Raw genomic sequence first — 136333 nt, forward strand, 5'->3', positions numbered from 1 at the left:
GAGGCCACGTGTCTACTCAGCCCCAGGCAGGAGAGGACCCCATGGTGTTGTGAATTTTTGACTTCATTGACATAGACAAGCAGACACAGGGATTATCAGGGTTGCAGGTGGGATTATCAGGGACGCTGGGCAACCTATCACACAGACTGCAGGAAAGCACCAATACCATTGGGACCCTGCTGCCTCAGGCATGTGGATGTTTGGCTGCCTCCATGAACAGGTTGGCAGCTGTCATTGAGAGACAGGTCCAGCAGTCAGAATCAGTTGGATATGAACAAGGACCTGCACTGGTCAGCATCAATGGCTAAGCAACAGGGAGAAAAGGGACCTTAACCTCACTCCAGATGCTTCTTCATCATAAAGAGACAGGGTAGTTCCCATCCTGAGGAGAAACCAAGTATAAGACCCCCAGAACACACTTCTCAGGACTCTCCCAAGCCTCCTCTCCAACCTGTCTACCACTCTCAGCTCTGTGGGAGTCAAATCAAGGAGGATGAACCTTCCTTTGGGTAGAATATACTCTGCTGGTTTGGGCCCCCTGTGCACAAATCTCCAGATGTGGCCTGAACAAAGCTCCAAGACCAACAGGCTCCACTTAGGACAGGTCAAATTCACCTGGACAGTCTCAGATTCCTCCCTCCCCTTCCTCGACCTTTCTATTTCTATCTCAGGCGACCGAATCAACACGGACATCTACTACAAACCAACCGACTCCCACAGCTACCTGGACTACACCTCCTCCCATCCTGCCCCCTGTAAAAACGCCATCCCATTCTCCCAATTCCTTCGACTCCGCCGCATCTGCTCCCAGGAGGACCAGTTCCAAAAACGCACATCCCAGATGGCCTCCTTCTTCAAGGACCGCAATTTCCCCCCCGACGTGGTCGACGATGCCCTCCACCGCATCTCTTCCACTTCCCGATCCTCCGCCCTTGAACCCCGCCCCTCCAACCGCCACCAGGACAGAACCCCACTGGTCCTCACCTACCACCCCACTAACCTCCATGTACAGCGCATCATCCGCCGCCATTTCCGCCACCTCCAAACGGACCCCACCACCAAGGATATATTTCCCTCCCCTCCCCTATCAGCATTCCGTAAAGACCACTCCCTCCGTGACAGATCCACACCCCCCACAAACCCAACCTCCACTCCCGGCACCTTCCCCTGCAACTGCAGGAGGTGCAAGACTTGCGCCCACACCTCCCCCCTCACCTCCCTCCAAGGCCCCAAAGGAAACTTCCATATCCGCCACAGATTCACCTGTACCTCAACACATATCATCTATTGCATCCTTTGCACCCGATGTGGCCTCCTCTATATTGGGGAGACGGGCCGCCTACTTGCGGAGCGTTTCAGGGAACACCTCTGGGACACCCGGACCAACCAACCCAACCACCCTGTAGCTCAACATTTCAATTCCCCCTCCCACTCCACCAAGGATATGCAGGTCTTTGGACTCCTCCATCGTCAGACCACAGCGAAACGACGGTTGGAGGAAGAACGCCTCATCTTCCGGCTAGGAACCCTCCAACCACAAGGGATGAACTCGGATTTCACCAGTTTCCTCATTTCCCCTCCCCCCAGCCTGTCTCAGTCAAATCCATCAAATTCAGCACCGCCTTCCTAACCTGCAATCTTCTTCCCGACCTCTCCGCCCCCACCCCAGTCTGACCTATCACCCTCACCTTGACCTCTTTCCACCTATCACATTTCCGACGCCCCTCCCCCAAGTCCCTCCTCCCTATCTTTTATCTTAGCCTGCTGGACCAACTTTCCTCATTCCTGAAGAAGGGCTAATGCCCGAAACGTCGATTCTCCTGTTCCCTAGATGCTGCCTGACCTGCTGCGCTTTTCCAGCAACACATTTCCATCTCCACTTAGGACAGGGTTGTTTCACCCTAGCTGCAGACTCCAGAACTGCACTGTAACATAGTGGAAAGAAAGAAGACCCTCTGAGGACACAAATGCGGCATGGGTGACCCTTCATGGTAAATACTTTCTCACATTTGGAAACATATGTCCTTTTAATTTCCTCAACTGTCTGAGTGAACGCCTGTCTCACCACAGCTACAACATTGAAGGTACAGAGCATAACCAGTGTTCGATGACCCAAAAAGTGAGGTTAGCAGTTTCTGCTCCTTGTGCAGGCAACGGCACATTGGAAGGGGATTACTATGAATGTCAAATGTTCCAGGCTGCAATAGATTGCTTGTGCATCATGGCCATTATTGGGCTTCATTCATAAAGTTGCATGATTTGATGAAGAGTAATCCTTTCGGGAAGAGCAACAAATTCTGGCTTTGTCAGTTGTGCCCACATGCCATTAATGAACAGAATTACTATTCACTATTTCCTATATGTAGGGAGCTGGAGCTTGTTTTGTCAAGGACAAAGATAACTCTCTTTACTGAGTAATCCTGAGCTGGTTTTGCAATTGTTTACAATACCTCAGAAATCTGGGAGCAGTTTCAACCCCCTCAATATGGTTGGTTTGGATCTGGTTGAATAATTGAATGCTGAAAAAAAATCAAACATTAATTTGATTCACCTCCAATCTTTTGCTTTTTGATCTTTGACAGGGGTGATTTGGAGTATGGGGATGGAAGCTGGTAACCAAGCAGCTCACAGGAGCAGATTGCTCACTCAAGTGTGTTAATGAGATTGCATGCTTTACATTTTACCTCCAATTTAAATTATATACTGACCATTGGGTCTCAAAAACTCAATTGTGAGTGTGGGATGAGATGTGAAGTGATTTTGCAGTACACCTTGTGGGCCATGAGGAGCAGGAGTACTTTCCCGAACTCAACAAGACGATCTGCCTCCCTGATCCATCACCTAACCTGCAAACATTCACCCACTGTCCCAGGAGCAATGGTTCCCTCATTCATAATATCCCCAGCCTATGATCTCCCATTGACCTGACATTTTCAATTGTCTGCAGCCTTCTCTTTCCGATCCCTTCCTCCTCTATTGGAGTGTGCTCCAGCTGTGTCTTCCCATCTAGTCCTGCCTCTTCCAACCTCCCACCAGATATTTCTCATCTTCCCAACTTGACCTTCCTCATCTTGTCCACCCTCGCCAATATTTCTGATGTCCTTCAACCCTCCCCCCCCCCCCCCACACCTCCACCTGCAGCTTCAGATTTCCCTTCTCCAGTGGCTTGGTGAGAACAGCCTAACCACTCAACAGGCAACAATCCCCTCAATCTGGCCGACTGCAGCAAGGTAACAAAGACAAAAGATTAACAATCACGTCCTGCTGGTAAATTCTATAGGTCACAAGGGAAATCTATTTTACTACAGCAATTTCCTGAACAGAAAAACTGTGACCACTTTTATTCCAAACCTCTCTGAACCTCTCACTTCCCTATCAAGGCTGTGATGTCTGTTGAACAACTGAGAATGCAAGAAGGCATAAGAAAATGCTGCCACAGCTATTCCTCCTGTTCTTGTCGCCGACAGTGAAAGAACATTACAAAGAATTAATCCATGTGCAATACAATCTGAGCTGAGGTAGTGTCATAGTTTAATACTTGGCTTAGATTATATTTTTGTTAGAGTCAGCATGACACCACTATACTGCAAAGCAGATGTAAAGAATTTCACTCACTGTTCTCATTTATTACAGAGTGGTCAACATACTCTTGCATAGGATTTACTTACCATCAGTTGTATAAAATATATTATAGGCAAATTATTTTTTGAGCCCTGTGTAAAATGGAGAGGTCTGCTCTTCAGTTTTTGTAACATGAGTTTTTGTTCTGAAAAAAAAGCTGAGGAATTTTAGTGTTGAAGTATGGAACACTTTACCAGTCCAGGTTCCTGGAGTAAGCACTGCCTGCTTCCTGGACAGGGAACAGCGAGATTAGACACAGAGGTCTTTCTTGTCATCAGCCCCAGGTTAAGAAGAGACCACCAACCTCCCCCACCCTGCCCCCACTCCCCACCACCCCCAACCCCTACCCACATTACCTCCAATATGCCATTCTCCCACTGCTGTCAATAAGCGTTGAACAGGTCAGGAAAACAGATTGTGTGGCGTATTTATTGGAAAAGCGCAGCAGGTCAGGCAGCATCCAAGGAGCAGGAGAATCGACGTTTCGGGCATAAGCCCTTCTTCAGGAATTCATTTCTGAAGAAGGGCTTATGCCCGAAACGTCGATGCTCCTGCTCCTTGGATGCTGCCTGACCTGCTGCGCTTTTCCAGCAACACATTTTTCAGCTCTGATCTCCAGCATCGGCAGTCCTCACTTTCTCCCGGCATATTTTTTGCCTGACAGTGCAAGGAAGCTCCATTAACATCAATAGAAAAGAAAAGTTAATTATTTAAGTTGTTTTTTAACTCTCAGGCTTGCTTCATTTCTGGATTAGAGTGGTACTGGAAAAGCACAGCAGTCCAGGCAGTATCCGAGGAGCAGGAAAATCGACGTTTCGGGCAAAAGCCCTTCATTAGGAATAGAGGCAGAGTGCCTGCAGGGTGGAGAGATAAATGAGAGGAGGGTGGGGGTGGGGAGAAAGTATCATAGAGTACAATAGGTGAATGGGGGTGGGGATGGAGGTGATAGGTCAGGGAGGAGGGTGGGGGAAGATAGCAAAGAGTAGATTAGATTACTTACAGTGTAGAAACAGGTCCTTTGGCCCAACAAGTCCACACCGACCTGCCGAAGCGCAACCCACCTAGACCCATTCCCCTACATTTACCCCTTCACCTAATACTACAGGCAATTTAGCAGGGTCAATTCACCTAACCTGCACATTTTTGGATCGTGGGAAGAAACTGGAGCACCCGGAGGAAACCCACGCAGACACGGGAAGAATGTGCAAACTCCACACAGAGAGTCGCCTAAAGCGGGAATTGAAACCCGGTCTCTGGTGCTGTGAGGCAGTAGTGTTAACCACTGTGCCACCGTGTACAATGGGTGAATGGGGGTGGGGTGAAGGTGATAGGTCAGAGAGAAGGATGGAGTGGATAGGTGGAAAGGAAGATAGGCAAGTAGGACAAGTCATTGGGCCAGTGCTGAGCTGGAAGTTTGGAACTGGGGTGAGGTGGGGGAAGGGGAAATGAGGAAACTGGTGAAGTCCACATTGATGCCCTGGGGTTGAAGTGTTCGGAGGTGGAAGATGAGGCGTTCTTCCTCCAGGCATCGACAGGAAAATTGACGTTTTGGGCAAAAGCCCTTCATCAGGAATAGAGGCAGCAGGAAAATCGACGCCCAGCCATGCCTGTCTCTTTGTTAGCTACGTACCTTCACTACCTCCCATTGCTTCATTTCTGCTGTGTGAGAAACTTATCTCAGAAACAGAACCCCTTTTTACTAAATCTGGCTTTATTTTTACCAGAGTATCAGAATCATGGGCTCCCAGTTACCTTCTGTTGCTAAAAGCTGTTTGGGGCCAGTTCATTAGATGTATTCGAGCAGGAGCTGGATGTGGCGCTTGCGGCTAAATGGATCAAGGGGAATGGAGAGAACGTGGGAATGGGATACTGAGATTACATGATCAGCCATGATCATATTGAAGGGGTGAAAGTCCCAGTCCTGCACCTATTTTTTATGTTTCTGTGTTTCAAGAGAACTGGATTTACAAATGACCCATTTACCAAAATTCAACTAGTTGATAGTAGTAAAGCAACGGTGGAGGTTGGGCGGTGTGCCACAATGTGATTAAAGCAGCAGAATACAGAACCTGGAGAACAAAACCGGTCAAGCCAGTATTCCTGTCACTTTGCCACAAATATCATACAAAGTGAGAAAAGCAAAATTGATTTGAATATTTAAGAAAAGAAAAAAGTAAGATGTCAGGATGCAGGGTGCTGGTGAGTTTGAAAATGCTGGGCTCTTGACAATTTATTCCCATTCCTGAGCAAACCCTTTTCCTGGGTCTGGGTTGTGGTTTAAAAACAATAGGATGATTCCACACTTCAAAAGACAGAAAACCCCAGAGACATGATTACTCCAAGGACTAACCACACACGGCCTTTGACTTCCTGGTATAGGCTGAATCAGAGATGGTAAACAGCACAGGCAATGGGTATGTTACTGAAAAAGAAACAGAAACGGATGGGTGGAACAACTGGTCTGGCAGCATATCTGGAGAGAGAAACAGAGCTAATGTTTTGAGTCCAATATAAGTTTTTTTCAGAAATGAAGAGAGGTGGAGAGGTTCACACGCTAGAAAAAAGGTGGAAGGAAGCAACATGAACAAAAAGGAAGATCGGGAAAGGGTGAGGGAAATTAGAGATTAAAGGCGTCACAGATCAAAAGGCAAAGGGAGTGGTATTGGTTGTAGTGAAAAAGACAAAGCATTGATCCAGATTAGGTGTCAATAGCAGAATGTAGTTTGGCACAACTGTGAAAACAAGACACTTGGGTTTTGGTTGGGGGGTTTGGGTGCGGAATCAAAATGGAGTATAAAGTTCATCAAGTATTGTGGAACTGAATGTTGACTCCAGAAGGCTACAAAGTGCCTAATCAAAAGATGAGGCACTGGTCGTCTAGCTTGTGTTGAGATTATCTGGAACATTGCGTCAGCCTTAGGATACAAATGTGAGTATGACAGCAAGATGAGATATTGAAATGGCAAGTGACAGGAAGGGTAAGCCATACTTACACACTGCTTGGAAGTGTTCCACAAAGTTGTCTTTGTTTGGTTTTCCTAATGTAGAGGTCACTGCATTGTCAGCAATAAATACAGTAGACTAGATAGTAAGAAGTACAAGTAAATTGCTACTTCACCCGGAAGGAGTGTTTGTGAGTTTTGTTTTGGATAGTGAGGAAGGAGAATGTAGGAGTACAAGTATTATACCTTCTGTGATTGCATGGGAAGGTGCACTGGCAGGGACATGAGGGGTTGAGAGTGCTACAGGAGAGCACCAAGGTGTTGCAGACGGACTACCGATGGGAGTTGGGCAGACTATGAAAGGGGAGGACAGAGTGAGGGAAATAGGTCAGATATGGTTGAATGCTAATCTCCCTTGTTGAGCAAAAAGAAAGAGATATCAGAAACACCAATGAAGAAGGTTGCACCATTGGAAGTAATGTGATGCAGATGGAGAAACTTGAAGAATGGAACAGAGTTCTTACACTAAACAGGGTGTGAACATAAAATTCTGAACTAGAGATATTACACAGCACAGGTAATAGTTTTACCACGGAACCAAAATTATTTTGAATTACTTTCAGTCATAAATTATCTAAATAAAGCATTCTTTCAAATAATTTGTTTTTTGATAAGAACCTATCAGTACAGGTATAAAGCCAACACAGTGTGGAAAACATAAAGCAGAAACTGGAAGATACTTCATATGTGTTTCAGTTTCACAAGTGTCTATTTATAAAGTAGTGACTTCACATCACGGGACAGTTTGATGTCCTTAAAGAACTTAGTTCAATTCCAATGCTATGTGCAAATATTTTCAGCTTACATAGGCAATAATGGGAACTTGAACAATAACATTGAAACAATGGAACTGTTTAAGAATGTATTTGTGCTGCACCAAATCAGCATAAAGCTAGTCTTTCAGACACTGAATTTGAGGACCAATTTAGTTACGTTTCTCCAAAACAAAATTCTGGCTCACAGTTTTAAAATTGTTCTGAAACCACTGCACACGATAAACCCATGATGAATATGGAATGACATTATAATATTTTCAGCATATGTGCTCAGGATGGGGGAACATTTAAGGGACTTTTACATAAGTACATTGATAGCAAAGACTGGAGGGATATGGACCGAGGGCAGGCAGAAGTTATTACTTTAATTTGGCATCATGTGGCCAAAGGGCCTATTCCTGGACTGAACTGTTCTATGTTCTAAGTCTAACCGGTCCAAGGATTGCAGGTAGGTTATTCAGAAGTGAGCTTGCTCTGTTCTGGAGCTTGTTGGAAAATGTGGATTGATGATCCCACAGGTGTTTCTGGTTAGACAATGCAGACATACTGACAATGTTATGCACTGATTCAGTTTCCCTTGCTCAGCTGCTACTTCCTTAGGGTTGGAGTTGCAAATAGGGAGGGACCTGGCACCTCTGCAGTATACCAAAAGTAAACCTCTCGGAGACCAATCAATGATTCTTCATCCATCTGAGTGCCTGTAGACATCACCCTTTTTTTCTTGAGAGGAAAGGGCACTTGCAGTGAGGTCAAGGTCCCTCGGCCCTTTGCTTTGCCATTAATACTGAGCTCCAATGGCTAAAGTGACAGAGTACAGGGCTCCATGTATTTTTAGCAGCCACTGAGCAATCTGCCAGACCTGGATCTCCCTAGTAATTGCTAACCTGTCCATGGAGGCAGCCAGGCAGATGCATGCCAGAGCCAGCATAATTCAGATGACGTTGGTGGACTCCAATACATGAGGAGAAAGTGAGGTCTGCAGATGCTGGAGATCAAAGTTGAAACTTTATTGCTGGAACAGCACAGCAGGTCAGGCAGCATCCAGGGAACAGGAGATTCGACGTTTCGGGCACAGGCCCTTCTTCAGGAATGAGCAGAGAGTGTTCAGCAGGAGAAGATAAAAGGTAGGGAGGAGGGACTTGGAGGAGGGGAGTTGGAAATGTGATAGGTGGAAAGAGGTCAAGGTGAGGGTGATAGGTCGGAGTAGGGTGGAGGCGGAGAGGTCAAGAAGAAGACTGCAGGTCAGGAAGGCGGTGCCGGGCTGGAAGGATCCGGCTGAGACAAGGTGGGGGGAGGGGGGATGAAGAAACTGGTGAAGTCCAAGTTCATCCCCTGCGGTTGGAGGGTTCCCAGTCGGAAGATAAGACGCTCCTCCTCCGACCGTCGGGTTGTTGTGGTTTGGCGGTGGATGAGTCCAATGACCTGCATATCCTCGGTGGAGTGGGAGGGGGAGTTGAAATGCTGTGCCACAGGTTGGTTGGGTTGGTTCGTCCGGGTGGCCCAGAGGTGCTCCCTGAATCGCTCCGCAAGTAGGCGGCCTGTCTCCCCAATATAGAGAAGGCCACACCGGCTGCAGCGGATGCAGTAGATGATGTGGGTGGAGGTGCAGGTGAATCTGTGGCGGATATGGAAGTTTCCCTTGGGGCCTTGGAGAGAAGTGAGGGGGGAGGTGTGGGCGCAAGTGTTGCACCTCCTGCGGTTGCAAGGGAAGGTGCCGGGAGTGGTGGTTGGGTCGGTGGGGGGTGTGGATCTGACAAGGGAGTCGCGGAGGGAGTGGTCTCTACGGAAAGCTGATAGGGGAGGGGAGGGAAATATATCCTTGGTGCTGGGGTCTGTTTGGAGGTGGCGGAAGTGACGGCGGATGATGCGCAATACATGATCCAGTTTACCGAAAGTCTCTGACAAACCTGCCTGCCTGCTCCTGGGACTGACTGTGCATTTGCAAAAACTTATCAATTGCCAATACCATTGAGTCATATTCTATCTGGGGCTGAGCAGATGCCTGGTCTCCAGCAGAACTCTGAATGTAAGAAACTTGAGGTATTTCTTCCTCAACCAGCTGCAGAGGTGTGTCAATGATATGCTCACCAGATAGTGTTCCTGAGCCTAATCAAGATAGACTGAGGTCAAACTCTCTGAGCTGATGGAGGTTGCAGGAGAAGGCTTTACAGGTATGTCCTCTGAGGGATCTGTCACTTCTTCCTCAGAGGGGTAGGAAAAGTCAATGAAGTGAGCAACTGAACTCGTAGGGACCTGGATGTCCCGTGCACAGAAGGATATCTTCATCTCCAGGACTGGCAAAGGAAGCCTGAAGTTGGCACTCAGGTTAATGCAGTCTTTACTCTCCGGAGAAATGCCCAGCAGTGTCATAAGGTGGTCAACACCAGGATAAGTGCCACAATCTTCTCTCTGCTACTTCACAACTATGCTATCTGTGCTACTGTTCCCACTTCCCACCAATGCTAATGCTGTACCACTCTCATTGTTGTATGCAGCATCTACCTCACTACAAACCCTGCATGCCCTCTGTGCTGCATATTCACTCACTCAGGGCACTTTCACTACCTTCCCCCCCCCGCACTAACAGCTGTGCCAGCCACTTTCCTCTCACTCAATGGCATCCCTCACCTTAAACATCAGAGTTGTTATCTCTGGTTTGTTACCCATGCCAAGTGATATCGAGGCAAGGAATAGGGAGAGGTATCAGCTGAACACATGGCTGCAAGGATGGTGCAGGAGGGAGGGTTTCAGATACTTGGATAATTGGGGCTCATTCTGGGGAAGGTGGGATTTGTACAAACAGGACGGTCTTCACTTGAACCAGAGGGGTACTAATATCCTTGGTGGGAAATTCTCAGCAGGGGGCTGGGAACCGGAGGTGTAGTTGCAGTGCACAGGAGGATGAGAGTAGGAACGACAGGGACAAGATTTCAGGGTCACAGGAATGTGCTGGCAGACAGCGAAGTGGTTTGAAGTGTGTTTACTTCAACACCAACAGTACTCGAAATAAGGTAGGTGAGCTTGCAGCATGGATAGATACCTGGGACTTTGATGTTGTGGCCATTTCGGAGACATGGATAGAACAGGGTGAGAAATGGATGTTGTAGGTTCCAGGATTTAGATCTTTCATTAAGAACAGGCAAGGCGGTAAAAGAGGGGGAGGTGTGGCCTTGTTAGTCAAGGATAGTATTACAGTGGATGAGAGAACTTTTGATGAGGATTTGTCTACTGAGGTAGTGTGGGCTGAGGTTAGAAACAGGAGAGGAGAGGTCACACTGCTTGGAGTTTTTTATAGGCTTCCGCAGAGTTCCTGGGAGGTGGAGGAGAGGATTGGCAAAATTATTCTGGGTAGGAGTGAAAGGAACAGGGTGGTCATTATAACTTCCCCAACATTGATTGGAAATGCTATAACTCTAGTACATCAGATGGATCTGTTTTTGTCCAATGTGTACAGGAGGGTTTCCTGACACAGTATATCGAAGGGCCAACAAGAGGAGAGACCACACTGGATCTGGTGTTTGGTAATGAAGCAGGCCAGGTGTTTGATTTAATTGTAGGTGAGCACTTTGGACAGAGTGACCATAATTCAGTTATGTTTAGTTTAGTGATGGAAAGGGATGGGTACATGCCACAGGTCAAGAGTTATCAATGGGGTAAGAGCAATTATAATGTGATTAGGCAAGAATTAGGATGCATAGAATAGGGTAACAAAAAGCAGGGGATGCAGACAATGGAAATATGGAGCTGGTTTAAGGAACAGATATTGCATGTCCTTGATAGGAATGTCCCTGTCAGGCAGGGAGAAAGTGATAAGATAAGGGAACCATGGTTTACTACAGAAATTGCATCACTTGTTCAGCAAAAGAAGGAGGCATATGTGTTGATTAGACAAGATGGTTCAGATGAGGTGATGAAGAGTTACAGATCAGCTAAGAAGGATTTAAAGAGAGAGTTAAGAAGAGCAAAGAGAGGACACGAGCAGTCTTTAGCAAATAGAATAAAGGAGAACGCTAAAGCTTTCTATAGGTATGTGAGGAATAAAAGGATGATTAGGGTAGGAATAGGGCTAATCAAAGACAGAAGTGGGAAGTTGTGTGGACTCTGTGGAGATCGGAGAGGTGCTAAACGAACATTTCTCATCGGTTTTCACTCAGAAAAAGGAGAATATTTTGGAAGAGAAGAGTGAGATACGAGATTTTAGACTAGAAAGGATCGAGGTTAGTTATGAACAGGTATTATCAATTCTAGAAGGAGTGAAAGTAGACAAGTCCCCTGGGCCAGATGGGATTTATCCGACGATTCTCTGGGAAGCTAGGGAGGAGATAGGCTTTGATATTCGAGTCATCATTGTCTACAGGTTTAGTACCAGAGGACTGGAGGATTGCAAATGTTGTGCCCTTGTTCAAGAAAGGCAGTAGAGATGACCCAGATAATTATAGGCCAGTGAGCCTTACTTCTGTTGTAGGAAAGGTTTTGGAAAGAGATAGCATTTATAATCATCTAGCAAGCAACAACTTGATTTCAGATAGTCAACATGGTTTCGTCAAGGGCAGGTCATGTCTCACAAACCTCATTGAGTTTTTTGAGAAAGTGACCAAGCATGTCGATGAGGGTAGGGCAGTTGACATGGTGTACAGGGACTTCAGTAAAGCCTTTGATAAGGTTCCACATGATAGGCTGTTAGAGAAAATGCAGAGGCATGGAATTGAGGGTGATTTAGCAGTTTGGATTAGAAACTGGCTTTCTGAAAGAAGGCAGCAAGTGGTGGTTGATGGAAAATACTCAGCCTGGAGTCCGGTTGCTCGTGGTCTGCCACAAGGATCTGTTTTGGGACCACTGCTGTTTGTCATTTATATAAATGACTTGGACACAGGCATAGGTGGATGGATTAGTAAATTTGCAGATGACACTAAAGTCAGTAGAGTAGTGGACAATGTGGAAGAATGTTACAAGTTGCAGGAGGACTTGGATAAACTGCAGAATTGGGCTGAGAGGTGGCAAATGGAGTTCAATGCAGCTAAATGTGAGGTGATGCACTTTGGGAAGAATAACACGAAGGCAGAGTACTGGGTCAATGGAAAGATTCTTGGTAGTGTAGATGTGCAGAGGGATCTTGGAGTCCATGTACATAGAGACCTGAAAGTTGCCACCTAAGTGGATAGTGCTGGGAAGAAGGCATACGGTATGTTAGGTTTCATTGGTAGAGGGATTGAGTTCCAGAGCCGCTATGTCATGCTGCAACTATACAAAATGCTGGTGCGGCCGCACCTGGAATATTGTGTACAGATCTGGTCACCATATTTCAGGAAGGATGTGGAATCATTTGAAAAATTGCAGAGAAGATTTAGCAGGATGTTGCCTGCTCTGGAGGGAAGGTCTTATGAGGAAAGGCTGAGAGACTTGGGTCTATTCTCATTGGAAAGGAAAAGGCAAAGAGGGGATTTGATAGAGACATACAAGATGTTCAGAGGATTAGATAGGGTAGACGGTGAAAGTCTTTTTCCTAGGATGATGACGTCAGCTTGTACAAGGGGGCATAACTACAAATTGAGGGGTGATAGATTTAAGACAGATGTCAGAGGCAGGTTCTTTACGCAGAGTGTGATAAGGGTATGGAATGCCCTACCTGCCAATGTAGTTAACTCAGCCACATTAGGGAGATTTAAACAATCCTTGGATAAGCATATGGATGATGATGGGATAGTGTACGGGGATGAGCTGAGAGTAGTTCACAGGTCAGCGCAACATTGAGGGCTGAAGGGCCTGTTCTGCGCTGTGTTGTTCCATATTCTATGTTCAATCCTTCCCTTTCTCTTAATAGCCATGAAGACAGCTCATAATAGGGCACAAATGGTCCAAATGGATGATGGGTGCCCAACATTAGACTCCTCACCCCCATGAGGAGAGACTGTTGGTCCTCATAGAAGGCCAGGTCCACTCTTATGGGGAAACTAAGACATCCATGTCCTGCCAACTGAGTAAATCCCACTCATCGTTCATCTACGATTCGCACACTAACCTCACCGTCATATGTCATTTACTGCATTCAACATGGAACATTTGATGCAAAGCCTTCTCTCTGTTTTGCGTTTTACACATACAAGTGGATGTTTACTATCTCTGCAGGGAAGCTGGCCACCCTGATTGAAAGGCCCTCCAGGACCTCTCCAGTTCAGAGGCTGAAGAGGAAGCTTTGTCAAGGCATTTTCTGCTCAAGTACCAACAGCTTGGTAGGAACATCAGCTACATTTGATTCAGCAGTCGACCAAGGAAGAAGATCCACAGGTCGCTAGCACCCAGAGGACAGCCAGGGACTAGGTCCCTGCTCAACCCCAGGCAGAACTTGGACCCTGTTGTTGTTGGCAATCAGGGACTTTGTCCACATGCACAGGCAGACACAGGAGCAGCAGCCCTAACAGTCCTGAGGCTGCACCAGTATAGCTATTCTATGGAAATTCAGCTAGAATAACATGCAACTTCCATGGACAGTCTCAGGATCTTCTGGGTATTCGCTCAGCCTTCCACTCCATTGGCCTGGCTGTTGGTCCTCAGCAGCCACAGCAAGTGATGGGCCAAGCCAACTTCACCTCACACCAGCTAGGCTATCCACATAAGCAAACAGAACAATGCTAGTAGGTTCCCAGCCGGAGGAGGTACCACACAACGGTCTTTCAGATGTCTCTTGCTGGGAGAGTCCAGAGGTGGCAGGGCCTTCCACCTTTAACTTGCCTACTGTTGTCAGATCTGTGAGTGTTCAGGCCAAGAAGAGTGCACTTGCCTTTTGCAAGAAGACACACAATATGTCTGGGCCCTCCAAACCTCCAAGGCCAATGGGCTCCAGTGCAGGGTAGGTTCCTTCCAACCAAACTGCAGGATCTGGCTCTGTACCTTGGAATAACGGGGAGGGGGTATGAAAAACAAAAAAAAACTTGAGGGCACATTGATGGCACAGGTAACTTTTTTTTCTGCAAATAAATTTTGACCTTTGTTAAAACATGCTCAGAATACCACTGCATCTCTGCGTATTCCTCCATGTGTAATCCCTGCTGTAAGTCTCTATCCATGAGGTCAGACATCAGTTCACATGCATGATGTTCCATGGAGCAATGCTTGACTTGAGAAGCTAATGCACCATGCACGGACAATGTGAACAGCACCTTATGCAACTATTTGCCCAGGCATATAGGTGTTGGTATGGTATCACCGACCTCAGTGGCAAAAACTGCTGTTCTTATACAAAATGGTGACGAATGTTTGGGCAGTAAGGCAATGCTTGCAGCATACGCAGTGTGTTTGCTGTTTGTGCTGCTGCTGGCACATATCACATGTGTACAATTGATATCCACATCCCTGACAGAGGACTGATGACTAGCAAGACAAGACAACTGGCTCTGTAATTGCACTAAAAGACATAGCAAGGAAGGCAAGGCCAGGCACGGCACATGCTGTAAACATCTAGGTTGATGCTGAGTGAGCAAGTATTAAGAGGGCAATGGGCAGCCCTGAGAGGCAACTTGGTCAAATCCATGAATGAGGTGCCTGTCCCTGTGTACAAAGAAGCTGATTGCTGGTATATCCCATGGTACACCTTAAAGAGCAGAAGAATGCTGCAAGTGGATCAGAGAGGTGCCACCAGGGTTCTGAGATGTGGTTGTTAGATAACATTGTCAATAACTGTGGAGTACACAGGCCCTGGATTATGCCTTAAGACATTATTGCAGGATGCACAAGATGGCAGCTCAGAGGAGCAAGCAATGATCTGAAGTTGACAGATCCCTGCTCTGAATTTCATGTCAGGAATTGTTAACACCTAGTTTCCTCTTCAGCAGATAAGAGAGTAGGAAGCTGCATATTCATAAGCTGTGATTCGCTGTTAATGAGGCCAAGAAGAAGCACTAATCCCTGTTGATTAGCACCTCGCCATTTTCTGGTAAGAATCTTGCCTCAACAGCAGACCTCCCTCTAAAAATGCAACATTAACTCCCATTAATAGTATCTCATCTCAGTATTTGGGTCACAAACATCCTTCAACATTTTCTTGGATTTATAAGGAATACATTTAAAGTTTTTCCACAAATAAAAACACAGCATCAAGCTGTTGTTAGAAAGATGTTTAGTTTGACAAGTTCCCTGATTACTTTAGTAGAGGCATTAATAAAGTTATACTTGTGTTAAAACAGCAGATGGTTGAACATTAGATCAATAGTTCTCCTGACATTGAGAAAGGCCTCACTTGAATTATCACTTTATCTCTCATTTCTCACCGTAACGCATGGCATTCAGGCCCCTGTAAAGTTTCACTCGTAATTGCAGAAATAGAAAAACTTTCTAAGAGCGTCAAGATGATAGCAGTAGATTTCATAAGTCTTGCAGTAATCATTGCTTTAATTACTTTATGATGCCATTGATGTAAGGTAGCATCACGGATTGAACTATTACTCTTTGTTAGCCATTTCTCTTGGATTCTCCAGAAAGCCTGTGATTTGGGATTCAGTCTGGCACTATTTAGTGACTGCTGTCATGGGCTGTACTGGTCCTTCTGAGTGTGCTGCATCTGTGTCTCAGCATTACCCAAGAATTACTATTTTCTGATACTCTGGAATTCCAACAAGTTATTTTATTTGTGCAGCTGTATGTAGAATGCTGATTTCCATTTTACAAGTCTCTGATATTATTGTTCCATTCCTTCTTCTCAGAGACTTGATAGATTTGACTGCTGATGTTAGTGCTAGATCATTTTATATGTCATTATATTTTTGCATGCAAATTCTCATTATATTACACCATGTCTCCCTGTCCCAAACACTATCAACTGTTGGGTAAAGCATGCCTTTCAACACCCACTTTGTTGCCTATGACTGGGAACAACCTTCAAATCAAAACAAAAAGTCATAAGTCAGAACATCATCTGCTGTTTGTAACAGATCTGTCCTTCATAATATTAATAATAATGAAGGTAGGAGTAACCCCGGTTAAAACCATTTTATCTCAGCATTTGGGTCACAAGCATTCTTCTACATTTTCTTGGAGTAAAATCATGAATGAATTTATAATAAATATGTTTACAATTTCTCTACTGTTACAGCATCAAGGTGTAGTTAAAAATGGTGTTTGGTTTAACAAGTTAATTGATTATTTAAGCAGAGGTATTAATAAAATTAGTACTTGTGTTAAACCAGGTGAATATGTTTAGTATTCACCTACTAATATCAGCAACAGCAATTTCTATAATGCTTGTAGGTTAAGTTGTTCCTATTGGTAAAAGAGGATATTGATTTTAATGTTTAAGAGACTTGGGTCAGTTCATGGAAATTACATTTATATTGGGAAAGAGCACAAATTTGAATCATGGCTAACAATTTTTGAAATTTTTATACAAAGGAAGGACATGAGTATTTTTTCAACTGGATAATTGCAAATTTTTTATCAGTGTACCTGCAGTAAATCTGCAATCGTTAATCTTTCCATATAATTGTTGTTATATATCACTAGAATTGAATATACTAAACAGCATTACTTTGCTATTGACACAGATATAGCATTAGTATGAAAATTACTCAGTCTTTCACGATCAGTTTCCTAGTCAGTCCAATGTGTTCTCTGACATCGAAAATTATTCAAACTGGTTTGAGGCTACAATGATAATGTTATGCAAAAAGCAATACACTTGTATGCTTTTGTTTTCTTTTCAAACAAATGAAACAGAACAGCAAATTTCCACACAGCAATTACCACTAATTGTTATATGATAATAAGCAAATAAACTTCTGGTATGGCATCACCCACAATCTCCAATCAGAAATTTCACAGTGCTCTGGATCAAGTGGGATTTATATGCATTTGGAGAGGCAAGAAATGATTTGGTATAGTTAGCATGGTTTTGTGTAAGGGAACATGTGTCTCACAAACTTCATTGAATTTTTTGAGGAAGTAACCAAGGAGATTGATGAGGGCAAAGTGGTACACATCGCACAAGGTTCCACATGGCAGACTGATTAAAAAGGTTAGATTACATGGGACTCAGGATGAGCTTGCAAATTGGATACAAAATTGGCTTAACGGCAGGAGACAGAGCGTGGTGGTGGAAAGTTGTTTGTCGGACTAGAAGCCTGTGACCAGCAGTATTCCACAGGGATCGGTGCTGGGTCCACTTTTGTTTGTAATTTATATAAATGACTTAGATGAGAATATAGGAGACATGGTTAGTAAGTTTGCAGATGACACCAAAATTGGATGATGGGAAAACGTTACCTAAAATTCCAAAGTGGTTTTGAACAATTGGGTCAAGGGGCTGAACAGTGGCAGATCGAGTTTAATTTGGATAAATGCAAGGTATTGCACTTTTTGTAAAACAAACAAAGGTGGGACATTTACAATTAAAATGCAGGCCTTGGGTAATGTTGTAAAACAGAGAGACCTAATGTTCAAGTACATAATTCTTTCAAGTTTGCATCACAGATAGTTAGTGTGGTTAAGAAAGCATTTAACACGCTTGTTTTCATTGCTCAGGCATTTGAACATAGAACTTGGAATGGTATGTTAAGGTTGTACAAGATGTTGGTGAGTTAAGTTCTGGTCTCCCTGTTATAGGAAGGATATTATTAAGCTGGAGGGGGATCAGAAAGGATCTACCAGGATGTTGCTGGGAATGGAGGGTTCGAGTTTTAAGGAGAGGCTGAATAGGCAGAGACTTTTTTCACTGGAGCATAGCTGGTTGAGAGGTGACCTTACAGAGGTTTATAAAATCATGAGGGGTGTAGATAATGTGAATGGCAGGTATCTTTTCTCTATGATAGAGGATTTCAAGACAAGGGGGCATTTTTGTAAGGTGAGAGGAGAAAGATGTTTTTTTAAATGGAGCATTTTTTTTACACAGAGATCAGTTCGTGTGTGGAATAAACTTGCAGAGGAAGTGGTGGATGTGGGTACAGTTAAAATGTTTTTTAAAATTTAGAAAAGTACATAAATATTAAATATTTGGAGGAATATGGGTCAAGCACAGGCAGGTGGGACCAGTTTAGTTTGAGGCTATAGTCAGCATGGACTGATTCAACCAAAGGGTCTGTTTCTGTGCTGTATGACTCCATGACTCTAAGTAAATGTCAAAATACTATTCTGTACTGAATCTCTTGGTCTGTACCCGTCTTTCACTCTTCATAAACTTAAGCTCATCCAAAGCTCTGCTGCACATTTCCTAACCCATACCGAGTCCATCACCTTGAAGCTGCTGATTTTGACTCCCAGCCTGCAATGTCTGAATTTAAAAGTTTCCATCCTTGTTTCAAATGATTCCATGTCCTTGTCCCTCTTCCTCTCTGTAAATACCTTCAGTCCTACAACTGTCCGAGATCTCCACACTCGAGCAATTTTGAAATCTAGTGCATCCTCGATTTTAGCCACATCACTGGCATTCAGTGGGTAATTGATTTATGTATTGTCACAGGTGTCTTGTTATAAAATACAGTGAGAAATGTTGTATAGTATTGCCATGCTTCAGCACCATCTTAAAACACAGAAAATTAAACCAAAACATGGAATAAGGCAGAAAAATGAAAAAAAGTATCCAACTTTACGGTCCTTGTTGAGTGCTCCATCACGGCCAAGGACCTAGTGACCAGGCAATCCTCTTGCAAGGATGCCTGCCTTGAAGAAGTTTTCCTCCTCTCTCTACAAGAATCTCTCCACGCTTCAGGCTCTCTGCCTTTATTCCTGATGAAGGGCTTTTGCCCGAAACGTCGATTTTGCTGCTCGTCGGATGCTGCCTGAATTGCTGTGCTCTTCCAGCACCACTGATCCAGAATCTGGTTTCCAGCATCTGCAGTCATTGTTTTTACCTCTAAGAGCCCCCTTTGCTGCACTACTGCCATTGGAATGAACATCACCAGTCTTTGGCGCTATCAAGGAGTCCTCGCTTTGGGCTTTGCCTCCACCACAGCCCACAACCTGTCGAGTTCCTATTCCAGAGGCACCATCACTGCCACAGGCAAAGACCTGCCGAGTCTCTGGGCCCATGTTTCCAGCCTACCGTAGCCAGGCGCCATCACCGCTGTAGCCAACACTCCACTGACATCACTCCAGCTTCCCCACAATGTCAGAGGATGAAGAAAAGCAAAAGGAGGAAGAAACAGACAAAAAAAAGGAGAGGGAGAGAGAGAAGGAGTCGGCCAACCTGGAGCATACATTGGCCATGTTTCCATAGAGAAGATTTGAAAATAGTGAATCGACTTTCTCTATTAAAAGCCAAAACTGTGCTTTCAAACTTTAAAAAGCCTTCCAGATTGAAATATGTTTTCCCCAAAGACTAAATAGAAAGAAATTTGTTACATTGCTTGGTAATCAAAACAAACTTGCAGCATTTTAGGAAACTCCGTACTCCCTGTCAATGTAATGACTGGCACCAGAAAAGGCCAACACTGGAAATAAATGACCACAGGATGAGCATGCTCTCAGTCATGAGCCAGAATTTACCATTTTTCCGTTTTAATTCAAGTGAAATGGGCCGTTGAAGTATGGTGTTAGCTTACTATATGTAGACACATTACAATGTTTGAAGTAAGTGAATAAAGCAATCTTCATCTCTCCATATCTCCACTTGGTCTTCCTTCCGATAAGTTTAATGCAAACAACACAGATACGTGATTTAGATTGGCTCGTGTTACATCTGTTACAATATTGCTGGAGTTTTCCTTATCTATCCCTCCAATGGCGTTGCACTAATTCTGCTGATTGTCACTGATGTGTGACAGATTAGTTTACTTTCAAAAAAATCAAGGGAGGGTATATTTTATTTTCCAACTGCTAAGCAGAAGTTGTCAGAAGGGTGTTGTAGGTATTCGTTGTTCTGTCAAGTCAGATTTCATTCGCTTTGAATGGGACTGTCCTGTGTAATCTCTGTGGATGTGTTCAGTGGACCAGCTATTTACGTGTTATGCTGATGACTCAAGACAGATTAAGCAACAATTTTGCCAAATGGTGGGAAATATGTGGAACAACTTGAAAGTTCCTATCCCCTCCCTCCCTGACAAGCTGCCCGTCAGTCGTAATCTATTTCATGCTTCACTTGTGATCACTTCCACCTTTAAGCCTTCTTGACCCTTGTATTCTCATCATCCGGATGAAGCTCGGTTTGAACTGGAAGAGGAAAGTATACGTTCCGTAGCTGCAAAGAGCGCGTTTCGCTACCACGGTTTTTCATTTAGCAGTTTTATTACGCTAGCTGTCTGGGTGCTAATGGAAGAACCGAAGGGGAAGCGGCAGAAAACCTGCCTACCTATCTGCTCCTGCCACCAGCCGGTGTCTGGTAGCCAGGTGAAGCAGAACTACCCAGCCAGTGTGGAGGAGGCGGTGTGCGGGCTCATCACCCTCTACTTCGAGCTTTCCTACCGTTTCCAGGCTCTGGTAAGGCGCGGGGGGTGTGCTGAGGTTGGGACTGGTTAAGGGTTGAGCAACATAACCAGATGGGTCAGAAGCAAAACAGCTCCGGGCAGGGAGAGCGTGTTCAGCAAATTCGGCTCCTCTCAGCAAAGGCGAGAGGTGTTGGACACTTATAGTTGACTTAAAACTTTGCTTTCCCTCCATGGACCTCTTGAGTTTTTCCAGCAATGTCTGGTTTTTATTCCCGGTCTTGGGAGAGATGTGTACTTCCTCGATGCAGATTGGAGTTTAAGTACTCGGGACCAAACGATTAGTTGAATCCGTGTAGCTGAGGGTCACCCCTCTAATGTTGGAGGGGTTGGGGTGGGTGGGAGTGTGGTGGTGGCAATGGAATCTGCAATTGGGACCCTAATTAGTTCCGGATCTAGACACATAGGGATTTGAAAAGTTTTAAAACTTTTAAAAGTTTGTGCTCCTACTGGGCGTAAATATTTATTTTAAAATGTGGCTGCCATGGGAAATATCAATGACATTTCTGAGCGAGTAAAGAAAAACTTCTATTGTGAATATGAAAAATGTGAACCTTTTTATTTTAATTCATTGAGTTAAATATATTAACAGCGTGTGCTATGTACAGTATTGAAGATGTCTAGATTCAACAATAAAATTGCCCTTCCCCAAAAATATACACATATAGAGTCATAGAGATGTACAGCACGGAAACAGACCCTTCGGTCCAACCCATCCATGCCAACCAGATATCCCAACCCAATCTAGTCCCACCTGCCAGCACCTGGCCCATATCCCTCCAAACCCTTCCTATTCATATACCCATCCAAATGCCTCTTAAATGTTGCATATGTATATATTTTAAATCTCTAGATTCCAGTATTAAGGAATTTTTTTTTGCTGTCTTAATGCTAGTGACTTCTAGGGAGGTTAATAAGAGAAGTTTGACCTTGCCTTGATGTATCTCTTCAGTGCTAATATCAGGGTTTACAAAATGCCCAAGAAGGTCCTTCAAGTTTCCTGAGAATGATAAATTGCTGAAATATTATAGAGAGCATGGATCACACCACATGCCGTCTCAAAATATTTGCCTGTGAGAGGTGTCCCTTAAGTGAAAGAAAATCAGTAAGAGGTCCAGATACTATGTAAAAACACTGCTTGTCTCTGTACAAGTACAGTGACCAGTCTCAGACTTTGATACATTATAAAAGTACCCAAGTGTTAATGAGATGAAGTCATCAATATCTTTTATTGATTAAGTGTTATGATTATTTTTATTCACAGTTTGATTATAGTACGATACAAGAGGCCCTGGTACATACTGTATTCTTTGGTCAGAACTTCAGTTATTGGGGAGCTGAGGATGCTGTAAAATTATGGCAGGCTTTTTCTTCAGTAGAAATGCACTGAACTGAAAATAAGTGAAGGCAGTTTGAAAAATGGAGCAGTTCAGTAATGTGTCTACTGGAGCATTCCAGATTAGCAGTCTAGGATTGGCTAGTATTTAATTTTGAAAATATACCACACTACTGCATTTGTTGAGCGTATGGGAGGAGCTAAAACCTAATGAGCCTGCCCCTATGACAGACTTATTTACAGCACAGAAGGTCACCATTCAACCTATCCAATCTAGGTTGGCTCTCCACCAATCAATCCAATCAGCCCATTTCCCAGCTCTAACTGCATAGTCCTGCAAGTGTTTTCTTTTCAAAGCCCATCAGTTTCCTTTTCAGATCATTTATCATCTCTGTTTCCACCACTTCCATGGGCAGCAAGTTCCAGGATATTACTATTTACACTTAGCGATTTAATCTAGCAAGTACTTTGGTGTTAATTTTGAGTGAAAAATCAATATTAATTTAAAAGTTAACATTTTATTACAAATATAATCCAAAGGCTGATAGATGCATATGGCAGTAGTTAGTGGGTAGACCTAAGTGAAGTTGCCTTATTCATTATACTGGTGCTAAGTCATGAGAAAAAGTTTGCTAATTTTTAATTTTATAGGGCAGGTGGGAGCAACATGAGTTTAAAAAGTGTCAAACAGATTGAAATTCAAATCGAACAAAATTCTGAGGAAGGGTCACTGGATCTGAAACATTAACTCTACTTTCTCCTCACAGATGCTGCCAAACCTGCCGAGTGTTTCCAACAATTTCTGTTTTTGTTTCTGACTTCCAGCATCTGCAGTTCTTTTGGTTTTTAACATTTATTTCAAGGTGCTTTTCATATATCTTAATAGCTAAAGGCAATATACTTCTGACACCATTGAACTGCACCTTAGAAAACATTAGGACCTTCAAAATTGGAGGACAATTAGGGAAGAGTAAGTCTGGATTATTAGTATTATTACTAATTATCAGTAGTTCAAATTCTCTGCGAAGACCTTTGCTGTCAATGTCATTACAGTGGGTAAGCTCACTACCATTAGATCAGTTGTGACCTAATGCTCAAAGATCCATAGTCCTGAGTCTTCTACAGGAGTCCTGACAAACTGTGTTAATTTGAGGGACAGATTACCACCATTACAACATCAACATAACAGTTTTTAATATAAAAGAAATTGCCTTGACAATTGGAAGTCAGGTTTAAACAAGAGTGAGAGAAAAATTGGACATGTATTTGAAGATATAGTCAATTCTTGAATTTTAAGGAGAATTTGAAGGTGAGCAAAGAGATGCCACAATGTAATATGTGGACGGAGACAGGTGAATGAAGATTTCTTACTATCACAATTGGAAGAAGAGGGAAAGAGATTAGACCAGAATCAAAGAACAGAGGAAACAAATAGGGAAGTAGGACTTAAGGGAGAAGAAACAACACAGAGGGATGTGTAGGCTTTGGGGAGAAGTTTGAAATTAATGCATTTGAGGATATGAGCCAGTAGAGCTGAGAAAGGACAGGACCTTTTGGTCAGAAGAACATCATCTGGAACAGAATTCAGGTCATATAATATTATATGAGTTGGAATTTATGATGAACAGAAATTCCCAGGTGTATTCAGCAAGGTTAAGTAAGTAAAGTGGCAAAAACAGGGTTTTAGCTGAAATATGGGCGCAATAGCATCAGACTGGACATTTCAAAAGTGGCATAAAGCAATCTGGTTACTCTGAATGTCAAATTTAAAATGCAGCTCAAGGTGGAGTAAATGTGGGGAAGTAAGTAGCATAACGGTAATGTTACTGGAGTAGTGCGGTCCAGGTTAATGCTCTGGGCCATGGGTTCAAATCCACCAGCATTCTGGAATTGAAGGCTCATTTCAGTAATGGTGGGCATTAAATTATTATCAGTTGTCATTGAAAACCCATTTAGTTTACTAGTGGTTTTTAGGAAAGGAATTCTGCCATCTTTGCCCAGTCTCTTCTCCGTGTGATTCTGGACCAACAGAAATGTGCTTAACTCTTAAATGTCCTCTGACATTACTCATGACCTAGGAAGGCACTTAGTTGAAGGAAAATTAGAGACGGCAATCCATGTCAGACATCCCATGAAAGAAAAGAAACAAGTTATATTTTAGGTGTATAAACTACTCATTGCCTCAATTGTCATTATTTCACCTGTATGTCCTGATTTTATTAGGGAACAATTTTCATTACTTGTTAAACTGTTTTCTTCTTACATTTTTATTTTGGCATGTTGCCAAGTGCTCCCAGCAACTATCAAATGATGATGTGATGTCACAGCAGCTCCCACCCAGCATCCTCTGCACAGTGTTCCTGATCAATGTTTTCTGTTTTCATGGCTTTCACTAGTGAAAGTGCATTGTGAGATTACGCTTAACTTTTATCATGTTGAATCCACGTAAATGTTGCAACCCTGAATGGGAAACACATTGCTAGTGCAAATGTTGAAACTGCTCAATGTAAATGACAGAGTAAAAGTGTGATTCCCAATGTGAAATTAGTCATAATTTAGTAAAGTAAAAGTGGTAATCATGCTGTTAACAGCATTTGCCATCTTAGATTGCTACTGCCAACCATTTGTTCCATCCTGCAAAAGAGAAATGAGTGAGAAAGACATACATGTTCTGCTGCATTCAAAACAGAAGATAACATGGCAGCACAGTGAAGCAGTTTAGATAATAAAACACAGACTGGCAATGTGGCTTGGTAGTCTTTATGAGAAGAGCACACCAATCCACCTTGTCTTTATCCAGTGAAGGGTATAAATTTTTATGAAAACATCAAGAAACAAGAGAGAGCGCTCGAGTATAAGCCCCAGGGAGAAACAAGAAACCTCTGATGCAAGCCATGGCTAGTTTAATCATTTTATAGCATGAAACAGCTTTGAAAACATACAGAGAAGCTGCACATGCTGCTAGTATATTCCCAGAGAAATTGTGGCAGATTAGAGGACAGGACTACAACCCTGGCTGAGTTTTCAATGCAGCTAAGACAGGTCAGTATTGGAAACGAGTGCTGTCCAGAATCTACAACTCCGTTAATGAGAAAAGTGCTCCTAGCTTTAAGGTTTTGAAAGAGCACCTTGTTCTGTTACTGCACAAATGGCACAGGAATCTGTTTGTTTATCAAAGTGAGAACCCAGGACAATGGAATGTTATAGGCGACAGTGAGGATTGCAGATGCTGAAGATTAGAGTTGAGTGTGTGGTGCTGGAAAAGTACATCAGGTCAGCCAGCATCTGAGGAGCAGGAGAATCGACATCTTGGCAAAAGTCCTTCATCAGGAATGGGACATTATGTCTAGTCTCATCTCCCTGTCACCTGGGATCACACTGTAAGGCATGGATAACTAGGCAGATTTTCTGTGACTGGTTCATGGACTACTTTGTGCCAAGGATGAATAAGTATCATGCCAAGGAAAATTTGACAGTTAAGATTCTTTGCATTTTGGACAGAGCGCATGATTTGAACTATGATGTTTTTTATCAAATATCAAAATGATGCTCCTGCCTCCACAAACGACATTCATCATTCGATGGACCAGGGTGTCACAGTGAGATTTAATGTCTACTGCCTCTGTAAGACTTTTCAGACTGTTATTGAAAAATCAGATGGTGAAGGGAATCTATCTGGAAATGATTGAACATCCTGCATCCTGTTAACATCATCGGTGATACAAGGGATGAAGACTCGATTTGTTGCCTGAAATGCATGGAAGAAGTTGTTCCCGGGGACTAAACAATTTGGTTGGTTTCAAACCGACCACTGTTCATAATGTGTTTGTGAATCTGGCATAGTAGATGAGTTGAGAGGTTGGAAGGGAGGATATTATGTAGTTACTCAAGTTCCATTCAAAGCTTCTCAGTCATGAGAAGATGGCAGAGCTGGATGTACAAGCATTCAGTGAAGAGCCTTTAGGTAACAGAGATGATCGCTGCTGGAAGGTGAAAAGGGGCTGAGCATAAAGTATCTGCACGTTGTTTTCAAATGAGACCTTGCACATCCACGATTATCTGGCAGGTCACTCAGCCTAACTGGCACAGCTTGTATATATCAGCTTGTCATGTTACCAAATGATTTGCGGTGCCAAGCTGTGTGAAAGAAAAGAGTCAACACTGGATATTTTCTTCAAAAGAGCGATAACCCCTGAACCTGCCAAACCAAAGCAGTCATGGAAAATGACGTCGCTCAGACCTACAGATGAAGAAGACAGGAAAAAAGAAGGCAGAAATAAAGAAGAATGAAATGAAGAACCAGCACCTCATCCACTCAAACTCAGCAAGCCAAACCAGTCACTTTTCCCAAGTTAAATATTAAATTCTTTTAAAGCAGTTTTTAAAAATTGTTCAAAAGTTGTGTGCAGAGTTTATAAAAATGAAGAAATAATAGTGTAAAAATCCCCAATTTTCACAACAAAGGTGACTTAAAGAATTCATCTGTACTTATTCTCCCTTAATTTTATTATCTTTCTCATGGGAAACAAATCCCCATTTCTCGCTCTTTCATTATTTGGTGGATTTCTCTAAAACCTATCTGGTATGAATAGTGAGGACTTGCAGTACACCATGAATTTGGGTTTAGGCAATGATTCAGGAAGGATGATGAACTCAAGAATTATGATAAGTACTGTTGGATCAATGCAGTGAAGATAAACAGTCATGTGAATTATTTTAGAAAAGAAACAAAAAGGATGGTTCAGTGGTTTGCACTGCTGCCTCACAGCACCAGGGACCTCGGTTCAATTTCAGTCTTCGGTGACTGTATGAAGATTGCACATTCTCCCTGTGTCTGTTTAGGTTTCCTCCCAGTCCAAATATGTACATGTTAGTTGAATTGGTCATGCTAAACAAATTGCCTCATGGTGTCCAGAGATGTGCAGGTTAGGTGGGTTAGCCATGGTAAAACTGCCATGTAGAGTTTTAGGGATGGGACGGGGAGGGTGTGGATCTGGTTGAGATGCTCTTTGTAGGGTTGGTTTAGACTTGATGTGCTGAACGGCCTCTTTCTGCATAGTAGGGATTCTGTGATTCAAGGAGAAGTCAAAACATCATTAGAACGTTGTGATAAATTGAGTCTGGTGAGGATTGGGGTGGAGATGGGAAATAAACTGTAGTGTTGTGAGTTTGAAGGTTGGGTTGAGAGTAAGATCCAAATAGACAGGAAGTCTGGAGGGATTAGGAAGACTTGTATTCTATTTTATTACAAGGCCTAGTTTTCATCACAGCCCTTGCTTACATACATTGTTTCTTCAGCCTTAAATGTATAGGCATTACAATTTCCATTATTTTCTTCAAATTTGTCTATCTCATCATTTTACTTAGTCTCCGAACCCCCCTCCAGCCATATATACATTCATTTAATTTTACTCTGACAGTTTTTATTAGCCTTTCTTTCCATTTTACCACCATTTCAGCTTCACTGTCTGGACTGACCTTGCTAAATCCTCTCATCACTCCATTTTTGACCGATATTAAAGGCCAATCTTATCAAGCAAATTTTCCGATTATGTCTTATGATTCATTATTCAATGTTTGTTGCTTCATTTTATTCTCTGCAAAGTGCCTTGTGACAGATTCTGCATTTCAAGTTATAATTTGTGCTGTTAATATTCTTAGAAATGTTGTTATTTCGATGAAATGTTTAACTAAAATCCTATCTTACTCTTTTGCTAATATGAAAGATTCCAGAATACAATTCAAACAGAACAAAGTTCCTTTGAGTGATATTACCCCTTCAGTTAACATTGTCAGAAACAGTTTACTTAATCATCAATTTCATCACCATTAATGAGACCCTGTGCAAATGATGCCTCACATGCCTACATCACAACAGTTATCATTTTCAATGTAATTGCACATGTAGCACATTGCCATATAAATACAAATCTTTGCCTCTTTCTGTACCTAGCATATTACCTGACAATTCTAATTATGTGGAGGAGAGAGAATGTGTGATGTTCAGCCCCTAGAATTGTCGACAAAATGGTGTGCCTATACAGAGGATGTATCTGAGTGCCAAAACAACAGAACTAACTGCTTTCCCAGTCACCAATGACTGTGGCATTTTCTTGATTATAGGTAAAATTATCTAGGTTGCACTTATCCACAAAATACTGACTCATATTGACTCAGCTTACAACAACACCATCACCAAACATGGGACTGGGATATCATAGCAATTACAGAAACATGGCTCAGGGATGGGCAGGACTGGCAGCTTAATGTTCCAGGATACAAATGCTACAGGAAGGATAGAAAGTGAAGTAAGAGAGGAGGCGGAGTGACATTTTTGATAAGGGATAGCATTACAGCTGTGCTGGTGGAGGATATTCCCAGAAATACATCCAGGGAAGTTATGTGGGTGGAACTGAGAAATAAGAAAGGGATGATCACCTTATTGGGATTGTATTATAGACCCCCTAATAGTCAGAGGGAAATTGAGAAACAAACTTGTAAAGAGATCTCAGCTATCTGTTAGAAAAATAGGGTGGTTATGGTCGGGGATTTTAACTTTCCAAACATAGACTGAGACTGCCATAGTGTTAAAGGTTTAGATGGAGAGGAATTTGTTAAGTGCGTACAAGATAATTTTCTTATTCAGTATGTGGATGTACCTGCGAGAGAAGGTGCAAAACTTGACCTACTCTTGGAAATAAGGCAGGGCAGGTGACTGAGTTGTCAGTGGCGAAGCACTTTGGGGCCAGCGACCATAATTCTATTAGATTTAAAGTAGTGATGGAAAAAGATAGACCAGATCTAAAAGATGAAGTTCTAAATTAGAGGAAGGCCAATTTTGACGGTATTGGGCAAGAAATTTCGAAAGCTGATTGGGGGCAGTTGTTCGCAGGTAAAGGCACAGCTGTAAATTGGGAAGCCTTCAGAAATGAGATAACGAGAATCCAGAGAAAGTATATTCCTGTCAGGATAAAAGGATATGCTGGTAGGTATAGGGAATGCTGGATGACTAAAGAAATTAAGGGTTTGGTTAGAAAACATTTGTGAGGTATAGACAGGATAAATCGAGTAAATCCATAGAAGAATATAAAGGAAGTAGGACTTTACTTAAGAGGGAAATCAGGAGGGCAAAACGGGATCATGGGATAGCATTGGCAAATAGAATTAAAGAGAATCCAAAGGGTTTTTACAAATACATTAAGGACAAAAAGGTAACTAGGGAGAGAATAGGGCCTCTCAAAGATCAGCAAGGCGGCCTTTGTGTGGAGCCACAGAAAATGGGGGAGATACTAAATGAATATTTTGCATCAGTATTTACTGTGGAAAAGGATATGGAAGATATAGACTGTAGGGAAATAGATGGTGACATCTTGCAAAATGTCCAGATTAAAGAGGAAGAAGTGCTGGATATCTTGAAACAGTTAAAGGTGGATAAATCCCCAGGACCTGATCAGGTGTACCAGAGAACTCTGTGGGAAGCTAGAGAAGTGATTGCTGGGCCTCTTGCTGAGATATTTGTATCATCGATAGTCACAGGTGAGGTGCCGGAAGACTGGAGGTTGGCAAACGTGGTGCCACTGTTTATGAAGGGTGGTAAGGACAAGCCAAGGTGGTAAGGAACTATAGGCCAGTGAACCTGACCTCGGTGTTGTTGGAGAGAATCCTGAGGGACAGGATGTACATGTATTTGGAAAGGTAAGGATTGATTAGGGATTAGGGATAGTCAACATGGCTTTGTGCATGGGAAATCATGTCTCACAAACTTGATTGAGTTTTTTGAAGAAGTAACAAAGAGGACTGATGAGGGTAGAGCGGTAGATGTGATCTATATGGACTTCAGTAAGGTGTTCGACAAGGTTCCCCAGGGGAGACTGATTAGCAAGGTTAGATCTCATGGAATACAGGGAGAACTAGCCATTTGGATACAGAACTGGCTCAAAGGTAGAAAACAGAGGGTGGTGGTGGAGGGCTATTTTTCAGACTGGAGGCCTGTGATCAGTGGAGTGCCACAAGAATCGGTGCTAGGTGCACTACTTTTCATCATTTGTAGAAATGATTTGGATGTGAGCATAAGAGGTACACTTAGTAAGTTTGCAGACGACACCAAAATTGGAGGTGCAGTGGACAGACAAGAGGGTTACCTCAGATTTCAACAGGATCTTGACCAGATGGGCCAATGGGCTGAGAAATGGCAGATGGAGTTTAATTCAGATAAATGCGAGGTGCTGCATTTTGGGAAAGCAAATCTTAGCAGGACTTACACACTTAATGGTAAGTTCCTAGGGAGTGTTGCTGAACATAGAGACCATGGAGTGCAGATTCATAGCTCCTTGAAAGTGGAGTCGCAGTTAGATAGGATAGTGAAGAAGGCGTTTCGTATGCTTTCTTTATTGGTCAGAGTATTGAGTACAGGAGTTGGGAGGCCATGTTGCGACTGTACAGGACATTGGTTAGACCACTGTTGGAATATTGCGTGCAATTCTGGTCTCCTTCCTATCGGAAAGATGTTGTGAAACTTGAAAGAGTTCAGAAAAGATTTACAAGGACGTCACCAGGGTTGGAGGATTTGAGTTATAAGGAGAGGCTGAACAGGCTGGGGCTATTTTCCCTGGAGAGTCAGAGGCTGAGGGGTAACCTTACAGAGGTTTACAAAGTTATAAGGGACATGGATAGGGTAAATAGGCAAAGTCTTTTCCCTGGGGTTGGGAAGTCCAGAAATAGAGGGCATAGGTTTAGGGTGAGAGGGGAAAGATATAAAAGAGACCTAAGGGGCAACTTTTTCACACAGAGGGTGGTACATGTGTGGAATGAGCTGCCAGAGGAAGTGGTGGAGGCTGGTACAATTGCAACATTTAAGAGGCATCTGGATGGGTATATGAATAGGAAGGGTTTGGAGGGATATGGGCCAGGTGCTAACAGGTGGGACTGCTAAATTGCCTGTAGTGTTCGGTAAAGGGGTAAATGTAGGGGTATGGGTGGGTTACGCTTCGGCGGGTCAGTGTGGACTTGTTGGGCCGAAGGGCCTGTTTCCACACTGTAAGTAATCTAATCTAATCTAATTGGGTTGGGATATCTGGTTGGCATGGACGGGTTGGACCGAAGGGTCTGTTTCCATGCTGTACATCTCTATGACTCTATGACATTGTTTGCCAGGCCAGCAATCATTGACCATCCCTAACTGCACTTGAGAAGCTACAGGTGAGCTGCCTTCTTGAACCACCCGTGTCCGCATGTGATGTAGGTACACTCACAATGTTGTGAAAAAGGAGAATTCAGGACGTCGATCCAGTGACACACAGAAAATGGTGATATAATTGAAAGTTAGGATGATCTGTGGCTTGGAGGGTAACTTGCAAATGGTGGTGTTCCCATGCATCTGCTGCCCTTGTCATTGTGGGAGGCTGAGGTCACAAGTTTGGAAGGTGGCATCTAATTACCAAGAACTTACTGACTAAGTAATCTAGCTAATGTTACTATAGTCAAGAAAATGCCACTGTCATTGGTGACTGGGAAAGCAGTTAGTTCTGTTGCTTTGATACTAGGATACCTCCTCTGTATTGGCATACCATTTTGTAGATAATTTTAGGGGCTCAACATCACACAATCTCTCTCCTGATGAAGAGCTTATGCTCGAAATGTCAAGTGTCCTGCTCCTTCGATGCTGCCTGACTGGCTGTGCTTTTCCAGCACCACACTTTTTGACTCTGATCACCAGCATCTGCAGTCCTCACTTTCTCCTAATGGTCAATTTATATTCTACCAGAAAACCAGGCTTCATCATAGCTTTGATTCAGTTATGAAGAGAATGGCTAAATGCCAAAGGAAGCAAGAGTAGCTGGACTCAATAGCATACTCTAGAATATACAACCAAGGGAAAGTTGAGACCAATATATATCTAACAACTTGTAGCCTAATTAATACAACATAAAATTATTATGATTGTTAAAAAAAACTATCATTACAGCCTAGAATAATACTTCATGTGTTCCTCGAGGAAGTTTCCAGACTCAGTCATCTTCAATTACTTCGTCAGTGGCTTTTCCATAATCGGTTCAGGAGTATGGCTATCCACTGATGATTCTAAATTGTTCTACCACAGTTCTGTTGCTGTAGTAGTCCACATTAGCATATAATTCAAACTGAGTAAGATTCATGCTTAGGCCGATAAATTACAGTTAACATGTACACAATATAGCTAAGCGTTACAGCCATAGAGTCTTATAACAGGCCCTTCAGTCCAACTCATCCATGCTGACCAGGTATCCCAAACGGAAATAGTCATATTTGCATGCATTTGGTTCATATTCCCATAAAAACTTTCCCTATTCATATTCCTGTCCAAATGCCTTTTAAATGTTGTAATTGTATCCACCTCTACTACTTCCTCTGGCAGAACATTCCATACACATACCACCCTCGATGTGAAAAAGTTGCCTCTCAGGTCCCTTTTAACTCTTTCCAGTCTAACCTTAACCCTGTGCTGTCTAGTTTTGGACTCCCCTACCCTTGGACAAAAAACCTTGACTATTCACCCATACCTTTGAACCTCATGATTTTATAAACTTCTCTAAGGTCACCCCTCAGACTCCTGATGCTCCAGGGTAAAAAGTCCCAGCCTATCCAGCCTGTCCTTATAGCTCAAACTTTCCAGTTTAGGCACAGCTATTTCCAGCAAACAATCCAAACAGTTTCCTTGACGTTCATTGGCATCAACGTTTTAAAATTCTCATTGTGACCATCTTGGGAGTTTGCAGTAGACCAGAACAACTTTATTGGGAGCAATTGAAGCAAAGGTTAGATACTGTCCAAAAAGAGCTAATTTCCTGGTCCCTCAATGATTCTGCACTGTCTATATGGCTGTGTGGAGGAATACTTATAAATCCTTTGACAGATGCAGCTGCACCAACATTCAAGAAGTTTGACATATCCAGGACATAAAGGTCTATTTGATTGCTGGATTATTTATATAGAAATAAGCAATGGAACAGGAACAGGCTATTCAGACCTTTGAGCCTGCTCTACCATCTAGTTAGACCATGGCAATTTTTACTTTAGATCCACCTACTCACTGGGTTCCCTAATCATGGATACAATTAGTGAATTAAAATCCGTCAATCTCCATTTCTAATCTTTTCAAATACCTAGCTTCTATGGCTTTCTGGAGGGAAGAACTCCACACTGCACACATCTTGTGTCATTACCTGTGATGTATCCAACCTCAATTTCTCTTTGTTAGCAATTGATTGATCACGTTTTTCTTAATACTTTGATCTAGCAATGTTATAAAATAATGCAGTCAGTGAAATAATGGCACCAGGAGTTTCCTTACTCCTGGATGTAGACAAGGACACTGACTGGTGATCATCTGATTTTAGGGACCATCACTCACTCTGTTTGGTGTTTCCCCTTTATTCCAGGCAGAGATCTTTGAACAAGATAACATTGCTTTGCCCAGGGTTTCTGGCTATTTCCGGCAAGTAGCTGAAGAGGAGGAACAGAATGCAAAAACCTTAATTGACTACCAGAAGGAGCGAGGTGGTCACTACTGCACCAAGGACATTAAGGTATCACCAAATGTTTGACCAGCTCAGACATGAGTCAGCAGCAATAGGATTTTCTGACCATACCATAGTATACCATGCCAAGAAAAATACACTTATCCAAAAGCAGTTAGATTTGATATTGATGAATCAATTGGCTAACATGTAATGTGACTTCTGATACATACAATTGTCACAGTATCAGCCAGCTCAAAATTTTATGCAACTGAAGAATCTTAAATGTGATTGGAATAGTGTCAACGGTTAACTCGTAAATTTGCGGTCATTCAAAAAACACAGCCAATACCAGATTGAAATCTTTTCTGAAGCATTGCATTTACTTGCTACTGTAATTTTTTTGTGATTTTGAAAGTTGATTTAGGCAGGTGACTTTTCCTTGAGAGAGGGAAATCAATGAATTATCATGTAAATGAATTTGTGGCATACAAGTATGTTCTTATTAGCAGGTCTGGTTGCTGGCCTTTAGGTCAAATAAGTAAATGAATTACACAAACAAGCCATAGGTATCGATGAGATGTATATTGTGGTGCTGAACTATCAAAAATTGTTGGCTTATTCAATAAGGGGACAGGTTGAGTGAACCCTGCAACTTTATGGACATGGGTGGAAGGTTTTTGTTCCAAACCTTTTGCAAATAACTGCAATATAATAAAAGTACAAAAGCTGCAGTTTGAAATGTATATAAAGGAGGCTATGATGGTTATTTTATTTAAGGTATTTAATAATTCTGAATTTCAAACTGGAAAAGGTTCAAATAATGTCAAACTGTCAGCCAAACTCAATGTTTATTTATTTACTTCTTACCCCATCCGAGTGATTACATGTGACTGTCATGCACCATAACAGTTCAATATCGACTGTTACTGACAAATGATGCTATCAACATTAAGTGTTGAATTCTATTAAGACCTGTAGTCACAGTCACGTCTTAATCAAATTACAGTCCAATCTAGCAATGATTGCATGTCTGTGTAACAGGCCTTATGCATTCAGTCTGTAGATATTAACAAGAATGTTGGGGTACACAATAGAGACGTTTGACATTAACATAGCCTCTTCCCTGACCGCTTTATGTGCCAGACCGGTTGACAACCAATGAAGCACTTTCTAAGAATAATCACTGTTGTAGTACCGTCCTGAGACATCCGCACCAAATATTTACCAGAGGTAAAGATACACAGAGACAAGCAAAAGAAAAAAAAACTTACATTTATACAGCACACTTCATAGTGCGCAAGCACTTGTTATCCTATGATGTCGTACAACTTAATTAGCAATTATGAAGTGTAATTAGCAATTATAACTCATTGTTATAATGTAAAGAAAACAATAGCCAGTTTGGGCACAGCAGAATCAGCAATGTGGTAATGGTCAGGTAATCTGTTCTGAGCTGTTAATCAAGAGGTAATATCATTCAGGACATGAGGAACACTTTTGAAAAAGTGTATTGAGATCTCTTATAATGTAGCACTCCCACTGGAGTACCTTAGTGGAATGCAAGAACATTGTAAATGGCTCCTTGGTGAATTTCAGTTGGATTCATTGCAATGGTCCACTAATGAAATATTCAGAGTACAAGGGTTTTTTGACTTTTCTCAGAGATGAGGGTGGATACATGGAAAAACCCCATCCCTGACACTTCATCTTTTTCACATGACCTTTTCAGTATTCCTTTTTCCTTCCAGAAACCCAGAACTGAGTCAGTCCAGAACATCTGTCAAGCGCTGGCTCTGGCATTGCACCAGTGGAAAACTGTGGCAACATTCTTGGAAGAATTGTGCGCACTGGGCAAAAGTTGCACAGACCCTCATACCACCAGCTTCATCAGGAAACAACTGCTTGTCCCCAAAATCCAACAAATCAAAGTGGTCAGTGATTTGATCACCAACGCTAACCGTCTGGGTTGTACAGATGAAGGGCAAGTTAGCTTTGGGGAATACCTCATTGACCAGCTGCAGGAAGAGTTGGAGAAGCCACCTGCCTGAGGTGGTCATCATTTGTTTTATATTCCATGAACGAAACATCACACCTTTTCTAATTGCATTGTATCAAATTCACTCCTTTAAAAAGATTCTCCCTTTTTCTAGGTTAAGAATTTAAATGTTCTTAATAAAAAGAAAGAAATAACGTTTTATATTGTTTCTGAAAATAGATATGTCATGGAGAACAGAGTGAGTATTGTCCACTCCATTGTGCACTGCACTTTGTACTATTTCCCAACTTTCCCATACAGCCGTGTAAGGAAGGACAGGAGACCACTTACAAAGAGTATTTAGGTACAAAACTCTCACATTATTTCTTTATTAATAATAAAGAATAGCTAGAGGTGAGAATATGATTTTGATTCAAGTAGTCCTGTTTGTTTTTTAAAGTGATTTGTCCTTTTACCCAATACATCAGTTGTGTTAAATTCTTCCACTGTATCACTGATTAATATCATCCTCGCCATCTCCTAAAACAGGAATTGTACAACTTTTCCATATATAAAACTGACTAACCAGGAATTTTTTGTGGTCTTTTACAATGACTCCTTTTCTTTCCCATACAATGTGGATAATCCTCGTGAAATCACGATGTCAAAGAATTATTTCCACTTTTTTTTGTGCAACTACATGCAATTAGAAAACCAAGACTTATTGAATCTATATTATCTGAGGGTCACTGGGCCCTAAACGTTAATTCTGATTTCTCTCCACAAATGCTGCCAGACCTGCTGAGTTTTTCCAGCAACTTTTTTTGTTATCTGCAAAGCTTGTAGTCCCTACAATGAGCAGTCGAAGGGAGCAAACACTCCTCAGTCTGTGTACACATGGTGCTCCAGTATATAGTGCTCCAGTATATACTCCGTGCTGTAGGTCAAACTTGTACTACATTGATGCCGCTTCCTCGAGTTTGTTTCCATTTAAGTTTAGAAAGCCATCCTTTATTTACGGCTTTTGATAACAGCAATATAGCCAGGGTGTCTGTTAAAGGACTATGCAATGCTGTGGCAGCCTTTGATCGTTTTCTTTCCTCTAATCGTGCTGGGGTTAGGTGAAGTGGTGCTTAACGGTAACCGTTCTGAATGGCTTTGAGCTGTCCTGCACTATTACAATTCAAAGGGTCTTCCATGAAAAAAAAAGACATTGAGTTATACATAGAGACGGGATATTCACTAAGCTGTACCAGTCTGAGTAGGGGCGGGGAGTGGCGGTGGAGGATGCTTAATGTTCCCCACACCCCGCGGGAATTTCTCTCTGTGGCCCACAGAGACCGATAGTAACTTTTAATGCTGGTTCCAAAATGCATTTCCAATCTCTCAAGACAACTGAAAATATCGTTTTATAACCGATTAAAAATTCCAAAGATTCTATGGCAGTATATTTTTTTTCCTTTGGAAGCAAAGATGTTGAAATCTATTTTCTAAATATTTTTCATACAGCATTTTTTATTTAAAAAAGGATATTGTTACTGTCTTGCTTAACAATCAATTGAAGGACTGGGTTTAGTATTGGTCCTGTAAACTGTTCAGTTGGATCTGGTTCACAATATATTCCGAGTTAGCTGTCAATGTCCCATGTCAGTGTGCCGATGAATGGTGTTTCTAAATTGCTGTAGGTGGGTTGCTTTTGCACTGGTGTGCTCACCTCATTGTTTCACAGTAGATGATATATCTCATGGATCTGTACCCAGAATCAAATAAAGAAATCTGGGGAAAAAAAGTGTTTTACTCCTAGTTTGTGTTGCAAAATCTCGGCTGTCGCCCTGGATGGCGCACTTAGCGCGCTTAACTCGCATTCTGTTCAAATGTTTGTTTTCAGAACTATTTCCCGACCTTCGGTCTTGATCTCTGAACGCCTGCTACTCGCATCATGGTCGATAATCGGAAGGCGGGTCAGTGAGGCCGAGCTGTGACAGCCACACCCCGCACTGGCCGGTTCATGATCCCGGTTGCCTACCTCCCCACACCCCGCCAGCGCGTTGCCCCCTTCCCGTCCGGTCAGCTGAACCTTTGGGATAGGCTTGGGAAGGCTTATCGCTCCGTTCGTTTCAAAATGTCAAAGATCTCCCCCTGACTTTTCTGTGTAGAAAACGGTGAAAATTTCCGGATCTGTCCATTGGGGGTGGGGGGGGATGTTAAGCAAATCCTACCAGCTGTCAGAAAGAGAGATCGAAATGTCCCACATTGTCAGTTTAAATCCGTCTGAGACCTGGGACGGTCCGGCTGACTGTCTCACTGTGACACTTACCTGCTCTTCCCAGGAGTAGTCCCATTGCCAGAGAATTTTAGAATTAGATGCGAGCGTTTGTGACTGCAATGAAAAGTCCTTCACATTCTCAAGTTGACCTCCCTCCCAAGCCGCTGGATGTATCGGAGAGTGACCCAGAAACTCTGTGGGAAAGGGGAGAATTTCGAGAAGGTTTTGAAGAAGGAGGTTGAAGGTGAACGAACTGTTAGAGAGAGAGAGGGGCTGCACTACAGAATGGAGAGAGAATTGAAGAGGTTTGAGGCAAGTAGACAGAGACTATAACAGGAACATTTTAAACTGTGGGCTTGGAGCCATAGATGCCAGGAAATTGGGGGGCAGATTTTCAGGACAGACCTCGAGTCTTGGAGCGGGATAGGGACCAGCCGCGGGCCTTAGTAACTGTCCTGTGTACTGGTGACTCGTCAGCAAGTCTCCGGACGAGTAACAGCCCAGTAGCTGAGCAGCCGGTTTCTTTGACGCGGGGTTGGGTTCGATGGAGAGTAACAGCAACGATCTCATTACAATAGAGGGTTTGGTCAACACAGCGTCCCGAGAGAAACAGTGACACAGTAATAGGACAGGGAGCTCAGCTCAGATATATATATAATCCCTTGTCAATGAAAGGAAACCAGCAAAAACATCCCTTAGAAGACCAAAATTTATAATGACGTCGCTCATTAAAAAAAACTTCCAGAAAATTGATAAATAGTTATACGCAATTTTGGGGATTCTAACGGTGTGTATAAGCAGGGCTTGTTGACAAGAGGTAATTAGGATAGATCACTCCGTCTATCGGATCCATCCACCTTCTGCAAAGTTGGAAGAGGAAAGATGACACACACATAAAGAGGCAGAGGCCCAGAAACCTGTGCCAGGTTACTGGCGTGTGTGGCGAGGAGCTGTTGGTGCTGAGGCAGGTGGAGTGAGGCCGCTTTGAACTAAAACATGCAGCCCCCAGCGACAGTGTGCTGTTGACCCTCACATTGTGCAGCAGACTTGTATCCGGCCCCTTCACTTCATCAGAATGTTAACGAGGTAACAAAATAAAATCGCACCGGTTGATCACTTTCCAAGTATCCGGTTAGAATTTGGCAAGACCGTGGCCAATTCTCCAGAGAAATAGAAAATACGGGTTTCTGCTGTCACACAAGCCGTCAGAAAATGTCATTTTTTTCTAACCGAAGCTCGAATGCCTAAATCTCGTTACGAAAAATAATTTTAAAACATTGGTTATTCACATGGCGACAATATTGCAGCCAAGGAGTGTGGAAATGAACGAAAACTATATATGGACGAGTGGGATCTTTAAACTCGAACAGCAGCAGCCGAGGTACATCCTGCAAGACAGAACGGGCAATGTAACTTCCGTGGACCGTTTCACTAATTAAAATCGGACTACGCTGGGTGCTGCCTTGTTTGGTAAGCGCGCCTAAAATGTTGAAGCAACTCCGGCTTCCTATTTGACTGAACCCAATCACACAGTTGATTTCGTTTACATCTTAAACGAAAACACGCCGAGCCTTGTTTTTCATTTGTTTTAAAACCCACGCACTGGGCAAAACAAAACAGAACAGTTCTGGCGATGTTTGAAGTAGAACAACAGACTCAAAAAGATAAAGGTAAAAACCGAAAAAGATAAATAAAAATCACAAAAGGAGGGATGCGCGGCGAGTGGTTAACGAATTAGCATTTAATCTAGGATTTGTCAGGCTCCGAGGGGAGGGGGAGGGAAGGGTCTTGTGGAGAGGAGAGGATTCTGTTGCTGTTGCTGGTTCTGTCCTAACAGTGTGCGGACTGGCTGAACCAGCCCGAGCTGCGCCAATGGGAAATGGGCCAACCCCTATTAGACTATGCAGCCGTACAGCGGGCAACCGGAGCTCGCGATTGGCTCAGGGACCAGCTTGGGCGTTGAGGGGATTGTGCTCCACAGCCCACAAAGTTGGGAATAAAAAGGGCAAAACTTTCACTGGACACAGCACAGGTACTGAACAGTACGAGCGTGACAGCAAAGGTCCCTAAAATCAAAATATAACGAGAGAGGTGGGGGGGGAGCTCCTCTGTACCCAAGTTGATAAGGATCGGGCCGTCCCAGGATGGAGATAACGGACACCTCCCTCTGCTCCTTCTCGTCCGCTGATGACTTCTACGATGACCCCTGCTTCTCGACTTCGGACATCCACTTCTTCGAGGACCTGGACCCCAGGCTAGTCCACGTAGGGCTGCTCAAACCCGACCAGCTGCCCACCGAGGATGAGCACATCCGAGCGCCGAGCGGGCACCACCAAGCCGGCCGCTGCTTGCTCTGGGCATGCAAGGCCTGCAAGAGGAAAACGACCAACGCCGACCGCAGGAAGGCGGCCACCATGAGGGAGAGGAGGCGCCTCAGCAAGGTGAACGAGGCGTTTGAGACCCTCAAGAGGTGCACCTCCACCAATCCGAACCAGAGGCTGCCCAAAGTGGAGATTCTGAGAAATGCTATCAGGTACATTGAGAGTTTGCAGGCGCTGCTCAGGGAGCAGGATGATAACTATTTCACAGTCATGGATCAGTACAGTGTCGACTCCGATGCTTCCAGCCCCAGGTCCAATTGCTCGGATGGAATGGTAAGATACCTGTGACATGTAGAGATTTATTTACACTGTATCAGATATAAAGTGTGCGGGAAAGGAGTAATATTAAGCCAGACAGTTGTTTCTTTCCTAGTGAAAGATAGATTTCGTTGCATTAAAGTGTTTCGAAGACTTTGATGATTCTGTATAGGTAGACCTTGTGAAGTCGAAGTCGTTTGACATTCCTTGCATCTCAAATACTCGCTGGAGAGTTTTAGATATTGGATGACAGACCTTGCAGACTGTTGTCAGTATTTCAAATCGAGATGCAAGAACGGTTTGGCTGAGAGTTGACTCCCACTTTCCACGGGAGTTTGAAAGCTCGACTGAGAAAGGGAGTGAAAGGGGCAGGCCGCACACGCCAGCCCCGAGTACTGTGACTGTGACTGACTCTCTCTCTCTCTCTCTGGTTCCTCATGTTGGCTGTGTAGCTGGATTGCAGCGGGCCCACGTGTACGAGGAGACGCAGCAATTTCGAGAACAGCTACTTCTCAGAAACGCCAAACGGTGAGTGAATGTGTTCACTGGAGGGTGTGGGGGGGGGGGGGGGGGGGGTATCACACCCGCAAAGAGCACAGCAGTATCCCACCCTGGGAAAGGCGCCGCTGAACGCAGTAGATCATCCCAACAAGCCTCCATGTACCGAGCTGTGTTTTACAATGTTTACAGTTTGTAGAGAGAGAAAAAAGAACAAAACTTTCTCAGTGTGAGACTCCTGACAGCTCACGGAGATCGAAATTATTAAAATAGTTTGACGGAGAGAATACAAACCAAATGTGGGATATTTCTCAATGTGCTGCAGCAATAGTTGCGCCTAGTGTCATACACTGTCTCCCCCCCCCCCCCCCCCCCGACGCTTTATGGCCTTCCCGTAATCGATTGACCAAGTTGTCAGCAGTTAATTCGTTTCGCTACTTAACGAATGGTGTGCATGTTCCTGTCGCGCCTCGGTGTAAGAACAAGACATGGATTTTCTCCCGGCCGTCACTAACTATCTTCTGATAATGCCCATTGTATTTAGATTCGAGAACTGGTAAAAGTTCCGTTATTTCAAGCCTGGACTGTCTCTCCAACATTGTCGAAAGGATTTCCACCGATCGGCCCACCTGTTCCGTTATGATCGTCCCTGACGGAACCATGGGGACCCCGTCATCTCCCAGTGACGCTTCCACTTTGAACGACCCCACAGCCATCATCCCGTCACCGGAGACCTGTACCCGCACCGAGATTCAGACCGAGAACCCCATCTACCAGGTCTTATAACGCCCGATGACAGTCTCCTGGCCCGCTTGTACCCTGAGGAGAAGGATTGAAGGGAACCTCAGAGGCACCGAATTCAGAAGATGTTTCATAGCCAAAAACAGCTAGTAATCCAAAAACAGACCACTTAACAAAACCTCCCACAAGTCTAAAGTCTAACCAATTACATATTTCATACTTATCTGCATTTAGGAACAGAAATGTGTTTTTTTCTTTACTTTTTTTTTGAAATGCATCCGAAGAAACCAAAGATAAGTACAAAAGATCATGTGGACCACTTTTTGTAAAGCTTTGTGTATACTGTAAATAAGAGTTGTCTTTTGCCAATCCGTTGAAATATTTAATGTCGCTTGTTTATAGAAATGCTTGGTTTGATGTGCCAAACTAAATTTATATATTTATATATTACCAGTGTGAATGCCAAGACTGTTTCAAGAAATACGAAATAAAATAAAGGTATTTATAAAAAAAAGTTTCAGTTTTTTTTGCGCTGCTTTTAAGCCTTCGGTCGGCGGGTTGTTCCTGGCAGGAAAATTCACTGTCAGTTTTTGGTTTTCAAATTGTAGAAAGAAGCGGAGATTTTACCCATAGAGGCGTGTCTGTTCCACTGGTATCACTTTGAAATAGAATGAAACAGCTTTTGCGACCCTCGCCCCTGAAACCCAAAACACACACACACAAACAAACACAGCTTCAAGGTCCCAGATCATTTCAATCAAACCAACCCCTTAGTGCAATACCGGGTGCTGTCAGATATTACAAACGCTCACCTGTTCTCAGTGGATAAAAGATCAAACTGAATTATCCTGGTCCACATTTAACCATCAGATCAACACAATTCAAAAACATTAATTGTCCTTATTTCTAATTTGTCTGCCACACGGCGTTTTTGAAATAGTTAACGAACATTCACAGACTGGGAGACGTCTTCTGGACGTGAGTCAGACCAGCAGGCAAATTGGTTACAACTGGAAGTGACCACTGATCTCGTTTTAAAATGAACAAGGCTGGCTGCACAGAGTCGAATCATCAAATACGGACAGCACAAAACAATCCCCCATAGTCCAATGTTGCTGTTCCTAAAATTCTGAAGTTAACATTATGATAAGCATGAAATGTATATTACCAGGGGCTAATCTTGTTGCCTTCCTCCCATTATATCATTAAAAACCGCTCTTACCTCACACTGTGCCCCAGTCATAAATGCTCAGGAAGTGTGAATGGGACTCCTTTCCCACACCTAAACAAAACCCCCACTCTCCAGGGACCTGGCTCAGCAGCAGGCATTCATCAAGTCCAAGGCCACCGAAATGCGCTTTTCAAAGCCGAACGGGCGGACTGCTGCAATGTGATCCTCAAAACATTGCAAAGGATCCCAAAATCACGGCATCAGATTGTTGGTCACTCTAAACCGCAAAGACCAGGCACGTGAACGGGCCAAGGGTCAGTAAAACCCTGCTTAAAGCCAAAGCAACATGTTGTTAGATGTCAGGATGTGTCTGAATGAGTATGTGTTTTGGGTAATTTAGAATGTAGTCCGAAATGTATGCCCATGTGTTTCGGGAACATGCCAAAAGGAGTGAAGCATGTAGATGGTTTGACTCATCTCCCAACTTTGAATGTCTGACCAAACCAAACCATTTGTTAACGGATGCAACAAAAGGCGTCACATTAGCGAGTAGCTGTCCGTCTTCACAGCATCACAGTGAATATTTAATCCCTTCAACACGCAGCGACCTTCACTTAAATCCACAAACTATCTTAAATAACAGACGTGCTGCTTTCTCTCACTGTAGAGGGATGGTCTCGAGGCCATGGGCCGAATTCCTGCTCACAAACTTTGTTAGTGTATTTCATCTGCGTTTAAACAACTGAAAACAATGTCAACATCTTCTCGAGCACAGGCTGCAGGTCATTTTTGAATCGTATTAGCAGAGAGGAACAGAAATAGCCAGGGATGAAGTCTCAGCACAACTGGACGGCGAATCTCCATTCACTCTTATCAAACCCTACTTGATCCTACAATTGTGTCTAATAATGCCATTATGCGAGCATTAGCTCACACACTTATTTGGACAAGTTGCAAACTTCTCCAACGCTGCCTCAGTCATTTCAGGGATGAGGTAGCGCAGCGCTCTTTTCGAAACGTTACACATCAAATATGAAGCTTCAATAATATATTAACATCAGCTGCCTGCTAATTCAGTACATCCAGTCGAAAAGTTAGCTCGAACGAACTCCACACTCGGCATCAACACACACCCACCCCACCTTCTTGCTGAGGCAAATTTCAACAGCACCAGCTGAAACTGCTGGAGGGGCCCTTCGGTACATGAGACCTTTTATCTAATTCTGCCAACTATCGTTCTGCCTCTCTTTCGGTGTTCTCTACCGTTTATCTCAATTTAGACCACATTCTCACCTCTACCGAAACAAAGCAGATCTTGGTGAATTCCCTGTTTAATATTTTGATTACTATATTTTATATCAATGACCTCTAGCCTGATTCCTTCCATCGAGTGAAAACTCTATATATTTAGGCTTGTCAAAAATATTCCATGTTGTTAAAAACTATTACCGGATCAAACTCCAGCTTCCTTATTTCAACAACAGTCAATCTTTCCTGACAGATGCCACCTCACATTTCTGATATCAGGTGTGTAAATCCTTTTGGACCCTCTCCAGCACTTGAACAACATTTTATTAATAATATGTAAGACTGTCTGCAAGTGTGCTGTGTGTTCTTCATGTGGACTGGAGTTCTATCGTTCTTATACAGGCAATGAAATATTTGAAGACTTCTCAGGTTCGCACAAGATCTTCACATTGCTCTCTTTTCAACTCTAAGAGCCAACATTCTGGACTCTTGCTCTTTCTCTCTTTCCCATCGTGGCATCTATTATGTGTTGCGGTCACAGTGGTCAAAGAAAGTTGGGGAATTGAACCGAGATCCATGGTGGGAAAAACCACTATATTTCCATAATCCGTCATAATTTAGCAGAAGTTCAAGGCAAACCCTGCGTAAATGGCAGAAATGGGTGCTTATGCCGTTCCTATAGGGTTTCTAATGGACAATCACCAAAGCGCCGTGGAATATCACTGGACATATCTTAGCAATACCAGCCAGAGCATTTATTCAGTCTGGCCACTAGATGACGCTTTCTCTACTCACCCACAGTTTAATCAGGACCTGGTAGCGCGGCACATACATTACTTTCAATCTGTTGCAAAACATAGACCTGCTTCCAATCACATGATTTTATTTTGCAGATTAAATATCACACAAAATTTTTAAACGGTGGCATCATCCATATGTATTAATCCGCTTTAAAATTGTCAGATTCTCATCCTTGTAACAATTTGATTTTATTAATCAAAAATAATTTCAAGAATATTTTCACATAATCACAGGAGCACAATTAATCTTATACACTCAACCAGTTGGACAAAGCGTTTAACCATATGCAACCAAAAGAATTAATAATTAGCTTTACGCATTACACTTAAATATAATGGCTATCTTAATTGTCATTTAAAAAATGTTGGTGGAAAGGTTATATAATTGTAATGCAACTTAATTTACAACATAAGCGATGCCCACGTTATTTACTTGTATTTTTAACTGACCCTGTATTTTATTTTCTTCTATGTTTAAAATACACATATAAAACATAAATAAGCATTTTTAATCGCAATTTTGTTTTGCAGATAGGATTTCACAGAAACTGATCATTACTTAACTTCAAAGCAAAACCAAAATTCTACACATACTGGAAATATGAAATAAAACAGTGCTTAAAATATTCAGCCAGTCAATCAACATTTGTGAAGAAAGAGTTAAAGTTTTAGGTTGATGACCTTTCACGAGCACGAGAAAACTTTAGGGATATATTAGGTTTCAAACAGTACAGAGAGAGTGAAACGGGATAGAGATAGAAGAAAGAACTTGAGGCAAGGATGCAATTGGGTTGAAGGGAACAATGATTAAATTATAAGAATGTTGGTTCAAGGGAAAAAAATTATAGAAGTAAGGAATGAAAAGATGGATGTAAAGAAGTTTTAAATGACAATAGCAAAATTATAACCAAAATCTGTTGTCTGAAAAATGGAATCAGCCACTATGCTCTGAATCTGTTCAACTCAGTAAGTTGTAAAAATCCCACGGTGAAGCTGTCATAGAGTCAGAGATGTACAGCACGGAAACAGACCCTTCTGTCCAACTCGTCCATGCTGACCAGATATTCCAACCAAATCTAGTCCCACCTGCCAGCACCTGGTCCATATCCCTCCAAACCCTTCCTATTCATATACCCATCCAAATGACTTTTAATTGTTGCAATTGTACAAGCCTCCACCACTTCCTCTGGCAGCTCATTCCATATATGCACTACCCTCTGCATGAAAAGGTTGCTCCTTAGGTCTCTGTAATATATTTCCCCTCTCACCCTAAACATATGCCCTCTAGGTCTGGACTCTCCCACCCCAGGGAAAATACTTTGTCTATTTATCCTATCCATGCCCCTCATGATTTTATAAACCTCTATAAGGTCATCCCTCAGCCTCCTACACTCCAGGAACAACAGCCCCAGCCTATTCAACCTCTCCATGTAGTTCAAATCCTCCAAACCTGGCAACAACCTTGTAAATCGTTTCTGAACCCTTTCAAGTTTCACAACATCTTTCTGATAGGAAGGAGACCAAAATTACATTCAATATTCCAAATGTGGCCTAACCAATGTCCTGTACAGCCACAACATGACCTCACAACTCCTGTACTCAATACTCTGACCAATAAAGTAATATTTCTGCTGCCTTTGTCCTTCTAGATGGTAGAAGGTAGGATTGAAGGAACCTTGGTGAATTATTGCACTGTGGTTTGTAAATGGAGCACACTGCTGCTACTGTGCATTGGCGGTGAAGTCAATGATTATTAAAGGTGGGGTGCTAATCAAATAGGTTACTTTAGTCTGGATGGTGTTGAACTTCTTGACTGGTATTGGAGCTGCTCTCATCCTAGCATTTGTGCAACTACACTTCTCACTGCCTTATAGATGGTGGACAAGGATCTGGGAAATCAGGAAGTCTGGTTGTCACTTCCTATCTACCTGCGACTCCACTTTCACTTCCTATCTACCTGCGACTCCACTCCACTTGAACCTGCAGTCCAAGGTCTCTTTGTTCAGCCACGCTCCCTAGGACCTTACCATTAAGTGTATAAGTCCTGCTAAGATTTGCTTTCCCAAAGTGCAGCACCTCGCATTTATCTGAATTAAACTCCATCTGCCACTTCTCAGTCCATTGGCCCAGCTGATCAAGATCCCATTATAATCTGAGGTAACCTTCTTCACTGTCTACTACACCTCCAATTTTAGTGTCATCTGCAAACTTACTGACTATACCTTTTATGTTCACATCCAAATCATTTATGTAGATGACGAAAAGTAGAGGACCCAGCACTGATCCTTGTGACACTCCACTGGTCACAGGCACCCAGTCTAAAAAACAACCCTCCACCACCACCCTCTGTCTTCTATCTTTGAGCCATTTCTGCATCTAAATGGTTAGTTCTCCCTGAGATTCCATGAGATTTAACCTTGCTCACCAGTCTCCGATGGGGAACCTTGTCAAACACCTTACTGAAGTCCATATAGATCACATCTACCGCTCTGCCCTCATCAATCCACTTTGTTACTTCTTCAAAAAACTCAATCAAGTTTGTGAGACATGATTTCCCACGCACAAAGCCATGGTGACTATCCGTAATCAGTCCTTGCCTTTCCAAATACATGTACATCCTGTCTCTCAGGATTCCCTCCAACAACTTGCCCACCACCAACATCAGGCTCACTGGTCTATAGTTCCCTGGCTTGTCCTTACCACCTTTCTCGTAGAATCATACATCACAGAAACAGACCCACTGTCCAACATGTCCATGCTGACAAAGTTTCCCAAACTAAACTGGTCCCATTTGCTTGCAGGTGGTCCACATCTCTCTAAACCTTTCCTATTCATGTACTTGTCCTAAATGTCTTTTAAATGTTGTAACTATACCTGCATCAACCGCTTTCTCTGGTAGTTCATTCCACACATGAACCACCTCTGTATGTAAAAGTACTCAAGTTTTGATTGACTTCATTAGAAAAGGTTTAAATAATCAAGGAGAAAGTGAGGTCTGCAGATGCTGGAGATCAAAGTTGAAACTTTATTGCTGGAACAGCACAGCAGGTCAGGCAGCATCCAGGGAACAGGAGATTCGACGTTTCGGGCACAGGCCCTTCTTTCCTGAAGGGCCTGTGCCCGAAACGTCGAATCTCCTGTTCCCTGGATGCTGCCTGACCTGCTGTGCTGTTCCAGCAATAAAGTTTCAACTTTAAATAATCAAGCCCAAAGAGGTGATCATTGGAATGGGATGGAGAATTAAAACCACAAATGACAGGAAACTCAGGATCAAGCTTGGAGATTAATCACATTGTGATTCCCTAATGTAGATTTGATCCGCCCAATTTATTTTCATTAATTCACAGGATGTGGTTGTCAATGGCTAGAACACCATTCATTGGCCATCCCTAATTTGCATGGAAAAAGTGGCAATAGTGAGCTAACTTCTTGAATTTGTAGTCCTTGGAATGTGGGGTGTGGGAACACCTATACAGCTGATATAAAGTGAGATCCAGCAGTTTGAACCACTGGCAGTGAAGACCATACAGCTCCAAATCAGGATGGTGTGTGTCTTAGAACAGACCTTGCAAGCGATGGCACTCCCATATTTCTGCTGCCTTTGTCCTTCTCGATGGTGGAAGGTAGGATTGAAGGAACCTTGGTGAATTATTGCACTGTGGTTTGTAAATGGAGCACACTGCTGCTACTGTGCATTGGCGGTGAAGTCAATGATTATTAAAGGTGGGGTGCTAATCAAATAGGTTACTTTAGTCTGGATGGTGTTGAACTTCTTGACTGGTATTGGAGCTGCTCTCATCCTAGCATTTGTGCAACTACACTTCTCACTGCCTTATAGATGGTGGACAAGGATCTGGGAAATCAGGAAGTCTGGTTGTCACTTCACTGCAGAATTCCCAGACTCTGACCTATTTCTATCTATAATATTTATATGGCTGGTTCTGATCAGTTTCTTGACAATGTCAACTCCCAGGATGTTGATAGTAGGAGATTCAATAATTGCCATTGAACATCAAGAAACAGTATTAGTTGGAAATGTCTTTGCCAGGTACTTGTGTGACGTGCATGTTACTTTCCACTTATCAGCTAAAACCTAGATATTTTCCAGGTGTTATTGCATGATGGACACAAACTACTTCCATACTGAGGTGTCCTGAATTTTGTACAATCATCAACATACATCCCTATCTTCAGATCCTGTAATGGAGGGAAGTTCATCAATGAAACAGTCGGGACAATAACCTGAGGAACGTCTGCATTGGGGTCCTGCGACTGAGATGATTGATCATAATCTTCATTTGTGCTTGGTATCATTCCAAGCAACAGAGTGTTTTCCCTCAATTCTCACTGACTCCAGTTTTGCTAGGGTTGTTTAATGTCATCCAAGTTCAAATGTGGCTTAAGTGACAAAAATAGTCACTCACAGCTCCATTCTGAAGTACAATTTGTCAATGTTTGAGCCAAGGCTGGAATGAGGTCAGAAGCTGAGTGGCCCTGGCAAAACTCAAACTGAGTATGTTATCCTTCAGCAAGTGTCTCCTAATATCACTATTGATGGCCCCTTCCATAACTTTACTGATAACTGTGAGCAGACAAGTAGAAAATTAAATGATTGGGTTTGATGTGTCCTGCTTTTTCTGAACGGTAACAGTCTGATAATGTTAGTTCCTAAACAAGAGGGCTTAATGAAACTCTGTATAGATTATAAAACAGTTAAACACAATCACAAAGACAGACTCATATCTATTCTGCAGCTAGAAGACTACATGGATAGACTTGGCAGTGCCTCATTCCCTTCTAAGACTGATCTATCGATGTGGTATTTGCAAATTGCGTTAACTTAAAAGGGTTAAAGAAATTTCTATTTGTGTTACATCAAATTGATTATAGCAATGTGGAGTGATGCTATTTGTTTAAGCAACACCCCTGCTACATTCCAGAGTCTTATGAATCAAGTTATAGCCAAGGTTCATAACTGTGCAGAAAAATGTGTTGCTGGAAAAGCGCAGAGGGTCAGGCAGCATCAAAGTTGCAGGAGAATTGACGTTTCGGGCATAAACCCTTCTTCAGGAACGATGATGGAGGTGGGGATGGGTGGTGGGGATTAGAGTGTCAGGGCCAGTTTTCAGGAATCCTGAAGAAAGGCTTAAGACCGAAACGTCGATTCTCCTGCTCCTTTGATGCTGCCTGACCTGCTGTGCTTTTCCAGCAACACATTTTTCAGCTCTGATCTCCAGCATCTGCAGTCCTCACTTTCTCCTTTTTCATAACTGTGCAGTTTATTTAGGTAATGATGTGGTACATAGTGATATATGGAAAGAGCATGTAAGAAAAGTCAGAAGACCTGTTTACGTATTTACAGTAGTAACATAGTTAGCTAAGAGTAAGCTTGGAAAAGCAAAAGTAACTTACCCAGGATATATTGTGACAAGGACAAACATTGCCATATAAAATAAAAGTGAAAACTCTACTAGAAATTACTGTTTCTAAAACAAAACAAGGCTTTCGGTGTCACCTGAAATGTTTGAATATTTTCAGCATGGTACCTGTACCTTTAACAAGCTTGTTAAAGAAATAAGCAAAAGTGGTATGATTGGTAGAATGCCAAGCTGCCTTTGAGCAGCCATCGCTGAGGCATGTCCGAATCATCCAGCAGCTACTTAGGCAGCTATTCTGAAGCGTTAAATAAGAAAAGTAAGGGTGTCAGCTAGCTAGGGAGCCAGATGGGTAGGGTACCACACATTGCTCGTGTGTATAGGGTAAGTTGGGGTTGTGGGTGTATCGTTGTGTCAGTCCGGAAGCTGGGGATGTGGGTGGGGAGTTGGATATCGGTGGTAAAGGCTTCTTCTCCAGGGTGGTGACTGTTCCATGCTGGCAGAGGAGTGGGGGGGGGGGGAATGTCAGAACGATGATGGAGGTGGGGATGGGTGTTGGGGATTAGAGTGTCAGGGCCAGTTTTCAGGGCTATCACTGACTTTGGCCACTTAATATGCTTTTGCTTTCAACTTAATATTCTCCTTAACTTCCTTGGTTAGCTATAGTTGGTTGACCCTATATTAGAATCTTTCCTCCTTACTGGGATGTATTTTTGCTGAGAGCCATGAATTATCTCCTTAAGCCCATAAGACCAGAAGACATAGGAGCAGAAATTAGGCCATTCAACCCATTGAGTCTGCTCTACCGTTCAATCAAGGCTGATAACTTTCTCAATCCCATTCTCCCTCTTTCTCCCAGTAACCCTTGATCCCCTGCATACTCAAGAACACATCTATCTCAGTCTTAAATATACACAATGCCCTGGCCTCCACAGTCTTCTGTGGCAATAAATTCCATAAATTCACCACTCTCTGGCTGAAGAAGTTTCTCCTTACTTCCATTTTAAAATGTCTTCCCATTACTCGAAGGCTGTGCTCTCGGGTCCTAGTCTCTCCGCGTTTTCCCAACATCCATGCTGTCCACACCACTCAGTATTCTGTATGCTTCAATTAGATTCCTGTTCTTCCTTCTAAACTTCATCGAGTATAAACCCAGAGTCCTCAAACATTCCTCATATTTTAAGTTTTTCATTCCTAGGACCATTTGCATGAACTGAAGTCAGTGATAGTCCTGAAAACTGGGATAAATCATCATTTTGATCATCATTAAAAGGTGTCAACAACTGTGTCATCAAGCAGTACCTTTGCAGTACTAACCAGTTCACTGAAGCCCAGTTCAGGTTTCACCAGGGCCATTCAGCTCCTTACCTCATTACATCCTTGGTTCAAACATGGACATAAGCATTGAATATTAAAGATGAGGTAAGAGTGACAGACCTTGACATCAAGGCTGTGTTCGACTGAATGTGGCATCAGGGATCCCTAGCAAAACTGGAATCAATGGGAATCAGGGATCAAATTCTCTGCTACCCGGAGTCATATCTGGCACATACAAAGATGGTTATGGCTTTTGAAGTTCAGTTACCTCAGCTCCAGGACATCTCTTCAGGAGTTCCTCAGGATATGGCCCTCAGCCCTATCATCTTTAGCTGCTTCATCAATAACCTTCCCTCCATCATAAGGTCAGAAGTGGGGATTTTCGCTAATGATTGCACAATGTTTAGCACCATTCATGACTCCTCAGATACTGAAGCAGCCCATGTTCATGTACAACAAGATCTTGACAATATCCAGGCTTGGGCTGATAAGTGGCAAGTAATATTCAGACCACACAAATACCACGCAATGACCACCCCTCAAAACAAACATCTAACCATCACTTTTTGATATTCAATGTTATTACCATCAATGAATCCCTCACTATCCATATCCTGGGTGTTACCAATACCCAGTAACTCAATTAGTCTTGCCATATAAACACACAGTGCTTCCATGAGCAGGTTAGATGCGAGGAATACTGTGGCAGGTAACCCACTTCCTGACTCCCCAAAGCATGTCCATCATCTACAAGGCACAAGTCAGGAGTGTGATGGAATACTTGCCTGAATGGGTGCAGCTTCAGCAACACTCAAGAAGTTTGACACCATCCAGGACAATGCAGCCTGCTGATATGCACCACATCCACAGCATCCACTCCCTTCACTACTGATGCTCTTTGGCAGTAGTCTGCATTATCTAGAAGATGCACTGCAGAAATTCAAAAATCCTTCAACAGATCCTTTCAAACCCACGACCATGTCTTTCTAGAAGGACAAGAGCAACAGATATTTGGGAACATCAATACCTGAATGTTCCCCTCCAAACTACCCACAACCCTGACTTGGAAATATATCACCATTCCTTCACTGCTGCTGGGTCAAAGTCCTGGAATTCCCAGCCTAAGGCCATTGTGGGTCAACTCACAGCACACGGACTAGATGTTTCAAGAAGGCAATTTGGACTTTGGTTTAAATGGAAATAAATTGCTCCTGATGTTTGTTTTATTTTGTAGCAGCTGGCTGATTTCAATGGGTCAATTTAATGTTGAGACATGGCACAGGATACACCACTTCATCATATTGATAATTTGATAAGTTTAGTAAAACTGTAATTACTGTGTATATTTTGTATCAGTACATTTGCCTTGATATTGGACCAGTGGAGTGCCACAAGAATCCATGCTGTGTCCACTACTTTTCATCATTTATATAAATGATTTGGATGTGAGCATAAGAGGTATAGTTAGTAAGTTTGCAGATGACACCAAAACGGGACGTGTAGTCAACAGTGAAGAAGTTTACCTCAGATTACAACAGGATCTTGATCAGATGGATCAATGGGCTGAGAAGTGGCAGATGGAGTTTAATTTAGATAAATGTGATGTGCTGCGTTTTGGGAAAGCAAATCTTAGCAGGACTTATACTCTTAATGGTAAGGTCCGAGGGAGTGTTGCTGAACTAGGAGACCTTGGAGTGCAGGTTTATAGCTCCTTGAAAGTAGAGTCACAGGTAGATAGGATAGTGAAGAAAGTGTTTGGTATGCTTTCCTTTATTGGTCAGACTATTGAGTATAGGAGTTGGGAGGTCATGTTGCGACTGTACAGGACATTGGTTAGACCACTATTGGAATATTACGTGCAATTCTGGACTCCTTCCTATCAGAAACTTGTTGTGAAACTTAAAGGGTTCAGAAAAGATTTCCAAGAATGTTGCCAGGGTTGGAGGATTTGAGGTTGAATAGCATAGGGCTGTTTTCCCTGGAGCATCGAAGGCTGAGGGGTGACCTTATAAGAGGTTTATAAAATCATGAGGGGCATGGATAGAATAAATAGACAAATTCTTTTCCCTGGGGTGGGGGAGTCCAGAACTAGGGGGCATAGGCTTCGGGTGAGAGGGGAAAGATATAAAAGACACCTAAGGGGGCAACTTTTTCACGCAGAGGGAAGTACATGTATGGAATGAGCTGCCAGAGGAAGTGGTGGAGGCTTGTGCAATTGCAATATTTAAAAGGCATCTGAATGGGTATATGAATAGGAAGGGTTTGGAGGGATATGGGCTGGGTGCTGGCAGGTGGGACTAGATTGGGTTCGGATATCTGGTTAGCATGGATAAGTTGGTCCAAAGGGTCTGTTTCCATGCTGTACATCTCTATGACTCTTTGAATCTAAGGCAACTCACCAACACCTTTGCAACTAGGGGTGGGCAATAAATGCTGGACCCAGCCAGCAATGATCTAGTCCATGAGTGAAAATAAAATCCATTCAGAATCCAGCAAACAAGGACTAAACATATAATAAAGACAAAGAAAGTAAAATACAGTGGCAAACTAATGAGGAATATAAGAACTGACAGTAAGTACTTATTTGGATTTATAAAAAGAGAGAGGTTAAAGTGAACATAGGTGAGAAAAGTGAGAAAATTAATCTGAGGACATAGTTTTTCAGAACAAGAGATATTTTGCATTAGTTTTTCTGGTGGAAGATATTTCAGACACCCCATTAATATTAAAGAATGCAGGTGAGGAAATAAGTAACATCACCATCACTAAAGAAATATTATTAGAACCAAAGGCAGGTAACTTCCCTGGCCCTGATGCTTGTGTTGTAGGATCCTACAAGTGGTAACTACAGAGATGGTGAAGGGGTTGCTTGTAATTTTCTAAAATCACTGGATTCTGGCCAAGTACCAGAGGTTTAGAAAACTTCTAATATGATACCCTTTTTCAAAAAGGGAGGGAAGCTAAAAATATATAACTGTAGGTTGGTTCGCATAACATTTATTATTGGTGAAGCATTGGAATAAATTAGAGCAGAACATTTGGAAAACTATAATCTAATCAGGTTATAGTCCAACATTTGGAAGCGCTAGCTGTCGGAGCGCTGCTCCTTCATCAGGTGGCATCTGACAAGGTACCTCATAAAAGCCTAAATCATAAGATAAGAGCTCATGATGTTGAAGGTAATATAAGGGCTTATGCTTGAAACGTCGATTCTCCTGCTCCTCGGATGCTGCCTGCCTGGCAGCACCACACTCATCGATGTGGATAGAGCAGGATAATGAGCAGGGAACAGTGAGTGGGGACAATGGGAAGGTGAACTATGACCAGTGGGTTTGACAGGGATCAGGGCTGGGACTACAATATAATATATTGTAATGACTTGAAAGAAAGAAGTGATTGTACTGTCGGAAATTCGCAGATAACACAAAAACAGGTGGAAATGCATCATGTGAAAGAGATACAAACAGTTTTCAGAGATTTTGATAGGTTAAGTAAATAGAAAAAGTGCTGGCAAATGGAATACAATGTGGGAAAAGGTCAACTTGTTAATTTTTGAAGGAATAACAAAAGAATAGAATATTATTTAAAAAGGAGAAAAGCTATAGAAAGATGCAGCACAAAGGGGCTTGGAGGTACTTGCACATGAAACATATATCAGAAAGCTAGCTTACAGGTGCAGTAGGTAATCAGGAAGGCTAGTGGAATGTTTGCTCTAATTGCAAGAGGGTTGTAATACAAGAATAGGGAAGTCTTACTGCAACCATACACATTGCTGGTAAGATCACATCTGGAGCACAGTGAGGAGTTTTGATCCCCTTATTTAAGGGGAGATATTATTTCATTGGAGGTAGTTCAGAGAAGGTGCACTAGAGACTCTCTTATGAGTAAAGACTAAGCCGGTTATGATTCTACTCATTGGAGTTTAGAAGAATGAAAGGTGATCTCATTGAAACATATCATATTCTTATGGGCTTGACAGGGTAAATACTGAGAGGATGATTCTCCTCATGGGAGTGTCTAGCACCAGAGGGTATGGTCTCAGAATAAAGGGGTGTCAATTTAAAACTGAGATGAGGATGAATTGCTTCCTTCATCAAAGGATGAGAGACTTTGGAAATCCTTGCCATAGGGGCAGTGTCCTTGTGAATTCATTCATAGAATCCCTATAGTGTGAAAACAAGCCATTTGGCCCATCGAGTCCACACCAACCCTTCAGAAAGCATCACACCCAGACCCACCCTCAACCTTTAAGCCTGGATTTCCCATGGCTAATCCACCTAGTCTGCACACCATGGGCAATCCACCTTATCTGTGCATCTTTGGACTGTGGGAGGAAACTGAAGCATCCAAAGGAAACCCACACAGGCACAGGGAGAATGTGCAAACTTCCACACAGTCACCCAAGTATGGGATTGAACCTGGGTCCCTAGTGCTGTTAGGTAGCAGTGTTGACCATTGAGCCACCCAAGGCTGAGATAGATAGATTCTTGATTGATAATAGAACCAAGGGTTACAGGAAAAATGTAGGAAAGTGGACGTGGGGAATTTCGGATCAGCCATGATCCTATAGAATGGTGGAGCAGGCTCAAGAGGTAGAATGGCTTATTCATGCTCCTATTTCATATGATTCATATGGTCATGGATACTGAGCAATTCCGGAATATTCTAACAGTGGCAAGATGTTCTGGGTGTTGTGGGTGGAATGATGTTAGAATCAGATGAAAGAACCTGCAGAGGTATAGGTAGTTATTGAGGTGAGTTTGGTAAAAATGGGATAAGGAAACTCTCTAGGCCTCACAGAGAGAAAACTTCAAGGAAGTTCGATCAAACTGATACTTAGCTAAAAATATATAATATTTATCCCTAGGTTTAAAATCATTTCACTTTTCCTGATAACTATTAACTTAGCTGTTTTCCAGGGATTTCCAACAGAGTCTGCTGTGTTAGGGATTCTGCATAGCCCTGACAAGGGTGGCTCAGTGGTTAGCACTGCTGCCTCACAGTGCCAGGAACCTGGGTTCAATTCCAGCCTTGGGCGACTGTCTATGTGGAGTTTGCACGTTCTGCATGGGTTTCCTCCCACAATCCAAAGGTGAATTGGCCATGCTAAATTGCTCGTAATGTTAAGGGATGGATAAATGTAGGGGAATAAGTTTGGGTGGGATACATCAAAGAAGGAGCAGTGGAGGACTTTGGGTCTGTACTTGGAGTTTAGAAGAGTGGGGGATCTGATTGAAACTTAAATATTACTGGTCAGTGTGGACTTGTTGGGCTGAAGGGCCTGTTTCCACAGTGTAGGGATTCTGTGAGATTCCAGTTGGTGACACTCCAACAATATCTGGGTCTATGTACTTTATATATTTAATAAAGGTGTCTCATGATTGCAATTAGCAGAAAGTAGGATTTTGCGATGGATGATGAATGTAGGCTTTTTAAAGCTTGCAGATACAGAGTGTCTTTCCTTAAAATGAGACAGGGCAATGTTTTGGAAATCTAAAGCACAAGGGGACTTAGGAATCTTAGTTCTGGATTCTCTTAATGTTAACATGCAGGTTCATTTGGCCATGATTTGGAGATGCCGGTGTTGGACTGGGATGTACAAAGTTGAAAATCACACAACACCAGGTTATAGGTCAACAGGTTTAATTTGGAAGCACACTAACTTTCGGAGCGACGCTCCTTCATTTGGCAGTTAGGAGGGCAATTGCAATGTCAGCATTCACTTCAAGAGTGTTAGAATACAAGAGTAAGATGTACTGCTAAGGCTGTGAAAGGCTCTGGTCAGATCACATTTGGAATATTGAGAGCCGTTTTGGGCCCTGTATATAAAGAAGGATATGCAGGCCTTGGAGGTGGCCCAGAGGTGATTTACAAGAATGATCCCTGGAATGTAAGGCTTGTCAAAGGAGGAGCGGTTGAGGACTTTGGGTCTGTACTCGGAGTTTAGAGGGATATGGGTGGGACATCTGACTGAAACTTAAATATTACTGGGACACCTGGATAGAATGGATGTGGAGAAGATATTTCCACTAGGAAGAGAAACTAGAACAGCCTCAGAGTGAAGGGATGACCTTTTAGAACTGAGATAAGGAAGAATTTATTCAGTCAAAGGATGGTGTATCTGTAGAACTCAATGCCACAGATGGCTATACAGACCAAGTCAATGAGTGCATTTAAGACAGATGGATAGGATTCTTGATTGGTAAAGGGATCAAAAGTTATGGGGAGAAGGCAGGAGAATGGGTTTGAAAAACATATCTGCCACGATTGAATGGCAGAGCAGATTCAATGGGATGAATAGCCTAATTCTGCTCCTATATCTTATGGTCCAATATGTATTTTTGATGAATAGCCATTGTTGTAATGCAATAAACATATTCCTTACAGCAAGGCCTCACAAACAAGATAATAATACCTTTTTTAAAAATGGAAATGCACATCCACTGTTGGGCCTTTGTTAAAATTTCATCCACATGGCAGCAATCTGACTGTGTAACACTCCCTCCGCACAACGGTGGCTCAGTGGTTAGCACTGCAGCCTCACAAAACCAGGGTCCTAGGTTTGATTCCAGCCTTGGGTGATTGTCTGTGTGGAGTGTGCACATTCTCTCCGTGTCTGTGTGGCTTTCCTCCGGGTGATCTGGTTTCCTCCCACAGTCCAAAGATGTGCAGGTCAGGTCAGGTGAATTGGCCATGCTAAATTGCCCATAGTGTTAGGTGCATTAGTCAGAGGGAAATGTGACTGGGTGGATTACTCTTCGGAGGGTCAGTGTGGACTTGTTGAGTCGAAGGGCCTGTTTCCACACTGTAGGGAATCTAATCACTTGTAACCAAAGTCTTGCAGCAGCAAGTGCTTTTTTTTAAGTAACACACCTCTGCTCAAAGCAACCCTGCAGCTACCTCTGAATTCTTCCCTGAGGCTGTGGATCTGGCTCCAGTTGTCATCAGAGGGGCGGTGTGGACTTGTTGGGCCGAAGGGCCTGTTTCCACACTGTAGGGAATCTAATCTCATCTAAACTGAACTGAAGCTCCAGCCTAGACTATGCGCTCACAACTCTGGAGGATGTGCTGAACCTAAAACATTCTGATGTAAGGTGAAGAGCACTACCAGAGCCATAGTTTACAGAAATAGAATCAATTACAAATGGAAAAAAAAGTTACGCAATGCTTCAGGGTAACTCTATTAAACCTTCAAAGCCATGAGTTGGCACCAACAGATTGGAACATTTAGAAACGTGGTATCACTTTACAAGACACTGTGTACATTGATATCAAATGGCCTTGCAGACGTCACAAGATGTGTCACACTTTCTGACAAATGATTAACGTGACAATCACTTCAGACTTTTGCAGATTCTCTCCAGTCTCTGTCTTAACGATTTTATTTTCATTTTGGCCTGGATTTTACAGTAGTATTGATAGTATATTCTCTAGTATTACTATTCTGAAACTGGCAGCAACTTCTGGAGTCTGCGTACGTGTAGCTAAATGTGGAAATCTCAAGTTGCGGTCAATTATTCTGTTTCTCCACAGGATGAGCTGTTGAGGTCGATTTCCCACCCTCCTTCCCAACAGACAGTGGTCAGGCAGAAGTCACTGAACTGATGGCAATTTGCTGTTTCACACTGCTAGGCCCAGTGCCAGATTCAGTCTAATGTCAGAAATGAGAAATTCAGACTGGACAGATCGTTAGTTATTCCTTTAATATCAGATGCACGAACATCCCTTCATCTCTTAACTATGAGGTCCAAGCCTTAGAACTTCATTGGCACAACGTGGACCAGTTCTTCTGAGAGCTTTCTTCTTCTGCATGAGTTACAAATAAATAAACTAACTCACTGCTGACCCCTTAGTTATTTTAAAATCAGGACTTAAGGAATCTTTTCCAGAATCTCAAAATGATGAAACAAATCTATCTCAGAATCCCCTCCTTTCCATAGTACGTGGTCTTTTTAAATAATCTGGCATTATCTTTCTACCTTGGTGATATCTTGCATTGTAGACTTTTATTGTTAATATAAAAGCGAAGAAAAAAATGTTTCCATTATTTGCTAAGGTCAAAGATTGACATTGATTAGATTTAAAGATTGACATTATCCTGAGGACGGGTCACTCGACCCGAAACATTAACTGATTGTTCTTCACAGATGCTGCCAGACCTGATGAGCTTTTCCAGGAATTTCTGTTTTCGTTTCTGATTTACATCCGTTTTCGTTTTTTACTTAAAGATTTGCATAGCATTTCTCAGGTGTTGCCAAGATCTTACCAAAGTTGCAATGGGACATTGCCACATCAAAAGCCAAACACTTTGTGGCAGGAAGGCACTGACAACCAAACTCAGTAACCGGCTCTAAAATAGAATTGCCAAACTACACGAGAGCAGGTTACCTGCCTGCAGACTCGGTTGGAAAATCAACTTGTCAAAAACAAGTGATAACACACCATCTTGTGGCTTAGTTGGGAAAGACAGCTATAGCTGAAAATGTGTTGCTGGAAAAGCACAGCAGGTCAGGCAGCATCCAAGGAACAGGAGAATCGACGTTTCGGGCATAAGCCCTTCTTCAGGAAGGGCTTATGCCCGAAACGTCGATTCTCCTGTTTCTTGGATGCTGCCTGACCTGCTGCGCTTTTCCAGCAACACATTTTCAGCTCTGATCTCCAGCATCTGCAGTCCTCACTTTCTCCTCAAAGACAGCTATAGAACTAACATTGGATCAATGTTGCAGCCTTTTACCTTGATTTGGAGGTGGTGGTGTTGGATTAGGATGTACAAAGTCAAAAAATCACCCAACACCAGGTTATAGTCCAACAGGTTTACTTGGAAGCACAAACTTTCCAAGCACTGCTCCTTCATCAGGTAGTTGCCTCCAAATAAACATGTTGGACTATAACCTGATTGTGTGTGATTTTTAACTTTTATCAGCATCTTCTTTAGAAGTTGAGAATATTTACTTATTAGAGTAAAATCTCATTTACAAAGAGTAGCTTAATACTAATTTGTTTCAGCGGCCTATTTCTGAACAAGAATAAATTAAACTGTCCAAAGCCACAAACAGATCAGAAAGCAGAAAGCAACTGGTTAACATTGAGAGACAAAACGTAAATCACTCACTTTAATCAGAGTCGAAAAGTGTGGCGTTGGAAAAGCACAGCTGGTCAGACAGCAAGTGAGGGGCAGGAAAGTCGATGTTTCGGGCATAACCCCTTCATCAGGAATTTGGGGGGCTGAGAGATAGAGGATGGGGGTGGGGATGGGAGGGGGAAGGTAGCTGGGAAAGTGACGGGTAGGTACAGGTGGGAGGTAATTGTGATAGGTCGGTGGGGAGGGTGGAGTGGATAGGTGGGAAGGAAGATGGACAGGGAGGACAGGTCAAGGGGGCAACGCTAAGTTGAAGGGTTGGATCTGGGATGAGGTGGAGAGCGGGGAGATTTGGAAACTCACCTGAACCAGCAACACAAGGGTGTGGTTAGCTAATACCTGTCAGACTAATTTAAAACCCAGAGCAGCAATACCACTTTGCCTTTTCAACCACTACACTACTTAATCTTGGTCATAAATTGGACTCTCCACAAGGACATAGCTAATCGGTGCTTCGTTGGAAGTTGTACACTGAAAAATGTTCATCAGTGTCACCCTGAAAAATAGTAACAATGCCAAAATTGGCACTTGAAATTGTAGACAGAGACATTGAAAATTAATGTTTCTGCATGCCTAATAATTACCATGTGACTGTAAAGTACAAATGTGGACATTAGATGTAGATTGGCCTCAGTTGCAACACCTCATGGTCAAATAAACTATTAATACACTGTCTGGATCACACATGAATAATGGTCACTTGGAGGTGCTAAGTTAATTGACAAGTCCCTAGTTCCTTAGAAGGAAAACAAGCAAAATACATTTTGAACCTGCTTACATATTTTTGATGAAAGAGAGGAACAGAATTTCTAAGAACAGAAGTATTCCCATTCTACATCTCTTATTAATTAAATATGCACAAATGATATGACTAACAGTGTTGAGCAGCCTGAATTCTGGGACATTCTTGTAACAGGAGAAAGTGAGGACTGCAGATGCTGGAGATCAGAGCTGAAAATGTGTTGCTGGAAAAGTGCAGCAGGTCAGGCAGCATCCAAGGAACAGGAGAATCGACGTTTCGGGCATAAGCCTTTCTTCAAGAATGATTCCTGAAGAAGGGCTTATGCCCGAAACGTCGATTCTCCTGTTCCTTGGATGCTGCCTGACCTGCTGCGCTTTTCCAGCAACACATTTTCAGCCCACATTCTTGTAACATCAAGGGAAGGAAAAGATAAATACAGACTTGAGTACTGCTATACTGTCCCAATAATATGCCTCATCGTTCAATCTTTTCCATTTTCATCCATCAGTTTGCTGTGATATTGCTCAGTAAGACCATTGAAATAGAACTGAAGCATTACCTTTATAGCAATACCTTCAATTCTATGCACACAAATTGGATTCCATAAGTCCTTGACTTAAGTTGTGTTTGGCAAATTGTTTATGTTTGTTGTGAGTTAAAATAGCACAGCAGGAATTGACGGAAACTCTTTAACCCATGGGAAAAGGTGCACATGGAATTAAATTCATGACTTCTGCTTCAGTTAGGCCTTAGTCTAACATCACTGCAGGGCTGAGAGACATAACGTACAAATGCCTCAGACGTGGTAATTTACAAATTTCAAAGTTTTGAACTAGTTATTAGCAATAGTTGGATGTAAAAGGTACATTGATCATTACTTAATGGATATTTGCAGTACCCAATTTGGTCCATGTGGGGGTGTTAGAGCCATAGCAATACAGTTGACTCGATTTGGAGATGCCGGTGTTGGACTGGGGTGTACAAAATACTTCTTTCATATGTAAATCGCAAAACTTTTTTTATAATTTACATTCTCAGGTGAACTTTAACAATTGGTGTCAGCCAGATAATATGTTGAAGGTGTTAGCCCCCTGCGTTCCCGGTCTGTGCCATAATGTTTAGACTGATTCTAATCTAAAAAGTGAGTTAACAGAGCCAAGTACAATGTAACTCTGCAAGTATGACCATGTGGACCATATAAAAGCTGCAAACTCACAAATGGTTTGGGAGCAAAACATGCCTTGACAGCTTTTCCAAATGCTCTGGAACCTATGGGTTCTCCCTCTCTGTCAAGCATTGAAGAGACCTCAGAACCTGAGATGTACACAGTGGATGATACGCCTCGATGCCACCTGAAGAAGGGATTGAATTTCTTCCGAAACGCTCCACCTGCAAGAGGCAATCTACTGAGCATTACATGCTGCCTGTATCGGATGCAGAGTTGGAGGAACCTGACTCAGTGTTAAAACCAACTAGGGAGGACCAGCCTCTGTCTTGGGATTCAGCCCACATAATGTGTTGAAGGTGTTAGCCCCTATGTGTTGCTATCTGTGCCATAATATTTAGACTGATTCTAATCTAAAAAATGAATTAACAGAATCTTACATGGATTCATGCAGTTTTTGAGCAAAGTACAATGTAACTCTGCAAGTCTGCATACTCCCACACTCATACATGCACCCTCTCACAGACTTAGTCCCCTTTACATTCACACACACACATATACACTCTCTCTCACAGACACTCACAACCCCCTACTGAGGATCTAAAATTTGAATTTAAGCTGTTGTCAGAAGCAACAAGTAAATGTAGATTTTTATTAACCACAAAATGGCTTTTCAATTTAAAATAACACAACAAAATGGCTGCAAGTATTGTTTTGACTCTGTGAACTTGAACAGATGCTTTGCTAAGTTGGTTGTATTTAGAGATAAGAGAAAACAATGGAGTTTTCATAATATGAATCATAAGATAGTGATTTAGAATTCAAACTAACCTTGAACTGCTGCCATGACATGACGATTTATGTAATTAAGACTCCTTTCCCAGGGAATATCATTGGATCAGCCTGCTGTCAATCATGTCACCTTATCACATTTGATTGGTCTTGTAATTAAAGTTGTACTGTCTCTTAAAAAACATATAAATAATGTATAATTTTCGAATCTAATTGTGCAACTTCACCACGGAACACAGAAGCTTTAACCTCGGTGTTGCTGGACAGAAGTGTGTCAAGGTGCCTTAATTCAATAAACTAATGACCCTTGCTTTTGTGCAGATCGCATTCCGTTGATTCTTTTGACCGATCTCAAACCGAGAGGTCTCTAGATTGTGGACAGTGGCTTAAGAGCCTTGCGTCCTTCACTGTTGAGGGTTAAGGAATGCGGCCAGCCAGACGTGAGTATTTTATATACGTTTGGTTTTCCTCCTCATTCAACTTGTGTCTGGCCTGATGTCTCGCTATCTATTTTCTACTCCAGCCCGAAAGGATGGGTCTTGGCAAGGGAAGGATTAGGGGAACTCTATATATTTAAAAAAAAGGAGAGTGACATCTAAGGACAGACTTGAGAAATAGATCTGAAAGCAAAGAAAGAGAGAGAGCGTAGTGAACCTCTCCGAGCTCAGAAACTCCGATTTGGTTCGATTGGCATTATTTAAATTGGCACTGAAATTGTTCTGGGAGATAAGGAAGTTTGTTTAAAGATGGGTAATCACATAGATAAGACGGAAGATCTGTTTTTCACCATTAGTAAAAATGTGAGAAGTTTCCAGAAAAATCCAAAGACTTTCAACAACTTTCTGCCACCCTAAATAAAGCATAGGGTGATGAGCAGTGGCCACTCGGTGGCCCTTAAAAGTGTTCAATTGATCAAATCAGCCCAGCAAATGATTTGGCAAAGGAACAAGAATTCAAAGACAAAGAAACGAATTAGACTGTGGAGATAATATTGTGACGAAACTCCTAAAGAATCAAAGTTAAAAATCACACAACACCAGGTTATAGTCCAACAGGTTTAATTGGAAGCACACTAGCTTTCGGAGCGACGCTCCTTCACCAGGTGATTGTGGAGGGCTCGATCGTAACACAGAATTTATAGCAAAAATTTACAGTGTGATGTAACTGAAATTATACATTGAAAAATTGATTGTTAAGCCTTTCATCTGTTAGAATACAGTGATAGTTTCACTTCTTTCATGTGTAAATCACAAAACCCTTTTTTTAAAGTTGCATTCTCAGGTTAGCTGTTAACAATGGTGATAGCTAGACAATATGTTGAAGGTGTTAGCCCCCTGTGTTCTCTGTCTATGACCTGATGTTTAGATTGATTCCAATCTAAAAAGTGAAATAACAGAGTTTTACATAAATTCATGCAGTTTTTGAGCTCAGAGTTCGACATGAATCTATGTGGTTTTTGAGCAAAGTGCAATGTAACTTTGTACCAAAAAAATTCACCACACACAATATAAATGTGTGCATGTGGGTCTCTGTCTGTCTGTGTGTGTGTCTGTCTGGGGAGGGGGTTGTGAGTGTGAGAAAATGTGTGTGTAGTGAGTGCAGAGTGTCTTAAGTCTGTGAGGGGGAGTCTGTGTGTCTATAAGGGTGTGTGTGGGTGTCTGTGTGCGCGTCTGTGGTGTATCTGTGTCCGTGTGCATGTGAGTGTGAGTGTGTGTGTGTGTGTAGGAATATCTGTGTGTGTGTGTGTGTGTGTGTGTGTGTAGTGCAATGGTGATCACCTGTAATGTGACATGAACCCAAGGTCCCGGTTGAGGCCCTCCCTATGGGTACCGAACCTAGCTATCAGCCTCTGCTCAGTCACTTTCCTCTGCTGCCTGTCCCGAAGTCCACCTTGGAGGATGGTCACCCGAAGGTCCGAGGCTGAATGTCATGGACCACTGAAGTGTTCCCCAACTGGGAGGGAACCCTCCTGTCTGTTGATTGTTGTGCGGTGCCCATTCATCCGTTGTCGTAGCCTTTGCTCAGTTTCCCCAATGTACCATGCCTCTGGGCATCCCTGCCTGCAACGTATAAGATACGACAATGTTGGCTGAGTCACATGAGTACCTGCCATGTACATGGTGGGAGGTATTCCCACGCATAATAGTGGTATCTATGTCCACAATCTGACACGTTTTGCAGCCTCCACCGTGACAGGGTTGTATGGAGTTGTCCTGAGAGCCGGGCAGTTTGCTACGAACAATGATCTGTTTGAGGTTTGGCGGTTGTTTAAAGGCAAGTAGTGGAGGTGTGGGGAAGGTCTTGGTGAGGTGCTCATCTCCATTGATAATGTGTTGCAGGTCACGAAGAACATGGTGTAATTTTTCAGCCCCTGGGAAGAATTGAACAACGAAGGGTACCCTGTCAATTGCAGCCCGTGTCTGTCTCCTGAGGAGGTCATTACGGTTCCTTGCTGTGGCACGTCGGAACTGGTGGTCGATGAGTTGAACATTGTACCCCATTCTTGTGAGGGCATTCTTGAGTACTTCCAGGTGTCCGTCACGTTCCTCCTCATCTGAGCAGATCTGGTGTATGCGTAGGGCTTGTCCATAGGGGATGGCTGTTTTAATATGTTTTGGGTGGAAGCTGGAGAAGTGTAGCACTGTGAGGTTGTCTGTGGGTTTGCGGTAGAGTGTGGTGCTGAGGTGTCCGTCCTTGATGGAGACAGACGTGTCCAAGAATGAGACAGACAGTCGAGAGTAGTCCATGGTGAGTTTGATGGTGGGATGAAAATTGTTGATGTCACTGTGTAGTTTTATCAGTGACTCCTCGCCATAGGTCCAGAGGAAGAAAATTTCATCAATGTACCTGATGTACAATGTCGGTTGGAGATCCTGCATAGAGAAGAAATCTTGTTCGAACCTGTGCATAAAAATGTTGGCATATTGGGGTGCAAATTTGGTCCCCAGGGCTGTTCCGTGTGTCTGGATGAAGAATTGGTTGTCAAAGGTGAAGATGTTATGATCGAGGATAAAGCGGATGAGTTGTAGGATGGTGTTTGGAGATTGGCAGTTGTTGGTGTTGAGTACTGAGGCTGTTGCCGTGATGCCATCATTGTGGGGGATGCTGGTGTAGAGTGCGGAAACATCCATTGTGACGAGGAATGTTCCTGGTTCGACTGGTCCATGGGTGCTGAGTTTCTGTAAGAAATCCGTAGTGTCGCGACAGAAGCTGGGGATCCCCTGTACAATAGGTTTCAAGATGCCTTCCACATAGCCAGAGAGATTCTCACTTAGGGTCCCATTTCCCGACACGATGGGACGCCCCGGTGTGTTCGCTTTGTGTACCTTTGGAAGGCAGTAGAAGTCGCCTACACGAGAAGTACGTGGGATGAGGGCGCGTAGGGAGCTCTGAAGGACTGGATCCAAAGTTCTGATCAGTGTGTTTAATTCTCGGATATGTTCTTTGGTCGGATCAGCTGGTAGTTGCCTGTAGTGTTCCTGGTTGTTCAGTTGTCGGTACACTTCCTTGCAGTAATCTGTTCTATTCTGAATGACAACAGCTCCTCCTTTATCTGCTGGTTTGATGACAATGTTGTGATTGGTTTTGAGAGCCTAGATGGCACTGCGTTGGGAACGGGTGATGTTTTGCTCTACCTTATGGGTACGGCTGATGAATCTGGCATTTATATATTTCCTGACAGTTTGAGCATACATGTCAAGCCCAGGGCAGTGGCCCTCCGGTGGGGTCCATGTTGACACCTTCTTTGGTCGCTCCTCTACAGATCTCTGTGATGACTGTTCTAGTTCATCAGTGGGCTCAGTGGGATCACTGCCGGCACCTTGAAAGAATTCCTGGAGTCTCATTCGTCTGATGAACTCCTCTGTGTCTGCTGCCAGAACCAACGGGTCCATTTTGGTGGTGGGGCAGAAGTTGAGACCCCTACTCAGGACTACAATCTCTTCCGGTCGAAGGGTGTGGTCCGATAAGTTGACAATAGACTTCCCCGCAGTGATAATGTTGTCTACTGTGGTTCCAGGGCGGGCTTTGCTATTACTGGTGAGAATACCAAGTTACTCCAGCTTTTTGTTCTTGGCGTGCATGTACGTGGTGTAGTTTTGTTGCCTTGTCTGTTTGGCGATGTCACGTAATTGTACTGCTGTATCCTGAGTACAGGCTGTGAGTGTGGACTCCATCTGAATTTCAAGGTTGTGGCGCCTGCTGTAGAGTTGGTGCACGAGATGATTGAGGAGTTTGCGAGAGGTGCGGTGACAAAGTCTCTCTGCACAGTCTGTGTTATAGGTCGACCTAAGTGGGTTCGTGATCCGTAATCCATTCGGGATCTTTCCTGTTTGCCTGCATTCCTGTAGAAACTTGATGTCTGTGTCGATATGTGCGATCTTCTTGGAGATCCTCTCCACTTTAAGCCGGCAGTTAGTGGTGTCGATAGTAGTCATGATTCGGAGATGCCGGTGTTGGACTGGGGTGTACAAAGTTAAAAATCACACAACACCAGGTTATAGTCCAACAGGTTTAATTGGAAGCAACTAGCTTTCGGAGCAACGCTCCTTCATCAGGTGATTGTGGAGGGCTCGATCGTAACACAGAATTTATAGCAAAAACTTGCAGTGTGATGTAACTGAAATTATACATTGAAGAATTGATTGTTAAGCCTTTCATCTGTTAGAATACAGTGATAGTTTCACTTCTTTCATGTGTAAATCACAAAACCCTTTTTTTAAAGCTGCATTCTCAGGTTAGCTGTTAACAATGGTGATAGCTAGACAATATGTTGAAGGTGTTAGCCCCCTGTGTTCTCTGTCTATGACCTGATGTTTAGATTGATTCCAATCTAAAAAGTGAAATAACAGCGTTTTACATAAATTCATGCAGTTTTTGAGCTCAGATTCGACATGAATCAGTTTTGAGCTCGTGGCAGGATAATGCCACTAAATTGGGAATTGAACTAACTGCTGATGGTGCCATGAAATCTATTGAAGTCTTCAAAAAATGAATGCATTCGAGCAAAACACCAACAGAAACAAAAGTCACTAGTGGCAAACTCCTGTTCCCCCACCCCCTCCCCAGTTCACTGACGCTGTTGCTTTCAATACTCGCAGTCAGCAAAGATTGAAACAGCACAGATCCTCTAATAAACAACTCATGCAGCAATTAGAAACCCCTCTAAATTCCTCTTCTAAAAATGCAGAAGGCGAAGCACCCACATTAGGAATGTTCCCTGTGAGGGAACTACGGAACCCACAAGTGCTGTCCCTAATGTCACTATCCATGTTTATTGCCCTTGGAAGCCCTATGAAATTATGTCCATCCTCAGTAATGCACCGAACCGCCACAAGACTCCTTAGCAGTTCGTTGATTTTTGTAAACACTACAATTAAAGTTTATAATGGTAATGCAAAAGACCTTTGGGCACTCCTGCAGCAAGTGCTTACCCGCTCTGAATATGCCCGTTTTACTGAATGTATTGGTCACGATCATTTTAATGCTGTAGTCCAGAAACAAGTGACAAGATAATGTTCTCGCTGCTATATCTGCTGTATTGGCAAAGCCTATTGACTTTACTCATATCCTTGAACTTCACCCCAAAAATAAGGAGTCCGCGGAGGATTTTTTGGAAGGTTTTAGAGAATGTTAAGAGTCTTATTCCAGTGATCGGGCTTGGAATTTAAATGCTATTAATGCTAAGTATAATTTGACGCTATTAAACTGCCTGCTGCCCTCGGTAGTCACAACAGTCAAAACAAACAATCTAGACTGGGTTGAAGCCTCCCCTAATCAACTCCATCATTCTATTAGGGCCTTGTGGAATCAGCAGAGTGAAGACAGACCAGCAATCCGTGTAAAATCAGAATTTGTAGTCCAAGAGGAGGCACCTCAACAACTACCCGTGCATCATAGCAGTGGCCCTGCACCCATTCGAGGCTGCAGTCCTGGGGATGGCAGAGGGACTCCCTTTAGGTGTCTGTACTCGGCCTGTTTTAATTCTAACAGCCTATATCATTGGGCTCGTGACTGCCTGACTCGAAACTGCCTTACTTGCGGCAGTACCCTCCATTGGACCTCTAATTGCCATAGAAGGGCCACAAAGGGGAACCAAGGACGTTTTCATGAGAGTTACCCTCAAAACTTCTATGACACTTGTGGTAAACCTCCTGATTATAGTCATCCTCCACCAGAAGCAAAAGGCAGAGGACAAATCACAAGTTTTTCACAAAATCATCCCTTTTCCCTAGTCAAAGGTTCAATACTTGGCTACTCATTAGTTTTGTTGTCTGCTGTCCCTGTCGTTATCTGTTCGGCTTGGCTTGTCTTGCTTTGTTGCTTTTTTTTGTTCGTTTTGGTGATTGTTCTTTGTTTATGAAATATGAAGGTGGCTGTTGCTCTTAATGTGTTAAAAGATAAGGCTGGCCAGTGGTACAATTCTTGCATACTTGGTTAAGCAACGATGTGCCACAACCAGGATTTATGAGACTAAACTCCCAAGCTAAAAACTGAGATATGGTGTGTGTGTGTGTAATACAGAGAGAGAGAGAAAAAGAGCTATACTGCTGTTAGAAAGTTTAACCCTTTGTGATTCAGTTTGAATGCACATTCGTTTGTTGGTGATTGAGTGTTTGTGCTTTGTTCCCTGGAGCTCGAGATCCGGGACTGTTTTGAATCTGTTATGCATTTTGGAAATGTAACGTGATTTCTTTTAAAGTTAAGGATCCTTCAGTCATTACGAAATAAAATATTAAACCCTGTCCTTTTCACAGGTCATGACTGCCTTGCTGTCAGTTTCTAAATCATCTCTTTTATCCTTACATGAAAACCCACGTTATTCGATTTCAAATCAGTTTAATATGGAGGAAGACAACATTATAACCTTTTTTGTTTTGTGTTTCAGACTTGTTTGTTTCCACTTAATTTTAAGACAGGGTTTCATTGGTGATTATGGTGTGCCAGCCATAGCTTTATTAAGGAAGTCCCCTCCCTCAATGACTGTTGTAGTTTTAATTCAACATCAGGTTGTGATAAATCATGCAACAAAATTAATATCCTATGGTTAATATGTGTCTTTGGATTCGGCCATTATTCGTGCATTAGAAGGTTTTTTTTCCCATTTGAATAGACAAGACCTTTGAAGGCAGCTCCAGTTATTTCACAATCTATTGCATTGTAAATAAGCAATGATTGGTCAAGACCACCTTAAGGAACCTAATCTTGGATTTAAATTAAGGGACTAAAATCAGGTAATTATAGTGGATTTCAAAGTTGGGAACTGTATACATTTTACATTTTAAATATTAAATACTGAATAAATGAACTTCCAATTTATATTGATGACTTTTAAAATGTCTTAATCACTTGTTGAGTTTCCACCCCGAATTACAGATAAAGATTCAGCGTTATAGTAATGCTATTTTGTACAATCAGTCTGACAATTATCAAGATGTTCAGCTCATGCTGATGAAACTGTAGTGGGCAAGTATGTGCAGCTACCAAGCCTTACACCCCAAACTTCTGATCCCATTGGGTCCCCAGCAAAACCTGGTTAGACACAGTTTAAGGACGGTATGCCAGACCTGGCTAAGGTGCAGAAATCACGGGGGAAATGAGACTGTCTGTTCAGTGCCGATACACAATGTAGAGGTTGATTTCTCTATTGCTTATTGACGATAATAATACAGGTTTGGTGTTTGGATTGCTTTCCATATTGTTTAGAAATTTGGAAGTAATTTGCAAACTTCCATTTCTGCAATAATTACAGGCACTCTATACCACAATATACTACTGACTGAATTATCAAGTGATTTGACTTCATACATAATCCTAAGCCTAAATGTCTTTGCTTTGTGTATGGAGTTTATAAGAATGCACACTGATTGATTTGATTTACCTTTGGATTGGGCTGTTAAATCTAAGGAGTGTCTGGCTGAGCTATTTGATACACTTAGATATTTGATACTAAACAGTGATGGTTTATAATTTTAAGACTGTACCAATGTCCAAATTCTAGGGTTAGTTCAATATAAGAACATTTCAGTGTGGTTTGAAAGCTTTGTGTCATGTTACCATAATTTGGGCACAGCATTGGCCTCCAGCCAATATTCATCATCAACTTTTCTGCTCAAAATCACCATCTGGTTTCTACACTTAATTCTAAATACTGCAAGCTGCAGATCAGGCCATTTGATTGGGCACAAGGTTAATATGTTTTTTAAAAAATACAATATATTGCAGAACTAATCTAAATTTTAGTAATATTGATGCTTTTAGTAGCAAAACTTCAAAGAGTATTACATCTTAAAGCTGGATTTATAAAAATAGGTTTGCTTAATTTGCCCATGCCTGGGCTCCTCCATATAAAGAAAATAATGGGTAGGAAGGGGACCTCTAGTGAGGAGTTTAAAATGAACAAGCCTTTTGCCAGTATGGGCAATATATTTGCTTGTGGGCTATTTGAGTTTGATTAATTTGAGAATTATTTATTTCAAAATTGCTCTTAGGGCTTCTAGCCTGCTGAAGAGCACACATTATGGCTTCAAATTAGGGTACTCCCTTGATGCTCAAACAAGAATATGGGTGACCCCTACTAGATTAGTTTGTGTTACTTCTTTGCTGCTGCCTATTTTAATTGATTATGTGTATATTGTATATACTTGTATACAAGGAGGAAATGGTTTATACTTTATTACAACAGACACTCTACGGCCTCCAAATTTGCAATAGGGGGAGATGATAAAGGTCGAACTTGCCCTGCTGTGTGGACTTGCCATTGTCATTGGTACACAAGGGACAGTTTACCTGTGCGATCCTGAGCAAACAATGTGTGTACGAATTATGCCAGGAAGATGTCCTTGTGTGCTGAAAAATGCATGTTACCAAGAATGACAATTGCATGGTCAACTGCATCAAAAAGATTGAACAGTTCATTTACAGAACAAGGCTAAATGGTCTTTACCCTGTAAAAGGTGTTGTGCGCCAGTTTGATTATATTTGTACTATGGGCATTCCTAATAAGCATTGTCCCCTTTCAGATAGATCATGTAGTAAAAGAGACAAAGGGGGAAATGTTATCTTTCACTAACACTTTGTTTCTAGAAACCCATAATAACAAACTACTTCATCCTCTCCAAATAGTTTATGTCCTTACTTCAGCAAGAGACTCCCTGACCCCTTTTATTCTTCCAAATCCTAACATTGGGTTTTAGAATAGTTCTAAAGTATTTACAGGATTATGGACTTCCAATAAATCCACAATATCTTATCCAATTGCTACAATGGTAAGGAATGGGGGTGCACTATGTGAAAGTGCCTAAAATGATCCCCTGTGCTATGATAAATTATATCAGTCGTCACTGCTTCCTTGAAGGACCTCGTATCTAGTATGTGCCTTATGGAGGAATGTGTCTCTATTACCACTGGTATTCAAACCCTTTGTGGGGTGGGTAACAACACCCACCTTCTTTATGATACCTCTAATGGCACTACTATTTTCCCAATTATTGGATGGTAGAACCATTCTGGGATGTTGACCACATCTCTTATCAAGACTAAATTCGACTAAATGACTTTCAGCCTTTACGTTCGGGACCAAATTATGTAATCATGGATTACCCAGGTACTCCAGGAAGTCACAAAGATAGGTCCGCTTCTTATTGGGAAGGTCCCTCCATTATCTATAGTAAACCTGGATATTATTTTTCAGTTATAATAAGGCATCTAAATACCTTGTCCTGAACATAGCAAGTACTCCTCCTGCTGTAGCTGTAGGAACACTATTTCCAACTACTGTTCCCTGTCCAATTACCTGGCGAGACTGACACACACACACACACACACACACACACACACACATTTAAATTGTACTTTGCTCAAAACTGCATGAATCCATGTAAGATTCTGTTAATTCATTGTTTAAATTATAATCGCTCTAAACATGATGGCACAGATAGCAGCACACAGGGGGCTAACACCAACACGTTATCTGGGCTGATACCAATTGTTAAAGTTCACCTGAGAATATAACTTCTAAAAACAAGTTTTGTGATTTACATATGAAAGAAGTGAAACTAACATGGTCATTCTAACAGATGGAAGACTTAACAAACAATCAAGGTATTTTTCAATGTATAATTTCAGCTACATCACACTGTAAACTTTTGCTTTAAATTCTGTGTCTTACAATTGTGTACTTCACAACCACCTGATGAAGGAGCAGTGCTCCGAAAGTTAGTGCTTCCAATTAAACCTGTTGGACTATAACCTGGTGTTGTGTGATTTTTAACTGTTGGCACTTCACTACCCTCAGAGAGGTCCAGCAGGATACTCAGTTCAATCCAACCACTGCTAAAAAAAATAAAACTAGAGAAACCACCTAGATGCAGGCAGTAAGAATAACAAAGGTATTTTCTGTTCAGTTGATGTGGAATTATTGGGATACACTAGTTAAGCATCAATTTGACATGGTCACACTCACTAAGTCAACCTACAGCCAACACTGTCAGTATTCCATCATTATGATTCCTGATGTTTCCATTATCATTGGCAGGAGAGTGTATCAGATCTACCAGCAGTCAGGAATCTTGGATTTCACAACAATGACTTGGGACTTGATGAAAGCGCAGGGCATTAGGTCAAACCCAGGTAAGGAAATCTCCTGCTGGTTGTAGGCAATGGGACTAAGAACCATATGCTAACAACTAGAGTGCCTCAGAGATGACACGAAAGAGGTCAGATCACCATGGAAACTAGAATTTGATTGTGGAAGATCATGGAGACATCCTGCTTAAGCTTCTCCTGTATATCATCTAAATAGATAGTAAAAGTGGTTTGATGTAACGAATGTGGTTGCAGACTCTCTCCTGTTGTGAGAACACAAAATGTCAATCAGCTAGAAGAGGTTTTGTGGTATATTGATAGCTTCCTTGCATCTGGATGAGAAATTCAGGACTTGAACACTTTGGAAGGTGTGACAGAGTCATAGAATTATGTAGTATGGAAATGGACCCTTGGTCCAACCAGTCCATGCAGAACATAATCCCAAACTAAACTAGTCCCACCTGCCTGCTCCATATCCCTCCAAACATCCCCTGTTCATGTATTTATCCAAATGTCTTTAAAATGTAATTGTAACCAAATCCACCACTCCCTCGAAGTCATTCCACAGGCAAACCACCCTCTGTGTAAAAACTGTGTCCCTGGTCTTTAAAATTTCTCACCTTAAAAATGTGCCCCATGGTTAGATTAGATTACTTAGTGTGGAAACAGGCCCTTTGGCCCAACAAGTCCACACCAACCTGCATAAACGCAACCCACCCAGACCCATTCCCCTACATTTACCACTTCACATAACCCTACGGGCAATTTAGAGTAGCTAATTCACCTAACCTACACATTTTTGGACTGTGGGAGGAAACCGGAGCACCCGGAGGAAAGCCATGCAGACACGGAGAATGTGCAAACTCTACACAGTCAGTCGCCTGAGGCGGGAATTGACCTGGGTCTCTGGCGCTGTGAGGCAGTAGTGCTAACCACTGTGGCACCTTGCTGCCCACAGTCTTGAAAACGCCCATCCCAAGGAAAACACAACTACTGTTAACTCTATCTTTACCCCTCATTATGAAGTGGTAAAAAAGATCAATTTATGAATCATTCTGATGGCAGAGAGTATGAGTAGGAGAGATTCTTGGTTAACCAGACCTGTATGGTAGGTATGGTGCATCACCCCCCCCCCCCCCATTGTTATAGGCTTCATACTCAGTTCCTTATCATCAGCAAGTGCTTCCTTATCCCCAGGGACTACCAGACGTGTGTAAATATCAACACATATTCCAATGTGATTGCAGCAACACATGAACAGTCTTGAAAGACTGTCAATGCTGTGAAAACCAGGGAACCAGAGAGGCAACCTGCCAGACCAAAAAGTTTCAAGAAACTCATGCAGCAATAAGACTATTGCTGCATCACAAAAAGAGTAATCATAACAGCTGTTGACAGATACACAGGATGTAGACAGCCCCTATCCAACAGAGGACATCTTGACAGTGTGGGTGGCCTCAATCAAGTCTCACATCAGGTTGCCTTCTTTGAGCACACGGCCTCCAAACTTGCCCAACAATCAGTGTGCAGATCAGTTTGTTCCTACACACAAATCAGCAGAAGAACCAATGAATTTCTTTTAAACCTGAAGGTCGCAGTCGAAACTACCAGCTGCAATGAGTCTGCTCGAGCTTTCGACTCCTACTTTGGTTTACAACACTGCTGGTACAGAGTGGAGAGGTTGTGCAGGCCTATCCAGAAAACAGCTAACAGGGAAGGTAACAGAGCTCAATGGTAAATGAAGTGGAAGATTTAAGCAATGGTCCCCTCCATTGCTACATGTCCATATTCTAGCAGGCAAAAAAAGAGAAATCCTGGATTGTAGAGACAGAAAAAAAAAAGGACTTTTCTGATGCTGGAAGGAGCTTATAGAGCTCCAGCATATTTTCATGAGTACCAAAGGTTCAGGGAGTGCGCACAATACCTCACTTCTATTGGTAAATATCAAACGTATGCAAAATAAACTTACAACAATGAGCAAAGAACTTATACTAAATGAACTTACATGTTGAAAGAAGTATGCGACAACTCAGAAACAATACAATAAGACAGTTTCTAAGATCCAGTTGGGGGTGGCACAGTAGTTCACACTGCTGCCTCAGTGTCAGGGACCTGGGTTGAACTCCACCCTTGGGTGACTGTGTAGAGCTTGCACATTCTCGCTGTCTGTGTGCTCTGGCTCTCACCACCCTCCCAGTCCAAAAATGAGAATTAGGCAGATTAGCTATTCTAGTGTCCAGGAAATGGGTAGGATAGGTTGGGTAGCCATGGGAATTGCAGGGTTCCAGGGATAGAGGGAGGGGTTGGGTCCGGGTGGGATGCTCTTCAGAGGGTTGGAGGGTGGATAATGGAACTGAATATCCTCTTTCTACACTACAGGGATTCTGTGCATAATTACAATGGGTGATTTTCAATTGTATGAGTGTCAACTGACTTAATGATTGCATAAAAGACATGCTCTTATATTTTGTGTTTAGGAAAAGTTTCTACAGAAGTCCAGTTGTGCAAGACAAGAGGTTCCATTAGATCTAACTCTGAAGAGCTAGGTAAAGTGCCGTGGGAAAACATTTAAGTGACCGAGAACTTTGTATCACAGGGAGAGAAGAGATCTTAGCATATTACACAGGCCCCTAAAGGCAAGTTTATAAAGGTTATAAAGAAGGCAAATGATTGCTCCCCTTCACTGGCAGAGGTATAGAATACAAAAAGTACAGATATAAATGATGAAACTCTGCAAGTCACTGGAGACTACAACTTAGTCATAGTATTGTGTACAGTTCTGGTCACTAAATTACAGGACATATAGAATTGCTCTAGGGAGAATGCAGAGAAGATTTACTGAAATGTTGTTAGGGCTGGAGAGTTGTATCTGAGGATAAATCAAATTGGTACCAAAAACAAAATTGCTGGAAAAGCTCAACAGGTCTGGCAACATCTTTGGAGAGAATTCAGAGTTGATGTTTTGGGTCCAGTGACCCTTCTTCCTAACTAGGAGGAGAAAGTGAGGTCTGCAGATGCTGGAGATCAAAGTTGAAACTTTATTGCTGGAACAGCACAGGAGGTCAGGCAGCATCCAGGGAACAGGAGATTCGACGTTTCGGGCACAGGCCCTTCTTCAGGAAGGGCCTGTGCCCGAAACGTCGAATCTCCTGTTCCCTGGATGCTGCCTGACCTGCTGTGCTGTTCCAGCAATAAAGTTTCAACCCTTCTTCCTAACTACCAATCAGTTCTGAAATGGTTGGTATTTATGTAGATGAGGTGCAGGGGAAGGGGAGGAATAAATTATGGATAGAGATAGAACCCACAGAGACAACCAACCAAACCAAACCAACCAAAGTCAGATAGTGGGTAAAAGTCTGCTTGGGAGAATGAATAGCTGCTTACAGGGACACTTTGTGACTGATGGTGGGTAGTATATGGTAGCAACCCATCTAATAACAAGGCCTGGTGCATGGAGGTGGAGGAAAGACATGGCAACGTTGTCAAACCCTAAAACAGTTGAACTCTATCTGGAGATTAGATGGCATTAAAAGGTTCCCACGTGGAAAACAAGATGCTGTTCTTCCAACTTGCATTGAGCTTCACTGGAGTACTGCAGTAAGCCTGAGCCAGATGTTGGCCACGGAATAAGGTGGTATGTTAAGGTGCAGGCAACTGGAAGCTCTGTCTTTTTTGTAGACAGAACAGAGATGTGCTGCAGAATGATCACCTAGTCTACATTTTACTTCCCCAAATGTAGAGGAGACCACATTGTGAACAGTGAGTGCAGTAGACTAGGTTGAGTGAAGTGCAGGTAAAATGCTGCTGCACCCAGAAGGGGTGTTTGGGCTCTTGGATACTGAGGGAGGAGGCAAGTATTATACCTCCTATGGTTTTAAAGGGCAGGTGCAGTGAGGGGGAGGATGAGTGTAAGAGTAGGGAGTGAAGGGGGAGGGAACAGTCCTTGAAGGCAACTGACAAGAAGGGAAGGGAAGGGGAATGTGTCTAGTGGTGGCATCCTGTGGGAGGTGGCGCAAAGGCAGATAAATGATCACATGCTGGGCTGGTAAGTGAGTACAAGGGGAAACCCTATTGCTACTGTGGGAGGGAAGAGAGAGAGAGGGTGAGGGTTAAAGTGTGGGAGATGGGTGGGACCCAGCTGCATGGCAAGAGAGAGAGCGTGCGAGCGTGACAGAGAATGAAGCAGGAAGTGAGGATGCATGGTGGGTTTGTAGTGGATATTGGTGACCAATCTACTCCCAGAAATGGAAACAGATGTTGAAGGGAAATGAGGAAGGGATGGACCAGGTGAAGGAGACAGCAGGACGGAAATTGAAAGTAAAATAGATAAACTTTTCCCAATTCCAAATGGGAGGAAAGCAGCACCAATGAAATCATTGATACACGAAAGGTTTGGTGGGTTGGGGCTGGAATATGAGGAGAACAGAGTATCAGCACATATCCCACAAAAGGGACAGGCATAACTAGGGCACGTTTGGGTACCCACAGCCCTACCTTTGACCTTCTCACCATCCAAGACCCCAAGCACACCTTTCAGGTGAAGCAACACCTACATTTCTCAAATCCAGCCTAGTTACACACTAGCTGGAATTGAAACTATAAATTAATGTCACTGAAAATCCTAGAGCAGCCTTTTAACACCTCAAAAGCTGTGCAACAACTGAAGGACTGCAGCAATTCAAAATAACAATCTGGGATCCTGCCCATCCCAGATTGCAAATCAGTACTGCATCCACATCTGAAGTGATTAAAAACCATTAGTGACAGAGGAAAAGGACATTTAGGGACCAATAGGAAGATTTACACATGGAAGCAGCGAGCATGGCTGGAGTATTAAAATGCTTCTCATCTATCCTTACACCAGAAGCAGGCCTCGACAGGAAATTCAGTAACTAAAAAAGGGTTTAAATTAAGGATTGGGTTAGTGTTAAGTTTGACAACTCTGGGACTACTTGAGATGCATCCAAGAGATACTGGAGGAAGAGAAGTGCAAACTGTGCAATCACTAGCCATCTATTTTTCCTCCAAGCTTAGACTCTGGTGGTCAGAGTCTAATTGTAAACACTGTGCCCTTGCTCAAAAAAAAGGAATGCAAGGATAAAACCAGCAATTACAGATCAGCTAGTTTAAACATAGGGGGCGATATTTCCAGAAACAAATTTGAGAGCTAATTAATAGCCCCATAGAAAAATGTTGGTTAATTAGAGAGTGCCACCACAGATTTCTTCAGTGAGGAGACGGAGACAGATAGGAAGAGTGAAATTAATGCTTGTGCAGTACAAGGATCAGTGGCAACATGACAATTGGCTGAGGGATAGAAAACAGTAATGGTTAAAATCAATTTTTTTTAGGCTGGAGGAACACATTACTCAAGCTCCCCCCAAGGTCAGCATTGAGACCTTTTATTTTCCAGACATAATGATCTAGACCATGATGGGGAAAGGATAATTTATGTTTGCAGAGGATTTAAAAACATGGAAGCATAATAAACTGCTGAGGGCAGTGTAGAACTTGAAAAAAACATTGAAAAAGGTGGAGTGGGTAAATAGGTGGGAGAAAAACCAATCAACCACAGTATAGAAGAGACCCTTTGGCTCATCAATTCTCCACCTACACTAGTCCCACTTTTCTGCACATGGCCCATAGTATTTGAATTTTGAGCATTCAATGTCATCCAGGTATATTTTCCTTAATATAATATTTCCTGCCTCTACTCTCCCAGGTAGTGCATTCCAGAATCCCATCATCCTCTGGGTGAAAACAATTCCTCAAATCCCCTCTGAACTTATAACCTTTCACCATTAAAAAATGCCCTGTTATTGACCTTTCAATTAAGGGAAGCAGCAGCTCTCAATCCACCCTGGCCATGCCCCTCAATTGTGTCCCCACTTCAGTTTTCACTAGTCTGAAGCAGCAACCATTCCAGTCCAGTCAACATTCTGGTGAACCTCCTCTGCCCTCTAGTATAATCATATCCTTCCTGTAGTGTGGTGACCAGATCACACAGTACTCCAGCTGTAGCCTGATTAAAAGCTCCAAAATTACCTCCCTGCTCTTTAATCTGTCATGACTGATAAAGGCAAGTGTTCCTATGCCTTATTGACTGCCCTATTAACCGGTCCTACTGCCTTCAGGGATCTGGCCAAGCACCCCAATGTCCTGGTGTTCCTTTGAACATCCTGAAGGGCTTTTCCCCGAAATGTCCATTTTCCTGCTCCTCTGATGCGGCCTGAACTGCATGACTTTTCCATTGCCACTCTACTCCTGAGGATCATGTCCTGCCACTCAGTACTCTCTGATCTTGTTACTTCTCAAGTGCATCACCTCAAGAGTTAAATTTCACTGATCAGCCCAATATATCTATACCAGCCTGTAATCCAAGAACATTTATATTCAAGAACAAGGAATCCAAGCACTGATCTCTCTAGTGTACTCTTGGAGTCAGCTTCCAATCACAAGATGAATGGTAGATGAAGTTCTGTGAGAAGTGATACATTTGGACAGAGAAACAGCATAAAGTGTAGGGGAGCAGAAAAACTGGTGTAAACTGGGTCAATAATCTCAGTTTTAGAAGAATAATGGGCGATCTCACTGAAGCATTCAAGATTCTGAAGGATTCTGGAGTGTAGACCGATATTTCCCTGGCTAAATAATTTAAACCAATGGGGCAATATCAGCTCTGCTAAAAACCCACAGTTTTGGACGTGGATGCAAAGAAATCTTTCCCTCAAAAATGTTATGAATCTTTGCAAATATCAAGGAGAGTTGTGGATGCTCTAACACTGATATTTAAAAGGCTGGGATAGATTTTGGTCTCAGTTAAAAATCAAGGCAATATGGGAAGTGGGAAGGAAAGTTAGTTAAGCCAAAGATCAGTCATGATCATATTGAACAGAACATGCTCAATGAGCTCGTCTTGGTCTAACTAGGAAAAAAAAAAGAAAAATAGCTTCAAGAATACAAGACCTTATGGTACAACAGGTAGAAACTGTAAACTTCTGTCTTTTAGACAGAGGGACGAGTTCCACTCCAGGACTTCAGTCACAGATGGTGCATTCATAGAGTGGCCAGATGGGGGGGGGGATTATTAACCTGCCAATCCTTCTAATATGCCAATGCAGGAGGCAAGAGGAGGAGAGTCTCCTAGTCAGTAATTCTTATAGAAGGGTAGTGTCCCTCAAACAGCCTCTTGCAACAGGTTGGTGACGAGTTCCAATGAAATCTTGCTATGGCAACAGACAAGCGCTTTGTCTGGTCTCAAGCATCACTACACAGAAATTGTTCAAGCTCTTGTGCATTGCATCAGAAAACATCTTTACACCTGAATAACAGATTTGTAACTTGGACAACTGCAGTTTAGTCATCAAGTAATGGGTGGTCAGTCAGAAACATGCACTGCCTTTTTCAAAATGGTGACAAATTCTTTAATGTTACCAGGCTGTATAGTTGAGACATTGGTTGAACCAGCTCATCTTGAAAGGGTTACATTGGGTCCAAATAGTACTCCAGACAGACAGACAGACATCTGACTGGAGGCAAGTGACCTGAACTAAATTCATGTTAAGAATTTAAAATTGTATGCATGTGCAAATCTATCGCATTTAATTCCAACTAGTCCTATTACAATTCGAACAAATGTCAAATAACCCTAAAATAATTAAAATTATGTAATCTCTTAAGAAATCTTGCCATTGTTTAACATTTCTAGATTCTACTGGTCATCCCCTCCCATTAAGTTTTTGTTACTTTGTGGTTCCATTTTTTTTGCCCCCCATTTGAGAGAATTAGCAGGTGTATAGTTTCAGATTTCTCTCCCTCCCATGGCATGACAATCTGCATTGTATTGTATGTCATTTTCAGTAAAAAAAACAGAATCTCAAGTGAAGCAAACTGGTACTTGGATCCAAGAGGAGAAACTCTGGCCACCTCAAAAACAAGGATCAGATCAAGGCCTTAAGGTAAAAACATTGTGAAACAGATAGTCTAATCCCTGCACAGCACATCTTACATTCCCAATAGAACACTAACATGCTGATCTTAGTTAGCTTGAAAGTAAAATCAGCCCATAATTAAGCACTTGGAAAGTCATTATGATAAAGTTATAGTCTAAAGGATTCCCATCATTACTGCTGCAAGTAGGTTTTTAACATCTGTACTCCAATTATCAATATTCCAGTTGATTGTTAAACATGGCAGCCATTTTTATACAGCCTTTGCAAATCCAACTCTATTGTTGTCTCGGTCAAACTCTGTATAGTACTGCCCAATAAAGACATCTCCAAGAATCCACATTGGACCAACTGGTGGAGGAATGTCAAGGGCCATGAATCCACTCAGGCAGATGGTCACACCAATTTGTGTTTCCTGAAAAAAAAAGTGAAATGTCAAAATACACCGAGAACAAAAACTACTTCTTCCCCCACAGCCCATGTTAGGCCAAAACATCCAGCAATTAAGCATTCACTTCCTTGTCCACTAGGTATACGGTGACTGCACTGTGCCAGCTTTACAGCATGTGTAAAGAGGTTGCTGAAGCTCCATCAGCAGTCCCTCCTAAACGGACAATATCTACCAACTTGAAGAACTGGAGCAGCCAACGAGAACCTCTTATTCTGATGTTAACAATGTGGTTTTAGTATCCAACTCCTGTAACTTCTTGTTAATACACACAAGGACAATAGTTCAAGAGGCCACCCTGCCACCATTTTTTTTTTTTTAAAAAAAAAGAGGGTAGATAATATCAGTGATGTCCATATTCCAGGAACAAGTACAAATTAACTTCTAGCAAAGCCAGAGTACTACCTCAGTTATCCAGGTAGATCTGTTACTCGTGTAGACAAAAACAGCTGCATCAGTTGATCATATGCAGCATGTTAGTGGATAGCATGCATCTGGTTTAAAAAAGATACTGAAGCATGAGAATCTCTCCCAAGTGGCTCCCTAATGCACAGTATTCCAACTCGGAGATAGCAGTCTTAAAAATACCCTATAAGCTCGTCTCTGCTTTATATCTTCAATCTGTTAAATTGTTAACATTACGTCAGAGTGGAAAAAGAAATTTTAAATAACAAAAAGGTGGTGGGGCACTTATCCATCCTAAATTTAATACAACTGTACAGGCTTACAAAAGTATGCTTTTTCAAATACCAACAATGTGAAACTTTTCTTTTAAAAAGCATTGGTCTATTCCTTTGAAGAATCATGCAGAAACAAACTAAAATAAAACTAAGTACCCACCTTCAGGATATACTGCTCTCCAGTCAGAGTAAAGCTCTGCCCTCCCAGGCTAAAGTTGATGGGAGGAAGGGAGGCAACTTTGTTGCAATCAACTTTGTACTGTGAAAGAAAATATATACAAGTTTTGTTATTGCTAGTTGCAATTTATTACAGTACACAATTCTGCAATAGAAAATCAGCTCCTGGACAAATACATTTCCACATTCACCACTCTCCAACAGTTGCTCACTCCAAAACTGGGGGGGGGGGGGGGGGGGGGGGGTCGAGGGAAAAACAGCCTCCAGGTACAGTCCCCAAGTGGCTGTGCTTCACATGACTTCAGATAGCGAGTGTCAACTGGCTTCTCAAATCATAGAAAGTACAGTCAAGTATGTTTCAATTATTAGGCACAGGCATTTCCCAATGGACCACATGATCAAGAGCTCAGAATCATCTTTCCTCAATGTATCCCTAGTCACCCATGACAGACAATGTGTCATCTCACCTGGCCTTGCGTAAGTGGTATAGCTCCAATGGATTTCTGTAAAGCCTGAATTTCCGCAGCCGGTCCAGTGATCAAAGACGTTCCTGTGTCCACAATAGCTGAACAGCCTCCTTTACAAAGGACCAAAGAGTCATCAATGGCAATTCTGTATCAAAGAAAAAGACACCAGAGCAAGGTCAATAGGGCAAACCCAAAACATACAAAATGCAGCACAACTCTATTCCCTAAAACAGTATCTATCAATCAAAGATTAACATACATTGCTGAAGACTCAAATCAACCATTTCAGGTAGTGTAATCACCAGCAATAGAAACTCACCCATATTTTTGGGGAGGCTTATGTCATTGTGTGTAAAATGTTCACAAGCCTAGAGTACTTTTGAATTGCTCTCGTAAGCAAGTGATAATAGGACCACCTACTACCTGTAGGTAATCGCTGCATGGTTCTAAAATCTTTGACCAGTCATAACAATCTGTACTATAGGCACAGCTAACCCAAAGACAGATCAAATACCCTCAAAATGTTACTGTCCTATTTAATACCAGCTTTACATGCTGCACACAGATACAAGTTCACTTCTGAATGTTAAAAACTTACTTATCCATTTTGATTTGCCAATATGCCTGGCGGGTGACATTCAAGTAGTAGAATTCTCCAGTGTAATATTTGGGATCAGTGCCACCCAACAGAAGCTCCCCCCCAGGTTGAGTTTCTGGATTCCTAGAAATTGAAAAAAGTACATCGCCATCATCTTGAACAATTTGAGTGTATGCAGAGTGGCTTGTAAGCAGTTTATTTCTCATTTGAATATAGACATCTTTGCATGACTGACTAAACAATGGTGTATAGCACATGGAACTAACTAGTTCATTCTGGCATATTCAAATGGGCAAAACAAGAGGCTCCTGTTGCAGAGGGGAGAATCACAAGATATTTGGAATTGGTTTGGCTTCTACATCTTACCTGTTCAAGTAAAAAGAAAACACATTCTTTTGCACCAGCTTCTGCTTCATGATATTATCAAACACTGGATCAACATCATTAACTGAGATTTTGGGGTAGGCCATGCCAAGAATTCCATCAAACTTTGCAGCAATAAAAGCTGCACCAGGCTGTTTGATGGCCTCACCAAACAACTGGTTTGGAACTTTGATGTCACCAATCTGTAGAACAAAGACAGCAGACCACATTTAAAACAAAAATCTTCAGTATTTACCATAACATCACTCTCCCGCTCAGCTTCGTGAAACACCATTTCCCCAACTTAAAGAACCTTGGTGCATCTACGCTTAAGAAAAAGTCACCAGAACTGTTATCTTCAAACAAGTCGGGTAAAGTGATTGGATCTGAGGATGAGACCAGTGAGTGAAAAATACTAATTAAAAAGGAAATTTCTGAAGTGGATGAATTTGTAGAATTATTGGTTAAGGTCAAGTGGAGACATTAAATTTGATTAGGTCTTGGAGGCAGCATAGAGAACACAAATGGGGTTGCGTTTGAGTTCGAAGGGTGACTGGACCCGAAACACTAATTCTGACTTCTCTACAGCTGCTGCCAATCCTGCTGAGCTTTTCCAGCAATTTTGCTCTTTCTGGGTTTCCAGCATCTGCTGTTTTTATTTTTAAAAAACCTCAAATATCACCTTCTGTGCTGCAAGCTTCTTTGTCCCACACAAAAAAAGATACTCACTTTCCAGGTCTTACTCAAAAAGCACTGATCAATTAAAATTTAGGTTTTTAAAAACTAAGAGAAGAAGAAAAATAAAAAAGTCAGATTAAACACAGGTCTTATGCAAGTCAGGGTAATATTAAAAAGGTTTTGTTTAAGTTTCACACCCATCACAACTCAGAACACCCAGGAATTTTGGAACACTGAGGATCCCAAACCCTGGGCTTCATCTCAAGCCAACAAAACACTTCAATTTCATTAAATAAGGCCACATTGTATTAGAAGCAGAATTGGGAGACCACATGCTTGAAAGAGAGATCTTTTGGGAAAGAAAAAAGGACACCAGAAACATTGAACTCCTTATCCAAACAGCAAAGAACATGAAACTCCCATGCCATTCCAGTCATCACAGGGGTCATAATTCAGGTTTGATTTGATGCAATTAATGTTAGACATTAGATTCAAAACAAAATCAAAAAGTGAATAAAAGAGTGTTAAACAATCAGCTGTATTTATAATAGCAAGAACAAATGACAAGTTAGGTTGCAATTATGGAAAATGAACTGTGAACGTGGTTCAAGATGATGCTTTTGGCAAAGATCAGAAAGTATAGAAAAGCACAGGCTAGCAGAAGGGAAGAATTAAGAGCAATGAAGTCTCTATTAAAATAGGTGGTGTTGACTTTGTCTGAACATTTAAACTTGCTTTCTCCATGAACACTGAATTGCATATAATACAAAATGAACAGTTAAGTTTTAACAATGCTGCTGAAAAAGTGATCAATTGGTGAACTGTCTATTAAAGTCTAAACACATTCATGAAGTCTCATGTTTAAATGATGTTGGGTACAGTGCATCTGAAACCAAAAAACCGTCCACTGACTGCACCCAGATTGATCACTTTTAAAACAGGGATGAGAGATCACAATTTGTTAAGCACGAAGCAAAGACTACAGCACATTTGTTTCCCTAAAATGGGAATACCATCTCTCTAATGCATGTAGTTCATCAGCTGAAGTTTATGTGTGCCTGAAAACAGTATTTGAAATTAAAGCTCCTTATCCAAACAAACAGTCTCTTGTATCTGTGGGACAGAGAACTTTGCATAGAATTGCAGTACCTCACAATAGATCACAACCACAGAACATCACAAGATCAACAGAAAGGTGTTGGGATTTAAAAATCCAAAAGAACATTGTTTGAAAGGAAACATTAGAGCCAAAAAGATGCAAATCCATTGGCTGCCTGGGAGATTAACTCTCAATGTCAGTCATTGAGATGTACAGCATGGAGACAGAAGAGTTAAAAAAAAATGCAAAAAGAAAGAGAGAAAAGTACTATCAATGGAGTTGCAATCAGAGGATATCAGTCTTTGAAAGACAGGATAGTAGTCTGAGCAAAAGGGACATGGGTGCACTTTCAATTTTCAAGAATACACATGGGTGGAGGTTAAAACTGAATTTTAATTCGGTGTTTGGGTGTGTCATGGGCAGAGGTACTTGTGTACACTAGTCTGGGTTCAAGAACTAGCACACAGTGAAGGCCACAAATGAAAAACCATCCAAGACTCTCACCACTGTTGCAGATTTTAAAAATTCTCAGATTGTTAAAACAAGTTACGCCAGTTTGTGGTAAACTGTATTCAGCTAATCTGAAAAACCTAGAATGTCTAAATTGAATGGTCAACTATTAAAATTTTATCAGCTACTGGTCATGAGCTACACAGGCGTGCAATGTAGAGTAGCTTTTGTCATTTCTACCATATACAACTGATACAGTAAAAAAGTGTGCATGTAAAACTGTGTTCAGTAACTCAGGCCTGGTTAAGTTGGGGCCATTTGGGAAAAAAAAAAGAGGAATTCTATTATTTTGAGCAGAGAGTTTGGTGTCCATAGGGAAGGGGATCTTCTCAAGTTCACCTTGCAGCAATGAAGGGTCAATAACCAAAAGGGGAAAACTAGCTCATTCTTCCACAACTGGGCAGATAACAATTTGGGGGCTATGCGGAGCTTTAATAAATTGGGAAACCTTCACTATGGACTGGTTGTGACAAAAGCTTCATCCAAAAAAAAAGGGATTAGTTAAAGTTATTGACCAACTGTTTTCCAATCAATCAGTAATGGTTTAAAAAAAAATCTATACGTACTCTTACAGTGTCCTGGCTGAGGTATCCTGATAGGCTGCCACTACCATACTGAATAGAAAATTCAGTCCCATTCTTCACATATGTGCTAGAGTTTTCAGAATTATACTTGTGATGCAGCACTTAAAAAAAAACAAGAAAAGGGATTAATTGAACTTCAACACATTTTAGCTCTCATACTACAGATGGTAGTGAAAGGATTGTCGGTAGATTTTAAATGATTTCTTCCTCATTCTGAAGCTGCAGTCTCCCCTTACATGCAGTTGTTGGTCAGTTTGCTGAGCTGGTCGATTGCCTTGCAAACCATCTCCCTGCTGGGTGACATCTTCAGTGCTGTGTAACCTTTGGATCATCCAGAGGCTACACAGCACTAAAGAGGTGAGCCAAACGGGAGACAAAATGTCTGCAAGAAAATCAACCAGCTTGGCAAACCGACCAATAACCTCAACCACAACCTTGGAGCCCCTGATCTTCATTAAAGTTTTACATATGGTCCAAAATAAGAAAATACTTCATTATCTTCCCTCCCTGCTCATTTTTGTCCAGACTTGAATAAGTGCATGCATCCCTTCAACAGAAGCATTTCAGATAGTTGGGCATTCCCCAATTATAACTCCTGCTAGGAGTTTGCCTCTCTTCCCTAATTCTGCAGACAGTGAAATAGAGGCATTATTGCAGCTTAGAAAGTCTTCAAACTCCTTCCTACTTACACATCTTGTAAAGCAAGTGACTAGGGATATTGTTAATTATTAATATCTTAAAAATTATGGAAACTGAAATATAATTGCATGTGTTGACATTCGTTCAGCTTCTGTTTTGCTTTCACTTTATTGCAGATGATTCCAAGTCATGACAAGGTGTCCTAAAGCTGATAAAGTGGACTCCAAACCACCAGGTTATAAAAAGGTTTCATTACTCCTAGATATGTAGGATGTTTTTTTTTTTAAAAACAAAAAAGTATCAAAGCTATATTTTTGCCAAATATAAATCAAGCATTGAGTAATAAGCACTTTTAGACTTTCCCCTCATCTGTAACTCAGTCTAATATCAAAGTTCAGCTTTCTTAACTATCTGGGCAATTGAGGGGCAAAAAATTGCTGGACTGACCAAAAGATCCCCCTCCCCCATGTTCTCCGCATGCAAATGCAGGATTGGGTACCTCATAATACTGGAGGCAAACTCCCCCTCTTGCATTTCTGAGCACCCATTTCTATCTTAGGTGTGAAATTTGTCCATTTCCAGCACCTGTTAGTCTGAAAATCTTTAGTTTGAAGTTTAAAGCCATTTGAGACTGCTAGGAGCTTGTCACAAACTATCCTATCAGAAGAAACCATCCTCAACCCACCCAAACGCCATTTCCTAATTTAGCTTGTAACCCAAATGGTTAACTGATGTTTCAATCCAATTCCACCATACTGAATACTCAAAGGTAATATATGTATTACATTGCTGGACGTATCCTAAGGTACCATCTAGAAGGCCAACCACATAAGAGACATGGTAATGCATGGCAGAAAGGGGGTCCTGAAAGAATATAAATAAACTCACAGCAAGCAATGTCAGTTAGGGAACAATGAATGGAAGGAACCCAGAGGTTGGAGGAACCAGTGTCAAAAACCACAGTGAAGATTTGAGGTGGTGTGCCAATACCAATCTCTCCATAATACTGGGCCTAGAAAAGAGAAAAACAAACAAACAATTTTAAGTATAGCAACTCTATGAAACATTTGCAATACCTAATTTTAACCAAAATATATCACTTCACATTTCTAGATTAAATGCTTTAATATCCAGCTGTTGTACCAAACACACCCCAATTTTAAAAATCTTCAGAGAACTTAACTGCCCCAGGTGGATCTGCAGTTAGGATACTATAATTAGATATGGCCACCCTGGGACTAGAAAGACCAAATGTAGCAATTGACAAGTCTTGCACTGATTTGTGGAAAACAAAATGAGTGACACCAACTGAGAAGTGGTGTCAAACTATCAATCTATAAACATTGCTCCACGAGAAAATAAGAGCCTGTTAACTGGGTACACAGTTTTAGTCAGTAAAAAGAGCAGCAAGACAAGACTGGAAGACAACAAATTCAGCAAGTTAGAACAATTGTTATCGTTTCTAAAAAGACTATACACATCCTCCTGATTTGGGAGGGAAAAAATACCCAAGTAACAACCAGCAACTTCAGAAGTTTAAGAATCTTGTAATGATCCTAAAGAAGGGAAACTAAATCACCTGTGGAAAACCATTTTGCCATGTAGTCCATAACTAGCATTCTCCTGAACATGTCAAAGAGGAAATCCTCCCCCAGAAATACAGCCTTGGATCTTCCAGGAGGTTTGATATTTTTCACGTACTTGTCTGGTGAGAACAGAGTCATCTGAAGAAATAAACGTCTTGCTCTCACAAGAAGTCTAAGATTACTAAGAAAACACCAGCTATTCATAAAACAGGTTTCATAGCACTGGAAATTTGGCAGGCTGAGGTGAGGCAGACAGGAGAACATTCTGGAAGACAAATGTAGTGTGAACTTTGAAAGATTAAGTTTTAATTTATTGTTTTGTTATAGAAGTAGGACTTATTTGTTCCAACAGCATCCTATTAGAATCTTGTTTTATTCAGAAAGAGAAATTGCTTGGTCTGTTAGTTTGTTCATTTTGGAGTTAGATAAATAGTTAATTTTAGAGCGAGAAAAGGATTTCATTTTAATTTAACCACTCCTTTATAACAAATTGGGTGTGTCAAGAGGTAGTTTATACCCCTTGTCACATGTTTCAGATTAAGACAAGGTGATTGAAACTGAAACACCTAGAGACAGTTATCAGAGAAGCGTTGACCTCGGCTTCATAACACCAATAGTTTGCCACATCCAGCTTTAGCAAAGCATTTAAACTTAGTAAATTGCAAGGCCTTGGAGATTGTGCTCAAATAGTCAGATGGCTGAGGAACTTAATTACAATCCTACAACTGCTCTGTAGGACATCAACTGATGAGAGAGAGAGATATTTGAAACAGGCATGCTGAAAATCTAGCTCAGTATCTATACAGCATGATAGTCCTCATACTATTTGCAATCTACTTTAACAGTGGTTATTCACCTCCAAAACTAAAGTGCCCTTGCTATCTCAATTAAATGCTGCAGATGGAAAACTAAACTCGGCCCCCTCCACACCAAAACTAAACTGACCAACATGGGAAAAACATGAGGCACAGGCATGTGGGGAAAAACTACTTTTGAAAGAGGTGGCTGCCAAAGTATGGAAAGTGCTCAACATATTTCAGTGCCATTGTCTATTGTGCCAAATTTACTAACTATGCATGCAAAGTCTTCAATTTTGCATTGAAGAGACTTGCCAATCCTCATTTCAACCCAGACCTGTCAGTTGCATGTTTCCCCTCACATGGAGAGGCACTGAAACATGTTGAACACTTTCCATTCTTTGGCAGCCACCTCTTTCAAAAGTAGTCACCATGGACTAGGAGATGATGAGCTCAGCCTTCTGTGAACTGTGATCAAGAAGTTTTTAACATCTTAAGACATCCACAAGTTGCAGAGCAGAGACAGTAATCAAGCCCCTGCTCCTAGTCCTACATCTCTAATCAGAGCATAACCATCTGCCTATAGCCCCATACTCCCATTATTGGGCTGTGATGTATCCATATGGCCAAGGGTCTGGTACAGATAAGTTATCACCACAGACAAAATGCCTCTAATACATCAAACGAATTCAGTGGATGCCCACTGGAAAAAAATGCTAATGTTCTTGAAGCCAGTTCAAGTCAAAACAGTTGCAAAAGAATAAAAGTATGGACATGGTCGTGATGGCCAGAAAAACATCTCCCACATCAAACTCACATGTTTAACTCTAAAACCAGCCATAAAACCAGCCACTCCAAAATGTTACAAAGATAAATTTGTCCATCAAACTGCACCTTGCTGCAAATAAAAGTCCTTTAAAAGTGGGGATAGAACAGTGGCAGAGAAGAGGATGAAGTAAATTCTGAACTCCACAGCCCAATACCATGTGGAATATCCTTTCAGGTTCCTGGAGAACTGTAGGTCAAGAATTGGCCTGTTAGTGACAAATGACCTGTAGCAGAAATGGACTTGAATAGAATACATTGTAGGCACATGGTTGAGAGAGAGCAGAATAAGATTTTTTAAATCAACAGCTGGCAGAATATTCAAGGCAGCCAATATTATCAATTTTAATTAAAGTTAATTTATTTTACAACTGTAAGCCTAAAAACAAAACAAAGGAGTACTTCTCAAACAGTGTCCAAGTGTGCTCTCTTTTTGTCAGCCTACAGACACTCCAAAAGTTTAGTTGCTTCAAAAACTCAATTAGCTTTTTATTTTTAAAAGAGTGCTTTAAAATAGTGTCTTAACTTCAGGAGGTTCCATTCAACAAAATATTTCTTCCAGCCCTCAAGTTCAGTCACTTGTTTTTACAAAAGAGCAAACACTGAATGTTGGATATCATAAAAACAAAAATAAATTGGATCTAACAGCATCTGTGCAGAGGAAAGCAAAAAAGTTTTGGCTGTGACAAGTCACATTTGATTTAAAAATCCAGATGCATCTGAGGAGAGAAGTCAAATGGAACTACTGACTTTATACAGTTGTTTTTCGTTCTTATTTCACTTCATTAGGCTCAAAGAACAACATGCTAACATTTACTGAGCTGAACAATTGACTGGAGATGCTGTACAAGATTTCAGCCTAGAGTCATGTGTACATTAGTTGCCACCAAACCAAGAGCGGAGTGTCTATCTTATATAGTTTGAAAACAAAACTTTTCCACATTGCTAAAGTTAGCTGACTGTTTTAAATAGTACAAACAGGAAATTTTTGTTAAAAAACCAGCAGCTTTAAAAAAGATTGAAAGCACATCATGCATTTCCTTAAACAGTTCAACTACAGAAAGGAACTAAAAGTGCCTCAAACAGAATTGCATTGATTTAACATTGTATTGAACAGATTCCCTGTTGAGCCTCTAGAGAAAACAAGGGGGAAATACACAAAATTATAGCTGATTGCAGTGCTCTAGGATTAAGCAACAAACTGCACTAAAGCAATTTTTTTCCTCCCAATTGTATGCCACTGATAACAGGGACTTTTAATTATTCAAGATTTATGCTAATCATGACTTTTGGGTGACTGTGCCTTAGTCTCCAGAAAGTGGAAAAATCTAGGTCATTAAGTAAAGCAGGAATTGGGTCAACTGCTCCTGTTACAGGGACAAAAGCACCTTTAACAAAGTGCTTGAGGGGTGTAGTCAAATCATACAATGGTTTTGTATTTGAATGGTCAGTTCAAAAGTCTATCCATGCTACATACTGCTCTTCATCATCATTCAAAAAGACAAACTGAAAGTTCCAGATTTTCCACTCACTACATTTGGTAGTGTGTCATTGAAGGTATCCAGTGACACCTTGTCAGTAGATCATTCCCTTTAGCCTGAAAGCTAATGGTATGAAGCACCAAGTGGTGGAGGTGTCCAGTTGCTTATGGATTCAGATAGTCAGCATTTTATCTTGTCAGTTCATGAAATAGTTCACATTGACACAGGGATCAGAATCTAAACCATTTTTTTTCTTGTAAAATCAGGATTAATAGACGTGACAACAATTCCTACCTCATAATTAACGACACTTCCAGAATCTAAGTTTGTGCTTTCAACCATCTCCTAGTGGGTCAGTTCATGCAAACTTGACCATGGTGCTAGCATCCCTTTCCAGCATCATATGCTGGAGAATACTCATTCTTCAAGAGCTATTGCCCCACCTCAAAATGCTCTTGTGTCTTTGAAGTCCTTAAATGGATGACTACTTTTCAAATTCTTGATTTTTCCTACAATGCTGATGGCTGATCCCATTTCTTGCTGTCAAAAATTCCAAGTTAGACAATGCCAGGATTTCCACAATGTTCATGCCCTTGTGGCCATAAGTAGTCATTTCTGAATACCAACAACATTAGGAACAGCACATGACTCATACCTCACTTTACAGCAGGTTAAACTATCACAAACTGCAAAAACAACAGGCAATATTTAAGCTGGAAGCAAATCAAAACATGCCTTGATCTCTTGTGGCATACAACTATTTAACCCCGATCCAAGAAAAAAAAAAGTGGCTTAGATTCTGATCCCAGTGTCAATATATGAAATATTTGATGAACTGACAAGATAAAATGCTGCTGGTCTGGATTCATAAGCAACTCGAACCCTCCAGCACTCGGTGCTTCATGTCAATAGCTTGCAGGCTAAAGGGATATGATCTACTTACAAAAAGCATCAAATGCACAATTGCAAACAGTAAGTCAAATACAATTATGACCTTAACAGGTGTCCATGTTTAGTACAAAATTGATTTTAAAATGAATCTATTTTTCTAATGAGAAAATTTAAAAAAGGTCTTGCTCATGATATTTATGTTAAAGACATGCACAGTACCCACAGCCAGAGGCTGGTCACATCCAAACCAAAATAAAAGGCAGAGCTGGTCTGGTGCATCAGGGAAATAGATGGACAACCACATATTGGAGGGGAAGCTCCACAGTTCAGACTGGAGAAGTCATTCTGCCCATTTCCTGTACAAACTGCATCATAAAAACTACTGAACTGATCAGCAAACAATTCCCCAGAAGGCAGAAACAAAACCAAAACCATGCTCAAAGAGGCACCTTTTTGGAGCAGTTTTGAAAATCCCATTGAATGTAGGAACCCATTTTGGAAGAATATGGTTTTTGCAAAGTTATAAACTCACAAACGTTAGCCTCAAATAGATCAAATAAGGAACTGCTTATATTGAGAAAAAGGGAAATAGACATTGAAATCAAGATGTCACCTTGAATGGTTAGAAACAGGTGTCACCGATTCATCCTTAAAATATTGTAAAAAGTACACTCTAGAAGAACAACTAGAGGACAGTGATGAGTGAAAGTATTCCAGTGAATAAGTTGATCATCCTTTTTAAAAGGAACTCCTCACCCCTCAAATATACCTCCCAAATTTGAACCACCCCCTCCCCTTACCATGTAGGGGAAAGCCCTTCCTCTTCACCTAATTTAGGCTATTCATGATTTTGTAGGGCATTCCTCCAGTGCAAAAGTCCAAATCTATTCAGCCTCTCCTATAATTCAAGCCCTTCATCCCTGGCAACCTCCTGGTAAACCTCTTCTGAACACTCCAACTCTAATATCCTTCCTACAACCAGAACTGCACAGTACTCCAGAAGAGGTCTCACCAGCCTATACAACCTCAACAGGGCATCTCAACTCAAGGTTTGAGCAAAGGCAAGCATGCTAAACACCTTAACCACCTGGATTACTTGTGATGCAAATTTCAAAGAATGATGCACCTGAACCTCTAGGTTTTACAACAATCACTCAAGTCCCTACCATTAGTTTTAATGGAGTCCTGCCCTTGTTTGTTTTACAAAAATACAATACTTTGTAATTCTCCAAATTAAACTCTATCTCCATTAAACACTTCACCCCACTGACCCAAGTGATCAAGATCTCTTTGCATTCTTAGATACCCTTTGTTCCTGCCCACTATGGCACCAATTTTGGTGCCATCTGCAAACTTACTAACCATACCTTCTATCTCACTTGTTTACATAACGAACAACAAAAGAGTGGACCCAGTACGGATCCAGAGACGACTGACCTCCAACCTCCACAGCCATCTTCCTTTGTGCTACATAGGACTCCAAACAAGTCAACAATGTCCTTTTCCAAGCCCAATTCCTATTGATTAGTTTTACTAGAGCTGTTTTTGATACTGTGGCCCTTGCAGAACTGGAATGGAGTGCCCGAGTAGGTTATTACCAAGCAAGTGCTAGCACATAGCACTATCAATGACCATTCCAATCACTTGATGGTTGAGATTGACCGGTAGGATAACAGCACAGGTTGGATTTGTTCTCTTGAGCACAGCTGATATTGGAGAATTTTCCACAAAAGTCAGTTATAGTAGATGTTGTAGCTATACAGAAAAAAGCTTGGCTATGGGCATGACTAGTTCTGCAGCCCTCAATCTATAGCCTCAAATCTAAAAAAATTCATCCATATTCTCACTAGACAGCACAACTGTCACTTCACCATCAGAGGTCTCTGCAGCCATTTAGTCTCTTGCACTTCCAGTCTAGTCATTAGCTTTCAACTGCATTGGCCTCATACTGGAATTGTCTTACGTCTATCCACTGCTGCAGTCTCTCCTCTCAAGATACTTGTTAATCCTTGCCTCTGATCAAGCTTTTGGTCAGATTCTCTTTTCAGCTTTTGAATGATCAGTGTGTCACTATTAAAAAAATGTGTTGTTTTTAAAAACAACAGTCTTGACTAGTGCCTTAAAAGATTTCATCATTAAGATGTTATTTTAGAGCATGGAGTCCATTACAGAAAAAAATGATTGCAGCACTTTTAGCAGTCATGAGGTTAGCATGTGACAATTAGCCAACTCACTATGATTCAGCCACTAGTCATCTCTTGCATCAGAAATAGACTAGGCAGTCCAACAAATTAGGACTATAGTTTGCTCCATTATATTGCATCTACATTGACTAATTTTTACAAAAAAAAAAGTGTTGACTCAAACAGTAACTGCAACAATTTCATAGCTTGCAGAAAATAGTTCAGCAAGAGGTTTGGTTTGACCACAAGCATACAGAGAGCTATTGAGCAAAAGTACAGTAAACATTTAATAATACTTGCAATTTCAAAATGGTGGAATGCTGATTAATTTTACTTCAACTTAACATTGTTAGTGTGCAGCAGATAGCACCTTTGCCAACATTTACAGGTCAGAATTTGTCTGACTACACAGGTGACAAAAAGAGAGAAATGGAGTGAGTTAGCCCTGGAGAAATGCTAACACTAAACCGGACTTTGTTACCTCAAGGTGAGAAGGTGCACTTGGGATTCTTGACTCAACAATTGAAGCCCTTGAGGGCTTCAAGTCTCAATAGCCCCCAACTACCAAATTTCCTGGCAGGTTTGATGAAATGTCAGTTTCCAGGATGGTCCCAGTCTCAGCCCAGAGACACAGAACAGACAATATGTGCAGGAGGCCTTCAGCTCTTTGAGCCAGCACCACCATTCATTATTATCATGGCTGATCATCCACAATCAGTATCCTGTTTCTGCCTTGTCCCCCTAACCCATGATTCCACTATCGTTAAGAGCTCTATCCATCTCTTTCTTGAAAGTATGGAGAGATTGGCCTCCACTGCCTTCTGTGGCAGAACAATGGGACAAACTTGGTAAATCAATCTCTTCAAGAAACAAATCAAGACTCCTCTTCACCACTGGATCCACTGAAAAGTAGGCCAAATGATGGACTTTAGGATCAAGAAGCTACCTACCTCCAATTGATCAACATCCAAGGCAGCAGGACTCCACCCCACCAATCTTTGCATCATTCGCTAACATTTCCGCCACCTCCAAATGGACCCCACCACCAGGGATATATTTCCCTCCCCACCCCTTTCTGCAGAGACTGTTCCCTCAGTGACTACCTGGTCAGGTCCACACCCCCCAACAACCCACCCTCCCCTCCATCCAAGGCCCCAAAAGGAGCCTTCCACATCTATCAAAGTCTCACCTGCACATCTAATGTCATTTATTGTATCCGTTGCAGTCTCCTTTACATTGGGGAGACTAGATGCCTTCTTACAGAGCACTTTAGGGAACATCTCCGGGACACCTGCACCAATCAACCCTACCACCCCTTGGTCCAACATTTCAACACTCCCCACTCTGCCAAGGACATGCAGGTCCTGGGCCTCCTCCACCGCTGCTCCCTCACCACCCGACGCCTGGAGGAAGATTGCCTTATCTTCCACCTCAGAACACTCCAACCCCAGGGCATCAATGTGGACTTCAACAGTTTACTTGTTTCCTCTCCCCCCACCTTACCCCAATTCCAACCTTCCAGCTCAGCACCATCCTCATGGCTGGCAGGTAGGACAAATCTTCCTTCCCATCTATCTGCTCCACCCTCCGATTTGTCACTTTCATTCCCATCTCCATCCACCTATTGTATTCTTGGCTACTTCTCCCTAGCCCCCCCCTCCCCCCATTTATCTCCACCCTGGAGGCTCCCAGCCCCTATTCCTGATGAAGGGCTTTTGCCAGAAGCTTCAATTTTCTTGCTCCTCTGATGTTGCCTGACTTGGTGGTTTTCCAGCACCACACTTTTCCACTCAATCTCCAGCATCTGCAGGCCTCTCTCCAAAAACATCTGAACAAGCTGTTTAAAAGAAAATCTGCAAACTTATGTTGCACAAAATGACAGACTTTCACAAAGTATTGCAGGATATTGTAACAATACTGTCTCTATAATTTCAATGATCCTAGACTGAAAGAATTTAAAATGGTTCCAGAAAAAACATGCTTGAACAGATAATGTCACAACAATTTCATTTTCAGTCAGGTTTGCCAATTTCAAACACTAGTCTTGGAGCTTCAGGAAGGGATTGACAAATACAGAAATCCAGCTAATAAAAAAGTTTACTTTTACATTTAAGCAACAGATCAGTCATAGTTTGCCACTATAATTTTTCATATTTAATTGAGTCCTAACATCTTTTGCAGCATTTGATAAAATCTCATTTGTCTGGGGGACAAGTTTCTACTTTGTCTGCCCATCCTTCGCATTCTAGTTTCTTTCACCTACTTTAAAATTTGTTACCATTGCTCTCCATCTCAATTTCCAATCCTTTCACCTTCAATGCTTTTATTTTCACATCTTTCTCATGAGATCACTTCCCCCTCCTTCCCCTCTTAACATGACCTTTTTAAATAGAAAGTGAAATAATGTTGCTTGATGGGGCAGTATCTTTGAAACTTTACTACCACTGAGAGGGGCAGATGGGCAATGATGATAGGTCTGACCCTATGGTGCCAGGCACCCATGAAACCAGTAGACTCACCACACGATGCAAGATAATTTGACCATTGGCAAAATGCTACAGCCCTGAATGACAGCTAATTGTTGGGTCCTTTCCAAGGAAAGTCAACTGCCTAACCTAATCCACTGCAGAGAAACAGCAGTTGGGAAGCAGTCAAAACATTGTGTCCTACTTTGCGGACCCCTTGCAGCGTGATATTCAAGACAAACCCCTTCAGCTCTGTCTGTGTCACACATTGCAGAGCCAATACTCAGAGCATTTGAAGTCGGACACACTGGGTATGCAAGTTTTACTATTAACTGAGCCCACATGAAATACTGACAGCAAAGCTTGGCAATGTTGTAATGGAACAGCCTACTGGAGGAACAATGATATATTTTGATGCTACAAGGCAAACTGGGATTCTATTTCAATCTTCTGCTTTATTACAAAATATACTACAACTACTAAAGGTGGCCTGGATCCAATCTCAGCCACAAAGCTGAGAATCCTTCTTTGTCTAGCAGAATCAGTTGACCATGAACAACTTTGTTCGGAGGTGTGGATAGGACTAGGTTTGGTTTTTAAAACTTTGATTACTACACCATTTTAAGCCAACATAAAAAGCCTAGCATAGCCATCTTAAAAGGAAACTTGTGCTCAGTTCAGCAACACATTGCAGTACATGCTTCCACACCAAAGGTAGTGGCCAGGTTGAAAAAGTGATTTTATTTGCATGCTACAGTGTGAAACAAAAGCTATCTCCAATTTTAAACAGATAGACTCTGCAAAAAAAAAAGGTGTGCTGCATTTTGTTCTTTAAGTGGATATTTTAACTTCTGCAATACGTAAAACTTTGTTCATCTTCCTCTTCCATTTAGAAGAGAAAGGTAATGAAATTTAGGATGAGAATGATCAGCTTGAGATTTCATTTCTTTTGAAAAACTAAGCCAACAACTGTTTCAATGTTACTGCAACAAAATTCATCAGTTGTCAGTCAAGTCTGTAGAAAAACCAAAATGGGTTGTGACCCTAATCTTTCAAGTGGATTGTTAAACAAATTCCAAAAGCTTAAGTTACAAAAACCTCACACCATACAGTGATTGATACTGCCCCTTTAACAAGGTTATGTTGTCCTTGTTTTCTTCTCCCCCAAGCGGTGTCATAAAGGTAGAGGTGGTGATATGTCTGTAACTGGCTACTTTCAATAATGGCAGGGAGCGACCAGTTCTCCCAGTTTAAGCTTGGAGTTTGATTTAAGTTTTAGCAGGGTGTCAGAAAACTGCTGGTAACTGAAGCAACTAGTGGAAAAAAGGCTCCATTCTTCAGAGGTCTTGTCTGAACTTTTGCTCTGATGTCTCTCCTGGCTGTAAGAACTGATGTTTGAATTTGCCAAGGAGTCTGTTTATGTGATGTTGTGAAAAGTGGAACAGAATCAGTAAGTTGCAATAGAGTCTGTTGGGTTTTCAAAGGAGTTATTATAAATTTTGTTTTCTTTTGTTCACATTTCAACCATAGTAGGTATTTAAATTGTTTTGCTTAAAGCCAACTAGTTTGACCAGCTGCATCACTCCTGCAATATCCACTATACATCTGCCTTTAAAATAAGTTAGGGTCTGGACTAAAAAATGTTTTGAGTGGGGTCTGACTTGCTTGATAACAATGCAAGCTGACAGATAAAGCTTCAGTTGAGCCCTGTTGAAAGAATGGTGTTCAGTAATGACTACTGTCATGTCACTTACCCAACTTCACATTTGAAATGATATTCTCTTGTGTTAACATTAGAAGTTATACTCACATCCAGGTAATTTTTTAGTGTCTCTGGAGTGGGCCGCTTGCTATGTGGAAAGCCCAAATTGTATTTGTTGGATTGGTCTCCTGCAAGTAGTTCCTCAATGCTGTCTGCAGAATCAGTGAAGGTTTGTCGGATGGAGCGAGATTTCCTCAAAGGAATGCTGAGAGAGAGAACAAAATTGATGTAATTCTCCCTGTCCCTTAGAGTTCAAGCATCTACAGAGACCAGGCCTGGAGGTTTCAAAGTGGTTGCATCATTGAAAGTCACTGATCTAAAATCAGTTAGTGCTCAGTTAGGAAATAACAAACAAAATGACCTTGTAGATACAAGCCACATCACTTCAAAGTAGTACAGACCAAAACTATTCAAAAACTACTGATAAGAGGATCTTTCACCCACACCAAGTCCCACTTCTTGCACTTTCAAACAAAAAAAAACTTTGAGCAGTTACTATGGAAACAATGGAACACTTGGTCAGCAAGTCAGCTTAGGTCTTCCATATCATTGTTAATCGAAATATACATTAAAACTCTGAGCACTGACTCTAATCTTCAGCCTCAAAAACAACTTTCTTTAAATACTGGATTATTCCGAGATTACTGAAATGTTGGCAGTTTTGTACAATTGATCCATTCTGATCAACTTCAGTGTGGCAAGAAAGCTTGAAGGTGTGGATAAGTCTCTTGTCCTTAAAGCAGAAGGAGTTTGGGCCAAAGCCCCTGGAGATTTAAAGCCAAACAGGTCCTGCTCCCAATTAGATGGAAATTACTTGGTAACAGTTATGTTCTTTTTCCAATTTCACACACTATGTAGTCTTTGTTTCTAAAAACTAGCCCACTGTACTACTCACCATTTTAAAGTCAACTTCGACAATTTTAACAATTCTTTACCATTTAAAATAAGGGTCCAAGTTATTGTTTTAGAGCTTAGTTTCTAAATGCTGCCTTGGTAAAAAGGAACCACCACAGCCTCAAAAATAAAGGAAACACTTCTATGAAGACACACCATGTAACACAGCTTAAAGACAAACATCTCAAAGCATATTGGCCATTTAAAAAATTACTTTTGAATTGTGGAAGCATTACAAGTGCAAATACAACCTTATTCACACCCTGATAAAAAGGAACCATAAACAACAGACAACCACTTAGAATCCCTAGTGTGGAAGCAGGCCATTCAGCCCATCAAGTTCACACTGCCCCTAAGACACTGAGGACTGATATTATAGGAAAGTGTAAAAAGCAAACTCAGTAGAATTGCTGTCTATAACAAGTCTTTTGTATTAGTTATTGCACGTGACATACCAACAGTCATGGACAGAAGGATAGAGGTGAATTTAAATTAGGACAGCTTTCTCTCCCCACCTCTTAAAAATCAGATGGCAAGATTTTGTTCCATTTAATCCCTTCCTTTTTAAAATGCAAGTCCTTTGAGATATGCCAAAGTGCTCCTAAACCCTGGTTTAGGAATTCCCATTTCAAAATAGTGAAAATAAAAACCTTCAAAAATCAATGGGGCTTATTATTATAATATTCAATATGCATCAACACCACATTTGCTACTTTATCTAAACTTTATGGAGCTCAGTGTCCAATTGTGGGTTCCTTGATGAGTTGAGCCAAATTGTGTTCCTTCTTGCAGGAGGAACATAGGCTTTTATCTAGCTAGCAACTTGGAGTTGGAGGGTCTAAGACAGACTGGAGACTTGCACACAAAGTCAATCAGCACTGATAAAGATCCCAGAATTATAAACTAAAGCCATGCTCTATTTCAGTCTTGATGAAAATAGGAATTTTGAGCAAGCAAGTCAAAACAAAACATGTCAGGTATAGACAGATCAAGTGAATCCTTAGAAGGCAATAGAAGTTTTATTGAGGGAAATCAGGAGGGCAAAAAGGGGACATGAGATTACTTTGGCAAATAGGGTCAAGGAGAATCCAAAAGGGATTTTATAATTACATTAAAAAACATAAGGGAGAGAACAGGGCACCTTAAAGAACAGCAAGGCTGCCTATGTGTAGAATGAGAGGAGATGGGAGAGATACTAAACAAATATTTTGCATGTGCTTATTACATAGAGAATGATATGAAAGTTAAAAAACTGTGAAATAAATAAAAATAATCTTTAAATATGTCCATATTACTGAGGTGGCAGTGCTGGAGGCCCTACAATGCATAACGGTGGATAAATCCTGAGGAACTGATCAGGTATACCCTAGAACTCTGAGGTAAGCTAGAGATGTGAGTGCTGGGCCTCTTGCTGAGCTAATTGTAATGATGGCCAACTTCCAGTCGTCCAGCACCTGCGAGGGGTATGGTGCCACTATTTTAAAAAAGGTGGCAAGAAGAGCCAGGGAACTACAAACCAGTGAGCCTAACATCAGTGGTGGGATCCTGAGGGACAGGATTTACATGTATTTGGAAAGGCAAGGACCAAATTAGAGAGAGTCAACATGGCTTTGTGCAAGGAAATAGTGTCTCACTAACTTGATTGACTTTTATCAAATAGTAACAAAAAGAGGATTGAGGAGTTCAATAAAGCAGTTGACAAGGTTCCTCATGGTAGACTGGTAAGCAAGGTTAGATCATGGGGAACACAGATCATCATTTGGATACAGAACTGGCTTGAAGGTAGGAAACAGAAGTTGGTGGTGGAGGGTTGCTTTTCAGACTGGAGGCCTGTGACCAGTGAGGTGACATGGATCAGTGCTGGGACCACTACTTTGTCATTTATATAAATGATTTGGATGAGAACAAAGGAGGTATGGTTACAAAGTTTGCAGATGACACCCAAATTAGAGGTATAACAGGCAGTGAAGAAGGTTACCCTAGATGAGCCAGTGAGCCAAGGAGTGGCAGATGGATTTTAATTTGGATAAATGTGAGGTGCTGCATTTTGGAAAGGCAAATCAAGGCAGGACTTATGCACTTAATGTTAAGGTCCTGGGGAGTATTGCTGAACAAAGGCCTTTGAAGTGCAGGTTCATAGTTCCTTGGAAGTAGAGTCACAGGTAGACAGTGCTGTGAAGTGTTTGGTATGCTTTTCTTTGTTTGTCAGTGTATGGAGTATAGAAGTTGGGAGTTCATGTTATGGCTGTACAGGATATTGATTAGGCTACTTTTGGAATACTGCATGCAATTCTGGTCTTCCTCCTATAGGAAGGAGGTGGTGAAACTCAAAGGGTTCAGAATTTGCCAAGGTTGGAAGGTTTGAGCTAAAGGGAGAGGTTGAATAGGCAGTGACTATTTTCCCCTCTGACTTCAGAGGCTGAGGGGTGATCTTATGGAAGTTTACAAAAATCATAAGGGGCATGGGTAGGGTAAGTAGACAATGTCTTTTCCAGGGTGAATTAGTCCAAAACTAGACAGCAAAAGTTGAGGGGAAAGATTTTTTTTAAAAAAGACACAAGGCGCAATTTTTCCATGTAGAGGATGGAGAGTGTATGGATTAAGCTGTCAGAGGAAGTAGGAGAGGCTAGTACAATTACAAACATTTAAAGGCATCTAGATGGGTATATGAATAGGAAGCGTTTAAGAGGGATATAGACTAAAGGCTGGTAAATGAGGATTAGGTTTATTTAGATTATCTGGTCAGCATGGAGAGTTGGACTGATGCATGTGTTCCCATGCTGTCAGCTTGGTGACTGATTTTCTAGCATGATTGCTCAATTGAAAGTGTAGCTTTAGCTGCCTGTGGTTTCCATTACAAGGTGAAGAGGTTACTGTAAAAGCATCAGTACTCATTTTAACATAATAGATTGCGAAGTAGCAGAGATAGCTAGTTTATCACCTAGCCAGTTGTGTTAGCTTTACCTGGGATATGCAGTGTTAGAGGTTGCAAAACAGTACAATGTGTTCAGTCTTGGCTACATTGAGCACTGCGAGATTGCCCATTTTGAAAATATATAATTTTTAAAAAGTAGTCAGCTTTTTTGACCCCCCTCAGAATTACACTTTGCACCTTCTAGCCATGGCACCATCCTCAGAACCACTCACTGGAAAATGGCAAGGCTGGTTCTCAGAGCAGTAGCACAAAGCACCAACACGTTGGGGGTAGGACAATGCATCTGACGTGAAGCAGGTGCTGGTCTATAGGGTGCTGTATTTCACAATGGCTTCATCCTGTGGGTCTGAGGAAGGCAGCTGCACAACATGTGGCAGGTCAATAGTTAGGGCACAGACTGGAGTTCAAAGCAGGAGAAGCATGGAGTCATACAGCACAAACAGACCCTTCAGTCCAACCAATCCATTCCAAACTTAATCCCAAATTAAACTACTCCCACCTGCCTGCACTTGGCCCATATACCTTTCCTATTCACATACTATTCCAAATGTCCTTTAAATGTTTTAACTGGACCTGCATCCACCACTTCCTCTGAAGTTTATTCCATACATGAATCACTGATAATAAAAAGTTGCCCCCTTCTCTACTTAAAAATATACCCTCTAGTCTTGAAATCCACCACCCTCAAATAAAACCTGCCATTCACCTTCTGTATGCCTCATGATTTTATAAGCCTCAAAAAGGTCACCCCTCAACCTCCTACCCTCCAGGAGAATAAAGGTCCCACCCTCTACTGAATTTTCCTTAAATCCCCCTGATCTTTCTCTTGCTGCTGTGCGCATCACCACAGTCCATGTGCAGCAGCGACATCCAGAGTGATAGGATTTTGCTGGAAATGGGGCATTAACCTTAAATCTCTTCTGAAACCCCTCCAGGCTTAATATCCTTCCTATACCAGGGCAACACAAACCAGGCATGGTGCTCCAGAAGAGGCCTCACCAATGACCTGTATAATCTGAAAACATCCCAACTCCTATACTCAAGGGAGTGAGGCAGCTGTGCCTTAACCACCTTTTAAGATGTAAGAGCATGTCAAATGACCCTGGTTTGGGGGGGGAGGGGGGGGGGGTTAATAGGGAAAGTGAAGGTAGTACAAAAATTATTGTATGCTCCAGGAGAAATGTGTGTTGGAAGCTGGTGCAGGATAAAGCTGGGAGGATCAAGAGGGATGGGGAGAAAGAGGTGACAAAAGAGAAGGATGGGTGTCAATGGATGGGCTTCAGCTGCAGAGTTGAAATGTTACCTATGAACATTGCTAAGAAGTAGCTAGATTGCTGAAGATCAGGTGCTACTTGCCTCGTGTAAAGAAGTTGCTATCAGGTTTGAAGGGAGAGGAGACTGTCTGGAGAGAAGTTCTGGGTGCAGCTTATGGGAGGTTGGAACATGCCCATGGGTTGGTCAAATGAGAACAAGCAACACATCCTAAAACATGCAATGGCACTTGGGAGGAGCTATGCACACCCATCACCATGAAGATGCATTAATCTATCACTCTAGATATTGCTGCTGCACATGGACTGGTGATGCACACAGCAGTGAGAGAAAAATCAGCGGGATTAAGGAAAATTCAGTAGTTAGATTTCCAAAATCTATTTGAAGCTGCCAGAAAGGTCACTGCAGGAAATAAGAGCTCCTGGCGTAGTGAAAACATATTGTCAAAGATACATGGTCGTGGCTAGCTGATAGGAAACAAAGCATAAGGAGAGAAATTTTCTGATGACAACATAACAAAGTGGTACACCACAAGTATTGGTACCTCAACTTAAAAATATATATAGAACTATAAAATGTTGCTAATTAGAAAGGAGAGAAATTGTGAACAGGATACTAGAAAGCTACAAAACAAAAAAGGATATAAGTTACATGAATCAGAATTCCTACAGTGTAGAAAAAAGTCCATGTGGCCTGTTGAGTCCACACCAATGCTCCAAAGATGATCTCACCCAGACTGACCCCCAAGGAGCATGCAAAAATTTGTTATAAAGAATTATAATGTGGGAAATTATGTAATTGCCCATTTTCATTAAACCTTGGCATCTTTACAGTATGGAAGCAAGCTGTTCAGCCATCAGGTGCACACTGACACTTTAAACAGCATTCCAACAAGATCCATCCACCCATTCCCCTTATCCTGCACACTAAGGGAAATTTAACATGGCCAATCTGCCTAACCTGCACTTCTTTGCAGAGAGTGGGAGGAAACCCATGCAGACATAGGGAGAATGTGTGCGAACAACAGATAGACAGAGGCAGTGAACCCAAGTCCCCACTCAGACAGCAGTGCTAACCACATATTCAGTGTGCTGTCCGAGGCAGAAGAATGAGGCAGGAAGCATTAAAGAAGCAACTTAAAATGGAGAGTGCATGAGAGCATGACATCATGGTGCACAAATCATAAAACATTAGTATTTGGCCACAGCAATTAGGAAAGTCAATAGAATTTTGCCAGTAATTGTTAGGGGAATGGAATACACAAAATGGGAATATTATGCTTCAGTTCTACAAGGCATTGGTGAGACCACTTTTGGAACAGTGTTCAATGATCCACTTAAAGGAGGGATGGAAGTATTTCAGATTTACTAGAATAAATACCCAAAAGTGAGTTTTTTTTTTAAAGTTTGACACACAAGGCATAAACTCTAGAGTTTGGAAAAGTAAAACATGATCCTGAAGGGTCACAACAGGGTTGACTTGAAAAAGATCATTCCTCTTGAGAGACAAGAATGTCTTTGCTTCCAAAGAAGAGGTTACCCACTTTAAAGACAAACAGATGAGAAGAATTTCTCAGCATGGAAAGTGCTTTTGTAACATGAAGATGATGGAAGCAAATGCCTTGAATATTTTAAAGGCAGAGATTAAGAGATTATTGATGAGCAAGGTGGTGAAGAATGTTTGGGTAAACCGGAAGCAGGAATAATCAGATCACCCACAATTTTACTGAACAGCAGAGACTGCCCAAGTGGCTCTCTTATTCATAACTTGTAAATTTGTATGTAACCACAGCTCTTCAAGCAATGAAGGCTACGTCAACAGAAATTCAAACTTTTACCTGCTTTTAGTTCACTTTATGGATCCGCACCACACCCACACATGCAATTTTTGCCCAGCTATGGAGTACAGAGAAGATTACTCAGTATGACCCTCATCATAGTATTGTGAACTAAATCTTATCAGCTGACGCCAAAGGGTGGTGAATTGGGAATCGAGGGAAGGAGGTCAGGATGAATCTTAACTAGGACAAATGAGAAGAACATGTGAACACAAGAGGGAATGAGGAACTTCAGTTATGAAGTCAGATTAAAGAGGTTGGGTTGCTATTCTTGCTGAGAAGGATACGATTTTGCAAAATCGTGAGTAGGCAGGATAGAGTAGACAGCAAGAAATTGTACTCATTCCAAAGGGACAATAACAGGGTAAAGATTTTTAAAATTAATCAGCAAAAACAGTGAAGGAATTTGTTTTTCCAGAATAGTTAGGGCATGGAACACACTGTTTGGAAGTTTAGTGGAAACAGGTTCTATTGAGACATTCAAAAAACGTCATTGAGGATGATCTGAATTATACATTGTTCAAGATTATGGGAAATGTAAACAGTTGGCATTAGGTAATACTAATTTAACAAGCCAGGGCAGGCACATTGGCCTCCTTCTGTGCTGGAATACAAATGGTGGTTGTGATCATGCATCAACTAGCTCCAAATGCCTCTGACAGTTAAAAAGCTTTGAGAAGGTAGTCACAGATTTGTACACATTCCTACAAGCATTATGGCTTTGGAGACAGACCCCATGCCAGTTGCTCCCAGGGTAATGGCAACCTTAAATTTTCCACATCAGCAGTAAATTTCATGGTTCAACAGGAGAACAGCACTGCAATTTGCAGACTACAATGTACAGGTAGGTAAAGAAGGAGACCAACACCCTACTTAAAGGCTACCTGATGAAAGATTCGCAGCAGATGCAGGTAGTATCCCAATAGAACTGTTGGGTTCAGAGCAGTCAGATAGTTAATTTAGGTACAGTGTGTAATCAACTGTACACGGCTATTAGAGCTCCCAATAGCCAGTTGCATTAGGAAATTGAGAAGAAATTTCACTCATTGTACCAGAAAGAATTCTGCAGGTGTGCTGGTTTCTAAGAGTGCATGACATATTTGGAGGAGCTCCCAGGGGCCACAGTTATTTGCAAGATTTTATTAGTGCAGGGTTGGATCCTGGGAGACAAGATTTATCCCCTCAGGACATGGTTTATAACACCAATGTACCATCTCTAAAGCTCTGCAAAACACAGCATAACCAGGAAAATTAGAGAGCAGACTAAGGGATGACTGAAAAATTCAATTTTCAATACCTTGACCAGTCTAATCAACTTTAGAACATGCTCCATAAGGTGTACTCTGGAATTGTCATTGTCTGCGGTGCATTGCAGGAAGTGATGCAACATTGCAATGGGAAGAATTCAGGACAGAGGTGCAGTTAGCTTCCTTAGGTGACAATGATGTGTAGAGAAAATGAGGTCTGCAGATGCTGGAGATCAGAGATGGAAATGTGTTGCTGGAGAAGCGCAGCAGGTCAGGCAGCATCTAGGGAACAGGAGAATCGACGTTTCGGGCATTAGCCCTTCTTCAGGAATGAGGAAAGTTTGTCCAGCAGGCTAAGATAAAAGATAGGGAGGAGGGACTTGGGGGAGGGGCGTCGGAAATGTGATAGGTGGAAAAAGGTCAAGGTGAGGGTGATAGGACAGATTGGGGTAGGGGCGGAGAGGTCGGGAAGAAGATTGCAGGTTAGGGAGGCGGTGCTGAATTTGATGGATTTGACTGAGACAGGCTGGGGGGAGGGGAAATGAGGAAACTGGTGAAATCCGAGTTCATCCCTTGTGGTTGGAGGGTTCCTAGCCGGAAGATGAGGCGTTCTTCCTCCAACCGTCGTTTTGTTGTGGTCTGACGATGGAGGAATCCAAAGACCTGCATATCCTTGGTGGAGTGGGAGGGGGAATTGAAATGTTGAGCTACAGGGTGGTTGGGTTGGTTGGTCCGGGTGTCCCAGAGGTGTTCTCTGAAACGCTCCGCAAGTAGGCGGCCTGTCTCCCCAATATAGAGGAGGCCACATCGGGTACAGAGGATGCAATAGATGATATGTGTGGAGGTACAGGTGAATCTGTGGCGGATATGGAAGTTTCCTTTGGGGCCTTGGAGGGAGGTGAGAGGGGAGGTGTGGGCACAAGTCTTGCACCTCCTGCGGTTGCAGGGGAAGGTGCCGGGAGTGGAGATGTGTACCCAGTGGGTACGTGAAGCACAACAGATTGCATAGCAGCTGTCCCAGATGCCTCAAGGCTTTGCAGGAAGGTGCCACAGCTGTCAGGGTCAACACCGCCTTCGATCATTTTGACAGGTAATGTACTCACCTGACCATCATTCCCACTGACATCAGCCTCCAAAAGCAACTCTCATGGAAGGCTGAAACAAAACGTTGTAAGTGAGGACTTAAAAAAGGACTCCCTTAAGGATATTGGTTTTATGTGGACACTGAAGTAAACAAACATTACAAGTCCTTGCTCTGCTCCTTGCCCACATTGTGATAACCATGACTGCACAGGTAGCACACCCCTCCCATTGAGTGAGAGTCATTTATATAGAGGCACAGAGCATTGTACATGCAGTTATGTTTCATTGTGAGACAATGCAAATCACACCATACATATTAGTCTGTACTGTTTTGCTTTGTATTGGATGGTAGTTTTAACCTCTATTACCCAATTTCAACACATTTTTCTGGACTGAAAATAGTTTTTAAAAAAAAGGGGAAGCTACCAAATTACAATAGCTGCACTGATTAGCTGACAGAGTTGAACCAGGTTTCACAAAAACTGTCAAGAAATGAGACCCAGTCTGAATAGTTTCAGTTATTTTGATCAGATTAAAACCGATCACTCTGATCTGTAATTCTGGTTTCATTTACACCTTTCTGAAAGTTTCAGATGTTGGGATGAAAGTCTCCTGCAGACCATTCCACTTGGAAACTAACCACCAAGATGAGAGAATACCAACAATGAGCTTTCCAACCTAAAAAATGTAATCCTGGTAGAGGCATGTAAACTACAGGGCTTGGGTAAATGATTCCACCCCTCCTAACTAAGTTCCTGTCCACCATCACCAGAAGCAGAAATTTTCACCCCTCAACACCTTAATCATGAGATTTGATGCCACATTGCTCTGTGAGGAACCCAAAGTAGTAATCAAGGAAAGGCAAAGTGAAGTCTAAGCCTGAAGCCAGTCCTTGAAAGTAACAATATTACACATTCATACAAAATGTTGCTATATATGGTAATCACCCATATACCAGACTGACTTGTTTTTACCATGAGCAGGAGAATTGATGTTTCAGGCATAAGTATTCAGATTTCTGAAGGTCTAATGCCCAAAACATCAATTCACCCCTTCCTCAGATGCTTCTAAGCCTGCTATGCTTTTTCAGCACCACACTCAACTCTGAGCTCCATCTGCAGTCCTCACCTTCTTCTACCTGACTTTTTGTCAAAAACACTGGGCAAGGAATAATCCATTTTAGGCTCACCACCCATGTTGTAATCTGATGCAGAGTGACAGAAGTTAGTGTGGTGCTTCAAAAAGAGAGGGTCAAGATCCCAAATGGAATTGCAAGTTGAAAGTTTGGGGTGCTAAGCTGTGACCATGATGGAGTTCTGATCAACATAATGACCATCCCAGGCTAACAGACCACTATTCCAGTCCCAAGTTCTCAATGGAGGGAGTCACTACAGCAATTAAACATTGATAAAAGGGTCATTGTGGGGGCTAAAGTCTGGGAAGCACAGCCCTTGCACAGAACTTTAATTCAACCCACCCTGTTCATACAGAGTGCTGTGCAGATCATGACAATATCAGAAATTTCCTCCACCATTCCAGTGCCTCTCTCTAACAGCACCCACTTCCAGCGTTGCCATCACGAGTCACACTCTTGGAAAAAAAACTAGGTAAAAACAATTACTGCAGATGCTGGAAACCAGATTCTGGATTAGTGGTGCTGGAAAAGCGCAGTTCAGGCAGCATCCGAGGAGCAGTAAAATTGACGTTTCGGGCAAAAGCCCTTCATCAGGAATACAGGCAGAGAGCCTAAGCCACTCTTGGAAGCCAATCCCACCACAGGCAACGTGATCCGGTTTACGAAATGATCTGCTCCATCATCTGACATCACAGTAATCTGAAATAAAACAACTTTAACCAGGCTAGGCAGCTCAAGCCTACCCGTTCATAGGGGACTGAACGCTGGTTTATTTTTGTACGACACGAAGGGGGGGTTAAAAAACACTTACAAAACCCAGTCTCCCCATTGCTCAAGAGCACCGATTAATTCTCAACAGGGGCTAGATTCAACTACGGAAAAACCAAGTGAAGTCAGATCAGTTTAAGTTCGGTAAGCATTGAAAAAATTAAATGAAGGCTTATAAAAGGGCTTACATACATACAATGGGGAGTTGGTTATACTGACTACTCCGTGTTGAAAGTAAATATGGAAACTACTCGAATGCACAGTACGGAAAGAAAAGCTAACAACGGCAACAAAACACCTTCGAAATTAAATTGCCACCGGCGATAAATGTGGCACGGAAAGCCCTTCCAAGCACAGCCCTGACCTTCACCAAACCAGCGCCCTTTTGTGCTATCAGAGTGAGAAGCGCCTCGTAGGAAAACAGCAGCAGCGGGCCGGTGAGCCAGCGAAACAATCCCTCATTATAACCCAGGCTTCCTCAGTCATCTCCCCATCCTTCCAAAACCCTTTCTTACCGCACGAGCCCATGACAGACAGCAAATGCCGCCGACAGCAACAATGCCACTCCCGGATTCATTACAACATCCAAACAATTTCCCCCACACCTCCTGCGGCTGTCAACCCGAATATAAATATCCTCCGTTCGCCCCACCCCCAGCCCGCCCCTCCTCGAAGCTGCACTTCAACCTATTAGAACCTCTCCTTCAGCAGGATCATTTCATTCAGCGAGTCTCTCATTCACTTACAGGCGTGTCAGCACCAACAGGCTTCAAGAAAATTACTAACTCATCTTTTTTGTCACCAGAGTTGTTGCTCTGCTGTGCAATCAATGTTCATATCCAAAACACCAGCTTGTCCCTCAAGCACTCAGTTGCTGGCCTAACAAAGCAACTTGTTTTCAACAGTTGTATTTTTTGTTGCCTCACATTTTAAACCGTTGTTGCATTTGGCTTTGCAGTTATGGTCCTGTGTTTAAAAGTGTGGTGCTGGACAAGCACAGCCGGTCAGGCAGCATCCGAGGAGCAGGAGAGATTATGGTTCAACAGAAGATGGTGTTGTGCGAGCTGGATCAGGAATTATCATACCCAAAAGAAGAAGCACTTCTCCAGGAGATACATGAAGGCAACATGGGAGTTGGGAAGTGTAAACTCAGAGCTGGTTCAGCTGTGCATGAATAAGCTCTTCTTCAGGAATGCTCTTCATCCACATTTCCGCTGAAGAGCTTTTCTCAAAATGTCGACTCTCCTGTTCCTTAGATGCTGCCTGACCTGCTGTGCTTTTCCAGCACCACACTTTTTCACTCTGATCTCCAGCATCTGCGGTCCTCACTTTCTTCTATGTTAATTATAGTTCTGGATTAGTCTCCATCCCTGCCCAGAGCCATTTTCTTGGAGGTCTGATGGGTGTTGGAAGGGCTACCCACCCACAGTTAACAACTTACATTGGGAAATGGCCTCCATAAGGCCAACTGTCAGAGACTGAATGAAGTCTAACCCCAGGAAGTGGCTTCTTCTGAGTGGGTAAGGGAGGGAGGAGTTGAAGGGGAGGGGTAATGGTTGCATTTCAGGCAAGCTACAAGGACCTCTTCAACTGTCTACCACAGCTGACCTGTGAAAGATTTTTACCTCCATTGTAGTGTCCTGGTTGCTAAGGTCAATTTTTCATCTAAAATATTTAAACGTTACAGAGAATACATATCAAGATGGAGACGTCCTATTTCTCTGACTTGAATTGTAGGCTACTTCTCTTTTCAAGCTGGAAGGCCTCCTATTGGCCCAATTTCACATGCACATGATGATAGTGCAGTTCGTTCTCTGAGCAGCCCTTTAGTCGTCCAGACTTAGCTGAAGCCATGAAGTGTTGCTGGATGGTGTGAGAATGAGTTTAACGGCGATACAGATTGACTCAGAACCCGATTAAAGATTCACATCAAGAACATTTACACTTAAACCGAGAGTGACATTCAAGCATTTGTAATCCATGCCACCAAAGTGCTATCAAAATGTCTTCTTCTTTCAGGCGTGTTACTTCCTTGGCCAGCCGTGGAGACGTCACAATTTCACACATTGTATCTACACTTCCCGCTGAAGTATCCGTATCAGTATTAAGGTTGAAGGGATGTACATGTGGTAGCTTTCCTGATGCCTCCTCTGAGGGTTTGGTACTCTTGTCCTCAGAGGCCCAGGAAGGCACTTCTGGGGGAGCCAACCCCTTCTGCCCAGAGATTATGGGGAGGCTAACTGAATCTGGAAGAGAGAGAAGGTGCCACAGTCTATGGTTAGAAGTGATGTGCAATGATTAAGAGTGACAGTGAGGTTGATGCGAGGGTTGCAGTAGAATGAAGAATGGGGGTACTTTGGTTAGTGTTGATGCATTTGGAGTGAAGTGGTACTGAAATGGTAGCATAAATGCATACAAAGTTAATGGTGTGGAAGGTTTGTACAGTAAGGGCACGGGTAGCGAGAGCAATTAAGGAGAGGTGTTGCGTGTAATAGAATGACAGACTATGAGCCTTTAAAAATGGCACTGGCACAGAAGTTGCCAATATTTCAATGGCTATGTGCAGAGTTTTGAGTTGTTCTGGGAATGATGGAAAAGTGGGGCATGAATCTGAGATGAATGAGAGACACCGTGAGCCATGGTAGCAATGAATGAGGCATGTTTGGTAAAACAAGGCAAAAAAAATCCCAGAACTACAAAAAAACAACAAAATTTGGACATTTTTTTAAAAATGTAAGATTCAGCCTAGTGAGCTATAATGAATGTTCTGTTAGATTCATCAATGCCAATTGCCCATGTCTAGCCCTAATGTTACAGAATATAACATAAGTATTGTCATATCAGGTTCAAATACCCTACCAAACACTCATGTTGTTTACTAGGGTTTAGAATTCAGATTGCACCAACAAGACTACAAAGGTTACTCTGAAGGCTTTGGTGTTATGGTTTGATTCTGAACTACAAGCAAAGTGGAGAAATGGTGCGACTATTTAGTTGGTGTCACGGATGAAAGACAGAAAAGAAGATCCAGGTATAAATATCCATCAGCCAGTAAATATAACACCTCCAAAACTTAATCAAATAGAAATGGGGCCAGCTAAGAGGCTCTCTCAGCAAGTGATCTAGGGATGACATGGCATACAATAAACAGTCAACAATTCTGGGCTGCCAGAGGTTATGGTTCAACAGAAGATGGTGTTGTGCGAGCTGGATCAAGAATAATCATACCCAAACAAGAAGCACTTCTCCAAGAGATACATGAAGCCAACATGGGAGTTGGGAAGTGCAAACTCAGAGCTGGTTCAGCTGTGCATGAATAGGCATGCACATTGAAGACAAGGTGTCTACATGTAGTGTATACCAGCAGTATTGAAACACACAGTAGAAAAGGAGATGGTAACTACTGAAGTGCCATCTCGAACATGGCAAACAGTAGGAGCTTCTCTTTTAATTATCAAGAATGGTGTCTCATAATCATAGATTACTACTTGAAGTTCCATCTTACCCTGATGATGAAAACCTGAGAGCCACAACAATCACCTTAGCAGTATGCAACCTGTTTCAGAGTCAAAAAGTGTGGTGCTGGAAAAGCATAACCGGTTAGGAAGCATCAGGGTAACAGGAGACTCGATGTTTTGAGCATAAGCTCTGCATCAGGACTGAGATCTGTTCGCTGAGCAAGGAATTCTGGGAAGATAAATACATGACAATGACACCCGGTTCAGAAATAGGGAATTTAAGGAATTCTCTGAACATTGTTCCCTCATCAACACTTTACCCTGAGAGACATAGGTTTACATAAAGCCATGTCTAGATCATCAAAGAAACCCTTGAGAAATATCAAAAAATAATGAATGATCCAAACATTGCTTAACTGTCACTCTAATCCACTCCTTTCATGGCTGACATGACAGAACTGTTGAACAGATGAAAATACAGGACTTCTACTCAAGCAAATTACACCCTCCAAGTGACCAGAGGGAAGTGAGACAACAATTCATTAAAGTACAAGAAAGAAGTCAGCACTTTACAAAATATACAAAATTTCTGCCTACTCTGTTGAAATGACAAATTGTGCATATGCAAATTCCAATCATGAAAATCGGGAGGCAACAAACATTGTTGCTGAAGGTAGACTCCAAGGGTATAGATTCTTGATTCTGAAACTTGTAAGCAATTAGAAAAAAACAGAATCCAAATTTGACTTATAGCAGAGAAAAGATTATTAACAGAACACCAGAAACATCACTCTCCAGCAAGACAATGTTAGCAAAGGAAAGCACAACTCCTGCAAAACCAGGATCCACATTCTCAATGTGGCCTGGGCAATGTGCCAACTCAACACAGGCAACATCAAATACCAAATCTACATGATGGAGGAACACCTTCCCACCTAAGCAGCAGCACTAATAATATTTTACGAGAATAATATGCAGTATTTAAAAAACTGGGGCTTATTCTGTTTTCAAAAATAAAAAGAAGCTGATTGATAATCTTTAGTTTAGAAAGATTAATGGCTGGAACAGTCATAGGGATAGGGGCATTATGATTTAAGGAGCTGTATAGAGCTGGGGACTAATTAGGCAGGAACCAATTGTATTATATTTGTTCAAATACAGGTATATTCATGGCTACAGTCAGCTGTCATTGATTCTGTACCACAACACTGACCGGGGACAACCTCCCATCAGAGGCAGTGTGGGAAACTGGAATTAAAAAAAACGCTCTAAACCTTTCTAGCCTAAAGAGTGATAATTTCAAGCATGTGAGAACCAAACTACAAGAACACATAACAGAGACACCTTTCATACACTTTATCTTAATAACCAGAACAAAAACGGAAATTGTTGGAGAAACTCAGCAGGACTGGCGGCATCTATGAAAAGAAAGCGGAGTTCATGTTTCATGTTTTAGTGACCCTCCTTCAGATCTGAGAGTAACTAGGAAAATATGGTACATATGCTATTGGCAGGGTAAGGAGGAAAAGGAATAAGAGGACAAATGGAGATGGAGCCCAAAGAGACAGAAAGGAAGTTAGCCAGACAAAGATTTGGTTGACAGTAGGCCAGGGGGAAAAAAAGCTGATAATGGGGACAATAAGTAGGTGAAAATTGGATAGTTGTGTTGAAAGCAACCAGTACCATGACAGGACCAAGCGTTGGGGCTGGGGGTCACTCCACAATGCAATAGCTATAGTTACCATGCAACAAATAATATGGCCTGATTCAAGAAAATTGTCAGGACAAGCCCAGCAATTACAAACTAGTCAGTTTAATGTCAGTTGTGAGATGCTTCTGGAAACAATTATTCAGGGTAGAATTAGTAATGATATGGTTAAAGATGAGTTGATTTGGAAGAATCAGCATGGCTTTCTGAACGGAAATTGTGTTTAACTAACTTGCTGGAGATTTCTGAATAAGTAGCATGGCAGGCTCAATGTGGATATCACTGTTAACGTGGAATATACTATGGACTCCTGGAAGTTGCTTCATATGGTGCCATACAACACCATATGAGGAAAGTTATAGGTCATGGAAAAAAAGGACAACATGGATAAAAAAGAATGACTGATAGGAAACAGAGAGTAAAGGACAATGGATGTTTGTCAGGTTGGAGGAAGGTTTGTGGTGAAGTTCCCCAGGTGTTGACATTGGGACCTTTGCTTTTCCCGAAATATATTAATGATCTTAAATTTGGTGTGCAGGGACAATTTCAAACTTGGAAACAGTAAGGAGGATAGTATAGAAATTCAGAGTAGTGTTCAGTCCAGTGTAGGGGCAATCAAGTTGGTGGAGTGGGGAAATACTTGTTAGATCTCAGCCGAAATGTACAGTTGTGGGTGCCGAAATGTACAGTTGTGGGTGCCGAAATGTACAGTTGTAGGAAAGATGTGAACACATTGGAAAGGGTGCAGAAGTGATTTGCAAGAGTGATTCCAGTAATGAGAATGGATTGAAGAGGTTGAGACTGTCCTTGGAGAAATGAAGGTTAAGAGGACATCTAACAGAGGTTTTCAATATCATGAGCAGGCTGAATAGAGTGGTTAGGGAGAAACTGTTCCTACTTATAAAAGAAGCACAAACAAGAGTGCATATATTTAAGATGAATTGCAGAAGAAGCAAGCAAATCAAAGGCTTGGATATTCTGATTGGACCAACATCAGTGTGGGAGTGTACACTTGACATGCACACTGGAAGAATGATGAAGTTTGTGTTCGAGAGCACATCAAGTAGACCATCCTTCAACTGGAGATTCTAATTCAGGGATTTACCAGGGATCCCAAAGGACATCTTCTTCCTCAGCCTTCAACCTTCAATGATCATATTGCTTTTGCTAGGGACACAGGGATTATCAAAAGGTTAGTCAGGCAACATCTGAGGTTGAATGTGTGGAAGATCAAGATGCACCCCAGACAGTGTAGACAGAAGACATTATACAAAATGATATCAGTGGAATTGTGTGTGCACTGCTTGCACTTTACGAAGCATATGATGGAATGCCTCTGTGAGATGTTGAATGTAAACTTGGCACCAACCTCATGATGCCAAACTGACTTATCATACAAAATAACCTACAACCTCAGTTGCTACATGATCTTAGTACAGTCTATTTTTAAAAACCCTGGTTTACTGTACCATTTCAATTATTCAGGTGCCTCCTGTACTTTTTAAAAATATCTTTCATAAAATAGGATGCTATACTTTTATTCTCAAATAACTGTCTGAGTAAAATCTGTCTGCCATTAGTTGAGGAAGATGGCAGCTTGCAATCTTCACCATTGAGATGCAGTTAATGGTATAAGGTTGTGAAGTCTGCCATATACAAGTACCCTTTTCTCAACATGATTAATTAATGCCAGTCAACTTCTCTGGCACTGAAACGTAACTCTTAATTGTGGAATCCTGTTCTTGCAGATTATGAGAGTAATTGGCAATTTCAAAACAATTTTTATTTCAGTTCTCCTTTCTGTCTCCCTCATCAATCTAAATGTAATATTTCCTTCCTCCTTTTATTTCTTTTTCTGTGCCTGATTGACATGGAAATTATTCAATATGCAATATACTCCTTTTTATCATTATTTCATGTATTTCCCAATCCTTTGATCTGTGTGGGAAAGGAGATATAAAAATAATTGTCCTGTTCACTCAGGTCTCAGTTGCTTAGTTTCCTTCACTGTGCTATTATCAGTGATTATATACAGCAACACACCATGAGGAAAATATAAAAGCCTAAATGTACAAGAACATGCTTAATTAACTGCAAACATTGTCAGAAGTTTTATTATTGGGACATTACCAATGTAGTGTGTTTGATTTTAAGTTAGAAAAACTATTTAAAGTTCCGATTCCAGAGCTGTGCTAAAGTGGATTAGATATTGAAACCCAACAACTCGGGTGTTTAAATTCCACTCTCTCTCCTTTTTGATTTCAGAAACAGCAACCCAGATTCTAGCACTAAAAGGAAACACAAAGAACTTTATTATGTGTGCATTAAGTGTTCAGACACAGCATGATGCAATGGTGTCATATGACTGACTGCATCTCTGAATGTCGCAGTAAAAGCTAGAATAATCCAGAGGTTTCCAAGTTGTTTTGCCATTTTGTATGTTTTTTTTAAATTTGTGTTGCAAACTTCTTTTCTCCCAAAATATTACCACTTCAATGAAATGAGCAGCTGCAGTCCTCAGCTTTGTTTTTTACACTTCTAATCCTGACCGGCATGTAGATTTACCAAGTTGCACCAACCACAGGTATGAAGTGAAGACTCAGGATGGCTACTCTCTGGATCTCTCACTTTTCCATGGAGTTTCTGAGGGCCTGTAGTCTGGTGAGCTCCTCCAAATGTTGGTAGGATGAGGAAAACGCCATCTAAACTGGGATGGATGGAGGCTATCAGGAAGTCTTCAGCCCAAGTGTGGTCCATCCTATCTGGGAATGGTCCATCAAGAGGATCCAGAGCATCAAGATATCAGCAGGAGAGATGGCATAACAGAGAAAATAGGAGCAAGAGAAAGCTATTTGGCCCTTCAAGCCTGCTCCAACATTCAATATGATCATGACTTATCATTCAACTCAGCACCCTATTCCCACTGTCTCCCCATGCCCTTTTATCCCTTTAGCCTCAAGAACTGTATCTAACTCCTTCTTGAAAATATTCAATATTTGGGTGCAACAACTTTTCATGGCAGGGAATTCCACAAGCTCATTACTCTCTGGGTGAAGAAATGTCTCACCTCGGCCCTTAATGACTACCTCTTTCCTGAAACCATGAATTTGAGTCATCTCTGGTCATTGGGACCATCCTGCCTGAGTTTATTCTGTCTAGCACTGTTAGAATTTTTTAGGTTTCTATAATATCTCTCCTCATCCTTCTAAACTCCAGTGAATATAGTTGTAACTAATACAATCTCTCTTCATACATCAGTGAATTTTGAATTACCAAGACCCACATTCTCACTGGTCTAGCATTCTCCTGCTCAGCAGTCTTTAGAACTATGAACTTGTGGGTCAACTCAATTCTCTGTCACCAGACTCCTCATATCTCCATCAAAGCAGTGTGCGCATGCACACATCATCTAATTGGCCATTTGTGCTTATAATTCGAAGTCATCCCACACAATGTTGTGCCTTCCTCTAATCCACAGAAATCACCTCTAACCCTCATAACCCTCTCCTTGCAAGGATTGACAGCACATAATTTCAGGGAGAAACAGAGAACTATTGGAGGTAACCTCCAATGACAGGCATGTCAATAGCCACTGAAAACGTGCAACCACTCGGTTCACTGCTGGTGTTGGATTTCCTCTTGCTCTTCATCAGAGGGGCAAGGGAACACTGTATAAGTTGCTTCCATTGTGTTGTGAAGGCTGGCAGCAGGGAAATTCAATTGAATGTGGCTGAAGTGACTTTCAAGAGGTTTGCAATCACCCGTCAACCAATGAAAGCACAGTCTGAGAAGGAGTGTAAGTATCAGCCTCTCAGTTTGTCATGCTGCAGCTCTTTTGTTTCACTGACTAAAGCCTCCTCAACCTGTCAGTTTCACTGAATAATACTCCTTACTTCACAGTTATCTTAGTGACTCTTTTGTACTGCTAACAACTCAGGAATTAGCTCCACTGTCTGTTTAAGATCAGAATCTTTAACTAAAGCAGAACATAATTACCTGTTTGAATAGTCTGCCATCTTATTTGACAGTTACACAGGGTCCCACTTGCCCTCAGATTCACTCAGGTGAAACTTATAAGTGGGTGAATGTTGGCATTTCAACCTAAGGCTTCTTTTAAAGAATTTAGTTCCCTTGATCCAGCCTCCCCTTGTCTGACAAACCCCCAACATTGTTCTATAAAAGTCCCAGCAGCCTGACTTCGCCCATTCTCAACACTATCAAAATTATTGCAATGGAGTATTCTATTAGATGTTTGACAATCAACAAGAAAGATCATCTAAAAATGCTTAGTCATATTTTACTTAAATGTAGACTAAAATCTTTCACCATCTGAAATATATAAAGCCTTGATCCCAACCCTGCCTTTCTATTACGTTCTAAGCACTTGACAAAAATAATGTGAAACAAGACACATTAAATATTCATGTTTCCCAGTAGTTTCATGGCTAATGCATAGACCACTGGGATAATTTATATTGATCATGATATTTTCCTTCTCAATTTGTAACAGAGGTAGCTAATCTCAACCTCAAAGGGGATGATTCATGACTGCACCTCTGGGCCAGCAACAACAAACAAAAAACTAATAATTCTTAAACATTCTGAGTGAGAAGCATTGACTAAAAAAGCTGCTGGAAAGTTGTGGAAAGGTGAGAACAGGATCTTGGCCAGATACCTGCCAGAAAATATTATCTAGTCTCATAAAGGAGCACTTGAATAGGAGAACAAAAGGATTAAAAAGACCCACGCAAACACATTCCAAGAAGGAGTTAGTATTTCAGGAAAGATTGGGAGAATATTGAAAAGAAAAGAAATCTATCAGCACCAAAATACAAATTTTAGGAGGGGAAGAAATCACAGTAAGAAGAGAGGAAAAAGTTAATTTTGTTTTGTTAACCACAGCATTAAATATTTGAGCTGTTGTTCAGAACAATTCGAATAACCCATGACTAAAGGATTTGCCTAATCTATTGCACAACCTTAGTCGTCATCATTATCATCAGCTACATGTGATCACACGAGAAAGGTCCTTAGATTTGGTAAGTCACTATACAAGGAGATGAGAAGAAATGAGTTCATTCTTGTCACATTGCAGGGTCATGAGAATTTCTTTCCTCAAAAAGGAGCTGAGAAAAGATTTTATTTTGAACATTATCTTTTAAAGCAGGTGAGACATTGGATAGATCATGAAATCATTGAAAATTGAAAATCTGGAGAGCTGTACAATGCACTATCGTCTGTTTTTCATCATGGCATAAAGGCAAATTCCACCCTGATAAGGGGAATAAAGATGTTAGTAAGCGGGACATGGATAATGGGCAGAATCAAATCCAGTCCATAACAATGTGGTATTTTTAGATTAGATTATTTACAGTGTGGAAACAGGCCCTCCAGCCCAACAAGTCTACACCAACCCGCCAAAGCGCAACCCACCCAGACCCATTCCCCTACATTTACTCTTTCACCTAACACTACAGGCAATTTAGCATGGACAATTCACCTAAGCTGCACATTTTTGGAGTGTGGGAGGAAACCGGAGCACCCGGAGGAAACCCACACAGACACGGGGAGAATGTGCAAACTCCACACAGTCAGTCGCCTGAGGGGGGAATTGAACCCAGGTCTCTGGCGCTGTGAGGCAGCAGTGCTAACCACTGTGCCACCGTGCCGCCCATTTTTTGGTCATTTGATTTTGAGAGAGCCTACCCCTCAGAAGGAAAACCTGGCAAAACTGGTGAATGAGACATACTGATTGGACTTGTAGATTTCAAAATGGATACCCAGTATGACTAGTACATTCATTTCCAAGTATTCCTTTTTTTTTCTTTGCTCTGGGACCTATATCAGTATCCCAGTGGTGCGAAAGCCTCCCACAGGGGCTTGGGAGGGAAACTCAGATGCCAATTTGCTCATTACTAAGCCAATTGATACTATTAGTCTCGGAGCCCACCTGGAATTAGTGCTGTCTCAAGCATTGAGTGGGGTTTGCACAGCTCTTCCATTCTTCCTGAAAGCAAACCACATCAGGTTTGCCAGTGGTAGAATGGGCTGGGATCCATCATTGTTAGGTACTCTGTGCGTGAGAGATCTGGCATCAGGAAAGAGTGGGCAGGGATCCACTGAAAATCAGCCCCTTGCCCTTATCTCTGACTATTCACTCTCACAGGCTCTTGTGACTTCTCGCTTTGATCCATATTCACTCACCTGGGAGCAGCTGGGTCTCTATCTGATTGACTAGCTGCTCTCAGAGAGCTAGATTTTTATCACTGGACTCCTGAATTACAGCAAAGGGCTAACCAGTTAGATTCCACAATTCGATTGGGCCTACCCTACAACTTATTTCCCATTGGTTATTAGTCTAGCGAATCAGAAACTTGAAGTAATACTCTTGCGATGTGTTCACAAAAGCTGGGAAACTTAAATTCAATGAATCATAACATTTTGAATAAAAAAAAGTTAGTGTCATTGATACAGGACTGTCACAAAATTATGTTTACTCATGTACTTTAGGGAAGAAAACGTACTAGTCTCTTAACTGCTTTATGAATTATGATAGCGAGTGACATAAAAAATATGATGAAAATGATGAACTAAAATAAAACCATAGACACACCGAGCCCAGTCAACCCTCCATATTTACCCTTCGTGTGGGAACTTGTTCCAAAAGTAGAGTGTTGTGCATAGCCAGTAAGGAACACCTTAATATAGTTGTAATCTTCTTCTTCTGCTTCATCTCTGTCTGAAGATAGGTCTGATCCAGATTGGCATGACATCCACTCCAGTCGGAACACAGATTAAGCATCATGCTGTTGATGTGACTTTGGTCATCTAGTTAGTTGAGCTGACTAGCTACCTGATTTGCTGTGACAACATGAGCTTTTACATGCATGTTGTAATCGGAGCTATGAATAGCGATAGATGAGTCTCCAATTTCTTTTTCCATCATATGGCTGTGTAGGAAAGTCTCTCAATCTTACCATCTGCCTCTGGTGCATGTTGGAAGGATTTACACACTGAAAGCTGATGCATAATGAACACATCATCTTTGATCATCAGGTTTTGACTTGGGACTTGAACCCAGAACTTTGGGCTCAGAGGCTGAAAGGCTGGGCACTACACTCAAAGAGTGAGCATCTTAAATTTAGTAGTAAGCTTCTATAATATTCAATCATCAACTATATGACAATTTAACTTTATGGTTAGGAGAACTTGTGACACATTTATCAATATGGCCAGAGCATGTCCAATGGCAGACATGTAATGCTTACAAGGTAAAAACAATGACTGCAGATGCTGGAAACCAGATTCTGGATCAGTGGTGCTGGAAGAGCATAGCAATTCAGGCAACATCCGACGAGCAGCAATGCTTACAGGATGAATGTTTCAGCCCAATCTCCTCCAACATCACTGCTGGGTATATCCTGTCCCATCACAGGACAAACACTTCACAGGATCCCTTCACTTAAAGCCAGAAGTTGTTCAATGATGGTTGTACAGCATTCAATAGCAATTGTGATTCCTCAAAGATTGAAGCAAAATAGCGTACGTGCATCAATTACTGAACAACATTCAAGCTAGGGCTGACAAACATCTCCAATAGGATAGATTCCAACCACTACTCCTCAACATTCAGCAATTCTGCATCATTGAAACCCACAACAATTTTGGGCGGCATGGTGGCACAGTGGTTAGCACTGCTGCCTCACAGCGCCAGAGACCCGGGTTCAATTCCCGCCTCAGGTGACTGACTGTGTGGAGTTTGCACATTCTCCCCGTGTCTGCGTGGGTTTCCTCCCACAGTCCAAAGATGTGCAGGTCAGGTGAATTGGCCATTCTAAATTGCCCATAGTGTTAGGTAAGGGGTAAAGGTAGGGGTATGGGTGGGTTGCGCTTCAACGGGGCGGTGTGGACTTGTTGGGCCGAAGGGCCTGTTTCCATACTGTAAGTAATCTAATCTAATACCTTTTCTGAAAAGTTTGTTCAAGGGATGTTGGCTTCACAGGCTTATATTTACTGCCCATTCTTAGAAGCTTGGGGGGATCTGATGGCTAGTTTCTTGAACTGCTGCAATACTTGATAATATGTTGCACAATAATCTTTTATGTGCAAACTTGCTGAGTGCTTTCTGGAAATCCAAGTACAGTACATCCATGGGCTCTCCTTTATCTATAGCTCCATGTCAATCCTTCAAAGAATTCTAACAATGCCCCCTGCCACTTGGCCTGATACAATCCAACCAATCACTATCCCTCACTGGACTTGACTCAAACTGACCCAACCCAACTCCTCTGCTGTCAGTGTAGATTGGACTGGATGCCCCACTACCTCATCCCCCATTATACCCGAGCCAAACCAATCCTAGACCCCTCTTTCTCCAATCGCTGAACATTCTCTGATCATATTAATAAATGTGTCACAAGCTCCCCCAACCATAAAGTTAAGTTGTCATACAGTTGAACATTGGATACTATACAAGCTTCTTGGTAAATTTAAGATGTTTCCACACTGTAATTAATCTAATCTATTAATGCGAGCAAACAATACTGATATGAGAGAATACCTAAGACTTGATCATAACCTGTAATGATTGTTCTTATCTTCACTTTTAGCCAGCAGCTAGAGGGTGAGTTTACCTTCACTCAAAATTGCAGAGGGAAAACAAGGCATGTGACATCAATTTTTATTTTCTTCCGGCTATCCTCGTACAATATCAGCTTAGAACCTGAGGAGGCATCATTTTGAACAATACCTTTATCCCTTAATTCAGAAAGAATTCAAAATCCATTCAGAAATGACCTTAGTGCTTTATCTTCTAATGATCCTTAATAATATATTTCTTCAAGATGTGGGAACACATTGATAAAGAAGTTCATTTGTAAAACAATGGGTGGAAAAGAAAATAATTCAGGACTGTAAATGCTGCTGGTATTCTTTCCCTTATTTTAAATTCTGTCACATTATGATTCACCTAAATTGCACTATTTTCTCTCCCCCAGTCTACCAAAGATTTTGAAACGAATTAAGCAGAAAGTAAATTTATTTAACAGTGACCTGACTTCACTGTGATACAACAAAAAAGGTGAGAGAGAGAGACAAAGAAAGCAGGGAACTACAGACCAATTTGCCTGACATTAGCTGTAACAAGATGCTAGAATCTATTATTAATGAAATCTCGAGAATAAACTTAGGAAATCATGGAATGAGCACTCAACATGGTTTAACAAAAAGGAATAGTGTTTGACAAATTCATTAAAGCTCTTTTCAGATGTAATAATAGGATAGGTTAAGGGGGTCACAACCATGTAAAAGATTTCTCCTCCATGAGCTAAGAATTTGTGTGTAGGTACAGCCTCTTTTTAATTAATGATCAATTCATTTTAAAAATAACCAGCAGCAAAGCTTTAGCCTTAAACTGGATAAAATTTCGTTTATTATAAAATACCGCTGTAAGTTACTTTAGCAAGAGTAATATAGTTATTAACCAAATACATATAATGATTAAATGCAAGTAAGCACAAGATATTTCAAAAGATGAAATTCAGCTCAATCCTTTAAGATATTATTGCTCATTTGCAAGAGTTGGACGGAGGAGTTTACAGAGACAAGGAGAAGTAATACCATGTAGTGATTTGAAAATAAGGATGATAAATTTACAATTAAAATTTTTTGTCAGGGAGCTAATAAAGTTTAGCAAGTGTAGCGATCATAAGGGAATGGGACTTGCTGTGAGTTAAGATAAGGCTAACTGGATTTTGGATGACTTCACATTCATAGATGATGGAATTTGGGAGGCATGCATTTAGGAGTAGAGTATATTCATATGGATGAATCTAATGGTCCTAAAGGCATGGAAGAAAATTTCAACAGCAGACAAACTGAGTCAGGGACAAGTTAAACATTGCCTATTTCCATCTCCATAACAATCTTAGAGACGGCAGGAATAGCAGGTCAGAAGCTCATTTAAGATTATAAACCTTATTAAAGATTGACATGGGTGGAACAAAGTACTTAGAAGGACGTTATCAGGAAAGGCTATAATTATTAGGAAAGGATGAGCAAGCTTTATTTCAATTCTTGTGAAATGAGGAACTCGGGGCTGATCTAATGGTGGTATTTACAGTTACAAAAAGTTTTGATAGAGCAATAACAAATAGCATATTGTAGGGAACAGCTAAATTAAAGACCATCAATATAAGATAGTCACCAAGAAATCAAATAGTGAATTTGGAAGAATTTTCTTACCCAGGGAATGATGAAAATGTGGAATTTGCTATCCTGTAGATTAGCTGAGGTGAATGTTTGGATACGTTTAAAGGGAAACTAAATAAGCACATGAAGGAGAAAGAGATGGACATTTATACTATCTGAGTTAGATAAGAAAAGTAGAATGTATTGGAGCATAGCACTGACATGGAAAAATTGGGCAAAATGATCTGTTTCTATGCTGTGATGGTGTTTTACAGATCACTGGGAGTCTGAGCAGATCTGGAAACATTTACCTTTGCACACATGTTGCAGTCTGGTGATAAAATGGGGCCCAATTTTCTTTCTATTACATGGCTGACTAGGAATCTCTCCCATCTTAGGGTTTGTCATTGTATGTGTAAAAAGGATGTGTGGGCTCATGCTGCTATTACCAGTCTCAATTTGTTACTGTTCCAGACAGGACACCCCAAAACCTCAAGCTCCCCCAGGTGAATGTAGACGAACTGACTCCCCATCTTTAATCATTTGCCATCTTGGTTGGTTATTTTAAAAGAATTCTTCTGGATACTATTCTTACACACGAAATGAATTGATGTTTTAGAAGGAGCCAATTTAACCATGCTTTCTTGAGTTAAGATAAAAGTGACTTTATTAGTTAATAAGTTCAAGAAGGAATAATACAACACACATGCATACAAATTAGCTTTAAAAAATGGCAAAAAATAGATCATTTTTTGAAAAAGGATGTACAAATCAATCTGAGTTGTTCACAAAGAGTAGATAGTAGAACATTACTGTTGTTACATTGAATGGTACCACTACCATTGACTGTAGTAGTGGCACAATCAATTTCGAGATTCTTGCAGACTGATTCTTGCAGTTCCTTTTGATGGTAGCTGGATGGCAGCAATCAGAGTGAGAGAGTACTAGTTTCCTTTATTTACTTGTAGTGGAGGAATGACTGATGCAGTTCTAAAACTGTGACCTTCAGTACACTAGTCCAGTCTCTCAGGTCAAAAACACACCCAGATATACAGGTGTGATATTCCATGGGTCTAGACAGTCAGTGAATTAAAATTTGTAAATAAATATCTTTTTACTGTAGCTTTCCTCATTTAAAACAAAACACTTTGGAATTAAAAGTTCAAAATGTCCATAAGTTCTGATCTGTCGTCATGACACTGCTGATCGAGCTAAAATGTGGAGGTGTCAGTTTTAGACTAAGATGGACAAAGTTTAAAATCACACAACACCAGGTTATAGTCTAACAGGCTTATTTGTATGTGTTTGCGTCTGAGAGAGATTGTGTGTATGAGGGAGGGTCCGCATGACCCCTCTCTCATACACATGCTCTCTCTCTCTCTCAGACTCACACAGACACACACAGACACACACGTCTATTGGGTGAATTTGCATTTACACATACATTCTATTTTTGTTCAAAGACCACACAATCTGCAGGCAGTCAATCCATATAATATTTTACAAATTCCCACTTTGGAAATAGATACAGACAGACTCTAGCCTCACACCTTTCATACATTGTCTGAGCTGAGATGTCACTTTTTAAAAAAATAAAACCTTAAAATATCTTGAGAATGTGACTTAAAAGATGTTCTGGGCTTTACACATTAATGAACAGAAACCTGCAACCCATTCTAAAAGATGAAAGACTTAACAGAAATCTAGATTTGTTCAATATAATATATCATTTGCATGACACTGTGACCTTTTGCTATAGATTCTGATCCTGCCCCATTAGTTACCTAATGAAGGAGCAGCACTCTGAAAGCTAGTACCTCCAAATCAACCTGTTGAACTATAATTTGGTGTTGATTTTTAACTTGATCTAGCCAAAGGCTGGATATTACCTCCTGTACCATAAGACCTCCTTTCTGCAGTATGACATCTTGTAATTCTATGTAACAAACAGACAGCTCAATACCCAGCATACTTGTTCAAAAGATTCTATCAAGTCCTACTTTGGAGATGAGCGTGAGCAGTTGCTCAGAAACAAATGGCTTACACTCTGCACTTTCCTACAGTAAGTTGAAGAGTCAAGGACGGTGCTGGCTTTTCAAGGTCCTTCATTGTATTGTCAGGTCAAAGTTACTCACATGATGGTGTTGTAAGAGTTACCACAGGGACCAAAGCTGTCAATTCTCATGGAATTCTTTCTAAATTTTGCAGAAGGAGCAAAACAAATCATCAAGAATTCAAGGAGTTAAAATCACAAAACCACCTTGAACAATTGCAAAACACCACATGTTAAATTGGATTATGACTTGGGGGTAAGAGGAGGATGGCCTCTGAAATGATCAAAGGTCAATTTAACACTTGAGTTTCACAACTCAATCCTGCTAAATCTCTAAATGGACCTGAATAGCTAGATTTACTCTGCATTGTTTGAAATTGGAAACATGACATAATAAAGGTTCAAAACAAATTCTAATAATCTGTTTAAAATATGTCACAATTAACAATGCCGCTAATCTATTGGAACTTGAAATATTTTCATGTCAGACTCAATAGGCATGCACTTTAAATAATAAATGTGATGTTGTCTTTATTTCACAGACAGAATCCTTTATCGTCCCAAAGCTTGTAACAGATTGTTCCATTGTCTAAGATGAAAGTGCCTTATTTTGTGTAATAATCATTTAACCTTAAACTTCCAAACTAATTACTTAGATTAGCAGTAAATAATGGCTCGCAGGCCACTTCAAAGCAGTCCTAAGGGCTGTCATTACTAGGTTAGAAAAGCATTAAAGTAAATTTGCCTTAATTTACCATGAAACTGATGTTTAGGGCATAGAAGTAAATATTTAAACTTTGACTATCATACTGAAACATACATGTCAGCAGCTCAACCACATATTAAAACTTACTGAAGACAAAGAAAAGACATCTCCCAGTGACTGCGCGTGTGGGCTTTGCAAAGATTTTGCTCATGTGGCCCTCATTCAGTGCCATTAAAAAAAATCCATCGACTCCCCGTACATAATGAATGTTTTCTTCTGTACAAGATTAGTTATTCAATTAAACATATCTATTTATTATTATTTTATTCAATGTGAAGTTTGTTGCTGGTGCTGAACATAAGTTGTATTAAGATCTGGAGGTATCCTTCATATGTGTATGCACAAGTCATGCTCAACATTTCAACTTGGCTAAGTACATTATTTTCATTAATATCATTGCAGAAAGTTCATCTGTGCATAAATAGTCATAGCAAGAAGAGTCATATCAGAATGGAAATGTTAACTCTGTGTTCTTTCTTCCCAGTTGCTGCCAGACCTCGATTGATACTGCATTTGCATCTAAACTCAACAGATCTGGCAGCAACTGGGAAGAAAGAACAGAGTTAACGTTTCCATTCTGATATGACTCTTCTTTGGGAACTGGAAAGAGTTAGAAAATGGTGGTTTTTATACCTTTGAGAGAAGCAGAGGAGGAGCAAGGTTAAATAAATAAGGTGTTGTTTCTTGAACTTGACTTTTGCTTCATTGGAACATTGCAGCAGGCCCAGGACAGACATTTATCATGAGAGCAAGGTGGTTTATTGAAATAGCAAGCAACTGTGAGAGCAGTCATTCTACAAACAGAATACCAGTGTCCTGCAAAATGGTCACCCAGTCTGCATTTAGTCTTGCCAATGTAAAGGACACTGTGTTGTGAGCAGCAAATGTTGTAGGCTAGATTCAATGAAGTACAAGCAACATGCTGCTTCACCTGGAAGATGTTTGGGGCCTTGGAGAATGAGGAGGGAGATGGTGAAAAGGCAAATGTTATCCTTTCTGTGATTGCATGGGAATCTGCCATGGGGAGTGAGGAAGTCTTTGGAGTGATGGAGAAGTGGACCATGGTGTCACAGAGGGAACAGTCCCTGCGGAATGCAGACAGTGGAAGGAAGGCAAAGATGTGTTCAGTGGTGGCACCCTGCTGAAGGTACTAAAAACGGTGTAGAATGATGCTGTGAATACAGAGACAAGTCGGGTGGAAGGTGAGGACAAAGAGAAGAAGGGGAAGTGAAGGGCTGAAGCACATAAAGTAGATTGGACATGGATGAGGGCCCTATTAACCATAATCCTCAGTTGAGAAAAAAAATGAGATGATGTTGGTCGCAGCCCAGTAAAAGGTGGCATCAACAGAACAGATAGGAAGGAGATAGACACTGGGAGAATGGAATGGAAACCTTGCAGGAAGTGGGTGTGAGGGAGTTCTGTTATGGTAACTGTGTGAGTCAGTGGGCTCGTAGAATGTATTAGGGGACAGGTTTTCCTCAGAAATGGAAGCAAAGGAGGCAAGGAATGAGGGTAAGTGTCAGAGACGGACCAAGGGAAGGTGAGAGAAGGATAGAAATTGGAAGCAAAATTAATGTTTTTTTCTCCAATTCCAGATCAGAGCAGGAAACTGCACCAATGACGTGATCAATGTATCAGAGCTGGTGTAGTGGACTGGTTCCTGAGTAGGACTGGAACAAGGAATGTTCCATTTACCCCACAAAGAACAAGGCAGAGCTGGGAGTCATACTTTTGATTCAGAGAAAGTGAGGTGAGTTAAAGAACTTGGTCCAAGTGAGAACAAACTCAGTTAGGTGAAGGGGCATGTTAAAGTCTGGATGATGTACTGACAGCAAAAGTACTTTGGCTAGGTCCTGACAAGGTGAGAGAGCTGTAGTAGAGAAGTGACAAACACATTTGAAGGCAGAGTAATGATTTGTTGGATCTGTCAACTACCTAGTAACATTCTTGCTTAGTTTGGCATCTGAGTACAAACATCTGTGTTAGCTCACTGTGAAGAATGTGCAGTAATATTGAGGTACAGAACAAGCAACAGTGTTCACACAAATCAAAATGCCAGCAACAACAGCTCAAAATGCTCTGAAAGTCATCAACCCAGCAGAGGTGTGAATCTGGAAAAAAATGATCAAGCACTCAGGATAGCGATGATACTCCACAGGGAAGGAACATCCCCTCAGGTACAAACAGATATAAAACTGACAATAACAACTCAGATACATAACATTAAAAGATCTGAAAGCTTTAGAGATAATGAATGAAATGCATCTGCAAAGATTGTTGAAAGTGTGGTCTTCAGAATTATTACATAGTTTTGTTTATGAATTCTTTTTCTTTGACCTCTACATCTGCTGAATGTACTATCTGTTTAATTTGTGGCAATCATTAAACACTGGTCCAGGAATTTTGGCTCAGAGTCAAAGAGCTCGAGACTGTATTGCAGATCCTGCAGAAAATGAAAGAGGGCAAACTTTGCTGAACACTTTATTCCTGAAGGTCGTCATACTCCTGAGAATAGCATCTCGAGTCATAGAGCATGGAAACAGACCCTTTGGTCCATGCTGACCAGAAAGCCTAACCTAATCGAGTCCCATTTGCTAGCACTTAGCCCATATCCCTCATGTCGTAATTGTCCCAGCCTTCACCAATTCCTCTGGCAGCTCCTTTCATACACGCATCACCTTTTGCTCTTAGTATCTTCTGGTCAGTGGCCAGAGGCAGGTGTGAGTTACTGTGAGTGAGACAGCTAAGAGACCAGTTTATTTGAATAAGAGTGAGGGCTGCAGGGTAGATGAATGAATTGACCATGGCAATGTGATTCAGGAAGCCATTATCCTGGATGGGGGAATTGTCATAATTTTGTACAGTGAAGAGCATGAGCCCAGATGGTTGTTATCTGCCCAATTCCAAAGTTTGTGATATCTGCTCTGCACTGGAGACAACTTGCAAAGGGAGAGGAAGTTTGTTTGCTATCCATGTTGTTATCACCACACGTGTAGAACTGGGCAAGCGATTCTACTACAAAACAAAGAAAATAGGTGTAGCAGCAGGCCATTGGGCACATCAAGTCTGCCCCACCATTCATATGATTATGACTGATCATCCAACCCAGTATGCAGTCACTGCTTTCTCCCTATACCTTTTGATCCCTTTATGCCTAAGAACTATTTTTAACTCCTTCTTGAGAACATTCAATGTTTTACCTCAACTGCTTTCTGTTGCAGAGAATTCCACAGGCTCATCACTCTCTGGGTGAAGAAATTTGTCATCATCTCAATCCTAAATGCACAAATGTGTATGCTTAAGCTATGACGTCTCGGTCTGGACATTGCTTTGAACTTTCCAAATTTTTCTAGATTCTCGAAAGGTTTTATCCAGCAGAAAAGTGGCAACATAACTCCTCTATCAAGGAGAAGGTAGCAGAAAATAAGACATACAGGCCAGTTAATTAATATCAGTTGTGTGAAAATGTTGGAATCAATCATTAAGAAGGTTACAGTTAGACACTTCAAAAACATCAAAGTACTCTGGAAGAGTCAGTATGGTTTGTCAAAGTGACTTTTTAAAAGGGATTTTAATTCCCAGTGCCCAACTCAAAAGATTACATGAAATTTCATGTTAAGACTTTTTTAAAAACAGCACTGACCAAACATTACTTACTACTCAAGCAATATGCAAAACTCCAGAAAAGTATCCTATCTTAAATGTGTTCTTTATACATTTCCTTAAATAAGGAGACCAAACCTCCACAAGATATTTGAGATGTGGCCTTAACAATACCCTGTATAACTGAAGTATAACCCCTTTTATGTTCAATTCCTCTTGTAATAAAGAGTAGCATTCCATTAGCTCTCTTAATTCCTCGCTGTATCTGTATTCTAACTTTTTGTACCTCATGAACTAGCATACATATCCCTCTTTACCTCCAAATCATTTTTACCAATTTATTGGAATTCTTCAAAGGAGTAAAATATGTTGTGGATAGAGTCATAGAGATGTGCACCATGGAAACAGACCCTTCGGTCCAACCTGTCCACGCTGACCAGATATCCCAACCCAATCTAGTCCCACCTGCCAGCACCCGGCCCATATCCTTCCAACTCATATACCCATCCAAATGCTCTTAAATGTTGCAGTTGTACCAGCTTCCACCACATCCGCTGGCAGCTCATTCCATACACGTACCACCCTCTGCATGAAAAAATTGCCCCTTAGGTCTCTTTTATATCTTTCCCCTCTCATCCTAAACCTATGCCCTCTAGTTCTGGACTCCCCAATCCCAGGGAAAAGACTTTCCTATCCATGCCCCTCATAATTTTGTCAACCTCAATAAGGTCACCCCTCAGCCTCTGACGCTCCAGGGAAAACAGCCCCAGCCTGTTCAGCCTCTCCCTATAGCTCAAATCCTCCAACCCTGGCAACAGAGTTTTGATATACTATACTGGGATTTTCAGAAGGTATTTGACAAGGTGCTACATAAAAGGTTATTGTATAATGAAGAAGATCTTTGTGTCGAGAGGTCACATACTAGCATGGATAGAAGAGTGGCTGTTCGACTGGTCAAGACAAAGTTTGCATAAATAGGTCCTTATCTGATTTTCAGGTAGTGACGAGTGGAGTTCTGCAGAGGTCCACGCTGGGGCCTTTTTATAATTTATATGAATGACTCAAATGACGGGAGCAAAGACACAGTAGCTAAATATGCAGATGTCCAAAAGATAGCTCGGAACACAAGTAGTAAAGAGGACTTAAGGAGGGTTCGGACCAATATAGATAGATTGAAAGAGTAGGCAAAAATCTGCAAGATGGAGTATAATGTAGTGAAATGATTCACTTTAGCAGAAAGATGAAAAGGCAGAGCACTACTTAAAGGGAAACCTACTGAAATATCTGGAAGAGGGACGTGTATGCTACTTCATGAGGTACAAGTTAGTACAGATACAGCGAAGAATTAAGAGAGCTAATGGAATGCTATTCTTTATTACAAGAGGAATTGAATGTAAATGTTATGCATCATTTATACAGGGCATCGTTGAGGCCACATCTCAAATATCATGTGGAGATTTGGTCTCCTTATTTAAGAAAACGTACGATTTTTAAGGCGTTTCAGTGGCACTTTACGAGATTTATACCTGGAATAAGTGGATTGCAGAAGAGTGAGGAGGAACTTTATTGAAGTGTTTAAGATCCTGAATGGTCTTGACAGGTTGGCCATAGAAAAAATGTCTATTCTTGTGGGTGAGTTCAGAACTAATTTTAAAATTAGGCGGCACCCTCGTAAAACATAGATGTGGAGAAAAGTTTTCTAACATAGGGTTGTACATCTTTGGAACTGTCTGTGTCAGAACGTGGTGGATGTGGGGTCAATTGAATATTTATAAGATGGAGGTAGATAGATTCTCATTAAGCAAAGGAATCAAAGGTTGTCAGGAGTGGATGGGAATATGGAATTTAAAACAAACAAATCAGATCACATTGAAACATGGGGTAGGCTTAAGGGCAGCACAGTGGCACAGTGGTTAGCACTGCTGCCTCACAGCCCCAGAGACCCGGGTTCATTTCTCGTTTCAGCTGACTGACTGTGTGAAGTTTACACATTCTCCCTGTGTCTGCGTGGGTTTGCTCTGGTTTTCTCCCACAGTCCAAAAAAATGAGCAGGTTAGGTGAATTGGCCATGCTAAATTGCTTGTAGTGTTAGGCGTAGGGGAATGGGTCTGTGTGGGTTGCGCTTCGGCGGGTTGGTGTGGACTTGTTGGGCCGAAGGGCCTGTTTCCACACTGTAAGTAATCTAAATAGCCTACTTCTGATGCATATATTTATAGGCTGGCACATTATTTGAAACATTTTATTCAGCTTATTAAATTCAAGGAACATTTCTGTGAATAACTCATTCATACATCATCATTTAATGCTTTTATAAGTTCTAGTTTCTTATGAGCTAAGATGATATGTACCTCTTCTCAGAGATGAAATACAAGGGCAGGCCCTCTGTGACATTATCAGCTCACCTTTGCAAGCATGAATACAGAAGTACAAAAATAAAAACAAACACAAAATATATGTTCCAATCCAAATTTACATTGGCTTATATCATATTCAAGAATTAACAAATTGTCTGCCTGCATTCTCTTTGTATCTATTTCAGATCTGTTTTTGCTCCTCCTAGTGCTTCTATGAGGTGTACTGCAAGTATCTGCAGATTGGCTGGCTGATGGAATGCTATTGATTTTCAATTAAGGAGATAAAAGATGACCTTTCGAGGTGATTGAGTACCTGTGGACTTAGAAGAGCTGGCTTCAAATTGCACCACTTCTGCCTGGGCTGCATAAGTCTGAGCTGACCAGTAGACAAAGAACAGCAAAAGTACTAGTGGAACTAGTGGTGGGGTTAAGAGCATAAGAACAATCAGCTTGAAGTTCTGCAAGTTTATATTCCAGGCAAACAGTCATTTCTCTGGACTGTCCCTTAGCAATCTTAGTAAGCTTTTTGAGAACACATTGCTGCAGTGTTTGGAGACTCATTTGAACTGGTATCAGAGCCATGATGGCAACAATCTGAGTTTTCATGGAGGCAACCAGATATTGCGTGGCTTCTTCATGAGCGAGCCTAAAAACTGACACAGAGGAAGTTGCACCAGGGTTTATTCCAAAGGTGCAGTGATGGAGGTGCTGACCTAACAAATAAAGATTAGAAATGATAGACTCTGAGCTCTATGCAAA

The 136333-nt window shown here is 41.7% G+C and overlaps 4 protein-coding genes and 1 long non-coding RNA gene across 6 annotated transcripts; 3 read left to right on the plus strand and 2 right to left on the minus strand.

The window, feature by feature from the left end:
* The first annotated feature begins 20254 nt into the window (after positions 1-20254).
* Positions 20255-37400, plus strand: LOC122557847 (ferritin light chain). The gene is made up of 3 exons (XM_043705966.2): positions 20255-20797; positions 33556-33702; positions 35385-37400. Exons 1-3 carry the CDS (start codon positions 20630-20632, stop codon positions 35682-35684), a joined length of 615 nt encoding a protein of 204 aa, XP_043561901.1. The 5' UTR covers positions 20255-20629; the 3' UTR covers positions 35685-37400.
* Positions 37401-38360: 960 nt separating this feature from the next.
* On the plus strand, positions 38361-42258 carry myod1 (myogenic differentiation 1). Its single transcript, XM_043705964.2, has 3 exons — positions 38361-40531; positions 40969-41044; positions 41559-42258. Exons 1-3 carry the CDS (start codon positions 40022-40024, stop codon positions 41798-41800), a joined length of 828 nt encoding a protein of 275 aa, XP_043561899.1. The 5' UTR covers positions 38361-40021; the 3' UTR covers positions 41801-42258.
* A 21026-nt stretch (positions 42259-63284) lies between these two features.
* On the plus strand, positions 63285-89175 carry LOC122557850 (uncharacterized). Of its 2 annotated transcripts, XR_015760185.1 has the most exons (4): positions 63285-63944; positions 74039-74133; positions 76566-76634; positions 88457-89175. It is a non-coding gene; the product is annotated as an uncharacterized LOC122557850 (long non-coding RNA). The 2 variants fall into 2 exon arrangements; XR_006313956.2 differs by lacking the exon at positions 76566-76634.
* Positions 64546-77192, minus strand: LOC148146974 (uncharacterized). The gene has a single exon (XM_087996594.1). The coding sequence runs from the start codon at positions 66633-66635 to the stop codon at positions 65526-65528; it is 1110 nt and encodes a 369-aa protein (XP_087852720.1). The 5' UTR covers positions 66636-77192; the 3' UTR covers positions 64546-65525.
* Positions 81489-112067, minus strand: LOC122557849 (cathepsin D-like). Its single transcript, XM_043705967.2, has 9 exons — positions 111957-112067; positions 100319-100475; positions 89169-89292; positions 87624-87742; positions 84774-84973; positions 84408-84530; positions 83810-83954; positions 83326-83424; positions 81489-82452 (listed from the first exon to the last, which is right to left on the minus strand). Exons 1-9 carry the CDS (start codon positions 112016-112018, stop codon positions 82291-82293), a joined length of 1191 nt encoding a protein of 396 aa, XP_043561902.1. The 5' UTR covers positions 112019-112067; the 3' UTR covers positions 81489-82290.
* Between the last annotated feature and the right edge of the window lie 24266 nt (positions 112068-136333).

Source organism: Chiloscyllium plagiosum, unplaced genomic scaffold (genome assembly GCF_037043375.1).
Source record: "Chiloscyllium plagiosum isolate Xiang-an unplaced genomic scaffold, Cpla_swu_hap1 HiC_scaffold_18, whole genome shotgun sequence".
Classification (NCBI taxonomy): domain Eukaryota; kingdom Metazoa; phylum Chordata; class Chondrichthyes; order Orectolobiformes; family Hemiscylliidae; genus Chiloscyllium; species Chiloscyllium plagiosum.

Bases quoted from the DNA above. Each gene is read 5' to 3' on its own strand.
- LOC122557849 (XM_043705967.2), bottom strand. From the start codon at position 112,018: ATGAATCCGGGAGTGGCATTGTTGCTGTCGGCGGCATTTGCTGTCTGT. The intron at 84,531-84,773 runs GTAAGATGTAGA...TTCAATTTCTAG, and splicing joins TTTTCTTTTTACTTGAACAG to GAATCCAGAAACTCAACCTG. The intron at 83,955-84,407 runs GTAAGTTTTTAA...TCTTTGATACAG, and splicing joins TGGCAAATCAAAATGGATAA to AATTGCCATTGATGACTCTT.
- LOC122557847 (XM_043705966.2), top strand. From the start codon at position 20,630: ATGGAAGAACCGAAGGGGAAGCGGCAGAAAACCTGCCTACCTATCTGC. The intron at 20,798-33,555 runs GTAAGGCGCGGG...CCTTTATTCCAG, and splicing joins CCTACCGTTTCCAGGCTCTG to GCAGAGATCTTTGAACAAGA. The intron at 33,703-35,384 runs GTATCACCAAAT...TTTTCCTTCCAG, and splicing joins ACTGCACCAAGGACATTAAG to AAACCCAGAACTGAGTCAGT.
- LOC148146974 (XM_087996594.1), bottom strand. From the start codon at position 66,635: ATGGATGTTTCCGCACTCTACACCAGCATCCCCCACAATGATGGCATC.
- myod1 (XM_043705964.2), top strand. From the start codon at position 40,022: ATGGAGATAACGGACACCTCCCTCTGCTCCTTCTCGTCCGCTGATGAC. The intron at 40,532-40,968 runs GTAAGATACCTG...TTGGCTGTGTAG, and splicing joins CCAATTGCTCGGATGGAATG to CTGGATTGCAGCGGGCCCAC. The intron at 41,045-41,558 runs GTGAGTGAATGT...CATTGTATTTAG, and splicing joins CTTCTCAGAAACGCCAAACG to ATTCGAGAACTGGTAAAAGT.